The 108,002-nt window shown below is 43.5% G+C and overlaps 3 protein-coding genes across 4 annotated transcripts; 1 reads left to right on the top strand and 2 right to left on the bottom strand.

Moving 5' to 3' along the window:
- Positions 1 to 3,051: 3,051 nt before the first annotated feature.
- On the bottom strand, positions 3,052 to 17,229 carry LACTBL1 (lactamase beta like 1). Its single transcript, XM_027963995.2, has 6 exons — positions 17,166 to 17,229; positions 14,556 to 14,665; positions 10,732 to 10,889; positions 9,030 to 9,268; positions 5,402 to 5,507; positions 3,052 to 4,033 (listed from the first exon to the last, which is right to left on the bottom strand). Exons 1-6 carry the CDS (start codon positions 17,212 to 17,214, stop codon positions 3,052 to 3,054), a joined length of 1,644 nt encoding a protein of 547 aa, XP_027819796.1. The 5' UTR covers positions 17,215 to 17,229.
- A 20,079-nt stretch (positions 17,230 to 37,308) lies between these two features.
- On the bottom strand, positions 37,309 to 39,710 carry TEX46 (testis expressed 46). Its single transcript, XM_027964880.1, has 2 exons — positions 39,519 to 39,710; positions 37,309 to 37,506 (listed from the first exon to the last, which is right to left on the bottom strand). Exons 1-2 carry the CDS (start codon positions 39,708 to 39,710, stop codon positions 37,309 to 37,311), a joined length of 390 nt encoding a protein of 129 aa, XP_027820681.1.
- A 4,801-nt stretch (positions 39,711 to 44,511) lies between these two features.
- Positions 44,512 to 107,377, top strand: KDM1A (lysine demethylase 1A). 2 transcript variants are annotated; one of them, XM_012152425.4, is made up of 20 exons: positions 44,512 to 44,996; positions 54,976 to 55,141; positions 69,153 to 69,212; positions 74,408 to 74,541; positions 77,690 to 77,768; positions 78,416 to 78,508; positions 79,804 to 79,910; positions 81,445 to 81,526; positions 84,597 to 84,691; positions 93,919 to 94,061; positions 94,440 to 94,530; positions 95,555 to 95,689; positions 96,394 to 96,467; positions 97,255 to 97,366; positions 100,863 to 100,995; positions 102,890 to 103,077; positions 103,407 to 103,521; positions 105,115 to 105,242; positions 105,891 to 106,037; positions 106,873 to 107,377. In XM_012152425.4, the coding sequence occupies exons 1-20, from the start codon at positions 44,640 to 44,642 to the stop codon at positions 107,056 to 107,058; spliced, it is 2,625 nt and encodes an 874-aa protein (XP_012007815.2). In that variant the 5' UTR covers positions 44,512 to 44,639; the 3' UTR covers positions 107,059 to 107,377. The 2 variants fall into 2 exon arrangements, with proteins under 2 accessions (XP_012007815.2, XP_012007832.2); XM_012152442.4 differs by lacking the exon at positions 69,153 to 69,212.
- The last annotated feature ends 625 nt before the right edge of the window (positions 107,378 to 108,002 follow it).

Genomic DNA, 108,002 nt, shown 5'->3' with positions numbered 1-108,002 from the left:
AGAAGCCATGGCAATGAGAAGCCCTGTGCACCACAGCTGGAGAGTTAGCCCCCACTCGCCGCAACTAGAGAAAGCCCAAGGGCAGCAACGGAGACCTAGTACAGCCAAAAATAAATTTAAAAAATTTTTAATAAAAAGTTAAAATAGAGACAATACCAAATGCAAGCCAAAATGTGCAGAAACAAGATCACTCATACAGTGCTGGCCGGAATATAAAATGGTACAACCGCTCTGGAGAACAGTTTTGGCAATTAAAAAAAAAAAAAAAAAAAGACATCATTCAACCTTCAGTTGCCCTCCTGGGCATTTATGGCAGAGAAATAGACTTACACCCAGACAAATACATGTAAACGAATGTTCCAAGCAGCTTTATTCCTAATAGGTTAAAACTGGAAACAACCCAGGCGTCCTTCACGGAGTGAATGGTTAAATAAACTGCGGTGTGTCTATACTATGCAAGCACCACTCTGCAACACAAAGAAACAAACTTTTGATACTTGCAACAATTTGAAGGAGTCTCCAGAGAATTGGGCTGAGTGTGGAAAAAAAATCCCCAAAGACTACATACTGTATGACTCGTCTCTATGGAAATAATCAATAACCAACGTGTAATAAGAGTAAAGGAGAGTTTTAATCAAGTCAAACTGAGAACCAAAGCCCAGGAGACAGCCTCACAGATCTGAGAAACTGCTCCAGAGAAGCATGTTTTCAGCACAACTTTTTTTTCTTGTCAGAACAAAGAGCATCAAGCATGACAGGGGTACCTTCCTTCAAAGTATCCCAAAAAATACAGATTTGCACACAAACAGCAAGTCAGCACGGCCTGGGCCTCTAGGGAGGGAGACTTATTGAAGTACTGGTGGCACCGATATCCCAGGAAGGCAGGCAAATATCTGTCTTCCAAACAGACATGTTTTAAGCTTTCATTTATTTTTATTATTTTGGCTTTGCTGGGTCTTCATCGTAGCACTCAGGCTGTCTAGTTGCCCCACAACATGTGAGATCTTAGCTCCTCAACCAGCGATCAAACCCGTGTCTCTTGCATTGGAAGGCAGATTCTTAACCACTGGCCCACCCGGGAAGTCCCAAAAGGGACATCCTTAAGGTCCAGACAATGCACCCATTTCTTTAAAGGTTGGAGAAAAGCAACAGTGTATGTTTGACAGGCCACAAGGCAATCTGTTCTAGTTAGCACAAAGTTCAAGCCAACCCACGTACTGTAAGTAGAATGACTTTCCCATTCCTCAGTATGGGCAAATTTCTTCCATCACTCCATTTACATAATATTCCTTGTTAAAATTTTTTAATTGGAGGACAATTGCCTTACTGCGTTGCGTTAGTTTCTGCTGTACAACAATGTGAGTCAGCTATAAGTATACATATATCCCCTCTCTCTTGAGCCTCCCTTCCATCACCCCCCATCCCACCCCTCTAGGCCATCACAGAGCACTGAGCAGAGCTCCCTGTATAAGCAGCAGCTTCCCACCAGCTACTTCATACAGGGTAGTGCATCTATGTCAATGCCCCTCTCTCAATTTGTCCCTCTCTCCCCTTCCCCTGCTGGGTCCACAATTCCATCCTCTACCTCTGCATCTCTATTTCCTGTTACATAATATTCCTGAGGTGACAAAATTATAGAAATGTTGCCAGGCGTTAAGGACAGGGTGCACTGGTAAACAAGTGGGTGTGAGCAGAAAACGCCAACAAGAGGGATTCTTGAGCTGATAGAGAGGTTCTGTATCTTGATGGCATCAATGTCAATAACTTGCACGTGATACTGAACCCGAGTTGTGCCAGATGTTTCCATGGGAGAAAACAGGATAAAGGGTACACTGATTATTTCTTACAACTGCATATGACTCTACAGTTTTCTCAGAATTAAATGCTTAATTGTTAAAAGGAAAGGCAAGCCCAGATTCTGTATTCATTCGGATGCATCAGGCATAGAATTCATTAAAATTCTATAACTTCTGCTCTTCAAAAGACATCATTAAGAAAAGGAAAACGCAAGCCAAAGACTGGGGGGAAGTCTTTGCAATATTTGTATCTGACAAAGGACTTCTATCCACAACATTTAGGGAACTTTCACAATATGATAAATACAATGTAATTAAAACTACCCTGAGAGAAGACTTCACAGCTACTACCACGAGCATGGCTAAAACTGAAAAGGCTGACAATGCTAAGTGGTAGAAAAGATGTGGAGACATTGTATATTGCTGCTGGGAACATAAAATGGTACCGGTGCTTTATAAAACTGCATGGCAGTCACACCTAGATATTTACCCAAGAGATATGAAAGCATGTATTCACCAAAACCAACTTATATAGGAATGCTGTTTCATAAAGCCCCAATCCAGAAACAACCCAAATGCCCAAAGGTGAAAGGATAAACCAATTGTGGTATATCTGTACAACCCAATACTATTCAGCAATAAAAAGAAACAAAATACTGACACACACAAAGACATGAATGAACCTCAAAAACATCCTGCTGAGCAAAAGCAGGCAGACAGGGAAGATTACACTCTGTGATTCCACTTCTACAAAATTCCAGACTAAAACTCATGTAAAGTGACAGAGTAGATCAGTAGTTGCCCAGGGCTGGGAGCAGGGAAGGAAGCTGACTGCAAAGCAGCAGGAGGGATGTTTGGGCGAGTGATGAACATTTTCTATTATCTTGATTGTGGGGATGGGTATACATATCTGTCAAAATCAAACTGTACCCTGATAATGCGTTCATTTCCTTTTACATAAAATTATAACTCTATAAGGTTGATTTTTAAAAGATACAATGATATTCTGTCTCAGATTCAACACACACACAAAAGTACTCTGTCAACTCGCTATTAGAGTTTCTAAATGCTTACCTAACTCTCACAGATAACAGCTGGCAAGCGGCGGTGGTCCACGAACCACAACGTTGAGGGGCACTGCCCTACCCCACGCTGCCAACTCCTCGGGTTCTCCAACAAACCTTCATGCAGCCTTACTTTGCAAAACTAGGTTGGACAGCGGGGAGGCAACAGCAGGGGAAAACGGAGTCCAGGGTCACTGGGTCTTGAACACCGGCTTGTGCGACAGCCGCAACACCCTGTACGTGTTGAGGCCCGGCACGTCGAAGCCCGGGGACAGCCCGTGGCGGTCCAAGGGGTAGAAGTTGACCAGCTGCCCGTGCTGGGCCTCCAGGGACAGCCAGGAGTCGCCGAGGGGCAGGGCGCACGGGAACTCGCGGGCCACGTGCAGCTGGAAGACGCGGCCGCGCACGTGGCGCAGCGTGAGCGTGCGGAACGCGGCGGGCACCAGCGCCTCCACGCGGGGCCCGAACTGGCGCAGGCGCAGCTCGCCCGCCGGCCCGGGGCGCACGTCGTAGAAAGTCAAGTTAGCGAAGGTGAAGTAGCCGGTGAAGGGGCGCGTGCTGGGCGGCGGCGCCGGGCTGAGCTCGGCCCCCCGCAGGGCCCTCTCCATGGCCGGCAGGAGCACGTCGTAGGCCTGCGCCACGAGGTCGGGCCCGGGCGGCCGCGGCCCGGCCAGGAGCAGCGTGAGACCCAGGCGCAGCGGCGGCACCAGCGAGAAGGTGGCAGCGTAGCCGTCCAGCTCGCCGTCCTTGCGCACCACGCGGTAGCCCCGCTGCGCGTGGAACTCCCACGGCGTGCCCGTCTCATTGGCGAAGTAGGCGCCCGGGCAGGCCAGCAGTGGCACCAGCAGCGTCTTGGACGCGTCCGGCCGCAGGAGCCGCTGGGGCCCGCCGCCCAGGAGCACCATGGACAACTTGGCCAGGTCAGCCGTGGTGGAGTACATCTGGCCCGATGGCCGGTACCAGCCCAGGTCGTACAGAGGTGCCGGCCGCCCACTGCCGTAAAAGCCCACTGCCAACCGGGCACGCACAGGAGGCGTCAGGTCGAAGCCCGTGTCTGCCATTCCCAGCGGCTCCAGCACCTTCTCCAAGATCCAGCGCTGGTAGTCACCCTGGACGGTGTGGGCTGCCAGGACGTGGGCCAGAAGCGAGAAGGCCAGCGTGCTGTAATGGCACCTGAAAGAGGAAGGGTGGGAGCTGGCCTGCAGCCTAGGATGGGCATCGCCAGGCCCCAAATAACCCCTTCCCACTTGCTCGGATTGTCTGAAAAGCCTTCCGAATTTCATTTTACCGGGTGGACAGGAAAGGAATCTGCTTCACGGAATCAGAGATGGTCAGACCTAGCAGAGACTTCAGAGATCATTGAATACAACTCAGTATTTATTCTTCCTTCCGGAAAGAGGAAGGCCCAGAGAGAGGCAGAGAATGGCCCAGGGTCGCACAGCAGACTGGCAAAGACCTAGACTTAGCAGTGCACCTGGGAAAGTGGCAAAACAAATCTACTTTACACATTAGTATAATTTACTTTATCAGAAAAACGAGCCTCAGCTTGCTGGGATTGGGTGGCGAGTAACGATTGTGATCATATAGCTCAAGGATAGCAACTAGTGGGCAAGATCTCACCCCCTTCTTCCCAGCCATGGCAGACACCAGTAATCAATAGGGAATTGCTTTTCTTTCCCAGAGCAGATGCTGTTCCAGAATCTCTAAAATAGTGCCTCAGGAAGGCACAGAATGGGTGAAAATGCACAAATGCTATTAGACATTCCTGAACTCTAGCCCAGGCTCCTTTTTTTTTCCCCCCAATGGCAAGAAAAGTGAAGTTCACAGAAGCAGATGCTTCCTGCAAGGTTGTTAATGTCAGAGCTGGAAGGAGGACTCTAGCCTACAGATGGCTAAGCCTTAGATCCTTTCTTCCTTAAGAGAAGTGGGCCCTGAGGTTCAGCATTTGGAGAAGCAGAGGGGCAAGTTTGGAAAAAGGGCACTTGCCCAGGGCCCAGAAGAAGGCATCTGAGGCAGGTGAGTGCCCGCTGACCTCTGTCTAGCTCACAGCCCCACTGCTCCAGGAGCCCAGCTTCTCTGTTCAGTGGCTACCCCAGCTTTCCACTCCCTATCTTATCAGCATGCCGTTTATTTTCCAGCACTTGGGAAAAATTGTATTTATCTTGTTTATCTGTTTAGCAATAAGAATATCATTGTTCACTGGCAAGAAAGCAAACTCCATGAGGGGGCACCGAGTGGATCCATTCGCTGCTGTTTCTCAGGTTTGCACATTCCAAGCGCAGAGTTGGTGTTGAGTTAATTCATCGAAAGAACTTGAGATTCAAACAGAGCTGGATCTGGGCCCGGCTCCCCTACTGCCTTGCTCTGCCATCCATCATGGGCCTCAGTCTCCCCAAATGTGGAACAGGACTTGTCAGTCATCCCTGAAGTCTTTCCGGGCTCTGACCACCTAGGATGTGGTCACACGGGCTGTCTGCCAGGACGAGTGTGTGCCCTTGTGAGGTTCCTGGCATTGGCGGGGCATCAGGGCTCACCCCTCACCTGGTTCCTGGATCCGCCACCAGCACATCGTCCTTCAGCAGGCTCAGGGCCTCCTGGGTGCTGCCCCTCCACAACAGTGAAGTGGAGCGGAGCCTTCGGGGTAGCCCTAGGGAGGAGCCATGGTCAGATTCACTGGGTCAGCTGAGGCGGGGGGGGGGGGCCCTGGTTGCACTCCTCCCCCACTTTCCATGAGTTGAAAGATAATGATAAAATCAGCTTTTAAAAAAGAAAGCCTCTAGCATGGACTCTAATCCTGCCTGTGTTTTGTGTCCTTTGGGTTATTGTTGTTGTTTTTTCTGCACTATGCCGCATGTGGGATCCTTAGTTCCCCAACCAGGGATCGAACCCATGTCTCTGAAATGGAAGTATGGAGTCTTAACCTCTGGACCACCAGGGAAGTCCCCTGCCAGTGTTCTGTTGGGCAAGCCACTTAACCTCCCTGAGCCAGCATTCCCTCACCTGTAACAGAACGGAAGTAATTCCCATCATGGGGCTTGTGTAAGGATTCATTGAAATAAAATGCTGAGCATGATTGTCATCAACCAGAGACCTTCGATTCCATAAAATGTTTGAGGTTGCTGCCCAAATATGTCTTGGGAACTGACCTCTGATCACTTGGGGTTTTCTGGTTTTGGATGTGACAATACGGGAAGGCTCGCAGGATTAGGATTCTTCCCATCCATTCACTCAGCAATAGTGTTCAAGCATCTGTTCTGTGCCAAAGACTGTTCTGGGTGCCGGGACTCAGGGGTGAGCCACACGAAGTCCCTGCCCATGTGGAGTCTGCACTCTAGCAGAGGAGACAGACAAGCAAATAAATATTCGTGCTCTGGAGGGAGATAATTACATGTGTGAAAGGAGGGGTGGTTATTTTATACAAAGTGGTCTGAGGAAGGCATCACAGGGAAGGCAACCCTTGAGCAGGTGAGGCCTGGAAGAGGTGAGACGAGAGGAAAGAATGTGTCAGGCAGAGGGAACAGCAGATGCAAAGGCCCTGAGGCGGGAATGTTTGAGGGTCAGCAGGAAACAGCCAGTGTGGCTGGAGAGGAGTGAGAAAAGGGGAGGCTTTGGCGATAAGAGAGATTGGAGGTGCAGGCACCAGACCTGTAGGGTGCTATTGGGTACTAAAAGGACTCGGGCTCTTCTCTCATTGGGATGGGGCTAAAGGGTTTGAGCAGAGCAGGGATATAATCTGACATATATCGGGGTAGCTTTGACTGCTATGTGAAAGCAGTCTTTGGGGGCAGGCGCGGGCAATGGCAGATGCGGGGGAACCTGTAAGGAGACTCGCAGAGGTCCATGCTTAAATGATGGTGGATTGGACGAGTGAGTAGGGGGTGGGTTCTGAACATATTTTGATAGCGGAGCCAACAGAATTTGCTACTGGAGGGGATATGGAGGGTATGAGAGTGAGAGGTTCCAGGGATAACTAACTCCCAGGCTCTTGGCCTGAACAACTGGGGGCTGAAGTCCCAAGTCCTGGGTTTAAATTCTGACTCTAGCACTTCTTGCTGTGTGACCACAAACCGTGTGCTTTACCTCTCTGAGCCTCTCTTTGCTCACTGTAAAGCGGGCTGAAGCACCTACTTTGATCTCCCTGGGAGCTGTTGCAGGGCCTGACTAAGAATGCATGAAAAGCTCAGAATGGGAGAAAGCTCCAGATTAGGGTGAAGGTCAATTGTAAAAGACACTGGGAGCTTAAAAGTTATCCAGGCAGCCCTGTGGTCAGCTGGTCCCTTTGGGACTGAGAGAAGACAAGTAGGGCATTTTTTAAAATGACCACAAACAGAGCCCTGTGCTGGGTTCCTTGGCTATAGATGAAGAAGAGTCCACAGTGTACCCCTAGAGGGAGCCCTAGGTTCAGGTTATAACCAGGAGTGGATTTAATAGGAGGTTCATGGAGCAAAAGCCTGACTGACTCCTTCCAAGGCCTGTATCTAAGTTTGAATTTATAATATTGTAAAAGTGAAAGTCGCTCAGTTGTGTTCCACTCTTCGGGACCCCATGGACTATACAGTCCAGGGATTTCTCCAGGCCAGAATACTGGAATTGGGTTAGCTTTGTCCTTCTCCAGGGGATCTTCCCAACCCAAGTATCTAACCGAGGTCTCCCGCATTGAGGGCAGATTCTTTACCAGCTGAGCCACAGGGGAAGCCCAAGCTTACTGGAGTGGGTAGCCTATATCTTCTCCAGCAGATCTTCTTAACTCAGGAATTGAACCAGAGTCTCCTGCATTGCAGACAGATTCTTTACCAACTGAGCTATCAGGAATATTTTTTTAAAGGACCCCAAAATTGTATCAGGCCCCAATAAACCTAGGTCTACCCCTGACTGTAATAACCAGAGATACTTTGAAAAGTACCTGCTGTCAGCTAAGTGCTTGAAATTCATCAGCACACTTAATTCCCCAAAATAGCACAAACTAGTCATTTTACAGAGGAGAAAAACAAGGCTCAGAGAGGTTACGTGACTTGCCCAAGATCACACAGCTAGGAGGCAGAGTGGGAATTTCAGTGCTGGTGCCCTTAGCCACTGGGCCATCCTCCCCTGATCCTCTCCTGCCTAGGCAATTTCAGGAGATTCCATTTTCTGACTGAGCCTCAGGTTCACCATCTGCTAATGGGAGCGAAAACCAGCCATGTCCATAGATTGAGACCTCAGGCCTGAACACACTTTGTCAAATGATGAAATAGTAGGCACTTGTGATACATTCCTACCATCTAGATGGGTTGATGACTGAAAATCTGAACAATAGAAGGCATTTTGGGGTGGCGCACTTGGTGCCCGCCTTCTCCCTCTTGGCTGGGGCAGTCGCCACAGATCACAGACCCCCTCCCACCCATTCCTGCCCAATTCCTGTCCACTGGCTTTTGTCTTCCAGCATCCTAGCCTGCCCTTGCCCTTCCACCGTGGAGACTTCATCTTGGCTTGTTAGCACATCTTTTATCATTATTCTTTTTATGTAGTTTTTAATAAATAATTCATTTACATGATTCAAAATCCCAAAGACACCGAAGGGTATACAATGAAAAATGTTCCCCCGTACTCTTCTCCCCAGCCACCAAGTTCCTCTCCCTGGAGGCAACCCAGTGGTTTAATTTCTACTATCCTTCCAAAGATACGTGATGCATGTTCATATATATACATAGACACACACACATAACATATGTGTATATATATATACGTTATATGATATGTACATTACATGTGGAAACAGAGCAGAGAGTGGGCCCAGCCTGGCTGGGTGAGAACATGCTTCTTGGTGCCCTCACCTAAAATGGTTTGGGCTAAGCTAGATCAAATGGTCTGGGCTAAGCTAGATCATTGGAGAAGGTAATGGCAACCCTGCTCTAGTACTCTTGCCTGGAAAATCCCATGGACAGAGGAGCCTGGTGGGCTGCAGTCCATGGGGTCGCGAAGAGTCTGACACGACTGAGAGACTTCACTTTCACTTTTCACTTTCATCCATTGGAGAAGGAAATGGCAACCCACTCCATTATTCTTGTCTGAAGGATCCTAGGGATGGGGGAGCCTGGTGGGCTGCCATCTATGGGGTCGCACAGAGTTGCCCATGACTGAAGCGACTTAGCAGCAGCAGCAGCAGCAGATCACGTTCAGAGCCACTCACCTGACAGCTGGCTGGCCATCCTTCGGAGGGTGACAGGTGAAGGCCTTGGGGCTGGGCCCACCTCCTCCAGCCCATCCACCAGACTTCTTTGTTGGGAGGCTGATGCCATACCCAGTGGGTTGTTAATGGTGAAGGTGCTGGCGTACCGCTCCAGAGGGTCGTCTAGAGAAGCCACAATGCCCTCTTCCCATAGGCGGTACAGCATAAGGACAGGAAAGATCTTGGAGACGCTGGAGATCCTGGACAATGAGAGGCACAAGGGTGCAGCGGGCATCGTTGGGTCCACAACCCACCCCCACCTGCACCCCCAGCCTCCGCCTTTCTGGTATAATCAGGAAAGCACTGTGTGTATGTGAGCTCAGCCGCTTCAGTCGCGTCTCTTTGCAACCCCGTGGGCTGTAGCCTGCCAGGCTCCTCTCTCCATGGGATTCTCCAGGCAAGAATACTGGGGTGGGTTGCCATGCCCTCCACCAGGGGATCTTCCTAACCCAGGGATCCAACTTGTGTCTTCCACATCTCCTGCGTTGCAGCCAGATTCTTTACCCACTGAGCCAGCTGAGAAGCCCAGGAAAGCACTGAGCCCACCCTTATTCACCGTCACAGGTGGAAATCCACAAGCCTCTGTGGAATGCCATCGAGATGCTCAAGAACACAGCAGAGGCAATGAGGCGGGGCCAGGTGCGCACCATGAGCATCTCCCCGACGCCAGGCCCTCACCAGCAACTCCCCACTCTGGGACAGACCCAAGCTGGGATCATGCCTCTGCCTCTCTCCAGCTGAGTTGCCTTGGAAAAAATACTAGACTTTTCTGAGATGTAATTTCGTTGTCTTGTTTCACGGATTTTAGAAAGGACTGACCAAGATTATGCGTGCAAGGTGCCTAGCAACATACCTGGCAGGTGGTGAGTGCCCAGCAGGTGATTTATTGTTGCTTAGTCGCTCAGTCGTGTCCGACCTGCGACCCTGTGGACTGTAGCCCACTAGGCTCCTGTGTCCATGGGATTTCCCAGACAAGAATACTGGAGTGGATTGCCATTTCCTTCTCAACAGGATCTTCCTGACCCAGGGATCAAACCCATGTTTTCTGCTTGGCAAGCAGATTCTTTATCACTAAGCTACCAGAGAAGCCCTCAGTAGGTGAGAGCAAACATAACTGTTGCCCCCTGGCTGGCACACAGCTGGTGCAGCCTGACTGGAACCCCTGTAATCCTCACAAGCATCCCTGGCAGCAAATGTATTCACTTCGCACAGTGAGGGCTGAGGATCCTACAGGCAGCACCCAGGAGGGGAGACTCTGGGTGTGTCCCAAGTTGCTTCCATCCGGGCCACTGCTGCTGGCTGTTGGAAACCTGGGTGGAGGACCCAGGAACTGGTTACAGCTCCTTTGTGTCACAGAGAAGGGGGGTAGGGTGGAACACGAGGGGGTCTTTTCTAGTTTGGGAGCTTTGGGGCTAAGGACTCTCCAGAAGGGATTCCTTCCTGACCTATTACCCTGTGGTGTGATGTTAGGCACTCACTGTTCCTCTCTGGACCTCCATCTCCTCGTCTGTGAAATTGCCAAGACTTAAGAAAGGGCCCTGATAACTCAGATCCGCCCCCCCTCACCCAGCCATAATTCTCATGAGTCCTCCTGCCTCCCAAGTCCCCCTCGTTGTCCCATCCCTCGCCCCCGCCACAGGATCCTGGTGGTCCACCAGCTGACCGGTATATGGTGTACTCATTGGGGGGCCCAGAAGCCGGGTCTGAACCATTCTTCTTCCCGAAGTTCCCAGTCCAGAGCACGGTGTCATTGTGGATGACAACTGCAGACATGGCAGCCAGGCCCGGGGCAGACAGGGCCTGGCGGAGGATCCGGCCCACCTGGTAGGAGAGGAGCGGGAGGCTTAGAGCTCACGTGTCCTTCTCCCCACCAGGCCCTTCCACCCCTGCACACAGCACGCACTGTCTCGCTCCCCTCCGTTCTCCCCACCAGTGGCTGGAAGGGAGCCCCAGTGAGCCTCCAGACCTCTGGCTGTCAAACTATGTCCCATGGGGTTGGCCACCACCCAGCTGCAATCAGAGCAGATCCCCTGGAATCTGTTTTGTATGTAAGGTTTCCTCATAAGACTTTCGTTCAAAGAAACATTTCCTTGGAAATATATATGAGGAAGGAGGGGTTAAGGCCACTGATCTAATCAAACCTGTGATGCCCTAGAAAGCCTTCAGTAGGCCTCATCTAGGGCTTTCCCTGGTGGCTCGCAGTAAAGAATCTGCCTGCAGTGCAGGAGATGTGGGTTCGAGCCCTGGGTCGGAAAAATCCTCCGGAGAAGAAAATGGCAACCCACTCCAGTACTCTTGGGAAATCCCATGGACAGAGCTGTTCATGGAGTCACAAGGAGTCGGATACAACTCAGCAACTAAACAATAGCAAAAGCCTCATCTGACCCCTAGTGTTGGAGAATTCAGGATTTGTAGAGGGCGCTCTCTTTGAACATTCGTTGGAAATATTAATACTTCATTATTTTCAGTGATGAAGTTTAATGACGATTAACTGCCAACACTTACTGGACATTTAGAATGTGCCAGACACAATACACAATGATGTTCATACCTTGTCTCACTTAATCCTCATAATAAGTCAGTGCTGATTTCCCACCACCCCGCCCCCCACTTTACAGGTGAGAAAATGAGATATGAAGCGACTTGCCCCGGTGGCTCATGGCTGGGGGAAATCGGGATGCTCATTCCCCATGCTCATTCCAGCACCTCCTGGCCAAGAGATTTGACATCCCTGAACCGAGTTCAGTCTACCTGTGGTTTCCACCCCCGGCCTAACTCTACTCTACTCTAAGTGTTTTCGGCTGCGCTGGGTCCCTGTGGCTGGGAGGGCTGTCTCTAGTTGCGGTGATCTGGCTCCTCACCACGGTGGCCTCTCTAGCTGGGGAAGACGGGCTCTGGCACATGGGCCCCATCACTCCCAGGCCTGTGGGGTCTTCCCGGACCACGTCTCCTGCGCTGGCAGGCGGACCGCCCGGGAAGTCCACCTGAGCTGACGCTGCCGCAGTTTCCTCCTCTTTGTCTAGGGCTTCACAAGGCGGTAACACAGGGGGGAGTTAGCACACTGCAAGACGCGTGCCAGGCTCTCACGAGGAGGCAGCCACAGTTATCACTGCTGCTGTGTTGTTTCTAATTAGTATCACCCCTGGGAGGCAAATAGCAGCCTTCTGCTCTGTCTCCCTCACAAAAGCTTCTTGTGTATTTGCAGGCAGGGATTGTGTCTCTCTGCGCTGGCCCACACCTGCTCTTACATGAACACGTACCCTCCTTTCCTTCATCTGTCCCACAGACCGAATTTCAAACCCTTCCCCACTGCCGCCACCCCCAGGCTGCTGCACATACACTCCTTTTAAAAAAAATTTTTTTTATTAGGGTATAGTTGCTTTACAATGTTGGGTTAGTTTCTGCAGTACAGCAAAGTGAATCAGCCATTCCTATACACGCTGCTGCTGCTAAGTCGCTTCAGTCGTGTCTGACTCTGTGCGACTCCATAGTCGGCAGCCCACCAGGCTCCTCTGTCCCGGGATTCTCCAGGCAAGAACACTGGAGGGGTTACCATGTCCTTCTCCATATATACGTATATCCCTTCTTTTTTGCATTTCCTTCCCATTTAGGTCACAGAGCACTGAGTACCCGCTCCAGTGTTCTTGCCTGGAGAATCCCACAGACGGTGGAGCCTGATGGGCTGCCTCTCTATGGGGTCGCACAGAGAAGGACACGACTGAAGCGACTTACAGCAGCAGCAGCAGCACTGAGAGTTCCCTGTGCTATGCAGTAGGTTTCCACTCGTTACCTATTTTATGCATAGTAGAGTATATACGCCAACGCCAGTCTCCCTGTTCATCCCATCCCCTTGATCCTCCTTGGTATCCATATGTTTGGTTTGTACTCTAAGTCTATGCCTCTGTTTCTGCTTTGCAAATTAGTTCATCTGTATCATTTTTCTAGATTCCACTTTCTGATTTTTATGTCTGTTAAGGTGAGATCAAACCAGTCAACCGTAAAGGAAATCAGTCCTGAATATTCATCAGAAGGATAATGCTGAAGCTGAAGCTCCAATACTTTCGCCACCTGATGCAAAATGCTGACTCACTGGAAAAGACCCTGATGCTGGGAAAGAATGAAGGGCAGGAGGAAAAGCGGACGACGGAGGATGAGATAGTTGGATGGCATCACTGACTGGATGGACATGAGTTTGAGCAAGCTCTGGGAGTTGGTGATGGACTGGGAGGCCTGGAGTGCTGCAGTCCATGGGGTTGCAAAGAGTCGGACACGACTGAGCAGCTGAACTGACTGCTTGAAGATGTGTGACCCAAGTGAGTAGGGGCTCGATGGCACAGACTAGACCTGACTGACAGCGCCCTCTAGTGTCAGGCCATCCGGCAATGGTAATGTGAGGTTGTTCTTGTTCGGTTGCTGAGTTGTGTCCAACTCTTTACGACCCCATGGACTGCAGCACACCAGGGTCCCCTGTCCTTCACTATCTCCCAGAGTTTGCTCAAATTCATGTCTATTGAGTCAGTGATGCTATCTATCTCATCCTCCGCCACCCCCTTCTCCTTTTGCCTTCCATCTTTCCCAGCATCAAGGTCTTTTCCAATGAGCTGGCTCCTCGCATCAGGCGGCCAAAATATTGTAGCTTCAGCTTCAGCATCAGTCCTTCCAATGAGAATTCAGGGTTGGTTTCCTTTAGGACTGACTGGTTTGATCTCCTTGCAGTCCAAGGAACTCTCAAGAGTCTTCTCCAGCCCTACAACTAGAAAGTATTGATTTTTTTGGTGCTCAGACTTCTTTATGGTCCACCTCTCACATCTATACATGACTACTGGAAAAGCCATAGCTTTGACTAGATGGACCTTTGTCGGCAAAGGGACGTCTCTACTTTTTAATATACTGTCTAGGTTTGTCATAGCTTTTTTTCCCAGGAGCAAGCATCTTTTAATTTCATGGAGTGTCTTTAATCATATTACAATGGCTCTGTGATCCTCTTTGCCTCATCTTTCTCCACCTCCAGTTACGCCCCCCACTAGACTGAACTTCCTCGTAATTCTCTACATGCGTCTTGTACTGACCCTGCTGCCTCTGGACCTTTGCACATGCTGTTCCCTCTCTCTGGAGCACACCCTTCACACCCCCAAGCTCCCTTACTATATACACACATATCCTACCTGCTCAGCTCTCAATTTAGACACCACTTCCTCCAGAAGCCTTCCATGACTCCAAGTCCCATGACCCCTAAACTTGCCCTGTCCTCACTCTTGCCCTGGTGATAAATGTTTATTATATTGACTGTTCTCCTCACTCCAGACTAGTAGCTCCTTCAGAGCAGGACAATGTCTTCTTTCTGCCATACTGCTAGTCTGTAGGGCAGAGCAAGTGCTCAAGGATTATATGTTGAATGAATGCAACCACCAGTGCAGAGGGCGTGCCCTCCCCTTCCTCGGCCTGGCCTAGCCCACACAGTCAGTTCTCTCCTGGGTCATCACTGACCTTTTCCAGGGCCTCCTTCAACACGGGGAGGGGATGGGCCAGGGGCACAGGCTCAGGGTGCTGGGGACACATCCTCACAGGGGCAGAGGTCACCTCTGGTCCCAAGGAACCTGGAGGGAACATCACAAAATGAGTGAAGGACAGAGAACAGGTTAGGAGTCTAGGGGTCATCGTAGAGGAGGTGGGAAGGTGGCAGCAAGTGCCAGGCTCATGCCCTAGGGCCAGCCCTCCAAGCTGGCACCCCCTCACCACAAGGTACCAGCCCTGGGCAGTCAAGGGCAAAGTGCAGAGCCTGCCCGGGAGGATACAGCACAGTCCCACACTCACCACCTGCGGCTTGGCCTTTGAGGGACCAATCAGGCCACAGGTGCCCATTGGCAGCCCTTCTGTCTCATATGTCCAGCCTCCTCCCTCTGTATAGTCAGCAGACTTAGGCCCCAGCTCCAAGGGGCAGCCACAGCAACATCTCTATCTGACCCCCTTTCTCCAGCTCTAATGATATATCTGGATGGAGAAGTGGATTCAGGGCCCTGCTGAGGCTCCAGGCTTAAACCACTAGGAAGGACTCATTCCATCCCCAGTGCAGTGCGTCCAGGCATCCAGGTTTGAGTCCCATCCTGCTTTTGTCCTGGCGTATGCTTCCTTGCAACCTCAGAGGGAAGGTGTGGAACTTGGCAGGACAGGATTCAGGCTTGAGACCATCTCTACGGCCCCCAAACCTCCCCACATCCTTTAAGGATGGTGTGGGGTGGCAAGAGTGTGAGAACCCCCCCAAGAGTATAAGATCCACCTTTTCCTAAACCTTGCAGGGATTTCCCTGGTGGTCCAGTAGTTAAGACTGCCCTTCCACTGCAGGGGGCGCAGGTTCGAGCCCTGATTGGGGAACGAAGGCTCTGCATACTGTGTAACGCAGCCAAAAAACAGTAAAAACAATTTTTTAAAATATGTGCCAGCAGGTCTTGTGTCTGGTGAGGTGCTTCAAAAAATAAAAAAGGTTCATTTAAATAAACCTTCCACTGCCTCCCAAGACCACCCAGAGCTGGGAGAAGGCTCCGTGATGGCGGTTCACCGTGGCCGCAAGCTCTCGAGACCCACCCACCTGAATCGGAGGGGCTGCGTGACTTGTTTTGGCCGAAAGTATGAGGTTGAATTGATTGTGCCCCTCCCAAAGCTAGACCTTAATCCGCCTTTGCTGCTTTGGAACACTTCCCTCTCGTGGACAAGCCTGGGATAGCGACCTTGAGAGGGAAAGTCCACACGGGGGAGAGGTCCACTGAACTTGCTTGCGTTGGTGAGCCCAGGTTAGACCAGCAGAACTGCCAGCCAGTGCGTAGAATCACGAGAAATGATCAATCACTCTGTCTGAAGCCAGTGGGTTTAGGTGGTTTGTTACCCAGCCTCAGATGATGTGGTCCCAAGCAGGAAAATCACAAACCCTACGGAAGATCTCTCAACAACTTCATCCGCATTGGTATTAATAACAACCTCTCAGGTGATGCCTATGTGAGGATGAGGATGCAGATCACTGTAGTCAGTGGACCCAGGAGAGTTCCATAAACTGTTTCCCATTTGTGACAAATTAAGTCAAAATTGGAAAAAAAAAACCATTTAGAGACTTTTATAGCAGTTTCTCAGAGTAATCTTGTGAATGTTGAATCTAATTACTGAAAACCTGGGCTTCCATTTTGCAGTCTTTTTCATTTATTTCCCTAATATAATTCATTTTTTCATTTATTTCATAAGGCTGGTCTGCCACAGATTGGTAGTTTGATAGTTTAAGAAGCACGGCCCTGGAGAACAGGCCAACCTACCCACTTGGGGACTGTTTGCTAGAGAGACTAAGAAGCCCTTGATAAAGGAATTTACTCTAGAAAGAAAGGGTTGTCTGGGAGAGGAAGAAGCTGGCAGGAAAATAAAAGGAGGCATTTCTGCAAAAATCTGCAGGATTCTGGGAGCCCAGACCACCTTGTTGAGCCATTGGCGTCTGTAATACAGGATGTCTCAGAGAAACAGAGAGAGACATTCTCCCCAGCTGCAGCAGAGACCTGGGACTCTGGACCATCCGGGATCCCAGCAGGCTGATGGGCCCAGGGGTTGCTATAGCAACAGAGGGCCAGGATGTTACCTGCCCTGGAGGTTCGTTTGCTGAGCCTTAACCAGCCCAGGATGCAGTCAAGAAATGGCAGCTGCTGTCCACGTACACACTGGCACGTGTTCCTCCCAGGGTCTTAGCTGAAGCTGGAGGAGTGCCTTTAAAGGGAGGTAGAGCCTGGAGATTTCACCCTGGGGGCTGAAGGCAGACCAAGAGAAACACTGCGCTTTGTGGTGGGGGGCGGGGGGGAACCCTGAGTTTTACACACACAGCCCAGAGTAGGTGGCTTAAGAACACCGCAGGGGCATTAGTATCCTCAGGTTACACAGAAGGGCATCGAGGCACAGAAGGAGCACATGACCGGCCCAAAGGTGCACAGTTCCTGAGAGCTAGAGTCCGCATGGAGGCCAGAGCTCCTGAGTCTGAATCTGTGGTCCTCCCTCAGGTCAGGAGTGGCGGCCCAAAGCCCACAGGGACCTCCAGGGACGGGGAGCGACTCAAGGAGGCTTGGCACTCACCAATCTTCAGCTTGGGGAGGTAATACTGCCACAGGAAGCAGCCGGTCATGAGCACAGAGAGCACGAAGAAAAAGCTGCAGGAAGCCGGCAAGAGCCACTTCTTCTTCACTTTCAGCAGACTGAGCTGCCGGCCAGCCTGGAAGGGGAAGGGCAAGACAGGCCCACACAGGGAGTCAACAGGGGAGAAGTGAGGGACTCCCCTGGCCTGGCCCTTCCTATGCCTTCAGTTCAGTTCAGCTGCTCAGTCATGTCCAACTCTTTGCAACCCCATGAACCGAGGGACGCCAAGCCTCCCTGTCCATCACCAACTCCTGGAGTCTACCGAAACTTATGTCCATTGAGTTGGTGAAGCCATCCAACCATCTCATCCTCTGTCGTCTCCTTCTCCTCCTGCCCTCAATCTTTCCCAGCATCAGGGTCTTTTCAAATGAGTCCTATGCCTTAGGTTTACCCAGACATCAGAGGAGCCTACAGCTTGGGGTGAGTTTCGCACCTGTAAAACCAAGCACCTCCCCAGTACAGCCCCTTTGACAGCTCTGCCCCGCAGACCTCTGTGTCTGTGCCTAGCCCGTCTCCTCTGCTGGGCATGCCCTCTCTCTCCTGTGTATTTAGCGAGATATCTAAAACCAGCTCTAATGCCACCTCCTCCCAGTTCTCTTCACCCAGATCCCTTCAAGGGCACTCAGCCTAAGCCTCCACTGCGGTGCAAATCCAGCTCTCTCTCTAAGATAGCAGTTGTTCTATGATTATCAGTGTGATAGGGTTCGATCCCTAGTTGGGGAACTAAATCCCGCATGCTGCAACTGAAATAACCTGTGTGCTGCAACTAAGACCCAGTGCAGCCAAATAAATAGAAATAAATATTTTTAAAACGTTGCAGTGAAAAGGGACCTGCCTGGAGAGCTCAAGGAAGGGTGAGGGTGAGGCTCGGAGAAACAGGGGCCGTTCCTTCAGACAGGCGTGGGGACTGAGACGTGCTTGGGAGGTGGGCGAGGGCAGTACATAGGGATCGTAAGGTGAGATCAAGGCCTGAAGTCACACAGAGGGTGAGGAAGAGGCCTGGTGGGGAGGTGGGACGGAATCTAAAGAGACAGTGTGTATGGTGACCTGGCCCCCAGGAAGAGCTACATGTTCCCTCAAGGCAAACTTAGTCTCCTGGAGACACTTCCAGTTAGTGCTGCAAGCACTGTGCTAAGCCTTTTCAGAGGCCTCTCCCAGGGCCCTGTTGAGGCAGGCGCCCTTAGTGCCCTGACGTCACAGATGAGGCTCAGGGAAGTTAAGTGACTTGCCCAGAGTCACACAGCTCGGAGCTACTCAACCAAAGTTCTTGATGAGGCTTCACAAGCATTTGTTGAAACTTAATTCCAGGTGGGCAAACTGCAGTTACAGGAAGGAAAGGACTCGTCTAAAGAATGATAAACGTCGTGTGTTAACTGTCAGCTTTATGCCTGGCCTGTGCTGTTCACCTAAACAAGTATTATTTTACCACATTTCACTATCTGCTCATGAAGTGGGTTTGAGAACTATCATTTTAGACGTGATTAAATGGGGCTCAGAGCAGCTGAGCAACTTGCTCAAGGTCACAGAGCAAGGTGGTAGCAAAGCTGGGATTCAAATCCAACCGGCCTGACTCTCCACCTTATGTCTTAATGTGTCTTATGTCTCTCTGTCTCTTATTTTTTTGACTGCGCAGGGTCTTTACTGCTGCGTGCAGGCTTTCTGTAGTTGCGGCATGGGGGCTTCTCTTGTTGCAGCTTGCGGGCTCTAGAGTGCAAGTTCAATAGCTGGGGCACAGGCTTCGTTGCTCCGAGGTCTGTGGAATCTTCCAGGACCAGGGATCGAACCCATGTCCCCAGCACTAGCAGGCGGATTCTTCACCACTGGACCATCAGGGAGGTCCCGTTTGATGTCTCTTTTGAACTATCTTCACTGCTGCTGTAACCTAAACTGTGTTGTGAAAGGACTCTTCCCTGCTCTCCCCTAATCCTTCTCTGTCCCTCCTAGGGGGCCTGAAGAACGAGATAACAGGGAAGGAATTCAAGATTCAGAACCCTTGTCCCAGGACTGAGGGCTAGACTGATCTGTTTCATCTATTTGTCCTTTTGCCCACCCTCTCCTGAGCACCTATTAGGTGTCAGACACTGTTCCAGGCCCCCGGGGCTCAGCAGCAAACCAGTGCCAGAATTCCTGTCTACAGGGAGCTGGCCTGGGGGTTACCTAGGTGGCTCAGTGGTTAAAGAATCTGCCTGTCAATACAGGAGACATGAGTTTGATCCTTGGGTTGGGAAGATCCCCTGGAGAAAGAAATGGCAATCCACGCCAATATTCTTGCCTGGGAAATCCCATGGACAGAGGAGCCTGGTGGGCTATAGTCCATAGGGTTGCACACAGTTGGACACAACTTAGCAACTAAACAGCAACTGTTTCAGGCCCTGCGGACTAAGCAGTGAGCTGGTGTCAGAATTCCTGTCCTCAGGAAGCTGACCTGCTGATGTCTAATGCCTAGCCATCCTGGCTGGCCCAGCTCCATACTGTCTCCCTGGTGAGCTCCCTGCTGACCTCGGTGGCTAACCTGTTCTAGGGGCCTGGTGAGGATTTGCTCAGCGAATGGGTAAGCATATCACAACTCAGCTGCTGGAGAGCTGGGTCTCAAAGTCAGGCCTCTAGAATGTTTAATCACAGAAGACACCCTTGCAAAGCAAAACCCACGTTCAAATCCAGGATACATCACCCTAAGACCCATAAAATCCTGGGCCACTCCCAATCTCTTCATCTGTGAGATAGGAAAGGCACTAACCTGGCCAAGTTGTGTTGAGACAGTAGACACAGAAAGCACCTGCTATGTGTTGGGCATTATTCTAAGTACTTTAGGTTGCTGCTGTGTTGTTGTTTAATTGCTCAGACTCTTTTGTGACCCCATGGGCTATAGCCCGCCAGGCTCCTTCTGTCCATAGGATTTTCCAGACAAGAATACTGGCTTGGATTGCCATTTCCTTCTCCAGGGGATCTTTCCGACCTAGGAACTGAACTCAAGCCCCCTGCACTGGCAGGCGGATTCTTTACCGACTGATCCACCAGGGAAGCTTAAATTGTTTAACTCCCACTATAGCCCATGAGATAGTATTATTACTACTACCTCTAGTTTACAAGTGAGGAAACTGAGTCTCACGTATGCTAAGCCCTTTACCCCAAACTGCATGGTATCACGTGGCAGAGCTGGACCCTGAGCCTATACAGGCAGCTCCAGAATTGGGCATCCTTAACCACTGGGCTGTCTCTGCTGCCCTTGATGAATGAGATCACACATGTTCACACAGAAATGTGTACTTGTATATCCATAGCAACAGTACTCATAGTAGCCAAAAAGTGGGGTCTATCCAATGATGAATACATAAAGTTGGGGATATCTATGGGATATTATTCAACCACAAGAAGAAATGAGTTGCTACATCAATGTACATTGAAAACATTATAAACCCACAGCCACAAGAAGCCACGCTTAATTCCCTTTTATATAAATGTCCCTTTATATTAAATGTCCGCGTATAATTCCCTTTATATCAAATGTCCAGAATAGGCGGATCCATAGAGGCAGAAAGTAGACAGTGGTTGCCAGAGGCTGGAGGTACAGGGAAATGATTGCTAATGGGGTACAGGTTTCTTTTGGAGGTAATGAAATTTACAGACTTGTGGTGACTTGCAGAGGTCATGGGCAGCAGATGATGGAGGTGCCATCTCTGTACGACCCCAACCCCAACGTGTGCCTGGGTTCTCTGCATGCCTGATTTGCAGCCCTCCTCTGGAGCCCAGCCTCATCTCATATCTCTCCAGTCTCAGGATTTATTCCAATAGACCCAAAGGTGGGGTCTGTGTCTAGCGTCTAAACGTGCTCCCCGGCTGCTCACACTGTGACTTGAAATGGCCACAGGGCATCTCTCCTCTCTCCTGTCCCAGCTGGAAGATGCTCACGGAGTAGGGACTCAGAGCCAAACTCTCCCAAATCCCAGACATAACACAGTTTACTCAGCTCCTTCTCCAGGTGGTCTGCAGCCCAGAGACTCTCAGTTCTCTTCTCCTCATCGGCCACTCTGGGGCAGACCTCCTCGCCCAGTTAGTTATTCAATCAGAATATAATCCCCAGGGGCTGGCTGTGTATGGGGCCCAGCACTACTCCCTTTGGCTCACATCTGTCCCTTGTGGAGCCAGCAGGGTGATTGGAGGTCAGACACAAGGGCTCTGGGCCCTGGGACTTGATTCTGGCTCCGCCCTTATTAGCTGTGGACAAATGACTTCCCCTTTGCAAGTCTCAGTTTCCCTGTCTGCATAATGGGCACAGCCATCATTCCTACACCTCATAGACTTTAGGGGAGGGTAACTGAGAAAACTACTGGTTTTTCCAGTAGTCATGTATGGATGTGAGAGCTGGACTATAAAGAAAGCTGAATGCCGAAGAATTGATGCTTTTGAACTGTGCTGTTGGAGAAGACTCTTGAGAGTCCCTTGAACTGCAAGGAGATCCAACCAGTCCATCCTAAAAGAAATCAGTCCTGAATATTCAATGGAGGGATTGATGCTGAATCTGAAACTCCAATACTTTGGCCACCTGATGCGAAGAACTGACTCATCTGAAAAGACCCTGATGCTGGGAAAGATTGAAGGCAGGAGGAGAAGGGGACGACAGAGGATGAGATGGTTGGATGGCATCACCGACTCAATGGACATGAGTTTGAGTAAACTCCAGGAGTTGGTGATGGACCAGGAGGCCTGGGCTTGCTGCAGTCCATGGGATGGCAAAGAGTTGGACGCGACTGAGCGACTGAACTGAACTGAACTGAGAAAATGTAGGCAAAGCCCCTCAAAACTAGCTACTCACAAACTGGTAGCTGACGCTGTTATAATAATTCCTCTGGGAAAGAGATGTAAACAGATCATGCCACAGGGCTCTTGGGGGCTCTGGGATGCCGCTGAGCTCAGCCTCAGGGTGGGAGCAGGGGGAAAGTTTCATTGAACAGGTGGTTGGGACTGAGTTGGGGACACTCCAGTCAGGTCCCTGAGACAGGAAAAAGAGGAGGCTCCATTTCTGGTTTGTTTTGAGAATTTGATAAGTTAATACCCAGAAAACACATGAAATGTTTCCCGGCCTGTGGTGCAAACTCTAGAAATGTGAGTGATGACAAGGCAGGTGATGTGGGGGTGATTTATGAGTTAGGTCAATATCTGAAGCAAGGCTTCATGGGGCTATGCCTCACCTGGGTCTTCACTCTCTCCATGCCGTGAAAGATTCCAGCCCTTGAGGAGTCAGATCTATAGTCCAGGAGACGCTGTGAGTGGGGAAATTGAGTCAGTGGAGAGAAGAGAGTTCCTGGAGGCTGGAAAAGAGAAGAGGGCGCTGGAGGAATGCCAGAAGATGAGGAGGGAAGACGAAGACCCAGGAGCCCTCGCGGTTTCCAGACATGAATACGTCTCCCACGTTGTCTCCCCCGCCCACCAACACTACGAGGCTCACCAGGGCAAGGATCCCCATTTCATGAAGCTCTGCCTCAAAGGCAAGGGGAAACAAACTCAGGGAAAACCCTGGTTGCCCAGGTCTGTCCCGTCTGTCCTGATTTCAGAATGAAAGCCCCAAACCCCTTCTGTCCTGGGGGAACCGGAACAGTTGGCCACTCTCCCTGCCACTGTCTCTACCTCCAGCTCCTCTCCCGCTTCAAGCCTCAGAAACAAGCCTTGTCAGAGCCCTGGGGGTCTGCCCCCGACTCACCCTCTCCTGGCAGGCTCAGGAGGACGGGGCAGCTCCGACCTGCGCCTCCCGGAGCCCCTGTGATCCCGATGCGAGGGTGGCCCTGCACAAGCTCCCTGCCGGCTCCCCAAAGACTGCCAGATGTGGCTCCAATTTCCCAGCACTAATCCCTCCGTGTGTCACACGCCAGGGGATTAGTTTCTGGGGTCCCCGAGCAGCGGGTAGGGGGCACATCTGTCAGGGAGACGGCGTGGCACCACGTGACCCAAAACGCTCCAGGCCCAGGAATGCTGTCTCCAAGAGGAGTATCTGCCCAGCCCCGTGTGGGGACGAAAGGTGATGGGAACTGCCGGGAAACAGCCTCGGCTCAACCCTGGGGCCTCCCAGAACTGCCACCACCCACACCAGCTCCTCCAGCGACCTCTGAGGAACCCTCGGCCCCGAGGAACACAGTTCGAAGGCCACCGGGGTCAGCCTCGTTGTTACGTATTCATTTGTGTGTGTGTGTGCTCACTCGCTCAGCTGTGTGTGACTCTTGGCCACCCCGTGGACCATAGCACCGCGCTCCTCTGTCCATGGGATTTTCCAGGTAAGGATACTGGAGTGGGTTGTCATTTCCTTCTTCAGGAGATATTCTCAACCCAGGGGTCGAATCTCACCTCCTGCAACAGCAAGCGGATTCTTTACTGCTGAGTCACCTGGGAAGTCCACCCATATTCACAGAACTCCGTTCAAATCCCAGTTCTGTAACTACCTTGGGGCCCTCTTTGTTTTCCCATCTATGAAATGGGTATGATGTCTACGTTATTGTGAGGATTACTCTGCAATATGTGTGTGCAAAGCAGGTAGCCCAGGACCTGGCTCCTAGGAAGGGTTCCGTCAAAGTTACTTTCTTTCTATAACTTGGCTTTTATGCCACACTTCCTACTCAGCACCTGTGGCAGACATAGATTTTCCCCAGTGAATACTCCAGAAAGCCGCTACCCATTGATTTTAGTTGGCGCAAAAGGGAGAATGCGTTTGCCTTCTTGACACTAGATATGGATGCACACTGGAATTACTTGGAGAGCTTATAAAAACCACCAGTGTCTGGGTCCCACCCCCCATAGGTCCCCAGGGATACAGCCCAGGCATCACAGTTTTTGAAAAAGCCTCATCGATCCTGCTGTGTGGTCAAGGTTGAGAACCATTGCCCCAGAGCACTTTCCAATTCATTCTAAACACAGGTCGGAACAGCCTGGGAATCAAGTTAAACTGCAGGTGCTGAGTCAGTGGGTGGGGGTGGGATCTAAGGATCTCCATCTCTAACAAACTCCCAGATGACATTGCTGCTGGTCCGTGGACCACACTTTGAGGAGCAAGGCTCCTCTGCAGTTCATGGATTGCCCCAGCTTCCACATCATTATCTCAGTAGAACATCGTAATTGCCTCCCAATCACCCCACGACTGGACAGGACTTGAATTATTCTGTTTGGCCAATGCTCAAGATCAAGTATGTGAATGGATGGGGGCAAGCCTTCTGGATCTTCCTCTTTGGAGACCAAAATTCTGGGCTGACCCAGAAAAAGGGCTTGATAAATTAGAGTGAGAAGAGATCTGAGTTAATCTTCTCTGAGCTCCACATTGCATGGCTGGTGAAACAATGAGCGAGGAGCTGACTTGCTAAGGTCACACAGAGAACTTAGCGACAGCAAAGGGCCTGGGACCCAGGATTTCTTCCCCTTGTACCTGGCTGCTTTTTTCATCTTTATTGAGGCTCTGAGCAGGCTAGATGTACAGGTGCTTAGTGTTTTCTGTTACACCCGTGGTCTTCACAGCAATCCCACAAGGCAGGTTTTATTCCCCAGTGAGGAAAACGAAGCTCTGAGAAGTGAAGTCTGCAGGAAGCGGCAAGACTGGGATTTGAGCCCAGGAGTCTTCACTGTTTCCCAGACACTAATGCATGTCCCATGCTATCTCTCCATCAGATTATGAGGTTTTCTAGCATAAGGATCTGGGCTTCACAGGTGGCCCTAGTGGTAAAGAACCCACCTCCCGATGCAGGAGATGTAAGAGACGTGGGTTCGATCCCAGGGTTGGGAAGATCCCCTATAGGAAGTCATGGCAACCCAGCAGTCTTGCCTGGAACTGGCAAATCCATGAACAAAGGAACCTGGTAGGCTACAGGCCAGAGGGTCTCACAGAGTCGGACACAACTGAAGCAACTTAGCACACACGCAGGGTAAGGATCACTTCTCATTCTGGTTTGCTCTGGCAAACCAGGGCTCAATATCTTAATCAGTTAATCCAGTATTCCTGGGCTTTTTTTATGGCTCAGCTGATAAAGAACCCACCTGCAATGCAGGAAACCTGGGTTTGATCCCTGGGTTGGGAAGATCCCCTCGAGAAGGGAAAGGCTACTCACTCCAGTATTCTGGCCTGGAGAATTGGATGGACTGTATAGTCCATGGGGTTGAAAAGAGTCATACAAAAGAGAAGGAAATGGCAACCCACTCCAGTGTTCTTGCCTGGGGAATCCCAGGGACGGGGGAGCCTGGTGGGCTGCCGTCTGTGGGGTCACACAGAGTCGCACTGAGCGACTTTCACTTCATGTCACTTTAATCCACTTCAGAGTTCTGCATTTCTGCTGATAAAGACCCTCACCCCCAGGACACCAGCTCCTCTCTGGGAGCTCTTCCCTTGCCCTTTCAGTTCAGTTCAGTTGCTCGGTTGTGTCCAACTCTTTGTGACCCACAGACTGCAGCACACCAGGCCTCCCAGTCCATCACCAACTCCCAGAGTTAACTCAAAACTCATGTCCATTGAGTCGGTGATGACATCCAACCATCTCATCCTCTGTCATCCCCTTCTCCTCCAACCTTCAATCTTTCCGAGCATCAGGGTATTTTCCAATGACTCAGTTCTTTGCATCAGGTGGCCAAAGTATTGGAGTTTCAGCTTCAGCATTAGTCCTTCCAATGAATATTCAGGACTGATCTCCTCTAGGATGGACTGGTTGGATCTCCTTGCAATCCAAGGGACTCTCAAGAGTCTTCTCCAATACCACAGTTCAAAAGCATCAATTCTTCGGCATTCAGCTTTCTTTATAGTCCAGCTCTCACATCCATACATGACTACTGGAAAAACCATAGCCTTGACTAGATGGATCTTTGTTGACAAGATAATGTCTCTGCTTTTAATATGCTGTCTAGGATGGTCATAACTTTCCTTCCAAGGGGCCAAGCGTCTTTTAATTTCATGGCTGCAATCACCATCTGAAGTGATTTTGGAGCCCAAAAAACCAAAGTCTGCCACTATTTCCACTATTTCTCCTTTTATTTGCCATGAAGTAATGGGACCGGATGCCATGATCTTTGTTTTCTGAATGTTGAGCTTTAAGCCAACTTTTTCACTCTCTTCTTTCACTTTCATCAAGAGGCTCTTTAGTTCTTCTTCACTTTCTGCCATAAGGGTGGTGTCATTTGCATATCTGAGGTTAATGATATTTCTTCTAGCAATCTTAATTCCAGCTTGTGCTTCATCCAGCCCAGCATTTCTCATGATGTATTCTGCATATAAGTTAAATAAGCAGGGTGACATTATTCAGCCTTGACATACTCCTTTTCCTATTTGGAACCAGTCTGTTGTTCCATATCCAGTTTTAACTGTTGCTTCCTGACCTCCATGCATATTTGTCCAGAGTTCTGTTCCCTTGCCCTTTGCCCCAGCCTTAAAGCAGTTTCTCCACCCAGACCACACCACCTCTACCAAATTTAGCCAGACCAGAATCCATATCATGTCATACAGCAGAATGACCACACGGTGGCAGCAGATGACCACCTGTAAATTCTTCCAGCCCAGCCTGGGTGCCTTGCATCTCTAGGCATTTGTCCAACGGCTTCCCATCCATGAACCAAGATAATCTCCACAATAACCGGTGCGTTCATCCTCTTTATAGATGAGAGATCATATTAGTCCTTTGCTTAAATAACTTTTCATGGCTGCCCACTGCTCTCTGGAAAAATTAAAATTCTCAACCTGCAGTCTAAAAACCTGCCCAGTGGACCGTTGCGTTAGACTGTTGGGGGCTCAGATCCCAGCTCCACCACTTATCATGCATGTCACCTTGGTCAGATTTCTAGGCTATTCTTGGGTCTCAGTGTGCAGATCTGTAAAACTGGGTAACGGAATGGAACCTAGTCCTTCGTGGTCCAGGTGAGGATTCCCCGCGACATGCAGAGCACAGGGCTCTGTGTTGCACGTAGCAAGTGCTCGGAAAAAGATGACCAGTCGTTACCATCAGACAGGCGGGCTCCCCTCGTGGCCCCTAGGGTCTCTTCTCTATCCTTTTCTCCACTCTCCTTCTCCCCCACCTTTTTCTGTTCTTACTCTCTCCTAATCCTTTCCCCTTATTCTAGTAGGGGCAGCATTTAAACAGTATATTAGAAAGTGATAAACATAGGACTTCTCTCATGGTCCAGCGGCTCAAACTCTGCACTCCCAATGCGGGGGAGGGGGCCAAGGCTCCATCCCTGGTCAGGGAACTAGATCCCACACGCTGCAACCAAGAGCCACTGCAGACGAATAGATAAATAAAGTTTTTAAGTGACGCATGCTATGGAAAAGTAAGCAGAACCTAGTAAAAGGGGGTAGATTATAGTATTAAACTGGGAAGTCAGGATGGCCTCCTTGAGAAAGAAACATTTGGCAAGTCACCGAAGGGGAGCCGGGCGTATGGACAACAGAGAAAGAGGCCATGGCAGAGCCTTAGTAAGAGTGTGCAGAACAGCAAAGAGGCCAGTGGCTGAGCAGGTTAAGTGAGGCACAGAGTAGAGGCGAGGTCAGAGAGACGGTGGAGGGCGAGGTTATAGGGAGCCCCGCAGCCCGCAGGAGGGCCCGTGATTCTCACTGAGTGAGATGGGAGTCGTTGCAGTTTGGAGCAGAAGGGCATGACCTGACACGTTTTTCAAAAGCATTTATTTTTGGCCACGCTGAGTCTTTGCTGTGTAGTTGCGTCGATCGGGCGCTCCTCTTTGCTGTGGGGCACGGGCTTCAGCAGCTGCAGCACACAGGCTCGGAAATTGCGGCTCACGGGCTCGAGAGCGTGGGCTCAGTCACTGCAGCACACCAGCTTAGTTGCCAGCAGCAGCTGGGATCTTCCTGGACCAGGGATCGTGCCTGCGTCCCCTGCATTGGCAGGTGGATTCTTACCCACTGTGCCATCAGGGAATTTCAACCTGACACAACTTTAAGGAAGCAAGCACTCCGGCTTCCTTATTGAGAGAGGACTAGAGGGGAAGGGCAGAGGCAGGAAGACCTAGGTCTCATTCAGATGAGAGATGGTGGTGGCATGGAGCTGCAGGGGAAGTGGTGAGAATAGAGACTCTGGATATGCTTGGAAAATGAAAGTGAAAGTCACTCAGTCGTGTCCGACTCTTTGCAACTCCGTAGACTCTGCGACTCCATGGACTCTATACAGTCCATGGAATTCTCTAGGCCAGAATACTGGAGTGGGTAGTCTTGCGCTTCTTCAGCGGATCTTCCCAACCCAGGGATCAAACCCAGGTATCTCGCATTGCAGGCAGATTCTGTACCAGCTGAGTCACCAAGCCCAAGAAAACTGGAGTGGGTAACCTATCCCATCCCCAACGGACCTTCCCAACCCAGGAGTTGAACCACTTGGAAGGTGGAGCCAATAGCACCTGCTAATGAATTAGAGCTGGATGTGAGAGAAGGAGAGAGGAGTCGGGACCAGCTCCAAACTTTTCAGCCTGAGCAACCGGAAGCGGAGGGCTGACTTTCACTGTGAGATGGGGAAGCCCGCATGCGGTAGAGCATTTGAGAGGAGGCAGAGAGTTCAGCATGGACTCTGTGGATTTTGAGATGTCTGAGTGAAGGTGTGGAAGCAGACAGTTCAACATTAGAGTCTGGGACTTAGAGATCTGTATCAAAGGCACAGTTTAAGAAATCACTGACATGCACCGTTAGATGGTATTTATTTATTTGGCGGCAACAGGTCTTAGTTGCGGTGTGTGAGATCTAGTTCCCTGACCAGGGATTGAACCCAGGATCCCTGCACTGGGGGTGTGGAGTCTTAGCCACTAGCCCCACAGAGAAGCCCCAGTAAAATGATATTTAAAACCACCAAGAGAGTGAGAAGAAGTAAAGAAATGATCTGAAGACTGAGCCCCAAGGTCCAGGAGATGTGAGTAGTGAAGGTGAATTCACAAAGTCACACAGCACAGGTGCAAATCCGGCTTTACTGGGGAAACTTGGAGGCATTGTGTCATCAGGCCAACCTCTTGTCTTCATGTGGAGAGAGGCATGGGGGTCAGGGTACAGCTGGAAACCTCCTAGAGGGTGCTGCAGGAGATGGACCCTCACCCCCATCCCCTACTCTACATCATTTTTGGCAAGTGTAAGATTAGTCTTGCAAGTAAAGAAAACATGATCTGAGCTCAGACCTCAGGGGAATTGTTTGCAGCGCTGAGGGCAGGAGCCTCCCGTGGGAAGTAGAGACTGTGTGGAATCATTTCTGCTTTGGGAAGGGAGGCCCCTCTGGAGCCCACCTGCTGCTAGAAACTTGGAGTGTTGCCTCTAGGGTCTTCCAGTACATCCTCGGGCCTAGGGGCTCATGAAACATAAGCCTACCAAATGGGAGTAGAAATCAGTAAGTACAGGGACTTCACTGATGAACCAGTAGCTGAGTGTTTGCTCTCCCAATGCAGGGAGCCCAGGCTCAATCCTCCGTCAGGGAACTAGATCCCACGTGCCATAAATGAGAGTGTCCATGCTGCAATTTAAGCTGAAACTGAAGATTCTGGTTGCCGTAACGTAGCTGGGACCCAGTGCAGCCAAACACGGAAATAAATATTACAAAAAAAAAAAAAAAAAAACAAGAGTAGATTCAACTGAGCTGATAAGTCACTTCCAAACAGGCAATGATGGATTAATGCTGGAGGGAGGCCTGGAGTAGTAATCGTACAAAGCCCATCACGGAGGCCTGAGCCATCTGGCCATGGAGTCCACGCCAAGTCTAGAGAGAAAGCCCCAGGTTCAGATGGAGAAGTAGCCTGGGGACACTGGGCTTGCCTCCGCAGTCACTGGATGGGCTTCTTGACTTGGCTCAGAGTGTTAACCCAGAAACAGCAGGAGTTGTTGGCCGGTGTGGTTACTCCCCTAGCTGGCCAGCAAATCATCCAAAACTGTGTGGTTTGATCCTGAGCTATGGAGTGATGATAACGTTGACAGTGAGCGCGCTGGCTGTCCCCAGGGTGATTTCCTTCCAGAGCAGCTGTGGATCATGATTCTACCTGTCTATGGGAGGGAGACCTGCATGAAAGCCATGCGCTTAACATGGGAACATGCTGTGTCAGTGGCACCTGAGGCTGGTGCTGGGAAATGCTGCCTTGCCCACCGGTCTTGTGTGATCATGAAGGCTTGTATGCAGGTGCCGTTAGGTCCAAGGAGAAAGCAAGGAAGGACCGATATCCAGAATGCAGGACAGTTTATGGGTTACAAAGGGCACCGTGGCTCAATATTCTTGCAGCAGGCCTCAGCATCAGCCATGGGGGACCTCCCTGGTGGCCCAGTGGCTAAGTCTCCGAGCTCCCAAAGCAGGGGGCCTGGGTTTGATCCCTGATCAGGAAACTAGATCCCACATGCCTCAGCCAAAGATCCTGCATGCTGCAAATAAGATCTGGTGCAGCCAAATACTCTTGCCTGGAAAATCCCATGGATGGAGGAGCCTGGTAGTCTGCAGTCCATGGGGTCGCTAAGAGTTGGACAGGACTGAGCGACTTCACTTTCACTTTTCACTTTCATGCATTGGAGAAGGAAATGGCAACCCACTCCAGTGTTCTTGCCTGGAGAATCCCAAGGACGGGGGAGCCTGATGGGCTGCCATCTCTGGGGTCACACAGAGTCGGACATGACTAAAGCAACTTAGCAGCAGCAGCAGCCAAATAAATAATTTTTTAAAAAATCATCCATGAGGAGGATGAGAACATGGTTGTAAAGGCCACAGGCACAGCAGGTACTGGCTGTGGCCTGCTGGGAGCAAGGTCCCTTGCCATTGCCAGAGAGTGAGACACCGATAAGGTTTCCCATAATTGAGCGCGGTGAGAGCAGGTAGGATGGTCTATTACTGTGACAGATTCATGCCCTGGCCCTGGCATGGGCAGCTGATTGAGGCTGTTTAGCATCGCCTGTTCAGGTCTGGAAGAAGAGGAGAGAGGGTATTTAGCCCTCCACCCCGGTCTATTTCCTGAGCTCGCTGTGTATATTCTTCCTAGATTTGCTGGAGTCTGCCGTGTGCCTGGGATGAGGTAGGTGATGTGTCCTTTCCTGGAACATTTATTTCCGTAAGCACCAGGAGTTGTCACACCTGCCTGAGCCATAGAGGGGGGCTTGTCCACCTCCTCAGTGCCCACGGAGGATCTTGAGGGGATGGCTAATGTCATTGCTCCCCAAACCAGCATTGCCAAGCCTCATTTGTACCCCCCACCTGCAGGTAGCAAGTGAGGAAGAGCAGGTGAATTCCATGTGGACAGCTGGAAGGAGTGCCATCGAGATCATTTCATCAGCAGACTGTATCACAGCAGGGAAGTCCTGCACGTGACTAAGACTCATCAGGGTCCCGAGACTCTCGCTGTTGCCGGCTTGGTGGAAGAGAACAGCCACTCCATAGACCTAAACCACGCTCACAGCGGTCAGAACCCAAGATAACCGCTTTGCCAGTTGGTCAGATCCGGAGGCCAATGTGTCCCCTGGAGCCACAGGTCAACGTTCCTGGCAAGTAATGCATATTCCCTGAGCACGAGCGACTTCATAAGTCAAACAGATCCTCAATGGGCCCTCCGAGACCTATAATAGTGGTTTCACCATTATGGCAGGTCCAAGTGTGGGTCTAGTCCACCAAAGTGGACGTGATAGCCACACAATCTTTTTTTCTTTTTTTAAAATTTATTTATTTATTTGGCTCTATTGGATCTTAGTTGCAGCACGTGGAATTTTGTTTATCATTCAGGATCTTCTGTGGTGGCACATGGACTCTACGTGTGTTACCGAAAGAAGCGTGTGGGTCCAGCTGCTCAAAAGCCAATAAATAGGCCAGGCTGGTGGAAAGGAAAGCTTGCCTTATTTCAGATGCCAGCAACTGAGCGGGGAGGGGAGAGGGGGCCCGATATCTGTCCAAGGGCCTCCGCCACCCCCCACCACCCCCAACTGCCCCGACAAGCAGGGAGTGAGAGCTTTCATAGACAGAGTGAGGGGGAGGGGCTACGTGCAGAAACAACACAGTCAGCTGACCGTCATCTTCAAACTGGTCATCGCTGGTCTGACCAGCCTCATCTTGGTTTCTTTAAGTACAGTTAATCTTCGGTTCCAGGGGCCATTTGTCCCCATTTCTTTGTGGTCACTTCTCAGGATTATGGCGGCTTATGTCCTGGTGGTCATCATGCAGTTAACTTCTTCACCTGGTGCTTTAGTATCGATAAGACGGCTCACAGGATATGGCTCAGGATAGTATCTACAGCCTTTGAGAAAGAACTAAAGGTTCTTGACTATACTTAATGACTACATTATTATTATTATTATTATTTAGTCTCCTTTGACTGTTTTTCTTTCTTTCCACATTTCTCGCTTTTCTGATCAGACTTTTTCTTTGACTAGAGTTTTCCACAGACAAAAGGCAGGCAGAGCACACGGTGGGAGAGGCAAGGACCGTCGGGTGTTGCTCCATTTCACGTGCAGGACACGCACTTCGTTGCTCCAAGGCAAGTGAGATCTTGAGTCCCAGACCAGGGATAGAACCTGCACCCCCTGGATAAAAGGCGGATTCTCAATCTCTGAACCACCAGGGAAGTCCCCATGGCCACATAGTCTTTTAATCAGCTTTTCCATTCCAGATGCTCTCTTTAAGATGCAGGGCCTTACAGTAGGTTCATTCATATGGTAATATTAGATTGAGTTTGTTGTTGCATTGTTGAATCGATCTCCACGACAAGGGTTACCATACGGACATTCTCCTAATGGTCCAGTTCTGGGTGGCTCAAAGACTTGGCCCTACAGCAAGACCATTAGCAATGGCCCATTGCTGTGTAAAATGGACTATTTACAAAGACGGGAACAGGCTATAGAGAACCTATAAGGCAGTGCAGTACCCCTGGGCAGTAGCTAGGGGGATACTATTGCCCTTGGACCAGAAGGGAATGGAAAGAAGGCCTTGTCCAAAGAGCCTCCTCTGCGATTACCCAGCCAGCCCTAAACCAGCCCGAGGCAACCCCAGATGAGGCAATAAGCACCCCAACACCCTCCTTCCCTCGCATCCTCTGCTAGGCTTCCCTCTAAAAGCCAAACTCAACTGGAAGACAAGGAGCAAAGGAACCTGATGATGCAGGCTGGCTCCCTGGCAGAAAAGGAAGAAGGATGGAGAGTGGGCCTGGAGGGGCAAGTGCAAGACGCCGACACACAAGGGAGGGTGCGAGTTTAGACAAGGTGGCTTAGTCCTCACCAGGAAGGGATCATTTGAGCAAAGACCTGTGATAATGTATCTAATCTTCATGACAATTGATGAGGCCATCTTGTAGCGGAGGAAACTGAAGTACGGCACTTAACTTACTCGTTGTCCAGAATCACACAGCGAAGAGTTGCCTGAGTTGGGATCTGACACCAGGGAGTTTAGCTCCAGGGATCCTGCTCTTAAACAAAACAGAATAGAGGAAAGTCATCATAAAATGAAAGGGCAAAGAAAATGCCAGGAATTGCACGACTGTGTTCAACAGTCATACTTGTTATATATTGAGCACTGGCTGTATGCTAGCCATGGTGTTAGGTGCTATGGGTGGGTATACAAGATATACAAGCGCTGTGCTTGCCTTCAAGGAGTCCATAATCTAGTTGAAGAGTGGTGGGGAAGTATAGCCATCTGTATGAAAAGGTTGTGATACATTCTGTGGTAGAGATCTCTTCAAGAAAATTAGAGATACCAAGGGAACATTTCATGCAAAGATGGGCTTAATAAAGGACAGAAATGGTATGTACCTAACAGAAGCAGAAGATATTAAGAAGAGGTGGCAAGAATACACAGAAGAACTGTACAAAAAAGATCTTCATGACCCAGATGATCACGATGGCGTGATCACTCACCTAAAGCCAGACATCCTAGAATGTGAAGTCAAGTGAGCCTTAGGAAGCATCACTACGAACAAAGCTAGTGGAGGTGATGGAATTCCAGTTGAGCTATTTCAAATCCTAAAAGGTGATGCTGTGAAAGTGCTGCACTCAATATGTCAGCAAATTTGGAAAACTCAGCAGTGGCCACAGGACTGGAAAAGGACAGTTTTCATTCCAATCCCAAAGAAAGGCAATGCCAAAGAATGCTCAAACTACCGCACAATTGCACTCATCTCAAACACTAGTAAAGTAATGCTCAAAATTCTCCAAGCCAAGCTTCAGTAGTATGTGAGGTGTGAACTTCCTGATATTCAAGCTGGTTTTAGAAAAGGCAGAGGAACCAGAGATCAAATTGCCAACATCTGCTGGATCATGGAAAAAGCAAGAGAGTTCCAGGAAAACATTTATTTCTGCTTTGTTGACTATGCCAAAGCCTTTGACTGTGTGGATCACAACAAACTGTGGAAAATTCTGAAAGAGATGGGAATATCAGACCACCTGTTCTGCTTCTTGAGAAATCTGAATGCAGGTCAAGAAGCAACAGTTAGAACTGGACATGGAACAACAGACTGGTTCCAAATAAGAAAAGGAGTATGTGAAGGCTGTATATTGTCACCCTGCTTATTTAACTTCTATGCAGAGTACATCATGAGAAACGCTGGGCTGGATGAAGCACAAGCTGGAATCAAGATTGCCGGGAGAAATATCAATAACCTCAGATATGCAGATGATACCACTCTTATGGCAGAAAGTGAAGATGAACTAAAGAGCCTCTTGATAAAAGTGAAAGAGGAGAGTGAAAAAGTTGGCTTAAAGCTCAACATTCAGAAAACTAAGACCATGGCATCTGGTCCCATCACTTCATGGCAAATAGATGGAGAAACAGTGGCAGACCTAATTTTAGGGGGCTCCAAAATCACTGGAGATGGTGACTGCAGCCATGAAATTAAAAGACACTTGCTCCTTGGAAGGAAAGTTATGACCAACCTAGACAGCATATAAAAGAGCAGAGACATTATTTTGCCAACAAAGGTCCATCTAGTCAAGGCTATGGTTTTTCCTGTGGTCATGTATGGATGTGAGAGCTGGACTATGAAGAAAGCTGAGTGCCGAAGAATTGATGGTTTTGAGCTGTGGTGTTGGAGAAGAGTCTTGAGAGTCCCTTGGACTGCGAGGAGATCCAACCAGTCCATCCTAAAGGATATCAGTCCTGAGTGTTCATTGGAAGGACTGATGTTGAAGCTGAAATTCCAATACTTTGGCCACCTGATTTGAAGAACTGACTCATTTGAAAAGACCCTGATGCTGGGAAAGATTGAAGGCAGGAGGAGAAGGGGACAACGGAGGATGAGATTGTTGGATGGCATCACAGACTCAATGGACATGAGTTTGGGTAAACTCCAGGAGCAGGTGATGGACAGGGAGGCCTGGCGTGCTTCAGTCTATGGGGTAGCAAAGAGTCCAACATGACTGAGCGACTGAACTGAACTGAACTGAATGGTTACAGATAAAATGCTGTAAGAGGGGCTTCCCTGGTAGCTAAGTGGTAAAGAATCCGCCTGCCAATGTAGGTGACGCAGGTCCAATCCCTGGCCTGGGAGGATCCCACGTCCTGCAGAGCAACTGGGCCTGTGCGCCACAACTCCTGAGTGGCCACGACTGAGCCCATGACCCACAGCTGCTAAAGCCTGCTGCTAAAGCCTGCTGCTAAAGCCTGTGCTCGGCAACAAGAGAAGCCTCCACGATGAGAAGCCTGCCCACTGCTGCCCCCGCCTGCCGCAACTAGAGAAAGCAACGAAGACCCAGCACAGCCAAAGATGAATGTTTTAAGAAAATTTTTAAAGTGCAGTAAGAAAACTAAGGAAAGAGATTCATTACAGCTTGGTTGAGGGAAGCTTTCTGCAGATGGAGACTGTGGAAGAAGTATGGAATTGTAATAGCAGAAAGGGGAAGATAAGGGATTCCAGGGGAAGAAACCACCAGAGCAAAGATGTGACTGCATTTGGGGGATGGCTGGTCAACCGCAACTGGGGCGAGTACAAGAAACTTTTGGGGAGAGGGATAACTTATTGCATTGATTTATTTTTACCAACAATGTTTTTAATATTAATTTATTTGGCTGTGCCAGGTCTTGGCTGTGACACGCAGGATCTTTGATTTTCGCTGCGGCATGTGATCTCTTAGTTGTAACAGGTGGGGTCTAGTTCCCTGACCAGGGATTGAACCCGGGTCCCCTGCATTGGGAGCATGGAGTCTTAGCCACTGGACCACCAGGGAAGTTCCAGAGAGATGATTTTAAGTGGGATACCCACAGGGCATTAAGTCACCCTGGATCCCACAGCAAGGTAGAGACTTCCTTCCCAATTCTCCTTTGTGGAGAAACGTCTCAGCTGAGGGCTGCATGTCTTTCAAGCGCTAACACTCGCTAAACTCCCTTTTTAACCCAAATTTTACTGATTCAGGCCTTCCAAGTGGACAACTAAGCTCTCTGGATGGAACTTCATAACATCGTTCTCTTTTTATTGTGTTTATTTTGATAGGTTCTATTTTAAGCAAATGGTGCTGTTTTTTAATTTACAGATAAATTATTTATTTGTATTATTATTGTCCTTTACAGGTGAATTTATTAAGGAAAAAAGAGTCGATTGAAAGGGACAACATTGAGGTAAACATTCAGGTGGTTCACAGCTCTAGCAAAAATACAAAGGTAGCATACTAGTGATTGATGCTTAGGATACTCTGGTATAGGGGAAAAAGCAGGCAAAAGGGAGAAACTGGGAAAGAAGGCTGGGAAGGGGGTCAGATCATGGGGGGCCTGAACACCATGGTGAGGAGTTCTGTCAACTGTGGCCAGGCATTGGCCCAAGGAAAGGTAGTGAATGGTCTCAGAGCTGTGCTTGGCAGGGCTGGCTGTGGCCTCTGAGCCCAGCGGGAGAGGTGACTAGGGGCTGGGACCGCACTGGGGAGGCGGTTATTAAGATTCAAGGTGAACAGGAAGAGAGGGCCTGGACCAGGGCGAAGGTGGAAAGAGAGGAAGGACTGGATCTGAGAGCCCCCAGCAGGCTGTGTCATAAGGTACCATGTGGCTGCCCTGGTGAGTACAGATTTCTTTTCTAGAGGCGACCGATCTCTCTGCCTCCAATTGTCCTGTCCTCTGTGATTCACTAAGAACATTCAATAGTCTCTGATCGGGCTTTACTGAGGAAAGATAATGTCAGAAGAGGCCAGTCCACCGCAGTCTCTGCGGCCTCATCAGGGGGAATTGGAAGTGCAATCAGAGAGGATGGAGAAAAGAGACTCCCGCCTCCGCATTCTGTGCTTTCCTGCTGGAAAAGTCCGCCGACGGGTTGACTGCTTGTGGTGATTCATTCTATTCCATACGATGAACATCTGATTTTCTAAGACCTTCAGCTTCATTTCACTGAACATAAGCCGCTCAAGGATCTTGTCCTGGAGGGCAAAGCAGGCGTGCAGTCTCTCTACTTCTTTCGTGTTTAGGCAGTTGCCGTTGGTTTTGGCTTCGCAAGTCTTGGATTGCTCGGCCTCTTCCTAAACTCCCCATGGCCACAAACAGAGGAAAAGTTGGTTAATAACAGTCATCCTTTCCCATGCCAGGTGAGTTACAAACATGATCTTGGTCAATTTCATGACCAGCATCTAAGGACCTGCCTCTTTGCCTCATCTCGTGAGTGAGAGAATGGAGGGAGGAAATGGCCCTTTCTCAGCATCACCCAGCCTGCATGAGAGCCCCCAAACTCCCAGAATCTAGGGCTGCCTTTGGTTCATAAGAATAAGTGAAATGGCCCACTAAGCTGTATTCACAGAGGACGTAAAATCCTTAACCCAAACATGTCTGTCTCTAGAGCTGTGCTTTTCCCAACATGCCTCTTTAAAAAACAAAACAAAAAAAAAAAACTTTTTATTTTGTATTGGAGTATAGCCAATTAACAATGTGATAGTTTCAGGTGGACAGCAAAGGGACTCAGCCATACATATGTACATATCCATTTCCCCCCAAACTCCCCTCCCATCCAGGCTGCCAGAGAAATAAGTGGAGTTCCCTGTGCTGTGTACTAGTTCCTAATTGGTTATCCATTTTAAGTATAGCAATGCGTACTCGTCCATCCCAAACTCCATAACCATCCCTTCCCCGACCTTTCCTCCCCACAGCCACTTTAAGTTCGTTCTCTTAAGTCCCAGCATGCCTCTCTGAGAATTTAGTCAGGCCTCGTAAAACCTTCAAGCCTCAGTAATGCTCTGATCTCTGTCATCTTTATCTGTCCCGCCCCTCTCTGCATGCAGTTGATAAGAATACTTTTTTTTTCTTTTAGTATTCAACTACAAATTCCTGGTCTTTAAAACCATTTAAGAATCAAGTACTTCAGACATGCAGAAAAAGTAAATATCACAACAAATACCCGTGTTCCTACATCAGCTTAAGAAACACAATATCACAGAGGTGACAGATGTCCTCTGTGGAGTCTGCTGCAGTGTTCCTTTCCATCCCTGAACCTTATCTCAACCGTAATCCCGAATTTGGTATTTATTTTTTCCAGGAATTTCTTTACTCCATTTGATACCAGTTCTCAATAGGAGGCTATGGTGCCCTCTCCTGGGAACAGTTGGCTACGTCTGGAAAGCTTTTTAGCTGCCACAAAAGAGGTGAGGGGTGCTGTTGGCTCCTTGTGGGTAGAGGGATACTGACAAAATTCCAGCATTGTGCAAGACAGTCCCCTCATCACAGAGAATTATCCAGCCCCAAATGTCAGTCATGCAGAGGTTGAGAAACCCTGCCTTAATGCACTTTCACTGCACACAGGCATCCATACCCAAGGCAGGATATTGTTTTGCATGTTTTTTTTAACTTTATATAAAAGCTGTCATAATCTAGATATATTCCTGCTGTCTTCATTATTCAGTTTGAGTGATGTATCTATGTTACACATGGTTTTAATTTTACCCATCTTAATTTCCCCCCTTTAAAGTAGTTCTTAGAGACTTCCCTGGTAGTCCAGTGGCTAAGACTCCTTGCTTCCAATGCAGGGGGCCCAAGTTCCATCCCTGCTCAGGGAACTAGATCCCACATGCTGAAACTAAGAGATCACATGCCACAACGAAGGATCCCATGTGCCGGAACTAAGACCCGGTACAATCAAATAAAATAAAAATAATTTTAAAATACATAAAGTAGCTGTTACTGTTGTCAAAGCCTGTTGTCATTAAACATGAAGTAGGGGAGTCTGGGATGGGCCCTAGTTTTTAGTCGAGGCAACTGAAGCTTCATGAAGAAAATGCTTTGTCCCCCATCACCCAAGAGGGAGCTACAGAGCAAGACTCTTAGACCAAAGTCGGGTTTCTCCATCTTGCCCAATTCTCCTGACACCTTCCCTGTCTCCCCACCGCACAATCTAGCTGTGACTCTCCCATCACCCTCAGTGAAAGCTAAGGTCCCTCTTGCTCACCTGCTGAGGCTCTTGAGGAGTGGGTTTGAGTTCATGCTTGACCAGCCAGTTGCTAAGCAACAGCAGAAGGAATAGAAAGCCAAACAAGGCTGGTTTATAGCTGATCAGCCAAGCCATCAATGCTCCTATGGTGCCTGAGGAAGCAAGTATCCCATGGAGACTCCAAAAAAGAGACATGAGGTCCCCCAGCATTATGGCTTGAGAGCACCCAGGCCCTGAGGTCCTGCCTCAGTCCCCCCATCAAGGACAGTTACCCTCCATAACAGGAGTCATGGCTGCTCCCCCCCTCTGAGTCATAACTGACCCCTATCCCCAGCTGTCGCGTAACAATAATATTAACTCCTCTTATGTCTTAAGCAGCCGCAATGTGCCAGACTTTCACAGGCAGTTCACAAGCATCATCTCATGACATCCGCACACCAGCCAAGTGATGGGGGCCTCTGTGATACCTCAGCCATTCAGCCGTACTTCCAGGCCTCCTAGTTGCTGGGGATAAAGTGGTGAGTAGCACAGAGCCCCTCCCCTCACAGAGAGCGAGACCGCAAAGAAAAATCATCCAAACCTTGGAAATAAGGCAAAAAGATTTCCGCGGGCTTGTTCACAGTCATACCAGGATATTGTCTAACTGGCCCACTTGTTGGTCACTTGCTGCTTTATTGGATTTAATATTGATTAGGGTCCTGACTCTCTAAAGTCACATGGAAAAGTTGCTCCAGCAATTTCACTTGGATATATCCCAAAGAATCGAAACCAGGGTCTGGCAGAGATACTTGTATACATACATTCATACCAGTATTACTCATAATAGCTAAAAGGTGGAAGCAACCCCCAAATCCATTAACAGACGAATGGATAAATAAAACTTATTTGTGGCGTAATAATAAAAAAAGTTGTATATAACTATAGTAGGATTAGATAAAAAGGAAGGAAATTCTGCTACCACATGGATGAACTTTGAGAACATCATGCTAAGTGAAATCAGCAAAATGTAAAGGGTGTTTTACTCCACTATGAGCTAAATAGTGTGATCAGATTTATAGAGATAGGACTTCCCTGGTGGGGCAGTTGTTAAGAATTTGCCTGCCAGTGCAGGGGACATGGGTTCGATCATTGGTCTGAGAAGATTCTACATGTTGCAGGGAAGCTAAGCCTGTGAACCACGGCTACTGAAAGCTGCACACCTAAGCCTGTTCTCCACAAGAGAAGCCACCCAATGAGAAGCCCGTGCATTGCAACTAGGAAGTAGCTCCTGCTCTCTGAAACTTGAGAAAGACGGTGAGCAGCAACAAAGACCAAGCATGGCCAAAAATTGTTTTAAAAAAAATTTATAGAGACAGAGGTAGAAGTTTGGTGGTTGGCAGGGGTTGCAGACAGAGGGGAATGATGAATTGTTGTTGAATGGGTCCAAAGTTTTATAAGATGAAAAGCATTCTTGAGACTGTTTGCAGAATCATGTGAACACACTTAGAACTCGTGAACTGTACGGTTTAAAACGCTTAAGATGGAAGATTTTATACTATGTGTAATTTACTCCAATTTTTAAAAGTTAATTTAAAATGAATTACAATTTCAAAATGAGTTAGTTATTTCTGGAAAAAATGGCTAATTTCCAAATGATTTTTTTTGTAAATAGATGCAAATAAATTCTGATAGAAAAAGTAACCTCAATGTTTACAGTTTTACAGACTTGTAGGACTTTTTTTTTTTTCTTATTAAACTTTACAGTCTTATTCCAGCATTCTGTGTTCTAATGCCGGTGACTGTTTATCATTTTCTTATATTTTCCTTTGAACCAGCTTTATCAACCTGCTGGTCCTCTCAATAACTGGTTAAATGCATCTTTGACATATGCTCACTATTTTGTATGAGAGTTCTTTATGTTCAAATGTAAATTTTAATGACTATATTATTCTAATAGTATATTCAGTTAGTTGCCACTTGTTGGGCCTGTAGGAACCTGCGATAAACACATTGAAGTTAAATCTTTGTACATATACTTAAACATTTTCCTAGAATATTTTTCATAAAGTAGAGGTGCTGGGTCCAAGGATATGCATATTTTAAAATCTAATTTTGTGTATGTGTTAGTCAGTCAGTTGTGTCTGACTCTGCAACCCCATGGACTGTAGTCTTCCAGGTTTCTCTGTCCATGGAATTCTCCAGGCAAGAATACTGAAGAGGGTTATCATTCCCTTCCCCAGGGGAATCTTCCCCACCCAGGGATCAAACCCAGGTCTCCTGTATTGCAAGTGGATACTTCAGCAAAATCTATTTTAAATTTTATCAAATGACTGGGATTCCCTAGTGGTCCAGTGATTAGGGGTCTGTGCTTCCACTGCAGGGGGCATAGGTTTGATCCCTGGTGGAGAAACTAAGATCTCTATAAGCCACTCGGCCTGGCCAAAAAAATAAATGTTTATAGGTACTAAGTTACTAAACTTGCAAGCTAGTCAGATAAAACTATAGGGTTTAAAACAAACAAGTTTCCATCTCCTATCTCACTCCTTCCCATCCTCACATTCCACAACTCAAACAACCAATTCCAATTCTTTTAGCTGTTTCTTGTGGTATTTATCTTGATATATCTAAATAGTAGACTTCCCTGGTGGCTCAAGACAGTAAAGCGTCTGTCTACAATGCGGGAGACCTGGGTTCGATCCCTGGGTTGGGAAATCCCCTGGAGAAGGAAATGGCAACCCGCTCCAGTACTCTTGCCTGGAAAATCCCATGGATGGAAGAGCGTGGTAGGCTACAGTCAGTGGGGTCGCAAAGAGTCAGACACGACTGAGCGACTTTACCTTATACCTTATCTAAATAGTAACTTATATGCAGAGTTGCTGCTGCTGCTAAGTCACCTCAGTCGTGCCCGACTCTGTGCGACCACATAGACGGCAGCCCATCAGGCTCCTCCGTCCCTGGGATTCTCCAGGCAAGAACACTAGAGTGGGTTGCCATGTCCTTCTCCAATGCATGAAAGTGAAGAGTGAAAGTGAAGCCCCTCAATCGTGTCCTACTCTTATCGATCCCATGGACTGCAGCCTACCAGGCTCCTCCGCCCATGGGATTTTCCAGGCAAGAGTACTGGAGTGGGTCACCATATGCAGAGTACATCATGAGAAATGCTGGGCTGGATGAATCACAAGCTGGAATCAAGATTCTAGGGGGGAAAGATCAGTAACCTCAGATATGCCGATGACACCACCCTCATGGCAGAAAGTGAAGAAGAACTAAAGAGCCTCTTAATGAAAGTGAAAGAGGAGAGTGAAAAAGCGGGCTTAAAACTCAACATTCAGAAAACTAAGATCATGGCATCTGGTCCCATCATTTCATGGGACCAGATGCTGTACTATGATTTTCTTTCTGGCATAGCTTTAGTTTCCCTGAACTTAATTTTCCTGAACTTGATTTTTTTCTATGTACTTAGTAAAAAAAAATCAACTTCTTTAACAATCAACATAAAATAAAATATACCTATTTTACATGTATAGTTCAATGAGTTTTGACTCATGCGTACACATTCCAGTCAAGGTATAAACCATTTCCATCACTGCCAGCAAGTTCTTTACAGCTCTTTTGAAGTCAAACCCCACCCTCATTCCAGGCAACCACTGATTAGATTCTATCACTAGAGGTCATTTGCACTAGTTCTTGAACATCATGCAAATATAATCATTTTTTGAAAATTATACTTTGAAGACACAAACTTATAAGAAAAGCAATGATAACCCTGTGTCCTGATGGAAATAAGCTTGAAGAACACAAGGCCTGTTTCATTGTTAGGTCAATGAAGTATTCCTGGAAGAATTAAAAGAATACACCACCTCCACCAGACAGCATATTAAAAAGCAGAGACATTACTTTACCAATAAAGGTCTATATAGTCAAAGCTATGGTTTTTCCATCCAGTTATGTATGGACGTGAGAGTTGGACCACAAAGACAGTTGAGTGGCAAAGAACTGGTGCTTTTGAACTGTGGTTTTGGAGAAGATTCGTGAGAGTCTCTTGGACTGCAAGGAGATCCAACCAGTCCATCCTAAAAGAAATCAGTCCTGAATATTCATTGAAGGACTGATGCTGAAGCTCCAATACTTTGGCCACCTGATGGGAAGAACTGACTCATTGGAAAAGATCTTGAAGCTGGGAAAGATTGAAGGCAGGAGGAGAAGGGGACGACAGAGGATGAGATGGTTGGATGGCACCACCGACCCAATGGACATGAGTTTGAGCAAGCTTCTGGAGTTGGTGATGGACAGGGAAGCCTGGCGTGCTGCAGTCCATGGGGTCGCAAAGAGTTGGACACGACTGAGCGACTGAACTGACTGACTAACAATCTGGGCCGACATTAGAATTAACCTGGAGTGGAAAGCTGTCATGTGCAATGGGGATGGGGAGCATAGGAGTTTGAGGAGGTGCAAGTGTTAAAGTGCATGTGTGTGGAGGGGTCCACATAGAAGGAAGAGTATGTACAAAGTCCAGTAAGGAATGACAATTCCATTTGGACTCATTGTGGATTTCCTAACTTTTGTTCATTTTATTACCATGAAATTCATTTGCTTTCCAAGATTTTGCCAGTCCATCCAAGCAGGACAATTATGACTAGTAAATAAGATGATCTACCAGCTACATTTCAGTGTCTTCCCCTCACTGGACTGTAAACTCTTTGAAAGCAAGAACTTCATAATTAAACTCTTGTCACGTAGTAAGCATATTAATACTAGTTGAACTAATGAATGAGTAAATGAACGAATGAATTTATAAACACATGCAAGTCTCTGGAGGAAATGGTCGCCCTCGGATGTACGGTCTGGCCCAGAAGCCCTAGAATGAGAACCGTCCGGGGACAGATCCCGAAAGCTAAGGAGACGCTCTAGGAAAGCTTCGCGCACTTTGCCGTGGCGCCGCTCTAGCCTCGAGGACGGCACTCTATGGCAGCGGGGAGGGCGGGGCCGGGGGCGTCCGGGGCCTTATTGTCCGGGCGCGGCGGGAGCGCGCGCAGCTCGTGCGTACGCGGCGGTGGTTGGCAGCGCGCGGACTGTGTGAAGTGAGGCGAGGCGGCTTCGGGACCCACGGACCGACAGACCGGGCGGCCCCTACGGCCGTCAGCGGCCAGGCGGCCCGACATGTTGTCTGGGAAGAAGGCGGCGGCTGCCGCGGCGGCGGCGGCGGCGGCGGCGGCGGCTGCCGGGTCGGAGGCCGGTGCGGGGGTAGCGAGTGGCGCGGAGAACGGCTCTGAGGTGGCCGCACCGCCCGCGGGCCTGTCCGGCCCTGGCGAGGCGGGGCCGGGGGCGGCTGGAGAGCGCACTCCCCGCAAGAAGGAGCCCCCGCGGGCCTCGCCCCCCGGCGGCCTGGCCGAGCCGCCGGGGTCCGCCGGGCCTCAAGCCGGGCCTACCGCCGTCCCTGGGTCTGCGACCCCCATGGAAACGGGAATCGCAGAGACACCGGAGGGGCGACGGACCAGCCGGCGCAAGCGGGCGAAGGTGAGGCCCGACCCCCACCCTCGAACCACAGAATCCCGGTGTCTAGCTCCCCTGAGGTTGTCCAGCCCGCATTACCCCCACCCCACCTCCGCGAGCCGGGGCTTGGGCCTTGAGCCCCACGCCCACCCCGACCTCCGGTCGCCGACCTCCACCCACCTCCCGGGTGACTGACTGGGTGGGGTGAGAGAAGGGAAGGTGTTTGCCTGAGGTGAACGCGGCTTTGTGCAGGGACCTGGCCGTCCCAGGAAAAGAGGGATCCCGGAGGGGAGTCTTTTCACTCATATATTTCTCGTCCACCTTTTCGTTTTCTTGACTGGGGGAAAAAAAAGGCTCCCTGACGTGGTGTCGTGGTTGGCCTTGTCTGGGACATTCACCGATGTGTCTGGAAGCTGCTCGGCGATATTTATGTGTTTCAGCTGGGAGCACATTGAGGCTGTAGGATGATGGTATAGAAATTGTCTTAGCCGGAGAGATCGGGAGGGTGAGGGAAGGAACTTTTTTTTTTTTGAGCACTTTGCTCTGTGCTAGCGAGTTTTCCCCTTTTTATTCTATCAGCGATCTTTTGATGTGGATTTTTACAGATGAGGAAGCTGATTAATATCAATTAGTCAAGGCAAGGTTACAAGGACAGTATATACAGACAATATTTGGCTCACAATTCTGGGTGTCAGATGCTGTGTTCAAAGCATGACCAGCATTTTTATGTTTGTTAAAGTAATAGTAACTGGCAGGTGTTGCTAGCTTCATTTCATGAATGAGTAAGCTGAAGCTCCCAGTTTAAGCAACTTGTCCAGAGTCAGAAAGCTAAGTTAGTGGTGGAACTGGAATATGAACCCTACACTTAGAACAGGGTAGGGTATCATCAGCCTCTGAAACAAAAGACCACATGGGACACCAGCAGTGAGCAGCGCACTGGGGCAGTGCTAGAGCGCAGACTAGAGACGTGGGCCTTTTCTGGGATTTTACCGTACAGTTGAAAAAACTGAAAATATAGTTCTAAGTAACTAAATATGTAAATCATGTAACTTATGCATATTATATCTATAATTTAAATGGGTGTACCAGTTCAGTGTGTATGAGGAGCTTCTTGAGTATTGCCCATACTGAGAGCCCTCAGAATAAATTGCCCAGTTGTGAGAGCTCTCTCACCAAGAATACCCTGCCCTAGGGAGGTTTAACCAAAGCACAGGTTGGCAACTTCCAACTCTGAAATGAAATAGAGGGCAGAAGCCCAACTGGGTTTTTATTTTACTGTTTCAATAGATAATGTGGCCAGAAAACCAGAAGATGAGATTTAAAAAAATTTTATTGAGGGAATTCACAAACAATAAATTTACCATTTTTGAGTCTATTCAGTGATTTTTATCATATTCACAAAGTTGGCAACCAGCACAACAGTCAATTTTAGGATGTTTCATCATCCGTTAAAGACACTTGTAACATTAGCAGGCATTTCCCATCCCTCCTTAACCCCAGCCGCCTGGCAATAACTCATTTCTGTCACTGTGGATTTGCCTAGAAAAAGGACGGCTTATGTAAATAGAGCCATATAATATTTGGCCTTTTGTGCCTGGCTTTAGCATGTTTTCAGAGTTCATCCTTGTACTTCCATTCAGAACTTAACAGTTCACTGGCCAAATAATATTCCAGTGTACGAATATAGCATGTTTTGTTTATCCATTCATCATTTTATAGACATTTGGGGTGTTTCCACTTTTTGACTATTATGAGTATTGCTGCTGTGAACATGTGTGAAGTTTTTTCTGTGAATTTTTTTTTAAATTTATGTTTGACTCTGCTGGGTCTTCGTTGCCACACATGGGCTTTATCTAGTTGCAGCGCCTGGGCTGCTTATTGTGGTGGCTTCTCTCTTGGAGCATGGTCTCTAGGTGCACAGCCTCAGCAGTGTGGTGCCAGGCTTAGTTGCTCCGAGGAATGTGGGATCTTCTGAACCAGGGATCGAGCCTGTGTGCTCTGCATTGGCAGACGGATTCTTAACTTCTGGACCACCAGGGAAGCCCTGTGTGAATGTTTTTGGTTCTCTTGAATTTGATACCTAGGAGTGGAATTACTGGGTTGTAGGGGATGCGACTTAGCAACCATGGACTATTTAACTTTTTGAGGAGCTGCCGAACAGTTTTCCATAGCAGCCTCATCATTTTACTTTCCCGCTATCGATATTTGAGAGTCCTAATTTCTCCAATCCTGTTTACACTTGATGTTGTCTTTTTATTTATAGCCATTCTAGTGGGTGTGAAGTGGTATCTCGTGGTTTTTTAATATGTAAGCTAAAAATGTTGTCTTGAGTATTTTCCCGTATACTTATTGGCCATTTGTATATCTTTTTTGGTGAAAGTTGTCTTTCTATAATTGGCTCTTTTTCTGTTTGTTTGTTTATTTTTGGCTGTGTTGGGTCTTCATTGCTGGAAGGGCTTTTCTCTAGTTGCAGCTAGCGGGGGCTACCTGATGCAAAGAACTGACTCATTTTAAAAGACCCTGATGCTGGGGAATATTGAAAGCAGGAGAAGAAGGGAACGACAGAGGATGAGATGGTTGGATGGCATCACCCAACTCCATGGACATGAGTTTGAGTAAACTCCAGGAATTGGTGATGGACAGGGAGACCTGTCGTGCAGTCCATGGGGATGCGCAGTCGGATACGACAGAGCAACTGAACTGAACCGAGCAGGGACTACTCTCTAGTTGTGGTGCACACACTTCTCATTGCAGCGGCATCTCTTGTTGCAGAGCATGGCCTCTAGGGCACACAGGCTTCATTAGTTGCGGCACATGGGCTCAGTAATTGTGGCCCCCAGGCTCTAGAGCGCAGGTCAGTAGTTGTGGCCCATGGCCTAGTTGCTCCAGGGCATGTGGGATCTCCAGGATTAGGGATTGAACCCATGCATTCTGTGTTGACAGGTGGAATTTTTTTTTTTTTAATATCACTGAGAGCTTCCCTGGTGGCTCAGACAATAAAGAATCTGTCTGCAGTGCAGGAGACCCAGGTTTGATCGCTGGGTCAGGAAGATCTCCTGGAGAAGGAAAAGGCAACCTACTCCAGTTTTGTTGCCTGGAGAGTTCCATGGACAGAGGAGCCTGGGCAGGACTATAGTCCATGGGGTCACTAACAGTTGGATATGACTGAGTGACTAACACTTCTTTATCACTGAGCCACCAGGGAATCCCTCCTTGGCTCAACTTTAAATTGTGTTGTATTTTTATTGTTGAGTAGTTCAAGTTCTATATTTATGGTGATTACAGAAGTTTTAATTTTGGTTTCCAATTTATTAATATTTTTTCTTTTGTCCCTTTTGCTTCTAGTGTTCCATCTAAGGAACTGTTGCCTAATTCAATGTCATAAAGATTTACTCCTGTGTTTTCTCTAATAGTTTTATAGTTTTAACTCTTTTAGGTCAATGATAATTTTGGAGTTAATTTTTGTAGATGGCATTAGGTAGAAGTTCAGCTTCATTCTTTTGCCTGTGTATATCTGCTTGTCCCAACACAATTTGTTGAAGCTATTCTGTCTCCCTGGGAATGGTTGACACTCTTGTTGATTGACTATAAGTGTGAGTTTATTTTTGGACTCTCAGTTCTATCCCATTGTTCTATATTTCTGTTCTTATGCAAGCAACACACTGACCTGATTACTGTAGGTTGACAATATGTTTTGAAATCAGGAAGTGTGAGTTCTCCAACTCTATTCTTTTTCAAGATTGTTTTGGCCATGTATCTCTTGCATTTCCATACAAATTTTAGGATCAATTTGTCATTTCTGCAAAAAAGGCAGCTGAAATTCTGATTGGTATCATGTTGAATCTGTAATTTGGGTCATGCTATAAGACTTCTGTCTTTGTAATTCTCCTGTGTTTGTTTTAATTTGCCTTTGTGATTAGCTCTGAAGCTCCCAAAAGAAAAATGGGTTGTGTGTGTATTTGGAGAGCACCTAGAAAGTAAAGAACTGGGGAAGCTGACGTATGTATTCATAGCTAGTCTTGGGAGCCAGAGAAAACAGACCTCAAGGGGTAGAGTGTCCATAAAGGGGTAAAATGTAAGCCGAGTTCAGTGTAAATAGGCCTTGCTTCAAGAGTTCTGAGATTTATCCAGGGGATATATATCTGTATTTTTTTGCTTGGGACTTTATTCAGTTTTTCTGGGGGGATTTTAAAATTATATATACATAATATATAATTATATAAAGAAGTAAATGTATATATAATTATGTAACTGAAATTAAGTTTAGGGTATTGTATTGGAAGGAATCCAGGCAATTGAAGTTCCCTAATGCTAAGGTTTCGTTAGTTTCAGAGTAAATTTACCTCTGAATGTGTATGCTAACATGGCAAACTAAGGTTTGAAACTGTTGGGCTGGACTGAGGCTTTGGGAACAACACACAGCTTAAGGAATGGCGTCCTTGAGCTGAGCCTTGAGAAAGGACAGAATTTTTTATAGTAGTCTGGAAAAGGTGAACTTCTGGAATTAACTCATCCTCCTGTGATTGATTCCCTTTCCTCAGGAAAATAAATCCTATCTATAACATTATGAGGTTTATATATAATGTAAACAGAATGCTTATTTCAGTGTCTGGCATAAGTAAGTAGGTACCCAGTGATTAAGTGCTACCAGCTGAGAAAAGGAGGTGAGAAATCCTTGGAATATAATAGAAAGTGGTCTGAAAAGCAGACAGGAAATCCAGAGTGGACAACTGAATGTTGGGAACAATGGGCAAAAGAATTTAATTGCAAGTGAGATTTTTCTAGGAGCAAGATAAGTTGGAGGGATTGTAGTCAGAGTGTTGTATGGAGTTGTGTCTAGGGTGTAGAGATCTGTACTGTGCAGTATAGTAGCCACTGGGCACTTGTGGCTATTGAGCACTTAACATGTGGCTAGTAGATTGCTGCTGCTGCTAAGTTGCTTCAGTCGTGTCCAACTCTCTGTGACCCCATACATGGCAGCCCACTAGGCTCCCCCGTCCCTGGGATTCTCCAGGCAAGAACACTGGGGTGGGTTACCATTGCCTTCTCCAGCTAGTAGATTGAGGAAACTGAATTTTTAATTTTAATTTAATCCTAAGTAGCCACATGGTGAGGGGCTTCCCTGGTGGCTCAGTGGTAAAGAACCTACCTGCCAGTGCAGGAGATATAGGTTTGATCCCTGGGTCAGAAAGATCCCCTGGAGAAGAAAATGGCAACCTACTCCAGTATTCTTGCCTGGGAAATCCCATGGATAGAGGAGCCTGGTCGCTACACTCTATGGGGTCATGAAAGTCAGACACTACTGAGCAACTAAAAACAGTAACAAGTGCTCAGTAGCCACGGTTAGTGCTACCTTATTGGAAGCACAGATGCACAACTTTACCATTACCACAGAAAATTCTACCAGACGATTTTGCTAGATTAGGAAGGGTAAGTACTATGAGAATTTAAAGAAGGGAAAGATATACCTGTGAGTGTGGAAGACTTAGGAAGTGATTTGCAGAGGAGGTGTCCTTTGGATTTTAGGTATTGGATTTACAGAAAAAGATGAGGGTAGCTTTTAGGGAATTTAGGGATGATTTTGACTAGTATGTTAGAAAATGATTAGAGGTAAGTTTGACTAGCTAGAGCCAGAGAGTTCTTATGCTGCTAAGACAGTTTGGGCATTCATCTGTTAAACTATGTGAAATATAACATATTTAGAAAAATTAATCTGGCAGTTGTGTCCTAGGTGAATTACAAGGAAAAACTGTTAAAACAAAAGATGAGCTTTAAGGTGATTAGGAAGTGAATGAATCACTCTAGCGAGGGTGTGGAGGAGAGGAGAGACTAGAGATGTAAATTTGAGAGTCATGGGTGTACAGGTAAGAACAAGTACCCTGCTGACTCATATCTGCCTCTTGGGACATCTTTTGTCCTTGATTATAAGTAGTTGTAGAACCTCTGAACAACAGTAGAGGTTGTTCTGTTGTTGCTCAGCCTTCTTTATGGTCCAACTCTCACATCCATACATGACTACAATAGAACAACAATAGAACAACCTCTGTTGTTGGTCATTCTCTCAGTTGTGTCCAGCTCTTTGTGATCCCATGGACTGCAGCACACCAGGCTTCCCTGTCCTTCACCATTCCCAGAGCTTGTGCAGACTCATGTCCACTGAGTCGGTGATGTCATCCAACCATCTTGTCCTTTTCTATCAGCCCCTTCTCCTCCTGCCTTCGATCTTTCCCAGCATCTGTGTTTTCCAGTGAGCTGGCTCTTCGCATCAAGTGGCTAAAGTTTTAGAGTATCATCCTCAGCATGAGTCCCTCCAGTGGATATACAGGACTGATTTCCTTTAGGATTGACTGGTTTGATCTCCTTGCTGTCCAAGGGACTCTCAGGAGTCTTCTCTAACACCACAGTTCAGAAGCATTGATTCTTCAGGGCCCAGCCTTCTTTATGGTCCAACTCTCACATCCGTACATGACTACTGGAAAAACCATAGCTTTGACTAGATGGACCTTTGTCCCCAAAGTAATGTCTCTGCTTTTTAATACACTGTTTAGGTTTTGTCATAGCTTTTCTTTCAAGGAGCAAGGGTCTTTTAATTTCATGGGTGCATTCACCATCTGCAGTGATTTTGGAGCCGTAGAAAATAAAGTCTTTCACTGTTTCCAGTGTTTACCCATCTATTTGCCATGAAGTGATGGGATCAGATTCCATGATCTTAGTTTTTTGAATGTTGAGTTTTAAGCCATCATTTTCGCTCTCCTCTTTCACCTTCATCGAGAGGCTCTTTAGTTCCTTTTTGCTTTCTGCTATAAGGGTGATGTCATCTGCATATCTGAGGTTATTGATATTTCTTCCAGTAACCTTGTTTCCAGCTTGTTCTTCATCCAGCCCGGCATTTCACATAATGAACTCTACATACAAGTTAAATAAGCAGAGAATTTTACTTAGGGATAAAAGATTCCCAATCCTTTGTGTTCAGAGCATTCAGTCTTCTGAGTTGGTGCCACTGGTAAAGAACCAACCTGCCAGTGCAGAAGACTTAAGAAATGTGGGTTTGATCCCTGGATTGGGAAGATTCCCTGGAGGAGGGCATGGCAACCCACCCCAGTAATCTTGTCTGGAGAATCCCATGAACAGAGGAGCCTGGCAGGCTATACTCCATGGAGTCGCACAGAGTCAGAAATAAGGGACTCTCCAAGGGACTCCAACAAGTCCATCCAAGGGACTCTCAAGAATCCAACACCACAGTTCAAAAACATCAATTCTTCGACACTCAGCTTTCTTTATAGTCCAACTCTCACATCCTCAGTCAAATAGGATAAAGGTTCAGTTCAGTCACTCAGTCGTGTCCAGCTCTTTGCGACCCCATGAATCGCAGCATGCCAGGCCTCCCTATCCATCACCAACTCCCAGAGCCCACCCAAACCCATGTCCATCGAGTAGGTGATGCCATCCAACTATCTCATCCTCTGTCATCCCCTTCTCCTCCTGCCCTCAATCTTTCCCAGCTGTACAGTCTTTTCAAATGAGTCAGCTCTTCGCATCAGGTGGCCAGAGTATTGGAGTTTCAGCTTCAACATCAGTCCTTCCAATGAACACTCAGGACTGATTTCCTTTAGGATGGACTGGTTGGACCTCTTTGCTATCCAAGGGACTCTCGAGAATTCAACACCACAGTTCAAAAACATCAATTCTTCGGCACTCAGCTGTCTTCATAGTCCAACTCTCACATGCATGCATGACCACTGGAAAAACCATAGCCTTGACTAGATGGACCTTTGTTGGCAAAGTAATGTCTCTGCTTTTTAATATGCTGTCTAGGTTGGTTATAACTTCAAGGAGTATGCGTCTTTTAATTTCATGGCTGCAGTCACCATCTGCAGTGATTTTGGAACCCCAAAAAAATAGCCACTGTTCCATCGTTTCCCATCTATTTGCCATGAAGCAATGGGACTGGATGCCATGATCTTAGTTTTCTGAATGTTGAACTTTAGCCAAGTATCTACATTTCTGGGAGATTTTAATGTAAAATCTCTATGAGATGTTTACCTGATCAAGTTTATTTTGTTTGCCACTAGAGTTTCAGCTTATTAAGGACAGAGAGACTCATTTACAATCACTTTCTCCACTATGCTGTGTTCTCGATGTTTAGTGTTTGATAGGTAGATTCATGTGTTAAATAAGATTCTTAGAGCACATCAAAACTGTTCAATTTATCCATAATTGTTTCCATTTTCTAATCCAATCCATGTTTTCAGTAAAACTTTTATCTCTACCCCCCTAGCTACTGACTCCCAAAATCTGTGGTCATGTCATTTAAAAAAAAAGATAATAGCAGCCAGCCATCTGGAGCTATTTCAGAGATATTTAAAAATTAAGATAGATTATACCTTCTCTGATCCACCAGATTTTGCATTTCAGAAGCCTAATAAGTTAGCTGTGTTTTATGTGGAAGCCACGTTGTCCTTGCCCTGTCTCCACAGCCAGTAAATTGTTTATTTTATTCATTTTGTCTTTTCATTGAGTCCAGGATAGAGAGCTATTGTTTCTGTGGCTTCTTGAAATCTTTATTGGGATGGGAGTCAAAATGATGGTTTGACAGTGTTCAAGGTTTTTTCCTATTTCCTATGGAATAGTAATTAGAAGTACAGATTGACATTAGACAGACTTGTTGTTCTAGTTGACTATATTTTTGTTTGACTGAGGACTATTTTAGTCTTTTTTTAAAGCTATGGTTTTTCCAGTAGTCATGTATGGATGTGAGAGTTGAACTATAAAGAAAGCTGAGCGCCAAAGATTTGGTGCTTTTGAACTGTGGTGTAGGAGAAGACTCTTGAGAGTCCCTTGGACTGCAGGGAAATCAAACCAGTCCATCCTAAAGGAAATCAGTCCTGAATATTCATGGGAAGGACTGATGCTGAAGCTGAAACTCCAGTACTTTGGCCACCTTATGCAAAGAGATGACTGATCTGAAAAGACCCTGGTGCTGGGAAAGATTGAAAGCAGAAACAGAAGGGAACAACAGAGGATGAGATGGTTGGATGGCATCACCGACTTGATGGACATGAGTTTGAGCAAGCTCCAGGAGTTGGTGATGGACAGGGAAGCCTGTTTTGCTGCAGTCCATGGGGTCACAAAGAGTTGGATGCGACTGAACTGAACAAGTTCGGTTCAAACTGAATGTGGTTTGTAATACCACATTACACATTTTAACAGAGAGATCCATAATAATCCTTGCTATCCTAAGTTGCTCTACCCCACAATAAAACATTCAGTAGGACTGCTTCCTCTTCCTACTTATGACTGGGTTTCCTCTTTATAACCAGTATAAATTAGTAGTAAGGCTTGTAGTCTCCATTTCCCCATGACTTGCTTCTTAGTTTGTGTCCATAAGGATTCTTTGCTCTAATCATTCAACTCTCTTCAGTCACCAGTGTTTTGTTTCTTTAAGCAAATGTACCTTTTTATTGTTTTTGACTATTGCCATTTGCAGCTTTTATTCCCTGCCCACCATCCACACCTCCGATTTGGTTTCTGAAATTCTTTTGCTGCTTTCCTATTTTTTTCCTATTTCCTATGGAACAGTAGTTAAAAATACAGATTGGCATTGGACGGACTTGTTATTCTAGTTGACTATATTTTTGTCTGACTGAGGACTATTTTAGTCTTTTGTTGAAACTTCCAGTATGTGAACGTAACATATATGTACATACAAATACACTCACAAACACAGTTGTTAGTTGTAGAGAGCCTCAGAGTCATTAATTTGAATTTCAATACTATGATGTGAAAGTTAGTTTGGGCTAAATCTGAACGGACAAAAGATTGTTTCATGAGAGATTTTGTTTTAACGGTTACCTGTTAGGAGCTCACCTGTTCTTTGTTATTTGATTATTTCCTTTTAAAATTGAAGATAGAAAGCAATTCACATTTATTTACAGTTCCAAATTGAGTTTCTAACTTTAGACGTCCACTGTATTTAGCTTTCCCTGGTATAATCTCCATCTAGGTAGAGTACAGAGAGATGGATGAAAGTTTGGCCAACCTCTCAGAAGATGAGTATTATTCAGAAGAAGAGAGAAATGCTAAGGCAGAGAAGGAAAAGAAGCTTCCTCCACCACCCCCTCAAGCCCCACCTGAGGAAGAAAATGAAAGTGAGCCCGAGGAACCATCTGGTGAGTTGTAGTAACTAACCACAGTTTTGTTTTATCTTAGAATAAATGAATTTACTCCGTTCTGCAGTGTTTTTGATGTCTTTGGTTTATACTCTGCTATTGGCCTTATGTATTTTAGTATTGTGTATATGTGCATATACACGTTTACACACAGACATATACATACATAATGGTACTGACTTTCTTCTTGTGTGCATCTGTACATATAGGAGGAAAGTAAAGAAGGAGGGTAAGAGGATAATGGCTATGTAAGGCAGTTGGAAAGTTGGAGAAAATGAACAATTGGAGAAAACATACAAAAGTCAAACCCGAAGAACCAAACCTCTCACTGGTAACTCTGATTCAGAATTTAGAGGTAGAATGGTTCAGAAATTATTCTAGTTAAATTGTGCCACTTACTTTGTGGTTAGATACATTCTGATAAAACTGTCATGGTGTGTATCAGTGTTGAAGAGGGTCTTTCTGGTGAACAAATGTAAAATGTAGTCTAAAGTCAAAAAGAAAAGGCCTAAATGCCTATTGTTTAGTTATTGAGCCCTGTACTCAAAAGAATGTTGTGAGAAAAGGCTATGAAGAGATTCTAAGGTAATACAATTGTCCCTGTGACCTGGAAAGATTGCTGGAGTCTATGGTACTGTTCTCAGAGCTTCAAACATCTTTAAAAATTCTCACTAACATCCCTTCATGAGTCCTGCTGAAGATACCCAGACCAATCAGGAATACCCTTTTGTTTTGCAAGACCAGACAAAAGTAGAATCTTAGTTAATATTTCATATCTTCTGCCTTTAAAGGCATTTCATTAACTCCTCTTGACTTTGGATTTTTACTAGTTCTTCTCTTTAAAATATTTTCTGTATTTGCAGTACCAGCTCCAGGCCCATTCACCTCACCAATTCTTTTAGTTCTGCACCTTTTAAAAATAAAGTACTTGTTTCAGATCCCATCTGCTGTATGTTGCATCACTCTCATAGGTACGCTGATTAACACATACTATCTTTAAGAAATTTTATCATTTTTTTTAGTTTTATTTGTGGTTGTTGGTGTTTGTTTCTCTCCTCTATTATGTTATATAAATACCCAGAAGTTACTGTATTTTTTTAAAGGGATTAATACTGATGTATCACTTGAGAGTATAACAAATCAGGTGTTAATTTAAACTTAGAATTTATCAAACAGATTCTGAGGTTAAAATTCAAAAATAAAAATTTATAATTTACAATAATTATGAGTAAGTGTAATGAAAGTATACAACTTGAGTGCATTTAGAAAAAGATTCTGGGTTTAATTCTTCTTAAGAATCAAATTTTCTAAGAATGGTTTTCCTAAAACTTTCTTAAAATGACTTATCAGTTACTTCCTAGGAGTGGCATATTATCTTTGGGAGTAATGTCCCTGTGGCAGATGTACCTCAGCAACACTGCCTCCCTTTTTGTTGCTTTATTTTTCCTCTTCTTTCTAGTCTTTTACATTTAGCGCTCTCCTCTTCTATCCTTACTCCCAACTCTCCCTTTGACTCTCTGCTCCTTTCTTCTATAACTTTGATAATTGCTTGCCTTTGCTGTAGATTTGCTTATGCGACACTTGGGAATAATCAGATAATCTGATATCTCAAATACTGCCTCCCTCTCTTTTTTGTGTGGTTGTCAGTGTCTCCAGGAAGAAGCTGATTTACTGGTTAAGTTGATACACACTTTGTCCTCCGAAAATTTTAAACCAAGTCTTAGTGTTTTCTTTCTTGTAAAAGAGGTTTTTTATTTTACTTTCTTTTTCCATAAATGTCAGGTACTGTTTCTACAAAAAGTAAATATCTTAGCAAAGGGATTTGGGGTCTGTGGAACTGTTGTTACGCCTTTACATTCTAGTTCATTTTAACCCAGCGGTTTAGTTTTAATCAGTTTTAAACTATTTAATAATTTGGAGAAAGTTAAAGTTTATCTTCTCAAGTTTAGGGTAGCTTCAGTGCTCAGAAGCTTGTTGATTACAGCCAAAACTTCCTAACCATTTGTGCTTATGAAAATAGTTACCTTTCCTCTAAAACAACTTAAATTTTTTAAAGCACTGTAGGGTGAATTAGCGAAGTACTTTGCCTGGGAAAGTAGTGGTAACTTACTGGCCTGCAGAATTTAGAAATAGTTTGGGTCCTCATGGTGAATAATTAAATATTATCAGGGGAGTTCAAGTATGTAGAAACTGTCTAGGTTTTCCAAATCTCTTGTCCTATCTGAACTAGTTCTGTTACCTAAGTTTTCATTCAGGAATGAATGGTGGCTTTGCCGTATGGGTATCTTAAAGTCTTGAGAGATGATGTGGGTTTGGTTCTTTATGTGTGTGTATATATATATGTATCTATATATGAAGATTTAATATTTATCTTTAGCTGTGCTGGGTCTTTGTTGCTGAGTGCCATCTCTTCTGGTTGTGATAAGCGGGGACTGCTCTTCATTGTGACGCGTGGGCTTCTCATTAAAGTGGCTTCTCTGTTGCAGAGCACGGGCTCTAGGGCATGCTTGAGTAGTTGTGGCCCATGGGCTCTGTGGCTCTGGAGTGCTGGCTGAGTAGTTGTGGTGTGCCTGCTTAGTTGCCATGCAGCATGTGGGATCTCCCCAGAGCAGGGACCAAACTTGGGTCTCCTGCATTAGCAGGTGGATTCTTAACCACTGTGCTACCCAGAGAAGCCCTAGGTCTGGTTCTGTGCCAAATCTTTTCAGTCATTTTAGGTGATAACTAGACATTAACTTGGAGGAGGAAATGGCAACCCACTCCAGTATTCTTGCCTGGGAAATCCCATGGACAGAAGAGCCCGGTTGGCTATAGTCCATGGGGTTGCAAGTGTCGGACACAGCTTAGCGACTGAACAACAAGGCGTTAACTTAGTCTCTTAAAATATATAAGGTTTGAATACATTTCATTCTTACCAATTTTTAAACATGTTTAGAAAATTTGCTTTGCTTTCCATAGTGTTAATCTTTAGAATAAGCTATTTTGTTAATTATCAAATCACAATGTGATATTCTGAAGTCAGTAGGTCAAATGATTTGATTGGAGAAGATTCCTCTAGGAGAGTTTTAAGAGGAGGCCAGAAAGGGAGGTTGGAGCCTTGGTTACCAGGGTAAGGAATTTGAACTTAATGTCTTTTGAACTCTGGGAAGGTGTGGTCAGAGGTAGTAGCACTGAGGTCTTTTGAGTAAAGGGTGTTTACCAAAAAAACATGTTTTGGAAAAATCAACCTATCTGCTATTTGAAGGGGAAGTAAAGGAGTAAAGAGACTGGGATTGGAGAGATGATTTTTAGACTTTTTGGTTATTGAGTTTACTGGCTCTAGATCAGAAGAAAAATGCTGTCAGTATCAAAGTTGAATTTCTGTGGAAACAAGAGGTTTGGGTTTTGGGAATTTCCTGGCAGTCCAGTGGTTAGGACCCCACACTTTCACTGCCAGGCCTGTGTTCGATCGATCCCTGGCCAGGGAACTAAGATTCAGCAAGCATGCGTGATGTGCCCCTTCCCCCCAACCAAAAAAAAAAAAGTTTGGGGTTCTTTTGTTTGAACTTAGTTGGGAAAAAAGCTTTCTGTTCTGGGTTAAACATTGTTTGTAGATTTGTCAGTTTTTAATTATAACTTAATTAAACTTAATAAACATTATAACTTAATGTGGCATGTAGTTCCTTGTAGTTACTTGGGCAAATGTATTTTTCGTACTAAATATTGCTGCTTATGTTTAAAATTCACCTAATTTATTTTCTTAAACATTTCCCATCTATTTTTACATTTGCTGTACACTTCTGAATATATTTTAACAAACGATGGTTTTATTTGGTTTTCTAGCACCTTTTCTATCAAGATAAAAGTGGTTTGTTTTTGGGGGTCATGGCAACTCAGCCTGAACAGATCGCCTTTGGCATTGCATGCTTGGTTATTAGTGGTGTCACATGATAGTAGAGCTCTGATAAAATAGAGTGAAATCTCAGTTGGAGATAATACTGATTTAAAATAATTGCCCCTCTGTTAAAGTAGCTTTCTGTTGGAGAAAAGATTTCTTCCCCTCTTGAGTCAATTGTTACTCTCTGTACCTTAGATTATTCCTCAGTGAGGTTTTACTGTGTTAACTAATTTGCTAGCACTTTGTTTTTTATTTTTATACAAAAACATAATTTTTTTCCCCTTCACTGCTTTTCAGCAATTGAAATTTTCCAGGAAAATCTCACTAGTAGTTCCTGGATTTAAATGTTGTGTTGGATTACTGTTTAGGAACTCGGGTTTGAGATTACTGTTTAGGAACTCTAACTCTTGAGGTTAGAAGTAGCTTAGTTGTATATAGCTTAAGACTTTTATGGAAACTTACTCTAAAATAAAATGAGATTTAAATATGTTATTAAGTTGCCTGTCTTAAGATTTCTTCACAGTAATGAATTTCTCAATAGAAACATCAGAAGTATGTTTAAAATATATGTATGTACAGCATGTATGTGCCTGTGTACCATTTTCCAGACTCAGTGCTATACTAATACTCTGTAATGAAACTCGAAGGCTTTCATTAACCATTGATTAAATCTTAAATCAGTTTTGTTAGATATTGTTTGCTGGTCAGTGACTACTCTATAATACTCTTTTATTAAATGACTGGGAAGAATCACTTTATCTCCTTGTTTAAGGATTCTGGTAAGAACAGAAAGGAAAGTATTTCTCTTTATTGTACCTGGTAATTTTGGATGTGTGTGGTGTATGTGTTTGAAAGAGATGTAAGGTATTAAGCAAATTACAAAACATTGAGACACAAGAGACTGGTGTAACAATTTTGTGTAGTTTTAATAATTTGAGGACCTTGATCTTGTAATAATCATGCTGTAGCTTGAAAGTATATTTTAAAAATCACACAAAAGGAGATGTAACCTTAAGTAGTAAAAATACCCCCCAAACCCCACTAGATTTATAGAAAATATACCAAATGTATCTTTATGGGTCAAAGAACTTAGCTTAAAACTGAGTGAAATTTGATCACAAGTAATAATATAATGAAAATATCCATATGACAAAAGATTTATGACCAAAAATTTGGTGAATTGTTTTATTTGGTTCAGCAAAAATCCAAAAGAATCTTTTGGATAATGCTTTAGAACTTGATACAGTTAAATTTGACTAGAGAAGAGCTGAAGATGGACCTTAGTTCAAACAGAAAAATCAGTGGTCAGTCCCAATATTTGTAAGTGGTCCTTATATTTTCATACTTCTTTGTTTACAACATGCCCTGGTCATCTTCCCTGTGAGGCAGTCACACTGATTACAATCAGTAAAAGTGCCGGATTCAGCAGCATGGGTAGTTATGGTCAGAGTTCAGGTGAATATTTTTGTTTTTCGTGCTCTAAGTGCTCTCTAGTGGCTTATCCCAGGCTTTTCTCTCTCCATGCCTACAAGTGCACAGCCCCCATACCCAGCAACAGACCCTCTTTTATAGATTTAATAGAAGTTGCTAGGAAATTCATTCCTGAAGAGTTATTTATGTTGCCATTTTGGCCTGTAGTGTCAACTAAGTGCCTGAAATCATTTGATTTTTCTTATCATATGAAGTGTGATGCATACATTTAGAAAACAGACCTAGGATTAATTTTCTTGCCCTTTTTTTTTTTTTTTGGTATAGCATCATTTCAATGTTCTGATTTGGGACTATGCTCCAGAATAACTTACTAGAGATCTGGGGGAAAATGTCACAGCCTGAAAAGGTAATCTAGATCAATTCAACAAAATTTTTATATTTTGAGAGATTACTAAAAATGGACCAAAATGTATATTGCTATCCAATACATGGTCCCCACTCTGATAATTTGTAGCTTGATATGAGATAGCTGTATTGTCAATGGCAAAATACCCTTAAGTGTTACATTATAGAATAAGAATTTGGAGAGACGTAGAGACAGAAAGGGTGGAAAGGAAGGAAGCCTTCAGATTCTTCTTTACTTACTGGAAGAATTAAAAAACAAACAAAAAAAGAAACCCAACAAGGAAGGGGATTGGTAGTATAGAGGAGAAAAATTTTCTACACAAAATAAGATTCTCTCAAATGTGCAGCTGCTCATTCTCTGTATTTTACATACATTAATTGTAAAACTATAATGTTTTATTCCAGGCATGGTGCTAGATTCTGAGGGTTCAAGGCTGAAGGCTAAGTCCTACAAAAAATTCACAGTCCAGTTTAGGTTTATAGATATATTAATTGACAGTAATAAAGAAACAATACAGCAAAAGTATATTCAAAGTTTGATGAGATCTCAGAAATTGTTTTCAGATGTTTTTCCCAAAATTGGACTTTGGAAGTTGTACTTTAAACATAAAAGAATGAAATTAGGCTTTTATGAAGCAATTTGACAGCCTTGATTTTTAACTGTTTACTGCTTTTGGTTGATAAGAACCTTTGAATGAGATGCTACCAAGTTATGTTTGGTCTTTTAGAGATTGTGCTGCTTTTCTTCTTCTTCTTTGTTTTTTTAGATGTTTGTTTATTTATTTGGCTATTCTAGGTCTCAGTTGCAGCACGTGGGATCTATTTCCCTGAGCAGAGCTCAAGCCTGGGCACTCTGCACTGGCAGTGCAGAGTCTTAGCCACTGGACCACCAGGGAAGCCCTCTGCTGCTTTTCTTAATGACTGATTTTATTATTTATTAATGCAAAACAGTGATCTGTTGAGTTGAACAGCTTTATTTTTATAATCTCCTTGTATTCTTTTTGCTGCCATGGTTTATTTGGTGTGATCATGGATAATAGAAGAGCAGGATACTTTGTGAGGATTTTGTCATCTGCAAGATGGGTCCTGATATGAGGATCAGATGAGAACATATGCTCCTCTCTTGTGTACAAACATCTTGTATTTATTAAACAGAGTTGAACCAGGAATAAAGTGGATTGCTGGAGGTATTTTTATTGAAGTATAGGTGATTTACAATGTGTTAATTACTGCTGCACAGCAAAGCGATTCAGGTACATATACATACATATATATATATGTTTAGTTATATGTATCTTCTTTATTTAGTATTCTTTCCCATTATGGTTTGTCACAGGATATTGAATATAGTTCTGTACGCTATACGGTAGGACCTTATTGTTTATCCATTCTGTATATAACAGCTTAGATCTGCTAACCCCAACCTCTCAATCCATCCTGCCCTGAAACCCTGTTCCCTTGGCATCCACTAAGGTAGCCACCAAAAACCACACTGTTCTCATTGTCTGTGATTCTGTTTCATAGATAGGTTCATTTGTGTTACAGTTTAGATTACACATATAAGTGATATCATATGATATTTGTCTTTCTGATTTGCTTCACTTAGTATGATAATCTAGAGTTGCATTAGATTGGCATTTTAATCAGGAAAAAATCAGGTTTTGACAAGGTTGACATATATTCTGTCACTTTTGGAAACTGGAAAGTGTTTAAGCCCATTTTCAGTAATGTGAATAGATCTTTCTTTGCAAGATAGATCATTCTTTAAGCTTTCATATGTTAAATCATCAGAAGAATGGCAAATCTTGACAATGTAAATCCATGTGTCAACTATTGAGATATAACATGTTAAATTTTGCCATATTTGCTGATCACAAAGGTTTTAAACATTTGAAAGTAGAAGTGTTTTTACTTTTGCTATTTTTTAGCATCTTCTGATATTTGAAGATAGAAGAGTACATATGATTAATTTATTTCTAAGAATTTGTATGTTTTTCATAGTATCGTAGACTCAAATTATACTTCAGACGGAGGGAGCCTCTAATCATAACCTAGGAAGGTGCAGATAGCCAGAATTCTGAAAAACCTACCTGAGCAGGAAAAGGGGATTCTCCTATTGGGAAATACATTCATGGTTATCAGTTGTGAAAAGGTATAATGGTTCTTTTAATAGCAGGTCCAGAATAAAGTTCCATATTGGCCTTTTTAAAAGCAGGTAAATAACTACAAAAAATAAGCTTTGTTTTTAACTACTCAGATTAAGCTTGGTGGTTGAGCAACATAGCATAGCATCCGAATTGTAGATTTTCCTTGCAACATTTTGAAAAGTGAACTACAAACCAAGATTTTGCAACAAAATAAGGAAAATATGCTCTATGCAATGTGGAGGGAAATAACATGTGAAGAAGTCAGTTCTTCCAGTTGGTTTCTAAAAGCTTTGCTTTCATCCCTAGCTTGTAGGGCTTTTACTTTCTTTTATATAAGATCCCTGCTGCTGAGCTTCTCAGTTCTGTCCCATGTTAAGTTCTGGAGCAAATCTGTGCTACACCTTTTCCAGTGGTACAGTGAAAAAATTCCAGTCAGGCTCCTACCTCAGGCAGCAGTTTTCCTGCTTTTCAGACTTTAAGGTTATCTATTCTTAGTTCATCGTTTTAAATAACAGTGTAACCCTAGAATTGCTGCTCTAATTGGAGATTTCATTTTGGTTAATTTTGTTGGAGAGTATTGATCAGTGTTTTGTGTTTGTGTGTGTGTCTGTGTGTGTTAGTCGCTCAGTCATGTCCAACCCCACGGACTGTAGCCCACCAGGCTTCTCTGGCCATGGGATTCTCCAGGTAAGAATACTGGAGTGGGTTGCCATGCCCTCCTCCATTGGTCAGTGTTAGGTGTTTTTAAATGCCTCTGATGTACTTCAGAGGAACCCCTGAGGCTTCTTTAGGCTAATTCAGATCTACCTTTCTGAGCCCTTACATTTCTTTCAGCTGCTATAGATCATTTATTCTTCTGCTGAAAATCATAGTAAAAAAGGCAGGAAAGAGTATATACCATTTTTAAGCCACCTCTCACTAAAGCAAGGACAGAAAAGCAGCATGAAGTGGTTGATGATGGTCACCAATAACTCAGTTTTTCTCAATTTTATTTTTTTTTTAACTTTTTTTTTTTTGTCATTTACATGGACCAGTTCCTCTTTGAAACTGTGTCTTTCCTTATGAGATTAACATATAGCTGCTTCAGACTCTCTTACCTCCATGCTAATTTAAAACTTTTTAGTCCCATTCTCACTTGTGAGTTCCAGTCTTTAATTTCCCACCATCTGTAGAGTGAAGTGAAGTCGCTCAGTTGTATCTGACTCTTTGCGACCCCATGGACTGTAGCCTACCAGGCTCCTCCATCCATGGGATTTTCCAGTCAAGAGTACTCGAGTGGGTTGCCATTTCCTTCTCCAGGAGATCTTCCCCACCCAGGGATTGAACCTGGGTCTTCCGCATTGTAGGTAGACGCTTTATTTACTATCAGAGCCCATTTTATTTTACTAACCTGTCTCTCAGATTTACTGTTTATACATTTTATTACTGAAGTCCATTCTCCTGAACTTTGGAAGCTTGCAGTCATCTTGAAATTCCCTTATCTCTTTCATCAAGTCTCTTGAAAAGTTGTGTCTTCCTGTGTACAGCTTTTTCGAGTTGTTATATGCCTTATCCATTTTTACTGTCTCCTTTTTAATTTTAGTGGATTTTGCTTCATATCCAGATTATTTCAGTAGTCTTTCTATTGAATCTCCTTCATCTAGATCACCTTTCCCCTCTTATCTATCTGGTACAAAGTGACCGGATTAGTTTAATTAAAATGTCACTTGTTTTACTGTTTTCTTGGTAAAAATCATACTGTTCTCCTGCGTTACTAATAAGACCAAGTTTAAGTTTTGGCCCTGAAGGGGGTACGTTTTTGCCTATCCTGTGTTTCCCACTGCTCTTTGAGATCATCTCCTTCATTTAGCAGCATGCTGTGTGCAGTTCTTGCACATACCATATCTGTGCTTTTCTCCTTGCTTTTGTAAATGTTTTGGCCCATGCCAGTGTGTTCACTGCTCCTCCCACTCCCAGTCTCTCCAAATCTCTCTGGATTTGTTCAGAAAAGCTTCAGTGATGCCCCCAAGTCTGTACTTGTTTTCTCTTAAAAATAAAGAAAAGTTTCTGGGTATTTTTTCGTCTTTCCCCAAGTAGATCACAAACCCTTTGGAAGTAGGCACTCAGGTCTTCCCCAGTAGTGTAGTTGTAAAAGATCTGCCTGCCAGTGCAGGAGGCAGAAGAGACTCAGGTTAGATCCCTGGGTCAGGGATATCCCCTGGAGTTGGAAATGGCAACCAACTCCAGTATTCTTGCCTAGAAAATTCCATGGTCAGAGCAGCCTGGAAGGCTGTAGTTCATGGGGTCACAAAGAGTTGGATGCAACTGAGTGTGCGCACGCGTGCATACACACACACAGACACACACACACACACACTATTCTACCTTTGATTTTGTGCATGGCAGTTTTTGTTTGGGTTTTCAGTAAACATTAAATTTGTGAGGTTATTAAGAAATTCAACTAGAGTGTTAATGTAGTAGACACTTGTATATTCAGAGATGGTTTTTTGAGATTTTTTTTTCCTTTGCTAGTTTGATTGAAGTCAATCCTTGGCAGTCATTTTTATTCTGTAAATTTTGTAAGATTTTGATTAATTGATTTTCTGTTAAAAAACGATTGCTTCCTCCAAGATTTAGAAGTTCATCAAAATGTTTATAAAAATTATCAATGTGTTTCCAAGAAATTAGTCAAAATATGATGACTATGTTGTTTAGTATGTTAATGGGAACAATAAACCAATAACTCTCACTTCCATGCCTGGCTAAATGAAAATATTTGGAAGCAACAGACTTGCTCTGAAGATGTTGGAAGAGTATGAATTTTGAATTAAGAGTTTTGAATTAAGATGAGAGTTTGAATTAAGATGAAAAAATATTCAGTAGTGTGACTATAACTAAAATACTTCACTGTTCTTCAAGAATAACTTAACATATTTGCAGATTTATTAGAGGATGACTGAAAGACTGCTATGTAAAATAAACCAAAATGATTTTCAACTTGGAGAAAATATGCACAAATAAACTGTATTAAGGGTCTGTGCTTCAGACTTGAGGATTTTGTGTGTGTGTGGTGGAGGGGAGTGGGGTAAAAACAACAGGAAGTATTCTCACACAGGAATGCCAAATTAAGTTAATATTAAAAAGTTGCTTTGTATAATTTTTCTTCTGTTTTGGATTTGAGCTCATGGAAAACAAAAACCATGTTTGCCTGATGTTCCATGTCTTTGTACCACTGTAAGAAGAAAAGTTCTAGGCCCGAAAGACCCAAAGAACAAATGAATACAGCATTTTACGTGTTCTAGTCAGAGACAGTACCTGGATGGAAAGTTAGCTGCAAACATTTTTCTGTGTGAAAGTGTTAGTCACTTACTCATGTCCAGGAGACCACCAGGCTCCTCTGTCCATGGAATTTTCCAGGCAAGAATACTGTAGTGGGTTGCCATTTTCTTCTCTAGGGGAGCTTCCTGACCCAGGGATTGAACCTGAGTCCTAACTTTGCAGGCAGATTTTTTTTTTTTTTTTTACCATCTGAGTCACCAGGGAAGCCCCATTTTTATGTACATTTTCTTAATGGAATTATTAATATTCTGTTAAAAAATAAAGGAAATTAATATGTAATTATAAAATTATTTCTTATGCCAATTGTATTGCATGATTCTGTGCTTTAAACATTATAGCATTCTGGCAAAATGAATCTGAGAGCTAATAAAGTGCAAAAAAAAAAAAAGATGAAGAATTGGCCTAGAATACCACTAATAAAGATGGTGCTGTTTTCCACTGTCTTGGAGAAGTATTCACCATCACAGTACTCACGAGTATACTGTGATTAGAGAGAAAGCAACCACCTTATCTTTACTTTCAAACAGGTTATCAGTGTTTGTCAAGAGATATATTGTTCATTTACCTAATTTAAAGCACTTTTTGTTTCTCATCATTTCTTAAAAAGAAGGTGTTTATATCACCTTCTGCTTGGTTTTCTCCTGTGTTTCTGCTTAAGTAATACCCCAGAGTTTCACTTCTTTTTTTTTTTTTTTTGACTGCTGCTATAAGAGATACCTTTTAAAAATCTTTCCAGGGTATTGAATATTTTCCTTGTTTCTCCTAGAATTTTTTTTTTTAAATCAAAGAACAGTCTCAAAAAAAAAAAAGAAAACAGTGTCTTTATAAGAATTTTGTTAGTTCCTCTTCAAAAGCAGAAGACGAAAAAGATTGCCTTACCTTGTTGACCTTCTGAGTACGTAAGTCAGGGGTAAGAACTCCGTATTTCTGTGAAGTACCATTGATAGAAAAGATCAGTCAATAAAGTACATAGCATGTTGTGTGACATGTAGTGGGAGAAGAAGGAAAATCATAGAAATAGGATTAAAATAATTAATACTTAATGGCAGGCTTGAAAGTGTTTTTTGATTTTACTTATTAAGAAGTGATTAGATGCCATCATGACAAGAGATGGTTATTTTCATTCTTTGTTAAGCCAGGAACATAATTTGCAAAAGAAGAACTATATTATTATTTCTAATGCCTAAATGTTCTTCTTGGAAATGATTTCATTGTTGGAGCCCCTTTCCCATCTTCTAAAATATAGTTTAATCTTCTGATCTAGTTTGGTTCTATTTTGGAACCAAACAAAATTATGACAATAATTTTTACTCAGAAACTTTTCAACTCTGAAAGTTTTTTAAATTAATTAATCTGTGTTTATTAAGAATGAACATTGTTTTACTTAAACTTTATAAATAAAATATAAAATGTAGAGCTTGGAATTTCAAGATAGGTTTACAGATTGGATTTCATAATTGGAGTTATCTCTTCATATGTATAAGCCCTTTTTCAAAGGCTGTAAACAACAGATCACACACCTTGTAACTTGTCTGAGAAGCATAATCCTCTGGAACCTAAAGGACCCTTCATGAAAGAGCAATGTGAAATAATTTTAGAATGAGATTCTATTCTCCTTTCAAAGCAGATCATACACCATCTAGCAGCATATTATAACATATGTAAAAAATCATTTTTGTCTGAATACCTTCATACACTTAAAGATGAAAGTGTTGTTTTAAGTATCACAGTCATAGGGTCGTTCTTACAGTAAGTGGGTAATGTTAGTCTGCTCTCAACTCAAATGATGGAATAATCAGTCTGCTTTCTAGCTGAGATTCTTTTGAACTGTTTAATGAAGCTTGTCAAGTTTTAGATGTTTTAAAAGGGGATGGTGTCTCATATCTTCCAAAGATCACACTGTGGTTTTCTCATAGTGTATCAGGTGGCTGGAAGCTTAAGATGACCATTACATCTGTCTTGGTGATTGACTCTGGAAGAGTCTTGAAGATGATCTAACTTTCTCAGATTGAACTTTCAAGCTGTGATACTTTTCTTGAAGCTATTTCTGTGCATTAATCAATAAAGAAAATTTCTTAGCAGGCTTATTGTGTAGCTTGAGGTAGACGCTCCCCCACAATCTTCCCTGTTTCAGCCTTTCCCTTTGTGTCTCTCTGCAGTACTTGGCATATAACTACAGCTGTCTTATGTTGTGTTTTAAAGTTTTCTAAGGAAGCTCTGGCATGTTCCGATCTGGCACTGTGTAGTTTGTATAGCGAATAAAACTTCTTTTGGAACTGAATCTTGTAGTTATTACCCTTCTTTGAAGTCAAGGGGAGAGTTTCTCATTAAAATTACATCTTTTGCTTGTTTTCTTATATATATATATATATGTGTGTGTGTATATATACTTTTTAGGTAGAAAGGTAAAGTTTATGAGACATTGAGCAAATGCTGAATTGTTGCAACTCCAGATCCTAGAGCCCATACCACACCCACTCTCAGTCTAGCAATAAGTAGCAAGACATTTGGAATCCCTTTTCCCCATCCAGTCTTGACTGTTGAGACTGACAGCAAAGATTTAGCAATTAGAAATACTACGTACTTTGTTCTGCTACCTTTCAACAAGAATCAGCATGCAGAGTTGACATTTCCTGACCAGAATTTGGAAGACTATAATGTGATTCCCTGGGCCTTGATTCCAGAAGAAAGAGCTCTCTGAATATGGGTTTACTAGTTGGTGGTGAAGTCATGAGTCACCAACTGTTAGGCCAGATATTATCCCAACTATATGTCCAGATATTATCTCAATTTATGGAGTAAGGTCCCTGAGTTCTCCTCTTTCCTTCCACAGGGCAAGCAGGAGGACTTCAAGACGACAGTTCTGGAGGGTATGGAGACGGCCAAGCATCAGGTGAGGGTGGCATTAGATGCTTGCCACTTAGCAAGAGCCGCCAAGTCAGGGATTGATGCTTGCGAGTGTCTTTGGCTGTGGTACCCACATTTTAGCCAGAAGCGCAAGGGAAGAACTATAAGCCACAGGATAGAGTAGTATGATAGAAAGTGTAGCCAGAACAAAGGCAAGCAAAATCTTTTGAAGTCCTCAGGCCGATCTCAGCCCTCCAGGAGATGGCGGGTACTTTTCTCCCCGGCAGACTTTATAGTAACAACAAACATGATATAAAACATAGGCTTAGGAATCATGGGACCTTTACACAAAACTATAACTTAATATAATACACAGAGAGGGGAAGCCATAGGCTGAAAAATAGGATGGAAAGGCATTCTAAGATTAGTCAAAGGAATTATGTGGGCAAGTGACTCTTTAGAAATGATTGTTAAGTGGTATTGGATACAGTTTTTTCAACTAACATTATTACATAGTGAATTTTTTAGCTTTAAACATTTTGTTTCTCACATGAAAATTAATTTTAAAAAAGTCTGCTGAAAGTGCTTTTTATTTTCAGACCAAACTATAAGATTTTTAACTTCTAGGAAAAAATAAAGGGTTAAATGATTTATGGGAGCCCATCTGGAACAGTTAAACTTTGTTCCAGGAATCCAAAGTAGAGTTGTCTGGATTTCATCCTTTACCTCTTAAAGGATGTTATTGTATATGCCAGTGCTCAAAACTATTTTGCATATACATTTTGATAGACTTGAATAGGTATCACTTTTGGAGTTTGTCACTTTTCAACTCTTAAATCTACTTCAAAATTATTGATTACAATTGTGTACAGCAGGTCCAGGGAATATTTGTATTTTACTCTCTTGGATCAGAGATACTTCAGTGGTAGTATCTAGGGGATCCAGAATGTTGGAAGTAGACTTCTTTAAATGCTGTCCAAAGGATTGAAGTTTGATAATCAGTACATGGTTGTCTTAGAGGAGTTAAAATTCTCATTTATCTGGCAGATAAATCTTCAACAATGCTTTTCATCAAATGATGCATGATTGGATCTTCCATGGAACTGCCAAGGAGCAGGAGTAGCTTTTAGAACTTTTAATCTTGAAGAAAGAGAGTTTTCTTGTTGCTTTTTGTTTTTACGTGAATAATTAATAAATTTACTCTTTTGCTTAAGAAAACAGTATGTTGTACTGCTGAGAGCAAAGCAGACTTCCATACAAAACTGGTGCTACTAATTTAAAGCAGAACCTGAGCTTAGGTGTTTCCAGGAATGGTGGTGACTGCTCTGAACCCATCAAGGTCTCTTTAGATCTTCATCTTGTTCAGCTTGTTCAGAAGCATGCATTTGTGATATGGTCAGTCTGAGTTAGAAAAGTATGCTTATAAGTAATCAGTGTTCTTCTCTTAACAAAACCATGTGACCCTCAAGAGTATCTTGGGAACAGGATCATATCTTGACCTTAAAAGATCACATCAAGTTGGTATTTACATCCTCAACCTTAAAAGTTAGTGGGGAACTTGAGGTCATCTTACCTAGTTTTCTGCCTTCAAACATGTGGTATTTGTATCACCCCTGTTTTGTCAGTTAGGTCCTAAAACACAAAGTTAAATGACTGGGCCAGGGATATACCAGCAGTGGAGGAGTGAGAACCCAGAGGTCTTGTTTCTTATGCATATACTGTTCCTTATACTCTCCTTCATAGAATCATTTAAAGTGCGCATTTACCCTAAAAATTAAAAATCGAAAGCATAAGAGATGCTCTCCTCTTTCTTCCTTTTTCCCTCTTTTTCTTCTTTTATTTTAAAGCTATTATTAGACTGGATGTAGTGCATCAGGGCTTCCCTGGTGGCTCAGACGGTAAAGAGTCCACCTGCAGTGCAGGGGATCCAGGTTTGATCCCTGTGTCAGAAAAGTCCCCTGGAGAAGGGCATGGCTATCCACTCCATTATTCTTGCCTGGAGAATTCCATGGACACAGGAGCCTGGCAGGCTACGGTCCATGGGGTTGAAGAGTCAAACATGACTGAGTGACTGACACATGGTGCATCTATAGTTAGTAATTTTAAGAAGTTTATATGTACATCTTATCAGGCTCTTGTTTCTGTCCTTTAGCTAGAAATCTGCTGCAGCTGCTAAGTCGCTTCAGTCGTGTCCGACTCTATGCAACCCCATAGACTGGACTATGCAGCTAGAAATCTAGTTATAGTTATATTTTATCTACTTTAATGAAGGGAGGCGGGAAGCCAAGAAACCCTCATGGAGGTCTTCTTTTCTTTTGTGTTGTCATATCCCTGTTACTTTATTCAAGATGCTGCCTGTGTTCTAACAGAATTGGAGGGAAATGGTTTCTTGGAATAGAGAGGTCCTAGAGCCTCACTTCCCCCCTCCCTTTTTCTGTCTAATTAATAGATCGAGAAAGGTCCCTTAAATATGTAACTACTTTTACTTTGTTTTCAGAGAAAGTATGAGGCAGTCAGACCCTTAGGGCAGTTAAGCTTTAGCATGACTGCATTTTGAAAGGTAATGCTGGAAATATCCTGTGTTGAAGTGGTAAGAAAGACAAAGGGCAAGATTGGTATGTAGGGCAACCTTGGGGCTTTTAAAAAAATACAGTGTCTTTGAAGCATTCTGAATTTCCAGAATACCAGGCTCTATTAAGTACATACAGACACCAAAGTATAAAACTATTCCAGAGCCAAGTGTAAGTTACTTGTGAATTGTATGTACTACTGATACTTTTAATAAGGATATTGTTAAAGACAGTTGTATGCTGTAAGATTCTTCCCTTTAAAGGACATAGTGGTCTGTTCATTTTGCAATATTTTTAAAAGAAAGAATGTTTTGATTTAGCTTCTGAGCAGTTTAATTTCCAAATTTTTTGTTTCTTTGGGGAAAAGTTAGATTTTTAAATCTTGTGCTTTTCATCTTGGTTTTGATAATGGTTTCCTTCTTTTAAATACTAGTCTCATCCTTAAAAGCTAGAAGGAAGGCAGTAATTACTGAGAATTTTTAGGGTCCATTTTTCATTTTTAAAATTTAATTTTAAGAATAATTGGGGTTTTTTAGCTATTATGCAGAAGTTAGAGATGGAGAATATTGTTATTCCACATGTACATTAATGTTACAACTTTGGGCTTCTTTAATTCCTTTTGTTAAACTTTTGATATTTGATCACAAGATAATTTAAAACTCATGACTGATATAAAATTTCTTAATTGTTACATTTTCTCCAGTTTTCTCAAATTAGACAAGTCTATTAAAGTGATTTCTGCTGACAACACTTGGAATGAGAAACCTTTGATGTGAGATTTAGTGGGATCCCCCCCACACCCGAAGCATACGTGGGTTTTCTGGCTGTCATGACAGTAGTATTCCGCAATGGCATCGATAGTCAGGGACCACTTATTAAACAGATACATAGAAGATGATATAACTGAGAAAGAAAGCTGCCTTGTTTTGGGGAAGAAGTAAAGTTTATAGAGTTCATTGGTTTTCTTGTTAATAGTACGCACTCATGAAATATACCAAGATATACCCTATATTTGGTTCAAATACTCAGGGTTATTGAGTAGATAATATTTCTTACAAATGTGACATGTTTTTGGACTTGGCTTTATTTTTTGTTTATTATAATTTGGGAATACAGGACTGGGAACTTTGAAGCTGTAAAGTATTGGAAACTTTCAGTTTACCGAAATAACCTATACTTCGGATAGTCAGCATTTCTTCTTTTCATTCCTTGATTTCCTGCTCTACCCTCCACAGTATGGCTGTTCCTTTTTTTTCCTTATAGAATAATTTCCCTGAGAGTCTTTAATTTTAGGTTGTGATTCATTGAATGTGAGGATTATTAATTTGATATAGTGTTGTAAATACTTTTTTTATGCCCTCATTACTTACTGTGGATGAATGGGTTTTAATGCTTGTTTCCAAGAACAGCATTCCCTAATGTACAGTAGCATTGGGCATTTTTGCTTATCCTCTTGTTAATCATTGTTTTTTCCTAAATCGTGTTTGGACGTCTTTACGGAAACAGTGCCTCAGTAGCTTAACTGTGATTCTCTGAGCCCCACCTGACCTGCCTCGTTCTTTTTGTTCTCCTGATCTCACTAGTGCCTTTTCTTTAGTGTTGCTTCCATCATCAATGCTTCCAACTTCTTGGTTTTTTTGTGCTTTTAAATGATTAAATATGGATATCTGGTACCTATTTTATCACATAATTACTTTAATGGTATTGAATTTTTAAACTCTTTAAATTGTGTCTTGATATGTGCAGAAGCTGATGGTTAAGTATATATTTATAAGATCATCCTAGATAGAGAGCATCAAAATCCTAACCCCTGGACTACCAAGGGAAGATCATCTTAGAAATAAAAGTAAAATATATGTAAATGTATTTCTTAGAACATCTTATAAAGATGTACTTAACCACCAGCTTATAAAAATTTCAATTTAATCCCAATTTAAGACTTAACACTTGTTAAATAAATTATATATATGTATATGTAGTACTATATAGTATATGCAGTAACATATTTTACTTGCAGTTAGTAGTAAAGCATTTCTAATGTTTCTACCAGAAAAGATGGATTTCTTGCTTTCTTTTGTCTCTTCATTGTAGTCGGCTTAGTTTCTCTCACTGCTTGCCAGACGTTGAATTATGAGAACTAGTGGATGGTGCCGTTGATGAGACAATATGTTCGTTATTAAACGTTAGATCCTCTTCATGTTCCCTGTTGTTGTCCTAAAAAAAGTATGTGATTGTGTTTTTCATTCCATAGCCTCTTTTGCTTTCTTGTTAGTCTTTTCTCCTTTACTCTTTTTCTTTAGTTTTAAATTTTATTGTATACGGTTAATAGTGCTAGGTTTAGTTAAGGAGTGTCCTCAAGTATTTTAAAGTCTTTTGTGGATGAAGAAAAGATTCTAAATGCCATGTTACGTTTTTTAACATATATTGTTTCTCTCATTAGTAAACTGATTTTAGGAATGTTAAGCTCAAATGAATGACTAATTTTTAAGGGTGTTTCAGCTTTTGAGCAAATTGAAAGTTTTTTTTTACCAAGAAGTGAGATCAGTCTGTGAACAAGGCAAAGCTCTACAGAAGTTCTTAAGACAGAAAAGGAGTTCGAGGCATAATCATTATCCCTAGTTCTATATTCACTTGCACGTTTCCCAGAAACCCTTTGCTTTTTTTTTGCTAGGCGTGGAGGGTGCAGCTTTCCAGAGTAGACTTCCTCATGACCGGATGACTTCTCAAGAAGCAGCATGTTTTCCAGATATCATCAGTGGACCACAGCAGACCCAGAAGGTTTTTCTGTTCATTAGAAATCGCACAGTAAGTTTCCTTGTTAGTTTTTTTCCACCTGAATTCTAAAAGGTACATATTATTTTATATAGAATATGGGGGGAAAAGTAGAGAGGAAAGAATTTTTAAGTTACCTATAATACTATTATCCAGAGATAACCACTGTTAAAAATTAGTTTTTTTCCTCTAGGTATTTTTTTAAATGTACATAATTTTTCTTACAAAATTGAGATCCTCCTTCTGTGCATTCTTTGGATTCTTTTCATTCTTCAATAACCTTATAAACATATGATAAGAATCTTTATAAACTTTTTAAAAATATACTTCAAAAATAATCACTTTGTCTTTCCTTCTCAGCGTAAGAGAAACGCTTATTCTGTTGTGCTCATCTGGTTCATCCTCCTCCTTTGGCTAAATGATTGATTTTAATATCTGTGTAATATTTATTTGACAAGTGGGTCATACTTTTAACTGTTGGGCAGTTAAATGTCCATTTTACTTATTAAAGTGAAGCTCTGAACAGCTTTATACATTGTTGACTCTCATCTCTGATTATTTCCTTACGATAGAATTCTAGATAGATTTCTAGAAGGAAAACTACCTTCTCAAAAAGTATGAATACTTTTTAAGATTTGATACATGTTGTCAGATTACTTCCCAGAGAGCCTGACCCAGTTAATGCCCTCATTGAGTAAAAGTGAAAGTGTTAGTTGTTCAGTCCTATCTAACGCTTTGCGACCCTGTGGACCGTAACCCACCAGGCTCCTCTGTCCATGGGATTTTCCAGGCAAGAATACTGGAGTGGGTAGCCATTGCCTTTTTCAGGGGATCTTTTCAACACAGGGATCTGAACTCAGGTCTCCTGCATTGCAGGCAGATTTTATGGTCTGATTGATGATAATCTGTGCTGCTGTAGTAGGCCAAGATCATTTATCTTCCATTTCTTTGATTACTTAGACTGATTGCTTTTTCATATTTGTTAGTCATTTGCATTTCTTCTGTGAATTTTTCTTTCATGTTCTTTATTCATCTGAAGTTCTTTTTTTTTTTTTTTTTAATTTGGCTGCTCTGGGGTCTTAGTTGGCCTGTGGGATCTAGTTCCCTGACTAGGAATCAAACCCAGGTACCCTGCTTTGGGAACCCAGTCTTAGCCACTGGACCACCAGGGAAATCCCATCAGAAATTCTTTAACTGTATACTGTTCAGAACATATTTGTTACACTCTGAAAGTAAAAGTGTTAGTCACTTCAGTTGTGTCCAGCTCTTTGCGACCCCATGGACGTAGCCTGCCAGGCTCCTCTGTCCATGGAATTCTCAAGGCAAGAATACTGGAATTCTCAAGATAAGAGCCATTCTCTTCTCCAGGGAATCTTCCCAACTCAGGGATTGAACCAGGGTCTGCTGCATTGCAGGCAGATTCTTTACCTGCTGGCCGAGCCACCCAGGAAGCTCCATTTGTTATACTCTGGTGAAACAGAGTAGAAGAAATTCATGTTGAATTTCAGCTATTTTGGATATAGCTGAATAGATACTCAGAGATGTCTTTTTATTCACCACTAACATCTTTATTTTGACCATTAGATTGTAAAACTACTGCTAAATTTGGATTGTTAGATGCCATTTAGCTAGAGTGATTGGTAGGTTTGTGTAGTAGTGAATAAAGGTTCTTTTCTGTGAAGAAAAATTGGGTGTTTTTTTTTAAAAAGTGAGTGAGTGGAACAGTCTTAATGTGCATTTTTAAGGCTGATTTGTCTTACAATTGAATCAGCTTCTGTGCATAGCTTGTTAACATTTGTTCTAAGTAGATTTCAGACAAAATTGTCATTTTGTTGTTTCATCTGAGGGAAGTTTTCACTTTTTACTTGCATTTCAGTGGTAGATTTATAGCGATCTCTGTTTCCTCTGATTCATTCCCTGTGACAGAAGTCCAGATTTAAGGAAGGACTAGCACAGATTTAGAGTTGTGGTCTCTGGCTATAAAACAGAATTTAAGTCATTCTTTCCTATAAGAACTGTGTCAATTGTCTCATGTTAAATTGCATCCTTTGCATCCAGATTTTAAAACCACAATTTTAGAATTATTCAACTAGAACATGTGATATGAGTTTTGTATTATAAGATGGAAGGAGGAAGAAGGCTTATGTTGAGGTTTGATGGGCTTGGGCCCATGGCATGATTGAGGAATTCCATTTTCCTTTTGACAGTGGCCACAGAGAAAAGCAGAGGGTCCATATGAATTTGGTCATATCTCTTTGTAACTGAATTTATTTACACATTAACTCCTTTGAAATTTGATGGAGCAGTATTTATTATCTTTTAGCTAAGATTTAAATATGATAATATTCCACTGGTCTTGCCTTTTGTAGGTATGTATTCAGTTTGAAGAGAATTCATGTTAGAGGCTATTGATTGTACTGTAATATTTGTCATTCCTCATTTTACTGCTTTTTCATCAGTATTAGAAATAATTGACTCCTTTCTTAAATACACAGCTTCCTTAGCTTAACACAGTATTCTAGTTTTTCTCTTGCTTCCCTGGTTGTTGTCTTCTCTGAATGATTTGTAGGGTTGTCCTTAACAACAGGCCAACTATGTGAACTGGTTGGAGGTCCTTAAGGTCCTCTCCTCTCTCCCCTGTTCTTTCCTGCTAGGAGCCCTTTTTCTGCACACTTGACTTCAGTTATACCCATAAGCAAGAGGCTCTAAACCTCAACTCTGAACCCCAGCTACATATCTAGATGCCAGTCTTTCAGCTCCTCTTTTGTCTTTAAACTCAACTCATGATCTCTTATTTCAGTGTCCCTCATTCAGTAAATGGTATACCAATTCATTTAGCTGTGCAGGCTAATAACTGAGGAGTTATCTTTTGCACACACTTGTGACCACATATCTAATTGATCATTTAATTTTATATCAACTCAGTATCTCTGGACATATCTAATCCAGATTTAAATCCTTGTTGCTCCCCAGCTGAATGATCTTGGCAAGTTACTTGGTAGGCCAAATATTTCCCAGCTTCTTTAATTAGTCACTCATTTGCCATGGTTTTGTGTTTCATTAGTTTCTTTGTCAGAAATAAAACCCTTACTGTTTCATTGAAAGGAAAACCCATATTTGAGGCAATCAAATAGTATATGTCTGTTTGTATGTAATACAATTTTCCATCATTCAATTACAGTTGCAGTTGTGGTTGGATAATCCAAAGATTCAGCTGACATTTGAGGCTACTCTCCAACAATTAGAAGCGCCTTACAACAGTAAGTAGTATGTTCCATAGGACTGGTCTTGAACCAGATTGTGAAAATTGATGTTTTCTTCCAGAAGCTCATGGCTCCTTGATAATGAATTTGTTAATTAATTTTCATACATATATTCATTTTATTTCACACCTGTGCTGTGCAAAGTGAGCCTTTTAACAAAACTGTTTTGTGTGTTTGTAATTGTTCTTCTGAATTTTTATTTGTGTTGACAGGTGAATGAGTTGAAGAAATTGCTAATAATCTCTCCAGACCTGTGTTCCAGCTTTAATCCACAGAGCACTTTGGTGGCATTCATTTGGCTGTATATTTGGCTTTCTCATTTGCCACTTGCCACCAGTGGTCTTGTAAAGACTTTCCCAAAGTAAATGAGCATAATACTACTATTTAAAGGGTTGGTTTTGTCCTTTGTTTCATCTGTATTAGGATGTCGTTCTTAAAAATTCAAGATTATGTGATAGGCATTTTGGACTACCACACAGACTAACAGTTCTCGAAATCACTTTTCTAAAGGAGTCATATGACTTGAAGCTTATGGAAAAGATGAATAGAATGACTTCATGATGCAGAAATAAAGAAGAATCAGAGTTTTCTATTTAAAGTGCTAAAAAGATAAACATGTATTTAAATTCTTTTTTTTTCTGTAGGTGATACTGTGCTTGTCCACCGAGTTCACAGTTATTTAGAGCGTCATGGTCTTATCAACTTCGGCATCTACAAGAGGATAAAGCCCCTCCCAAGTAAGGACTGGCCAATGAATTTCATCGTTTTAGATTAGATTTCAGGAGGCTTTTAGCGTTTTATTTTGATTTCTGAATCCATATTTAGAGCCAGAATAGTCCCAAGTTTATCTTCTTATAAGTCAGATTTAAAGTAAAATCTCCTTATAAATACGAATTTCTTATACTTTCTGGTTTGATAAATACTTGGTAAAAGAGATGAATTTCCAATTTAAAAAAAATAGTTTACTAAAAATGAAAAATCAGTTATGAAAGTAGGAAGTTTGTTTTCTCTCATTGAGCAGTTCTTTAATGCAGTGCTAAGGGTTGCATTTTTATTTTTTTAAATGCTGTTTACCCCTTTAATGGTGTCTGGGTAATGTCTGCCAGGAATCAGAAGATAGGGATAATCTGAGAATTGATACATCTGTCTGTCTATTTGCACTCTCTGGTGACTCAGACGGTAAAGAATCTGCCTGCAATGTGGGACACCTGGGTTTGATCCCTGGGTTGGGACGATCCTTTGGAGGAGGGCCTGGCAACCCACTCCAGTATTCTTGCCTGGAGAATCCCTGTAGACAGAGGAGCCTGGCAGCTACAGTCCATGGGGTTGCAAAGAGTCGGACACAACTGAGCAACTAAGCACACACATCTGTTTATAATACATGTATTTTTTTGCTTTAATAATTTCTTAAAATTTATATATTTATCTGGCTATGCCTAGTCTTAGTTGTGGCATATGGGATTTTTTAGTTGCAGCATGCAGGATCTTTAGCTGCAGCATTCAAACTCTTATTGTGGCATGTAGGGTCTAGTTCCCTGACCAGGGATCGAACTCGGGTCCCCTGCATTGAGAGCACAGACTTCCAACCACTGGACCACCAGAGAAGCCCCCTCTGCTTTAATAATTTTTAAGAAAAGGAAAGACTGCAGAAGTACAGCTTATAGAAAATAGCTTTAAGAATCAGTTGGTTGACTGCTCAAATTGTCCTAGTATAATTATGAGGTAAATATGGGAGATTATGCATAATAAGTTTACCAAGGGTCACAGACACTGAAGCATGTGACTGAAGTAATGAGAAAGTAAATTTTAAGGTAAAGAATTCCATTTATAAATTTTAAACATTGAGTTAAAGTATAAGTCTCAGATATTTGTTAATTTGGATTCATATAGTTTTCCTATTTTGAAAATAACTGAATTTTTTACTTTGTGAGACATCATAACATAAGGAATTTAGAAATTTTCATGGTAAAAAATGATAAAAACTATTCAAACTATAACAGTGTTTTAATTTTTGTTCATTTTTTAATTTCAGCTAAGAAGACAGGAAAGGTCATCATCATAGGCTCTGGGGTCTCAGGCTTGGCAGCAGCTCGTCAGTTACAAAGTTTTGGAATGGATGTCACACTTCTGGAAGCCAGGGTAAGAGTTTTAGTTTGGGTTTAGAAGCCCAACCTGATGAAAATATGGTAAGGAAATTATCTGTGGTAAATTAAGGAATCATACAAATTGAACTAAACCAAATTGATTTAAATAATACTCAGAGTATTTTGATAGTGTTAATAACTACATCGAATAAAGCATTTTTGACAGTAAGACTTTGAAAAGGGCTCAGTGAGTATTTAGAGTTTGTAAATAATCTGTATAGCCCTTTGGTATGTATTTTCAGGTCATTGTTTCTTACAATTAGCAACTTTCAATTTGGGGCTTTGTTGAAATACCCTTTATAGAGTGCAGTTACTTTTAGTGGTGGCTATATTCTGTTTGATAGTAATAGGAGAGGAGTTGCTTCTCAGGCAGCAGCTGTCTTTTACAGCCTTGGTAAATCCAAGATACTGGCTCCCTACCATTAGTCCAGAGAGAGGAATGGAAGCTGAAGGAGGACGCGGATGATGGCACAGAGTAGAAAAAAAGAGCATCCCATTAGGACTATTCAGCTCATTTTCATGAGTAATGTTTGAGATTTAATTATCTTTCAGTGGCTTAAAGACCTCTGTGGGCTCCTGCCACTTAAAATAGCAACAACAAAAACACACTTCTCACATAACCTAAACCATCTAAAATTTTATAAAAGCTTTCAAAATGTTTTGTGCAGTACAATCTAAATTTAATTTTTTAAAATGTTCTTTTCAGATAGTATGGGGAAGTCAAAATAAATAATTTGTGATAGTCTTACTAAAAATAATATTTTATTCCTTAATTGGAAAATATCTGTGTGCCTGTGTATCCTATGTACTGAGAATACAGTAAAGAATAATGGAGGATCATTATGATTCCTACCCATGTGTATAGGTTTGTCTTGTTTTGCTTTTTTTCATTTGTTGGTCTGGAGTTTACAGAGTACTCATGTAACTTGTGACTGAGGTTTCACTGCAGCTCAGAAAGATTTCCCTATACTTGAAAATCTCCTGTCAGCAAAGATCGTACTTGGGCCTGTTTAGAAATGAGAGGTATTGTCAGCCATTCATGTTCAGTAGACATTGCCCTTGGGCATGAGGCTGCATGGAAGAGGCATTTCTCAGAGAAGTTGTCTATCAAGTCAGTCACACCTGACTTTGACACTGGGGACAAGAGTCAGAACATGGTGGTAGAAAAATGACCTGAAGTGTTGAAATTTGTGTGCAGGTATTTTCTATGTGGGTGGCCCTTGCTCAGCCTGTACAATAAGTGGTATTAGAGACATTGGGGTTGAGAACTAATAGTACCTATAACTGATGTCTTCTGGCTATTAAATTTTTTCCCATCTCATAGCACTTAATTCTGGTCCTTTGATGTGTCATTCATTATCTCCCATTCCCTCAAATAGTTAAACTTCATTTGCTCTTTGCGCTAATGTCATACTTCATGTAAACTCTACAGTTTTTTCTTTTTAAGTTATCAAAGAGGCCTGAGATGGTACTTTGCCAGATTATGATTAAACTAGAATTAATTTTAGCCATTTAATTTTTAAAAACAGGATCGTGTGGGTGGACGAGTTGCTACATTTCGCAAAGGAAACTATGTAGCTGACCTTGGAGCCATGGTGGTAACAGGTCTTGGTAAGTAGTTCTTAGTTTTGTGTTATGATTTCAGGGTCTGAGACTCACAAAGTGGCTTGATCTTATAAAGTCATAGATTCAGGTTTTAAATATATTGGTTAGGGTTCTGTTCTTAGTCTTAGGTGTATGTGCTCAATCGCTCAGTCATGTCCAGCTGTTTGTGACAACCTGGAAGGTTCTTCTGTCTGTGGAGTTTTCCAGGCAGGAATAGTGGCGTGGGTTGCCATTTCCTTCTCCAAGGGATCTTCCCCACCCAGACATCAAACTTGTGTCTCTCATGTCTCCTGCATTGGCAGGTGGATTCTTTACCACTACACCAGCTGGGAGGCCTGTTTTCAGAGTTACTGAAAGGTAAATTGGCAAACAGTTTCCTGAAAAGATGTATCAGTATGTGCATAATTTAAAATGTGTGTAGATTTTGCCCTGGCAGATCTAGTTCTAGGAAATTAACCTAAAGAAAATAGACGAGTGAACCATATTGTGTTCAAAACATTTTCAGTTTTGTAACAGAATGTTAGAAACCGCAGATTAGAAGATTAAATTGTTATTCAGTGAGAACTATCCACCTGCTAAAAATCTGTAGCTCCATATTAACATGAAATTATGTCCACAATTTATTGCTAAGCTGAAAAATGATTATAAAACAGTGCTTGTGTTATGATCCTTTTGTATATAGTGTCTAATTTTACACATGTAAAGTCTAGAAGGATCTGTCAGTTCAGTCACTGAGTCGTGTCCGACTCTGTGACCCCATGAATTGCAGCAAGCCAGGCCTCCCTGTCCATCACCAACTCCGGAGTTCACCCAAACTCATGTCCATCGAGTCGGTGATGCTATCCAGCCATCTCATCCTCTCTTGTCCCCTTCTCCTCCTGCCCCCAATCCCTCCCAGCATCAGAGTCTTTACCAATGAGTCAACTCTTCGCATCAGGTGGCCAAAGTATTGGAGTTTCAGCTTTAGCATCAGTGCTTCCAGAGAACACCCAGAACTGATCTCCTTTAGGATGGACTGGTTGGATCTCCTTGCAGTCCAAGGGACTCTCAAGAGTCTTCTCCAACACCACAGTTCAAAAGCATCAATTCTTCGGTGCTCAGCTTTCTTCACAGTCCAACTCTCACATCCATACATGGCCACTGAAAAACCCATAGCCTTGACTAGACGGATCTTTCTTTGCTGGCGAAGTAATGTCTCTGCTTTTGAATATGCTATTTAGGTTGGTCATAACTTTCCTTCCAAGGAATAAGCGTCTTTTAATTTCATGGCTGCAGTCACCATCTCCAGTGATTTTGGAGCCCCCAGAAATAAAGTCTGCCACAGTTTCCACTGTTTCCCCATCTGTTTGCCATGAAGTGATGGGACTGGATACCATGATTTAATTTTTCTGAATGTTGATCTTTAAGCCAACTTTTTCAGTCTCCTCTTTCACGTTCATCAAGAGGCTCTTTAGTTCCTCTTCACTTTCTGCCATAAGGGTGGTGTCATCTCCATATCTGAGGTTATTGATACTTCTCCCAGCAATCTTGATTCCAGCTTGTGCTTCTTCCAGCCCAGCATTTCTCATGATGTACTCTGCATAGAAGTTAAATAAGCAGGGTGACAATATGCAGCCTTGACGTACTCCTTTTCCTATTTGGAACCAGTCTATTGTTCCATCTCCAGTTTTAACTGTTGCTTCCTGACCTGCATACAGATTTCTCAAGAGGCAGGTCAGGTGGTCTGTATTCCCATCTCTTGAAGAATTTTCCACAGTTTATTGTGATCCACATAGTCGAAGGCTTTGGCATAGTCAATAAAGCAGAAATAGATATTTTTCTGGAACTCTCTTGCTTTTCAATGATCCAGCGGATGTTGGCAATTTGATCTTTGTTTCCTCTGCCTTTTCTAAAACCAACTTGAACATCTGGAAGTTCACGGTTCATGTACTGCTGAAGCCTGGCTTGGAGAATTGTGAGCATTACTATACTAGAGTGTGAGATGAGTGCAATTGTGCGGTAGTTTGAGCATTCTTTGGCATTGCCTTTCTTTGGGATGGGAATGGAAACTGACTTTTTCCAGTCCTGTGGCCTCTGTTGAGTTTTCCAAATTTGCTGGCATATTGAGTGCAGCACTTTCACAGCATCACCTTTTAGGATTTGAAATAGCTCAGCTGGAATTCCATCACCTACACTAGCTTTGTTCGTAGTGATGCTTCCTAAGGCTCACTTGACTTCTCATTCTAGGATGTCTGGCTCTAGGTGAGTGATCACACCATCGTGATCATCTGGGTCGTGAAGATCTTTTTTGTACAGTTCTTCTGTGTATTCTTGCCACCTCTTCTTAATATCTTCTGCTTCTGTTAGGTCCATACCATTTCTGTCCTCTATCGAGCCCATCTTTGCCTGAAATGTTCCCTTGGTATCTCTAATTTTCTTGAAGAAATCTCTAGTCTTTCCCATTCTGTTGTTTTCCTGTATTTCTTTGCATTGATCTCTGAGGAAGGCTTTCTTATCTCTTCTTGCTATTCTTTGGAACTCTGCATTCAGATGCTTATATCTTTCCTTTTCTCCTTTGCTTTTTGCTTCTCTTTTCACAGCTACTTGTAAGGCCTCCCCAGACAGCAATTTTGCTTTTTTGCATTTCTTTTCCATGGGGATGGTCTTGATCCCTGTCTCCTGTACAATGTCATGAACCTCCGTCCATAGTTCATCAGGCACTCTATCAGATCTCGTCCCTTAAATCTATTTCTCACTTCCACTGTATAGTCATAAGGGATTGGATCTAGGCCACACCCGAGTGGTCTGGTGGTCTTCCCCACTTTCTCACATTCCAGCCTGCATTGGCATCAGGCGTGCCTGGTCTGTGATGTTAGTGATTTTTGGTACCAGGTTGAGTGACTGAGCACACACACGCTGTGGTTTGCTCTCTTCTTCACGCTTACTTATGTATTTCTTTTACTTTGGGCATTTTTTTGGTATTATTCACATACCCTAAGCTTTAATATTTTAAAATTTGAGTAAAAATATTTTTGCTTTGAAGTTTTTGTTCCCTTTTCATAAGGTATGTGAATTTAATTGTTGGAGTTTTTTCTAGGAGGGAATCCCATGGCTGTGGTCAGCAAACAAGTAAATATGGAACTGGCCAAGATCAAGCAAAAATGCCCACTTTATGAAGCAAACGGACAAGCTGTAAGTTGACAGCAAACAACTTCATACAATTTCTTTGGTTCAGTTGAAAGCAATTTTGGGGAAATATGTGGGTGAATATACACACATACAAGTATGAACTGAGGGTAGAAGTAATGTGGCTTTATTCAGATCCTTAACTCTGAGCTATATAGGGAGGAGTTATAATAGCTGCTTAGGTGCCTGAATACTTAATGAAAGTTAGGCTAGTCAAGTGATTAATTTTTTTATTTGGCTGTGGCCACCTATACCCTAAGAGACCTGTAGAATTGACCACCTGATTCTTCATTTCTTTGTATTGTGCCTCCCATCGTGTGCTTTAGCTTTGTGTGCTCTTGATGATTTCAGTTTTATGTTCCTAGGGTCAGGTTTTTGATGGGCTAATAGTGAATGGTAGTACTAAATTGATGCTTAGGTAGGTTAAAGTATTTGTTTATCAGAGGCATTTGTTGTTGTTTAGTCACTAAGTCACATCCAACTTTTTGCAACCCGATAGACTGTAGCCTGCCAGTCCGTGGGATTTTCTAGGCAGGAATACTGGAGTGGGTTGCCATTTCCTTCTCCAAGAGATCTTCCCAACTCAGGGATCGAATACACTGAGCACCAGGGAAGCCCAGATAGGAGCTTCCTATAGTTAGCATGGCAGTAACCTGAAAGTGATGTTTAATATGGGAGAGTAGGAGTGTTTTAACAACTGCTTGATAGGTTATATGTCAGTTCTAATTTTTAGGGGCCTGTGAAACTCAAAAGTTTGTTTTCAATGGCAGTTTTGCCAGCTCGCCTGTTAGGAGTAAAAGAGACTCTAGTTCTCAGGATATAAACACATTATCACCTTTATATTTCAAGGAAGAGAAGATTTGCTATGTGTATGGCAGTGTAGCTACTGTTATTGAAAGTGGTAATATTCCAACTCTAGAATTTTTTGTCATAGGTCCTATGGGACATCCTCGCCTTTTACTGTCTACCTTTAGGGAAAGACTTTTTTATAGGGTTCATATCAGAGAAGTACAGACTTTCAAGGAATGCTTTGGTTCCCATCCCTACCATTCTGGATCCAAATTTACTTCCAGGGCTTTTCTGGGGGTGAGGGAAAAGGGCAAGCAGCCTTCTAACAATAAAATAGAAAAAGATGAAGTAGACATTAATTCAGCAATTCTGTAAACTTCTATTACTTGCAAAGACCTGTTTAAAAAAAAATGCAGAGATGAATAAGACAGTCCCTGCCGTATAAGCCACTACAGTCTGGTGGGACTTGTATACAAATTTTCACACATATACAAATGTAGAAAGAGTCCTATAATAGGCTCCCATTTTTCCAGTCTAGTTCCATCTATCCAGTCTTGTTGAGAGCGGGGGAAGTAACATGACCAGATAGATGTTTTATGTAGATAGACAATAATTCAGAGAATTGACTTATGGAAGCAAGGTCTTTGAAGTTGATATTATATCCTCAAGAAGTAATGGAATCCAAGCCAAAGATTATCACTGATCTTTGAGACACTATCTTTTTCTTTTGACTTACCTGAATGTAGAACAGGTTCATTTAGTCTTTCTAACAGTAAAGTGTGAGTTTTTTTCCCCTAGTAGAGATATCCAGAGGAATGGTCTGATTTTGTGGTATGAGATAAGCTGTAAAACATTTTAAAAAACATTTGTTTCCAAATAAATGCCCTTCTCCAGGGGAATCGTCCCAACCCAGGGATGAAGCCCAGGTCTCCTGCGTTAGAGGCAGAGTCTTTACCATCTGAGCCACCAGGGAATCCCATAGAACAGCAGCGTTCACTCAGGTGTGGCCTACAGCCAGCCAGCTGCCGGTTCGTGAGCTGTCGGTTACTAATATGGGATGAGAGAGATATCTTGTGCCAGAATGTAAATAAACTGCATCCTTTCAACCACAATGTTAGTTCAGATGGCTTTGGTAGCAGGACTTTTCTCAGTGAAAGAAATGTTGCTTTAGTTTATGTTCTGGCATAAGCTCCTGATCTCACCAGGACCAGCTCTTTGAGTAGCATTCTAGTAAACAGTTGTTAAGCTGGTGTGTGGTTTTCAGCATTTTGTTGTCGTTCAACTCTGATCTTTATAGAATTTTTCTTGGTTGGTTTGTATTTGGTAATGCAGCTAAATAGTAAGGAGGATTCTTTAGGCATTGTTAAATTTGGGGAAATAATTTCTTTGTAGCTTTGAGTTCTGCTTGCCCTATTAATGTTTCTGTATCTTGCTGTTCCCAGTAATCTAGCTCAGAGGAGGAATACAGACTGGGTTTTGGCTTATAGCCAGATTAACTTATATTCAGATGTTTCATGGCTTTAGAAATCTAAGGAATCTCACTCAGTTGCTTCGTTTCCTCATTTTGCAGGGGAAGAATCTAAAGCACGCACGTTTGCCTGACATCACCATAGTCAATAAATTGTAGAGTCAGGTCTCTTGTCTGGTGTTTTAGCTTTTTTTTTTTTAACTTTAAAAATGGTCTATAGTCACTTTACAGTGCTGTGTTAGTTTCTGCTGTGCGGCAGGGTGAATCAGCCACAAGTGTGCATATATCTCCTCTTTTGGATTTCCTTCCCATTTAGGTCACCGCAGAGCACCGAGTAGAGTTCCCTTTGCTATACAGTTGGTTCTGACTAGTTATCTACCTTATACATAGTCGTGTATATATGTCAATTCCAGTGTCCCAATCCATCCCACTTCCCCGGGTGTTTAATTCTGTTCTGCCTGGCTGAGAGTCCAGGGAAGGCTGGGGCAGGAGAGGTGTGCAGTTCTGTCAGTGTGACTGCATCAGCTGAGTCTCCTTCTTTTATTAAAAGAACTTATTTTAATTGTTACTCGAAGGAGGCCCACCTAGAATGATGATACTCAGCCATTGCTTTATCTTTAGTAAACTATTGTACAAAACGGGATGTGTTGCTCCATTCTTTCTGTATAGTGTCAGTGGAAAAGGGGGTAGTTAGATGGTTCTTTTGTTAGTATACAGAAGTTAATTATTTCATCCTGTACAAGGGCAGCAGCAAACTCAGTTATATAAACCACTTGTAATACTGTCTTAAGGGCCTCCCTGGTGACTCAGTGGTAAAGAGCCCACCTGACAGTGCAGGAGATGTAAGCTCAGTCTCTTGAGTTGTGAAGATCTCCCGGAGAAGGAAATGGGGACCTACTCCAGTATTCTTGACTGAGAAGTCCCATGGACAGAAGGACCTGGCAGGCTATAGTCCACGGGATTGCCAAGACTCAGACATGACTTAGTGACTAAACAACAGTGTTGTCTTAGGAACATATTACCGTATCCAGGCATTTTGCTGCTATAGGAAAAAAATCATGTAGTAAGTAGTTTTTGTTACATTACCTTGTTATTGTTTTAATCACAGTCACAAGAATCCCTGAAAGAGCTTGCCTCTCTGTTCTCTGTGGTCTTGCACTGGCAGCTAGGATGTTGAACTAATAGAAGTATCTTCCAAGCCTATAAAAACAGTCAGAGCTAATGAAGCAGCTACCCTGCTCATTGTCATCGTTAATTGATGATGGAGTCATACTCTGAATTATGCTGTAATTAGTTTTGAATGGATAAGGTTGGAAAATAGGGTAATTCATGTTTTCAGTAGCATTTTGGGAGTCACCAGTGGGAGGTCTGAAAAGCTGGATTGTGGGGTATACTAGACAAGTGGCTGAGTGTTTTCTGCATCTCCTATACACCAGCTAGTAACTCAAGGGCTTTAGATTCTAGTTTTGTTTTCAGCTTTTTTTGAGTCATGAGTGTAAGAGAGAGGGGTGTGTATGTGTATATGTGTTGTTACTATCAAGTGAGATCCAAAGGCTCAGTAACCACTTGGAGAAACAGATCCTGATTTTCTGCTTGGGAATGGCTCAGAGGAAGAAAGATAACTCTTGAAAGGTAATGCATACCAGGCTTCTTATAAATACCATTGATTGGGTACACTCAGTACCTACTGTAAGTTACCAGGTATCCAGTTGTGTTCATATAGAGTGGTGTCTAGGTTATTATATGTTCCATCTCCATATGGCTTAGTCCCTGCTTTAGGAAAGTCAGTTATTTACATCCCCTAATACCTTATGAGTTAAAGGGGGAGGGAGGCAGCAATCTCCATTTATAGAATCACATTGAATTTTATTGAGTTGGCCAAAAAGTTCATTTGGGTTTTTGTACGGTGTTATAGAAAAACCTGAATGAACTTTTTCACCTACCCAATATTTAGATTAAGGATATTCCCCTTGCCTTATTCTCCCTTTAGGGTCAACAGCTGTCTTTCATTTCCCTTAGCTATTTCAGAATCTGAGTTGGAAACCCCTCAGATGTAAATTTGTTCTTCCACAATTTACCAAAGGAACCAATGTTTCGTTTTATTGTAATTACAGAAGTACATGGAAATGGGAGAGGTGGAGATTGACTGTAACCTCTGTTGGCCAGATTTGGCCATTACAACTTTTTTCAGGGTGTTACTTTTTCCTGAGGATTTCTCTTGCTAAATGTCAGAACTTTTAAGCACCTGAACCTAGGTGTCCCTTAACTCCATTTTTGCTCTGCTGCTAGAGAACTTATGCAGACTAGAAGTGTGACAGGTGGGCAGTGTTTTTGAAGACCTACCAAGCTTGTGATGATAGAATGCAACCAGAGATAGAACTAAGAGCTGTCTTTTCTTTGCGATGACTTCTTGCAGAATCAGGGACCCTGTCCAAAAAGTTGCTTGGCTTTCCCAAAATTTATTCTGCATGGGCCGGTCACATGGTCTCCCCAACCCATGACCATGTTCAGGGATGCTCCATATAATCTACAGGACCAAAACAGTCAGGATTATAATCCATTTACAGGAGTGAGACTCACCAAATTTTTCATCTTAAAGGAACCGTTTATTTGGAGACTTTTGTAGAGAAATAAATGGTTTTGAAGAATCGTAAAATCTGTTTCAAGCGATAGCCTTTTTGTTTGATTCTTTGCTAGAAAACTGTATCAGTGATTCTTTCCCAAAAGAATACATAGTTTGTTGTTTTGTGTTCTCACTGGGGTGTAATACAGAAATCCAGCTGCCATCAGACATGCTGCTAATAACGCTGGTAGTCATTTGCTAAATTCCTTTCTCAGAATGTAACTAAGAATCTAGAATAGACTGGTCAAATTAAAATTATTGAGACTTGTATTTAAAGACCGCCAATATGTCAACATCCTTTCATAATTATTTGTGAAACTAACAGAGTTCAAGGGTTCTCACCAAAAGGAAAGAAATGACATGAAACAGTATTTAAGGAGTGCTTAAGGTAGTCAGTTGCTAAAATTCTTTTCATTGTCTGAATCAACTGGAACATATGTAATTAGCTTAATTTTAGAAACAAATTCAAGGTTTAAATACATCAAAAACACATTTTGGTTTTCTCCCAGTCAATGTTAATTTCCTAATGGACAAATATTTTATTTACTGTTTTCCAAATAATTTCTTTAATTTCAAAGTGGAATTTTTAAATTAATGGGAAGACAATCCAGGTATCAAAGGTATCCCTGGTCTCACTGCCAACATTCCTATAACTGCTTAGCTAGCAGATGCTGGGTGGGGCCTCACTGTTGACGGGAGCCCTGAGTTAGAGAGGTGCGCTAGGGCTGTCGTCATGCCGTTCTGGTGTCGATCAGATGTGGCGGTGAGCTTTTGGTTTGGTGTTTGTTTGTTTGATTCTGTGTTGTTCTTGTTACTGTCCAGTGTTTTTCTTTTTCTCTTTTATTGAATTTTGCTTTATTCTCTGCTTTATGACACCATCTCCCTTGACCTCCCTACCCTCAACCACCACCAAAAGTGCCTTTCTTTTGCCCATTTCTATGCCTTGACTTTCCCGTTTTAGTCTCTGTACAGTCTGTTCCTTATTTCTCCGGTGGTTGCAGCTTCTGAGCTAACAATGCTTCTGTCATGCTGTGTGTTTAAAGCCTTGATTTTACAGCTGTCTTACAAAACTAAACTTGATGTGGCTGTTGGGCTGTTATTTACAGTTTATTTCTCTCTCTGCTGCACTGGTTAAAAGGACACTGTCAAGGTATTTTTTTTCATAATTTTTCAAGTCATTTTCCTCACTGTTTACAGTAACCCATTAAAAGCTTGAAACTTAAATCTTTCGCTTCCAAAGATCCTCTCCATCATACATTCACACTGGTTTGTTGTTGTAGAGTTGCGCCTATATGTTGGACTGGTGCCATTTGAGTTTTTGTCATTGAAAGCGCATGTAAAAAGTCAAGTTTTTTGTGGTGATGTGGGTGGGCTAAAGGGGAAAGTGTAATGAATCAAGTGGGCTGCTCAGCAAACAGAGGGAAGTAAAAGGTCAAATTTGGTCCCTCTAACCTTGACAGTGTCCCTTTAAATATTTCTCTACCACACACCCTGGACCCCAGTTACTGAGCCTTGAAGTGCTGCGTACTTTTTCAGTATGAACTTCCCTATGTGACTGCCACTCTAGCTGCAAAGATTAAAGCTTGTCTAAAGCAAGCCATACAGTTGGCACTGGAAGAGCTTTAATCAGTACCATTTGCACACATATGTATTGGCACATTCTGCCCTGTCGTAGTGGCATATGTGATCTGGCCCCCCTCGGCTATAGCATCCTCTTGCTAGGCATTTTAGAAGCCATGTATAGAAATATCACCATTTGTACTCCAGGAAAAGCAGTCCTTCACATTGCATCTGTGATCAGTTAACATTTCATAAATACGGAGGTTTCATATTGAAAACGTAATTGTTTCCTTTTTAAAGGAGCACCAGATTTAGAGTTTTTAGAATCATCTTTTGTAACATTGAGGGAATTAACACCAAGCAAAATTTCAGCCCTGCTTTGAGCTTCTCTGTATATGACCCTTATGGCAGAAAGTGAAGAGGAACTGAAGAGCCTCTTGATGAACGTGAAAGAGGAGACTGAAAAAGTTGGCTTAAAGCTCACCATTCAGAAAAATAAAATCATGGTATCCAGTCCCATCACTTCATGGCAAACAGATGGGGAAACAGTGGAAACTGTGGCAGACTTTATTTCTGGGGGCTCCAAAATCACTGGAGATGGTGACTGCAGCCATGAAATTAAAAGACGCTTATTCCTTGGAAGGAAAGTTATGACCAACCTAGATAGCATATTCAAAAGCAGAGACATTACTTCGCCAGCAAAGAAAGATCCGTCTAGTCAAGGCTATGGGTTTTTCAGTGGCCATGTATGGATGTGAGAGTTGGACTGTGAAGAAAGCTGAGCACCGAAGAATTGATGCTTTTGAACTGTGCTGTTGGAGAAGACTCTTGAGAGTCCCTTGGACTGCAAGGAGATCCAACCAGTCCATCCTAAAGGAGATCAGTTCTGGGTGTTCTTTGGAAGCACTGATGCTAAAGCTGAAACTCCAATACTTTGGCCACCTGATGCAAAGAGTTGACTCATTGGTAAAGACTCTGATGCTGGGAGGGATTGGGGGCAGGAGGAGAAGGGGACAAGAGAGGATGAGATGGCTGGATGGCATCACCAACTCGATGGACATGAGTTTGGGTGAACTCCAGGAGTTGGACAGGGAGGCCTGGCTTGCTGCGATTCATGGGGTCGCAAAGAGTCGGACACGACTGAGCGACTGAACTGAACCGAACTGACCTTCACTGTATCACGTCAATGAGGAAAAGTAACTGATGGGAAAGTAAATGAAATTCCTGACAAGAAGATCACTTCCATCAGCTCTGATAGCTGTGGAAACAGAACAAGTAGGGATGTCACCAAGAGCTCCTCTCTTTGGCTGGGGGATTGAATGGGTAGGTCAGATGTCTTTAATCCACCCAAGTCCCAGGTACCACCCTGATACATAAATGGTACCAAACTCCAGAGCCTGATTCACAGCCTTGTTTCTCAACATAAACGAGAAGATTCTCTCAGGTATCTAATTCTTAGGCTCAGGGGAATTCTCTAATTCATAAAGATTTCCTGATGTTTTCCATGTGTGATCTTTTAGAACTTGATGCTTTAAAATATTTTGATTGAGTCAGTTATAGTGTCTTTCATATTTGCAGTTTGAAAGGAGAATTGCCATCCTTTTCCCTTTGTTTTGGTGCAGATTGTACTTCTCACCATATTCTTTTTGCCATACCACGGCTCATCTGATAGAGTTACTTGTGTTGGCTCATCATTGAGAGGGCAGAGGCTAGTGCTTTGAAATCGTCTGTTTAATTGTGAAGGGCAAAAGTGAAGGTGTTTCAGATGAGAAGCAAGCGTTTCACTGTGATGGTCTGGCCCATAACAGTTCCCTCTGCTCTCCCTTACCCTAGTGATGATTAGAACGTTCATGTTTTGTTCCTTATTACCAATTTTAGGTTGATTGTAAAGTGAAACTCCGAATTTTGAAACCCATTTCCCATCCCTAACTTATTATGGCAAGAGATGCTTTCCTTAGACATACTTTTTTCTTCTTGCTGTCCCCATGAATTCAGCAGTGGAACGGAAGATACAGTTTACTTTGGGGCTGAATTGAGCATTAGCAGAGGGATTTGTGTCAGCTAACTGATGGCATCGCTAGGCAGGGCCACAGCAGGGATTTAGGAGCATGATCTTGCAGCTTAATGATCTGCTTTGCAATCTGTTCTCTTCCCCCACAGTAGTGAGCCAGCCTTGGTACCTCAGTTACTCGTAGTCTTAAGAGATTGGACATTCATCCTTGAATTTAATTGGTGCTGTAAAACACTAGTACTCTGAGAATTAAGATGCTGTTGTGTTCTTATTAATAGCCGTGAATTTCACTTCTCTCTTCACTACTCCTACCTGAAATTGTTATCTTAGAGGGGAAGCAGATACCTTGTTGCTCTTACTTTTTTCATCCTGCCCTTATTTACAAGGTGCTTGGGTGTGTTGACAGTCTTTGTTCTCCAGGACCTTTCCCGTGTGTTGTCTGCATGTCAGCCCCCGTATCTCAGTGCATGTCAGCTCCAGGGCACCTTGTGCTCCACATGACTTCACTCACCGCCAGTATGAATCCTGTGGCTGTTCATAGAGGTGGAGTTCCAGCTCTGAGGGCAAAATCATGAGAATAGGGAATATCTGGGCTGAAACATTTCATATCTCATTTAATGGAATTGACCACTTCATAGAAAAGATAGTTTGAATCATTGTCCTCAAAGGTTTCTCCTTTGAGATACATATTTTGACCTTTTAAACTGTAGAGCATTTGTGTTTTCATGGATGGTTATGTTTAGTCTTGTAAGGACCAACTCTGCCCTACTTCGAATTTTCAGGTTCCTAAAGAGAAAGATGAAATGGTAGAGCAAGAGTTTAACCGGTTGCTAGAAGCTACATCTTACCTTAGTCATCAGCTGGACTTCAACGTCCTCAATAATAAGCCTGTGTCCCTTGGCCAGGCATTGGAAGTTGTCATTCAGTAAGTACTTTGATACTGCTTATTGTATTGTGGATTTCGTTTATAGATTGCTGGGTAGTGTTTTAAGTTTCCATCAAGTCTTATTTGAGCTAGTTCTCACTTATTTTCATGAGACAGTTAAATCTAAAAATAAAGCTTTTTAAAATAAGTCCATACATGATCCTTAAGGCTCTCTCAATTGTAAAATTCATATCTTTTATGGTATTGAATTGATTGTATTTAATATAACCTACAAAATAATTTGCCATGAGCCAACTTTCTTATTCCAAAGTGTTAGAAATTTTAGTGGGCCTTGATACCATCAAATGTTTCGGATGGGCACCTGTCTTACACAGCACTGGTAGCTGTGCGAGCAGAGCACATATATTGTCTCTTCAGGTTACAAGAAAAGCATGTCAAAGATGAGCAGATTGAACATTGGAAGAAGATAGTGAAAACTCAGGAGGAACTGAAGGAACTTCTTAATAAGGTAAAATTCTGTATTTTTATCTGTCAGTCTTTCAGTATGACATTGGTAATTGTTGCTGGGAGAAATAGATCTTTCCTGTGACAGATTGCCTTTGACTGTTGCAAAGCTGGTCTAGTGCCGTCTGCTGGAGTCTAGGATGGAAGGGAGATCAGCTGTGCTGGGGTCAAGTTCCCACTGATGAAGACAACATGTCAGTAGCCAGGATCATAGTTCTGGCCTAAGGATTTCACTTGAGGTACCAGTATGAGGATATTCCTCGGTGGTACGAATAGGGGGCCCTTGTGTATTTCACCTTCCAGAGCCCCAGCTCCAGACTGGGAAACTGTTTGTTTCTCCCCATCCTGCCAGCTGCAAACTTGGGGGCTTTATAATTACAGAATCTGGGGGCATCTTTTGGCTAGGCTCTTGGCCTCCCTCTTTGACTATGTGCTTCATGTCTTCATCTTGTCAAATGAAGAGGTCTCTGGCACACCACCTTCACGAGCTGTGGTGTGGAGGATGCGAGAAGCGTGGCAGAGAGCCGACGGCCGAGCTGATGCGGCGCTCCTAGTTTCAGGCTTTATACCCTTCCCTCCGAAACCTGGAAGAACTGACATTGGGAATGGTTCCTTAATGTTCTTGATGTGATGGTTTGACCATTTACGTTTTTAAAAAACAAATCATGATAATTTGTTTCCCAAACTGTTTTATTGGTCATAGTTTCTTTTGCCTGGTAGTTAAATTTTGAATTAATTATTTGGGGGACATTGTTTTTATTAATGGGATACTCCTGGTTCTTCCATTTGTTTTGGAAGACAGAGTCAATCCTGCCTATCTGATAGTGATGTGATGCCTCTGTGTTGAGCCATGTAGGATTTTTTCTTATTTTAAATATCATCATTTGGAAGAGGTACTTAATTCCACAGATGTAGCAGTGTAACCCTGTTTTGGTATAATAGCAGTTTACGGGAGGAGCCAAAGTACATGCTTTGGTGATGAATTATGTCACTGTCTGCAATGTCAAATTTGTATTTTTCTCTCTTAGATGGTAAATTTAAAAGAGAAAATTAAAGAACTCCATCAGCAATACAAAGAAGCATCTGAAGTCAAACCACCCAGAGATATCACTGCTGAGTTCTTAGTGAAAAGCAAACACAGGGATCTAACCGCCCTGTGTAAGGTATGATATACATACATGCCTCGCTGATTTTATTTGGAATCCTAAGTGGTAGTATAGATCTGGGAGATTTTGGCCATTAGCCAGTCACAGATGGTAGAATAGTAAGAAAGGGTTTGGTACACAGGAGCCCTGGGGACGTCATGGGTTAGTTTCGTCTGCTTTTTCTGCAGAATTCCTGCCTTGTTTTCACAGTATCATCCTTTAGCTTACGTACAGCTCAGTTTAGCCCTCTGTGATAGTTTATCCGTGACAGTGTAGAGTAATGTCAGTGAAGGTGCACTTCAGAGATATTGGAGTCAGACCATCTGGTTGAAATCAACTTAGTATCTCCTAGCCATGTGACCTTAGACTCCTTAGTGACGTGGTGTTAAGTACTGCCTTACTTGTAGAGGGATCTGAAGGGCTTGTTGATACTAGGGATGCAGTAAATGCAAGAGAAGTGGTAGTCACTCTTTCTTTTTAATCCTTACTGTGTAGCATACTAGTGTGTTTCTTCTTCATCCTCTTCCCCCTCCACACCCCCCTGTTATGTTGCAACTTGTCTCCAAGAACAACTATCCCTGCACCCTGACCCAGCCTTGGGCGAAGGCACACTTGTAATTGACCTAAACAGGGGCGTGGTGCAGGCCTAACCCTCTGTGGCGCAAATAACTAGGTGCCTCTCTGACTCATCCCGACCAACCCGGTTCTCTTAATTCCATCAGGAATATGATGAATTAGCTGAGACACAAGGAAAACTAGAAGAAAAACTTCAAGAGTTGGAAGCCAATCCCCCAAGGTAAATAAGTGCTCCAACAGATAGCTTTTACTCTTCTCTCCATTAAATTTAGAAGGAAGATTACAAAGACCTTGGCCTTCTATGTATGTTCAGTGAATGCATTGTAGATTATTTCATGAATGGAAAGTGTCTGTGCACATAGGGCTACTTGTCAGGGTCCTTAATACTCTGTTCTTACATGGTAATTATGTAAGAGTGTCCTAGATACTTAAATCAAGGTATCTTTTTTAAAACGATAGCTTTTTCCCATAAGATTTGATATCTGAATGAACATTGTCTTTGAGTGGGGTAGAAAGTGGTATTGCTTTAAATTTCAAAATTCTGGGGATCAGAAAAGTGTTACCCTTAATTTCTGTTGGATTTTTGACAATGTACCCTTACATGGTGACAGGTGCTCTGTGTGGCATCTGGCATCCACATACATCTGCTCTTTTCTCTAGTCAAGGATGCCACCCGTCTTGCTTTTTAAAAAAATGCTTTATTCAAAGTATAAAACAACAAAAAAAAGGATACATCAAGTAAGCTTTTATAATGCAAGGTAAATAGTATAAAGAAGACTTTTTTTGCCAAACTAATTTTTTTATCCAATTAGTTAGGCCTTTGCTTTATGTAGGAAGCTTGGCACTCCTCCTAGGCACTAGCAATAAAGGGTTTAATAAGACAGATGAGGTCTTGTTTTTATTTCTTCACATAAGGCGTAGTCCCACTGAAATCATCAACATCAGCCCATTGAGAATGGTAGTAATGCCCTTTAGTAACCTTGAGCTCCTTCGTTCTCATTTTGCAGTGATGTATATCTCTCATCAAGAGACAGACAGATACTTGATTGGCATTTTGCAAATCTTGAATTCGCTAATGCCACACCTCTCTCTACACTCTCCCTTAAGCACTGGGATCAGGTAAAAAATTCCTTTGTCTTGTATTTTGTTGCACATGTCTCTGAGAGGGCTCCTAAGAGAAACTGTTAATTTATCTGTATGTGTGTTTTTAAACAGCTTTAGTTAGTTATAATGTATATACAATAAAACCTATTTTAAGTGAGCAGTTTGATATTTTGCCAAACTTAAATAATTATGAACCACCGCCACATTTAAGATATAGAATGTTTCTGTCATCTTGAAAAGTTCTCTCTTGCCCCTTTGCAGTCAGTCCCCGGCCCTTCAGCTCCTGGCCCTGCACAGCCACTGATTTGCTTTCTGTGGTTATAGTTTTGCTTTTCCTAGAATTACATGTAACATGAACCACATAGTACATGATTGCACCGTCCGTAGCCTTTTGTGTGTGGCTTTTCATTTGGATTCATTGTTGTTGGATGTTCCGGTAGTTTGTTCCTTTTGTTGTTTAGTAATATTCATATCCACTGAATGGATATGCCTCAGAATGTATCCAGTCACTGGTACATTGTTGGACATTTAGGTTGTTTCGTTTTTGGCTGTAAATAATTGAAGCTACTATGAATGTTCATGTCTTTCTCTTGGGTGAGTATCTAGAAGTAGAACTTTCACTGTGGGCAGCAGATGTTTAAAGTGTTTCCAAACCACATTCTCATCAGTAGTGTGCGTAAGTTCTGTTGCTCCTCACCCTCACCAGTACTGGATACTCTGCCAGCTTTAAATTTTTAACTGTTTTAATGGTTGGTTAGTAATTTTTCATTGTGGTTTTAATTTGCACTTCTTTGATGACCAATAAAGTGAAGCATCTTTTCATGTGCTTATTGGCCATTCATATGTCAGTTATTTGGTGAAAAGGCTGTTAGATCTCTTGCCTACTTTTAAAAAATCTTAATGTTTCTTCTCTTGTAAGAGTTCATTATGTTCTTCAAATCCTGGATATAATTCTTTTGTCAGATTTATGGTTTGAAAATTCTTTCTTCCAGTCTGCAGCTTGCATTTTCCTTTTCTAAATGATATCTTTCAAAGAGGAATATTTTTAATTTTATAAAGTCCTATTTGTCAACTCTTTCGTTTAGGCTAGGTGCTTTTTGTATCCTGAAAAATCTTTGTCTAAACCAGGACTGCAAAGAATTTCTATTTTCTTCCTAAAGTTTTATGAATTTAGCTCTTATGTTAGGTCTATGACTCATTTTCAGTTAATTTTTGTATACAGTGAGAGGTGAGGGTAGTTCATAGTTTTCTATGTGGCTGTCTTATTAATCTCGCACCATCTTCTTTCTTCATTTGTCTTGTCACGTTTGTGGAAAATCAGTTCTTCCATTCAGCAGCTGCCTCTCGACGTGCCGCTGTCTCACTGTCCTGACGACAGTTGCTTTATAGGACATTTTGAAATCACGCAGAATAAGTTCTTCACCTTCGTTCTTTTTTGAAAGTGTTTTGACTGGTTCAGATCTCTCAACTACAAATCGGCACTTGCCATCTGCCTCTGCAAGGACTAAATCTTGTGCTGCTGCAGCTAATTTTCAACACTCTCTGAAAGGAGTTTAGGGCAGAGAGCAGAAGTGAGGCACTCTGTGCTCTGGGAAAAGCTGGCAGAACAGGTCTTCAGATCGATATTTTCCGGAGCTGATTAGCCTGCCTCTTGTATCTCAGGGATTCCCAGATGGCTCAGAGCTAAAGAGTCCGCCTGCCAATGCAGGTGACACAGTGGATGCGGGTTTGATCCCTGGGTCAGGAAGGTCCCCTGGAGGAGGAAATGGCAGCCCACTCCAGTATTCTTGCCAGGAAAATCTCATGGACAGAGGAGCCTGGCGGGCTACAGTCTGTGGGGTCCTAGAGAGTCAGACACAACTGAGCCCGTACGTACACGTGCATCTGTTCGTATCTGGAAGAGCACTGAAGTGCTTCGTGGTGATGTCTGCTTCTCGGGACTCACAGTAACGAGACCAGCAGTAACCTTCTGCAAAAAATGTGTGCTTTGATTGCCTGTGCTCCCCAATTACCAGAATCAGTATGTGCCTGCTTTCCTCCCTGCCTCTCCGGAGCAGTTTCTCAGAGCTGTCTGAAATGCTGCCTCCCTGACTATAATCCTCATTTTTCTTCAGATAAAACTTGCAACTTGTGCATCTTTTAAGTTGACACCTCTATAAAATTTTAGAACCAGCTTATCAGTTCCTACAAAAACCACCTTCTATGATTGTCATCTTAACAATAGTGGGTCTTCAAATCCTTGAACATGGTCTGTCTCCCCATTTATTTAGGTTTTCTTTAATTTATCTCAGCATTATTTTATAGTTCTCAGTGTACCAGTCTTACACATCTTTTGTTAAGTTATTTTTAGGTGTTTTCAGTGTGATTTACTCTTGAACTTGTGACAAATCACAGCATTTCTTAGATGTTAATGAACCAATCTCTAAATCTGAGGCTTAAGATTGTATAGGAGTAAATATTATATCTTACCTACATTTTCATTTTTATTATGCATTTTCCTAGTAAAATTATTTTGACTTCCTCATCTTTAGAGCATGTCCTCGTATTCTTTAGAATTTGAGTTATGGTAAGGATTGGACTTGTTAGTGGTACATATCTTGCAGAATTGCCAGTTTCCTTACGTTTTTTCATGTAAATACTGAATCACTCCTGTCCTAGTCACTGATCTATCATTTGGCGTTTCGCTGTATATTCAAGTTTGAATGTAGGTGATGATCCATATGGAGAGCAGATGAGTCAGTCACTTAAGTAGTGAGTGTTCTGCTGCCAACCCAATATATTTTTATCTAATTCCTAAGAATTGTGGTATGTTTTTCCCAGAAGTTTAGTGAAATTAGAAATATCAAATAACCTTCAAAAGGTTTTCTGTTTGGAAGATTTTTCAGTACGTTCAGAGACATGAAATCATTTTGGGAATTCTTCCAGGCCAAATCTTGACTCTATGGATTATCTTGGGTGAGTCTTTGTAATCTTATATTGCCTTCATCTAGTTTGACCAACTTTAGTTTTGGAAGTTTTCCTCGACTTTAAAACTTGTACGTTTAGGGCATGAAAACTGATTTTGCTGTTATGTAGCAGAAAATGTAATTAGGATGGTGATCCTGATGTCCTGCCAAATCTGTAGTGCAGGCAAAAGCGATAAACTGTTGTGGTAGCTAATCATCTGAACTTACTGAATCAGCTTTCTTCCCTCTCCTGCCCTCTAGAGGCAGTCTGAGCTTGGTGGTGTAGGGCTTTGATGTTAGAAAGTCTGTCTCAGGAAAAAAGAAACTGCCCTAATTTCACTGCCCAGAGTTAGCCATACGCGACACTTTGGCTTTTTTTCCCCTGTTCCCTTCAGTTTCCTGGGGCAGCCGTAGTTGAAGACTGAGGGATTGTCCTTTAATTTCTGTCTTAGAGTACTGACTTTTCACAAGCTCGTGTTTTTTCAGTGTTGTTTTATAGGACTCAGTACAAATGACATCAGTTAGACTAAGAAAGTGTGAAAGATGCCCTTTTCTGTCCTCTTTAGGATGATGACTTTGAGTTTACTGGCAGCCACCTGACAGTGAGGAATGGCTACTCATGTGTGCCTGTGGCTTTAGCAGAAGGCCTGGACATTAAACTGAATACTGCGGTTCGGCAGGTTCGCTACACAGCTTCAGGTATGTCTTTACTAGTAAGATAAATCTCTTACTCTGAAATACAGTACTGATTTTCTGTTGAGTTTGACCTACTGAAAAAATAGTAGTTACTTTTCCTGATAGAATGTTTTATAAGCTATGATTCCTGAATTTAAATTTTTTCATTTACTAAAGTATTGAGCCAATAGAGCCTTTAGAGGTTCTGACCCCATCATAGTACAGACCAGAAAATGGGGCCGTTTTCAGTGTCTCCAGGTGAATGGATTAGCAGTTAGCATGGATCTGTTTGTTACTGTTGTTCAGTTGCTAAGTCATGTCTGTTCGCGACCCCATGGACCGTGGCATTCCAGGCTTCCTTGTCCACTATCTCCTGGAGTCTGCTCAAGGTCTTGGCCATTGAGTCAACGATGCTACCTAACCATCTCATCCTCTGCTGCCCTCTGCTCCTTTTGCCCTCAGTCTTTCCCATCAGGGTCTTTTCCAGTGAGTCAGCTCTTTGCATCAGTTGGCCAAAGTATTAGAGCTTCAGAACCTTTAGCATCAGTCCTTCTAATGAATATTTAGGGTTGATTTCGTTTAAGATTTACTGAAATTAGTTTGGTGTTCAGATCCAGTGAGTTTGGATCTAATTTTGCTAAGTAGATTCCTAAATACCAGGAAGTGGGCCCCAGGCTCCATTGAGAGCCACCCCTTGTGTTTTCACCATCTGCACCTTCGTCTTTGGCTTTTCCTGTTCAGGTGGGCTAACTGCTTAGGCTGGTTTCTCGTTTGGGGAGCAGTTTTGCTGATAGGTTGACTCAGAGCCTGAACTGCCCTTTGATTCCTGTGGCAGTGGTCTCTCTGCTCATTGTTGCTGCTTTCAGGATACATTGCCTTTGGAGTGCAGAGAACCCGTCATTCCAACCACTTTTGGAATTTGCTTGAATACCGTAGAAAAGCTTATGGACACCCCTCTGTATGGACTCTCATGACAGGTGGAGATGTGGCCACCAATCTTGCCCTCCATGGCCTCTTTTCTAGAGTTGCTAAGATCACCACAGATTATTATTATTTTTTCTTACAACAAATGAAACAGTTTTCCATTTAGTTTTCTCTTCAGAGGCAGCTTCTAGCTGATGGTGTTAAGATCTGTGGCCTTTAGATAGCCATTTGCAGGCCGGTGGAGAACAGTGAAACTAGTGTTTTGTGTCATTTTTCTTAATTCTGCAGCCACAGAAAATGGGCGTGTATGGAGCAGTCATTCTTATTTTGAGCTGTTTGTGTATTTTTTGGAAATTATGTGAAGAGGCATTCATTGAGGGAAAAATTGAACACAGTTGAGAAAAAAATTACATTAACTGACTTACAGTACCTTTTCTGTGGTCAGCTTTGAGCTCACTCACATCCTGGCAAGCTAAGCATCACGTCCTGGTGCACCTCAAGAGCAGCACGCTCTGGCTGCAGGCCGCATCCCCTAGACCTGCACAACAGTCCTCTGTCCGCTGGCGCCACTTGCCTCTTGGTCCTCAGGCGCTCCATAACTGCAGTTATGAGAGGCATTGCTTCTCCCGGAACAGGCATTTTACTCTTAATTTTGGTCTAAATTTACAAAACTTGGTAAATGATAAGGTCTTGTTAGTACAGAAGAGCACTAGGGTCAGTCAGGAAGGTGTGGGGTGGTATTGTGGTGAAGTTCGAGGACTCTGAAGTTGACTGTTGGGTTTAAATCCTGGCACTTGTTACCTATATGGCTTCAGACAAGTTACTTCACTTCTGCCTCAATTTTCTTTTGTGAAGAATGAGTAGAACTGACTTCATAGACAGGTAGTCAGAGCCGCCTGAGTCGGCATGTGGAGTCTGCTGCACACGAAGTGGTCAGTGCCCTTGTCAGTCTCATCCTATCACCAAGAAAGCCTTTTCCCTCCACCCTCTCTAGGCTGTGAAGTGATAGCTGTGAATACCCGCTCCACAAGCCAGACCTTCATTTATAAGTGTGACGCGGTCCTCTGTACCCTTCCCTTGGGCGTCTTGAAGCAGCAGCCACCAGCTGTTCAGTTTGTGCCGCCTCTTCCTGAGTGGAAAACATCTGCAGTCCAAAGGATGGGATTCGGCAACCTCAACAAGGTAGCTGGGCACCTCTCTACATTCCCAGCGCACAGGTACCACTCTGATGTCAGGGTGAGGGCTGTCCGTTCATTCCCTTTACCTCCTAATTGCATATGAAAGTATCCACGAGGACTGTCTACTGAGGTCATTTCTCAAACCCAGGCCTAGAAAAAGAGAGCGCTGCAGGCCTGAGTAGTTATTAATAATAGGGATTTCTAAACTTATATGGAGAATAGATTAGAGGAAACTTCCTGAGGAAGAAGTACTTCCCTGTTGAGACACAGCTGTGCTCAAAGCCCTGTTCTCTGGCTTCCATCACCAGCTCATGTGCTTCTCTCTCACGACAGGTTGTGTTATGTTTCGACCGGGTGTTCTGGGACCCGAGTGTCAATTTGTTCGGCCATGTTGGCAGCACAACTGCAAGCAGGGGTGAGCTCTTCCTCTTCTGGAACCTCTATAAAGGTAACTGCTTTCTAGTTTTCATCTTCTTCTCATCCTTCTAGGAAGAGAGAATTAGTAATACTATACTTGCCTTCAAGGAGGGCACAACTTAGTGGGAAGTCTATACAGCAAGGAGGCAGGCAGCCTCAGAATGGGGCAGTAAGTAGAGGCGGGCCAGAGTGCGAGCCCAGGCGCTGCAGAAGAAAACATGGGAGGAGGACTCCGCTCAGCCAGGGGCCAGCCCCAGGAAAGCTTCTGGGAAAGGAGAACTTGAATTCCTCATTCTCAGACTCTTGTATCTGACCTACCTACCCCTGAATCTTTGATCACTTCTTGTTTTATATTCTTATGTAATTGGGTTGCTCTTAGCTTTATATAGAACTTTTTTTAAAAAAAGAAAAAGAAAAAAGAAAAGTATATTTAGATACTACCTCATTCTAAGAAGAAGGTGTAAGACACTCTATGCAGCAGTTTCAGGAGGCCTGGCCTTGACGGTGCAGACACATGGATTAACCAGTTTGACTGGCACCCTGGTTCTTGCCACCACTCCTTACTGCCTGACACCGAAGCATCCTGCACGTGGCCATCGTTCATCCTTCATTTGCTCCCTGGGCACAGCGCTTCCAGCGACCGCTGAATGCTCTCTCTTTGCCACTGCCCACCTCCCAGTCCGAGCCACTCTTACCTGTGCATACCTGTCCAATCACCAGTAACCACTGACTGCTATCCCCGCTTCTTTCTTTTGATGGTTTTCATTTTCATGGCCAGCATGAAGGGTAATTAATCTAACGCTTCTTTTCTGTCAGCTTCCTCATTGTCCATCCCCTCCCCAGCCTCCAGGCACACTTGTCTGCTCCCCCTGGAACCCTGAAATGCACCATCCTATCTACTACTTCTGCACTGTACTGGGGCCTCTGCATTGTACTGGGGCCTGGGCCTGAGGTGCTTTTGTTTTCTCCTTTTCTTTCTTGCCAGCCTGGCATACTCTACCCAGCCTTCAGTCTTGACCTAAATGACTCTTTCAAAGAGACCTTCCAGGACACATCTGTCCCCACTGCCTCAAATGTAAATTATGTCCTGTGTTATTTTCTATCTAGTCTCTGTTTTCGTAGCTTTTATGATAGTTGGTAATTATGTATCTGATTTTTTTTGTTGCTCTTTGGGGTCTATAGTTTTTATGTCCCCAGCATCTAATACTGTGCCTGTCACGTAGCCTGTTGCACACAGGGCCATGAAATGGATGAGGAAAGGCAATGGTGCGTATGGAAGGGCCTCGGATAACAGCTAGGAGGCTGCAGCCCTGGTCATGGAGATGTCTTGAAGGATTCTGTACCTAAATAAAGGGACACTTGTTAGCAGGGTCTGAAGTGTGTCTTCAGGACTTCAGTATTCTGCCAGGTTATCTGCAGTGACGTACAGGAGTCACATTTCACTCATGTGGTTTGCCAGCTCTTCAGGAGACAGGACGCAAGTTGCTAGTTCAGAGACACATCTAGAATGAGTGCTGCACATCTAGGCTGTTGGATTTCAAACAGCCACGAGTAATGTGGGACCTGATAAGGAAGTACTTGGAGAAAGTCTGTAGGACTCTAGAATTGTCCTTTGTTTCTTCAGCTCCAATACTGTTGGCACTCGTGGCGGGAGAAGCTGCTGGCATCATGGAAAACATAAGCGATGATGTGATTGTTGGCCGATGCCTGGCCATCCTCAAGGGGATTTTTGGCAGCAGTGCGGTGCCCCAGGTGAGTAAGCGGGGCGGGGGCAGTCAGGGATCTGGGGCCATAAGACTACAGCAGAGTTTGATGGATCTCCAGTCGCAGCATAGATTCTTGGTCAGGGCAGTTTCAGCCAGAATCAAGTGTGTGCTGGGTTAGTTGTGAGAACAGCCCCAGTGCATGGGCTGGGGGACTGAGAAGCCTGCTCGCTGCCTTTGTTCACATGTATTTTCTGATTATCTCTACTTGTGAAATCACACTCCTCACCTGCCCCCCAACTTCCCCAACCACCTTTTAGATAAAGTGGCCAAACTCCCTTAAGGAAGTTTGATGAGATTATCTTGATACTTCTTTTCTATTATTATTTAAGTCCATTGAAACACTCTTAATGATTCCTTTGAGATAAGGCATATTAATGCTTCATGTGAATTTTAAAATCAAAAGGGAATACAGGTCAAGTCCCAGGTAGGTCTCTGGATTCATAGCGAAGGTGCCTGGACCCTCCTCGCAGCCTAAGAAGGCATTTGTGTCTTGTTTCAGAGCGGCAGTGTTCATCACTTGGCCAGCACTAGTGTCTCACTGTATCCCAACCCACCACAGCTTTCCCACCTTTCAGAAATGCATGATTTGTCCTTGGTTTCCAGCAACAACTTCCACTCATATCTTTTTCTTTAGCCCAAGGAAACTGTGGTGTCTCGCTGGCGTGCTGATCCCTGGGCCCGAGGCTCCTATTCCTATGTAGCCGCAGGATCATCTGGAAATGACTATGACTTAATGGCTCAGCCAATCACTCCTGGCCCCTCAATTCCAGGTGCCCCACAGGTGAGAAACTGGCAAACTCTACCTGAGCTTATTTGGAAATAGGCCAGTATCCCAGGATTTCGGGGTAAAAATAGTGCTACTGGTTTGGTTGTTTTGTTTTTTGTGTGTTTTTTTAAATTTTTTAAAAAAATATTTTCTTCAGATTTTTAATCTGTTCTCGAACCTTTCAAGAGCAGAGGGAAAGGGAGGAGAAATACTGTGTGTGTCTGATTTGTTACTTATTGGCTTTGTCTAGTCTTTGTTCAGAATGGAAGAGTCCAAAGTATAGACCAGTTACTTTTTCCTTATTCAGATTGTGTGTTTTAATTTTGTGCCCCATTTTGTACTGGCTCACAGGATTGTTGCAGCATCCCAGTTACTTAGAGGCCTGCAGGAAATGCCCCTGAGAAGTGACCTGAGGTCTTTATGAACAGTCATGGTTTCCCAGAACCCTGTGGCGAGTGAGGTCTGCTCTTAACTGAGGGAAGTGTCGCAGAATAAAAACAAGTACTGTGTTTTCTGTGGTTCAGAGTAGGCAGGACACCACGCCCCCAGTACATGCTACATCAGGCAAAGGAAGGTCTAGAACTGAGTGTTCCCCAGAATTAAACTGATAACTAAGTCCAGGTGCGCCACCCTAGAAGGCGGCACTGAGCTTCAGTGCCCTGTTTCCACTTCTCTGTGCTTTAGGGAGTTGCCTGCTAATGAGGGAGAGACCCTTTTTGCTAGGATGATGGACCAGTAATGGAACGGAGGTTGTGAGCCTTCAAAGGCCAACAGGAGTTCGGGAGTTCAAATATAATAATAAGACATATTTGCAGCCTGCTGATTTTCTCTAATTTTTTTCCTGAAATAGCCTATTCCACGACTCTTCTTTGCTGGAGAACATACAATCCGTAACTACCCAGCCACGGTCCACGGTGCTCTGCTGAGTGGGCTGCGAGAAGCAGGAAGAATTGCAGACCAGTTCTTGGGGGCCATGTACACCCTTCCTCGCCAGGCCACACCCGGCGTCCCTGCACAGCAGTCCCCGAGCATGTGAGACAGGCGTGTGAAGGGAAGAAGCCGGTGCGCGTGTCTTTGGCTGCATAAGCAAAGCTCTTCTAGCAATATAGATTCCACTGAGAAACTCGCCCTGCATCTGGGCTCCAGCTCAGCTGTTGAAGCGAAGCCCATGATGGTCAGGTGGCCGAGGAGGTTGCCTCCTCTAAGTGACTTAGAGCTAGGGAGGCACTTGTTCCATTAGTATGAGAGTCTGTGTTCTTAGGACTGAGGGAAGCAAGTACTGAGAGAGAACGTCTTAAGTCTCTTTGTCTGTGGTGGTTTTTTATATTTTGAGAATAAAACTTCATAGAAAATCAGGACTGATTTTTGTTTCCCCTTGGGGTTAGAGTTCTATATAAAGCAGGAGTGTTACTCCTTTGAAAATGCCAACTTTATCCATGTTTAAATGAGATAAAGGAGAAAATGGTTTGGTATGATCAGAAGACAGGACCGAGGGTTTCACATGGAAGCAAGATGCTTGTCTGTGGGGCTAGACTCGCCCACCACCGGCACTGTGGGGGGACCATGTGCCAGGGGCATGAAGCTGCAGGTCATGCATATGGGTGTTAGGAAGCTGAATGAATTTTCAAGATAAAACACAGGCCTTGACACAAAGTTTGGCTAGGCCTCTGGTAGACTGTTCAGGCTTTATTCTCCTAGATTCCCTCCCATGGGTATATGCTCACTTTCCACGTCTCTCCAAGGTACTGATATAAAAGTTTAAGATCAAGGGTTTACATAACAGCTACACAGACTGGAATATTCCATTTCCTTGCTCCTTCAGCTTCTAGTGACTATTCCTTGGCTTGTGGCCCCTTCTTCATTTTAAAAACACATTACCATAATCTCTGCTTCCATCATCACCCTGTCTTGTTCTGGTCTCCCTCTTATAAGGATACTTCTGATTTCATTTAAGGCCCACCCAGATCACCTCTCCTGGGT

The sequence above is a fragment of the Ovis aries genome, chromosome 2 (genome assembly GCF_016772045.2).
Source record: "Ovis aries strain OAR_USU_Benz2616 breed Rambouillet chromosome 2, ARS-UI_Ramb_v3.0, whole genome shotgun sequence".
Taxonomy (NCBI): domain Eukaryota; kingdom Metazoa; phylum Chordata; class Mammalia; order Artiodactyla; family Bovidae; genus Ovis; species Ovis aries.
Note: the sequence above shows the minus strand (reverse complement) of the source record. Positions and strands in the feature narration are given on the sequence as shown.

Bases quoted from the DNA above. Each gene is read 5' to 3' on its own strand.
- LACTBL1 (XM_027963995.2), bottom strand. From the start codon at position 17,214: ATGACCGGCTGCTTCCTGTGGCAGTATTACCTCCCCAAGCTGAAGATT. The intron at 9,269-10,731 runs GTCAGCTGGTGG...CTCATTGTCCAG, and splicing joins AATGAGTACACCATATACCG to GATCTCCAGCGTCTCCAAGA. The intron at 5,508-9,029 runs GTGAGTGGCTCT...GCTCCTCCCTAG, and splicing joins GATGGCCAGCCAGCTGTCAG to GGCTACCCCGAAGGCTCCGC.
- TEX46 (XM_027964880.1), bottom strand. From the start codon at position 39,710: ATGCTGGGGGACCTCATGTCTCTTTTTTGGAGTCTCCATGGGATACTT. The intron at 37,507-39,518 runs GTGAGCAAGAGG...TTTGCCCTCCAG, and splicing joins CTCCTCAAGAGCCTCAGCAG to GACAAGATCCTTGAGCGGCT.
- KDM1A (XM_012152425.4), top strand. From the start codon at position 44,640: ATGTTGTCTGGGAAGAAGGCGGCGGCTGCCGCGGCGGCGGCGGCGGCG. The intron at 97,367-100,862 runs GTAAAAAATTCC...TGTCCTCTTTAG, and splicing joins CCCTTAAGCACTGGGATCAG to GATGATGACTTTGAGTTTAC. The intron at 105,243-105,890 runs GTGAGTAAGCGG...CTTTTTCTTTAG, and splicing joins GCAGCAGTGCGGTGCCCCAG to CCCAAGGAAACTGTGGTGTC.